At 32.2% G+C, this 135,388-nt stretch overlaps 16 protein-coding genes and 1 long non-coding RNA gene across 22 annotated transcripts; 9 read left to right on the top strand and 8 right to left on the bottom strand.

Moving 5' to 3' along the window:
• Positions 1–15,198: 15,198 nt before the first annotated feature.
• On the bottom strand, positions 15,199–17,789 carry LOC107896499 (uncharacterized). 2 transcript variants are annotated; one of them, XR_005901356.1, is made up of 2 exons: positions 17,342–17,789; positions 15,199–17,017 (listed from the first exon to the last, which is right to left on the bottom strand). It is a non-coding gene; the product is annotated as an uncharacterized lncRNA (long non-coding RNA). The 2 variants fall into 2 exon arrangements; XR_001683766.2 differs by having other exon boundaries at positions 15,199–17,085.
• Positions 17,790–20,261: 2,472 nt separating this feature from the next.
• LOC107896501 (zinc finger A20 and AN1 domain-containing stress-associated protein 1) lies at positions 20,262–21,222 on the top strand. Its single transcript, XM_016821680.2, has one exon. The coding sequence runs from the start codon at positions 20,464–20,466 to the stop codon at positions 20,971–20,973; it is 510 nt and encodes a 169-aa protein (XP_016677169.2). The 5' UTR covers positions 20,262–20,463; the 3' UTR covers positions 20,974–21,222.
• A 6,089-nt stretch (positions 21,223–27,311) lies between these two features.
• On the top strand, positions 27,312–35,214 carry LOC107896502 (kinesin-like protein KIN-UA). Of its 2 annotated transcripts, XM_016821681.2 has the most exons (19): positions 27,312–27,827; positions 28,787–28,887; positions 29,208–29,330; positions 29,671–29,856; positions 29,968–30,189; positions 30,270–30,426; positions 30,507–30,656; positions 30,769–30,857; positions 31,078–31,281; positions 31,880–31,975; positions 32,154–32,288; positions 32,372–32,503; positions 32,771–32,906; positions 33,009–33,101; positions 33,447–33,572; positions 33,686–33,811; positions 34,144–34,287; positions 34,431–34,559; positions 34,637–35,214. In XM_016821681.2, the coding sequence occupies exons 1-19, from the start codon at positions 27,614–27,616 to the stop codon at positions 34,795–34,797; spliced, it is 2,724 nt and encodes a 907-aa protein (XP_016677170.1). In that variant the 5' UTR covers positions 27,312–27,613; the 3' UTR covers positions 34,798–35,214. The 2 variants fall into 2 exon arrangements, with proteins under 2 accessions (XP_016677170.1, XP_040932990.1); XM_041077056.1 differs by lacking the exons at positions 27,312–27,827; positions 28,787–28,887; positions 29,208–29,330 and adding an exon at positions 29,437–29,578.
• A 1,396-nt stretch (positions 35,215–36,610) lies between these two features.
• LOC107896503 (AT-hook motif nuclear-localized protein 24) lies at positions 36,611–38,164 on the bottom strand. Its single transcript, XM_016821682.2, has one exon. It carries the CDS (start codon positions 37,689–37,691, stop codon positions 36,792–36,794), a length of 900 nt encoding a protein of 299 aa, XP_016677171.2. The 5' UTR covers positions 37,692–38,164; the 3' UTR covers positions 36,611–36,791.
• Positions 38,165–47,934: 9,770 nt separating this feature from the next.
• Positions 47,935–50,390, top strand: LOC107896504 (ACT domain-containing protein ACR8). Its single transcript, XM_016821683.1, has 5 exons — positions 47,935–48,250; positions 48,399–48,559; positions 48,652–48,719; positions 48,803–49,474; positions 49,554–50,390. The coding sequence occupies exons 1-5, from the start codon at positions 48,189–48,191 to the stop codon at positions 49,905–49,907; spliced, it is 1,317 nt and encodes a 438-aa protein (XP_016677172.1). The 5' UTR covers positions 47,935–48,188; the 3' UTR covers positions 49,908–50,390.
• A 1,704-nt stretch (positions 50,391–52,094) lies between these two features.
• Positions 52,095–54,744, bottom strand: LOC107896505 (protein cornichon homolog 4). 2 transcript variants are annotated; one of them, XM_016821684.2, is made up of 4 exons: positions 54,288–54,721; positions 53,737–53,918; positions 52,391–52,513; positions 52,095–52,289 (listed from the first exon to the last, which is right to left on the bottom strand). In XM_016821684.2, exons 1-4 carry the CDS (start codon positions 54,357–54,359, stop codon positions 52,253–52,255), a joined length of 414 nt encoding a protein of 137 aa, XP_016677173.1. In that variant the 5' UTR covers positions 54,360–54,721; the 3' UTR covers positions 52,095–52,252. The 2 variants fall into 2 exon arrangements, with proteins under 2 accessions (XP_016677173.1, XP_016677174.1); XM_016821685.2 differs by lacking the exons at positions 52,095–52,289; positions 52,391–52,513 and adding an exon at positions 52,971–53,355 and having other exon boundaries at positions 54,288–54,744.
• A 2,347-nt stretch (positions 54,745–57,091) lies between these two features.
• LOC107896508 (methylsterol monooxygenase 1-1) lies at positions 57,092–60,656 on the top strand. Its single transcript, XM_016821687.2, has 5 exons — positions 57,092–57,883; positions 58,485–58,807; positions 59,745–59,892; positions 59,973–60,005; positions 60,229–60,656. The coding sequence occupies exons 1-5, from the start codon at positions 57,554–57,556 to the stop codon at positions 60,307–60,309; spliced, it is 915 nt and encodes a 304-aa protein (XP_016677176.2). The 5' UTR covers positions 57,092–57,553; the 3' UTR covers positions 60,310–60,656.
• Positions 60,657–61,063: 407 nt separating this feature from the next.
• On the top strand, positions 61,064–64,107 carry LOC107896506 (probable protein S-acyltransferase 14). 2 transcript variants are annotated; one of them, XM_041077058.1, is made up of 8 exons: positions 61,344–61,485; positions 61,607–61,651; positions 61,955–62,195; positions 62,291–62,382; positions 62,627–62,750; positions 62,834–62,919; positions 62,993–63,058; positions 63,635–64,107. In XM_041077058.1, the coding sequence occupies exons 3-8, from the start codon at positions 61,961–61,963 to the stop codon at positions 63,761–63,763; spliced, it is 732 nt and encodes a 243-aa protein (XP_040932992.1). In that variant the 5' UTR covers positions 61,344–61,485; positions 61,607–61,651; positions 61,955–61,960; the 3' UTR covers positions 63,764–64,107. The 2 variants fall into 2 exon arrangements, with proteins under 2 accessions (XP_016677175.2, XP_040932992.1); XM_016821686.2 differs by lacking the exon at positions 61,607–61,651 and having other exon boundaries at positions 61,064–61,485.
• Positions 64,108–65,440: 1,333 nt separating this feature from the next.
• On the top strand, positions 65,441–66,152 carry LOC107895956 (probable calcium-binding protein CML13). Its single transcript, XM_016821140.2, has one exon. The coding sequence runs from the start codon at positions 65,639–65,641 to the stop codon at positions 66,074–66,076; it is 438 nt and encodes a 145-aa protein (XP_016676629.2). The 5' UTR covers positions 65,441–65,638; the 3' UTR covers positions 66,077–66,152.
• Positions 66,153–66,672: 520 nt separating this feature from the next.
• Positions 66,673–67,689, top strand: LOC107896509 (21 kDa protein). The gene has a single exon (XM_016821688.2). It carries the CDS (start codon positions 66,879–66,881, stop codon positions 67,494–67,496), a length of 618 nt encoding a protein of 205 aa, XP_016677177.2. The 5' UTR covers positions 66,673–66,878; the 3' UTR covers positions 67,497–67,689.
• A 4,764-nt stretch (positions 67,690–72,453) lies between these two features.
• Positions 72,454–72,993, top strand: LOC107895465 (21 kDa protein). Its single transcript, XM_016820739.1, has one exon. The coding sequence runs from the start codon at positions 72,454–72,456 to the stop codon at positions 72,991–72,993; it is 540 nt and encodes a 179-aa protein (XP_016676228.1).
• Positions 72,994–82,938: 9,945 nt separating this feature from the next.
• On the top strand, positions 82,939–86,034 carry LOC107896512 (hsp70-Hsp90 organizing protein 3). The gene is made up of 7 exons (XM_016821692.2): positions 82,939–83,990; positions 84,583–84,871; positions 85,102–85,187; positions 85,276–85,499; positions 85,589–85,655; positions 85,745–85,804; positions 85,913–86,034. Exons 1-7 carry the CDS (start codon positions 83,088–83,090, stop codon positions 86,024–86,026), a joined length of 1,743 nt encoding a protein of 580 aa, XP_016677181.2. The 5' UTR covers positions 82,939–83,087; the 3' UTR covers positions 86,027–86,034.
• Positions 86,035–86,830: 796 nt separating this feature from the next.
• LOC107896513 (auxin-responsive protein SAUR36) lies at positions 86,831–87,325 on the bottom strand. The gene has a single exon (XM_016821693.2). The coding sequence runs from the start codon at positions 87,323–87,325 to the stop codon at positions 86,831–86,833; it is 495 nt and encodes a 164-aa protein (XP_016677182.1).
• Positions 87,326–88,226: 901 nt separating this feature from the next.
• LOC107896511 (monocopper oxidase-like protein SKU5) lies at positions 88,227–91,796 on the bottom strand. Its single transcript, XM_016821691.2, has 9 exons — positions 91,298–91,796; positions 90,957–91,066; positions 90,603–90,873; positions 90,362–90,500; positions 89,686–90,052; positions 89,175–89,540; positions 89,002–89,080; positions 88,687–88,886; positions 88,227–88,573 (listed from the first exon to the last, which is right to left on the bottom strand). Exons 1-9 carry the CDS (start codon positions 91,436–91,438, stop codon positions 88,465–88,467), a joined length of 1,782 nt encoding a protein of 593 aa, XP_016677180.2. The 5' UTR covers positions 91,439–91,796; the 3' UTR covers positions 88,227–88,464.
• A 1,819-nt stretch (positions 91,797–93,615) lies between these two features.
• On the bottom strand, positions 93,616–97,144 carry LOC107896510 (acid beta-fructofuranosidase). The gene is made up of 6 exons (XM_016821689.2): positions 96,652–97,144; positions 96,427–96,435; positions 94,750–95,606; positions 94,271–94,671; positions 94,111–94,198; positions 93,616–93,998 (listed from the first exon to the last, which is right to left on the bottom strand). The coding sequence occupies exons 1-6, from the start codon at positions 97,040–97,042 to the stop codon at positions 93,804–93,806; spliced, it is 1,941 nt and encodes a 646-aa protein (XP_016677178.2). The 5' UTR covers positions 97,043–97,144; the 3' UTR covers positions 93,616–93,803.
• Positions 97,145–103,164: 6,020 nt separating this feature from the next.
• On the bottom strand, positions 103,165–106,809 carry LOC107896514 (transaldolase-like). The gene is made up of 12 exons (NM_001398436.1): positions 106,557–106,809; positions 106,354–106,432; positions 106,183–106,258; positions 106,003–106,086; positions 105,748–105,852; positions 105,214–105,294; positions 105,040–105,104; positions 104,849–104,918; positions 104,681–104,758; positions 104,277–104,374; positions 104,022–104,157; positions 103,165–103,532 (listed from the first exon to the last, which is right to left on the bottom strand). The coding sequence occupies exons 1-12, from the start codon at positions 106,723–106,725 to the stop codon at positions 103,386–103,388; spliced, it is 1,188 nt and encodes a 395-aa protein (NP_001385365.1). The 5' UTR covers positions 106,726–106,809; the 3' UTR covers positions 103,165–103,385.
• A 1,359-nt stretch (positions 106,810–108,168) lies between these two features.
• LOC107896515 (3-oxoacyl-[acyl-carrier-protein] synthase 3 A, chloroplastic) lies at positions 108,169–112,974 on the bottom strand. 2 transcript variants are annotated; one of them, XM_016821696.2, is made up of 9 exons: positions 112,762–112,974; positions 112,237–112,387; positions 111,017–111,165; positions 110,419–110,555; positions 110,112–110,217; positions 109,902–110,020; positions 109,204–109,268; positions 108,879–109,101; positions 108,169–108,762 (listed from the first exon to the last, which is right to left on the bottom strand). In XM_016821696.2, the coding sequence occupies exons 2-9, from the start codon at positions 112,242–112,244 to the stop codon at positions 108,541–108,543; spliced, it is 1,029 nt and encodes a 342-aa protein (XP_016677185.1). In that variant the 5' UTR covers positions 112,245–112,387; positions 112,762–112,974; the 3' UTR covers positions 108,169–108,540. The 2 variants fall into 2 exon arrangements, with proteins under 2 accessions (XP_016677185.1, XP_016677184.2); XM_016821695.2 differs by having other exon boundaries at positions 112,237–112,930.
• Positions 112,975–135,388: the final 22,414 nt, after the last annotated feature.

Below are 135,388 nucleotides of genomic sequence, written 5' to 3' on the forward strand. Positions count from 1 at the left end.
GCTAAATCCATTTTACACATATTCTTCGGGAGGGCTATATCAAGATAGGATCACCCGTCCGGGCTAGATCCTTTTTACCGTCAATTCCTTTTCAGAGATCCATCGAATTTTCCTTTCATTCAACCGGGATTTCTTCCCATTTTATCAAATATATCAATGTTTCATTAATTTTCATACAATGAACACTCAAATCATATTCACATCAATAACATACAATCTCAAGCATTTAAGAATATAATTCAAGTTACATGAACTTACATTGATACTTGTTTGTAAACAGTAAAAATCTATTAATCCCGAACTTTTTCCTTTCCTCGATCTAGCTTCGTATTTGAATCTTCTGGATCTAAATAAATAAATTTAGTTATCAATTTAATACATTTCATGTTCATATGCAACATTCTCTATAATTCAACTATTATTTATAGTTCATTCAAAGCTGTCTACTTGAGTCATAGTCACTAAATTATTTATAACTTGAGCTACAGAACTCCAAATTAAGATCCGTTAATTTTCCCTGAAACTAGACTCATATATATTTTTACCATAAAATTTTCAGAATTTTTGGTTTATCCAATAAGTACAGTTTATTATTTAAAGTCACCCATGTTCTGTTGTCTAACAGTTCTGACCCTTCTTCACTAAAAATAAATTATCTCTTTATACAGAATTCAAATGATGTTCTTGTTTGTTTCTATTAAAAATATACTCATTCAGAATTCTATACATATAAATTTAAGTCCCTAATTATTTTTATTCAATTTTTTATAATTTTTCAAATTCAGAACAGGGGAACCCGAATTCATTCTGACCTTGTCTCACAAAATTCATTATATCTCAAAATTTACAAATCCATTGCTTACAATATTTCTTCTATGAGAAACTAGACTCAATAAGCTTTAATTCCATATTTTGTTCATCTTCTAATTCGATTCCTACAATTTTTGGTGATTTTTCAAAGTTAGTCTACTGCTGCTGTCCAAACTGTTTTAGTGCAAGCTGTTTATTACCATTTTTCCCCTAAGCTTTTAATAAATGATAATTTCGTCCCTACTCAATTAGCCTCTCAATTGAGCTGATTTTTCTCAATTAACATTTTATTCTATCACCTTAATCTAGTTTACAACCTTTAGGAATCAGAATTTCAGCAATAGACTTTAATTCCAAACATTTTCACAATTAGGTCCCAAAAATCAATTTCCATTGATTTCATTCTATTTCATCATAAACTTACAGCTTTAATTTCATTCTATTTCATCATAAACTTACAGCTTTAATTTCATTCTATTCCTAATAAAATCATCTCATAAACAAATTAAAGCTTTAATTTCATTCTATTTCATCATAAACTTACAGCACTCAACCATGGTGACTTTAAATTTCATCCATGAAATCAAAAACTAATGAATTTAATAGTAGGATCTAGTTGTAAAAGTCTTAGAAACAAAAAAATTACAAGAAAAAGGCAAGGATTAACTCACTTGGTGCAAAAATTATGAAATACCAGCTTAGAGAACCCTCTTATGGCGTTTTTAGCTGCTGGAATTGAAGAGAAATGAAGAGAAATCTAGATATTTCCTATTTAGTCCTAGTTTTATTTAGTTAATTTTGCAATATTCTAATTTTACCCTTAATTTATCAATTTTTCTGCTGATTTCATACCCTTGCCGTCCAGCCCAAATAAATTTTGGGTCTAATTCCTTTTAAATCCTTTCTCATTAGACTCTTAAGCTATTTAATCACTGTAGCAACTTTTACACCTATTACAATTTAGTCCTTTTCATTTAATTGACTACCCAAACATTAAAATTTCCTAACGAAATTTTAATACCACATTAATAACATTTCATAAATATTTATAAAATTATTTTTGACTCGTTTTTACGAGATAGAGGTCTTGATACCTTGTTTTTACCCGATTTCTTCAATAATTTCTTTTTCTATCTAATCATTAAATTGGTAAAATTTTTCTATCAATATTTTCATACGATTTTCCTATCATATCAATTTTCAAGCAAAAATATTGAAATAAATTTCTCTTTAAATTGGATCTATGGTTACGAAACCATTGTTTTGATAATTTTGAATTTAGGCCATTACAACGCTGAACAAATGATGAAAGCTAAACAAACATGGCAATGTAACTTGAAACATCCAAAAAAAAAAGAGTGAAATTGAGGAGACAAAGAACCAACCTTATCCATGAAAAATGGGCCAACCCATTTGAGGAAAACAGCAGCTAACAATCTTAATAATAAAGTTCCCAATTGAGCCAATACTAAATAGATCTTCTTCATATAGAATAACGGGCTGGCTCCCTCTGCTTCATATTCATCAAATAATCTCAGCCTCAAGTTTACAATTTTGCCATTAACATCACCATTGTCACTCTCAACTTTCAGTTACAGCTGTGTCACCTCCACTACTCCATCATTATTACCATTACCATCATCGTAAAAAGTCATTGAATTTCAGAAGAACCTTAAGTTCCCGAGAAAATTAAGTGAAATATGTAAGAAAAGGGTGGTAGATGAGAATGTGAATGAGACAAGAACATGAATCTAATGCTGGTGAAATTGGCCAAACTATATTACTGTGATATTTTTGGTTGAAGTGCATGCAGCTTGTAAACATGCTGCAGCACATATGCTTGTTGTAACAGCAAGATTTTTGTTTAGTTACATTGTAATTAAACTTAATTTAAAATGAACAAGCTGATGACAGCTTGATATGTTTAGGTGTTGAATTACTAGTTTCAGGTGGCTTATTTATGTGTACAAGCAATGTTTATCAAGTTACTAGGCTACTTAGCAGTAGTCGGTAGTAGGTAGTATTCAGTGATGCATTTGGCTATAAATGTATTGTTTTTCTTATTGAAAAAAATAACCAAAATGAGCTATCAGCCATAAGCTCACTTGCTGCACATTTGTGAGCAAGAAAAAATATTTCTTGTATCTTGCTTCCTTGTCTTGTGTCTTGTTTTTTCTTCCTTTGCTCCTGCAAAAACTTCAACAATTGGTATAAGAGCTTTTATGATCTTTGAAGGGTTATTTTCTTGGAAAGGCCAGGCTCTACAAACTATATGTTTTTTTTATTAATTTCTGTTTTATCTGCTTGATAAAAAGAAAGAAGTTGCCAGAGGATGTCATTAAGGACTGCTCATAGAGAAGGCAGCAACAATTCAACCCTACAAGATTCTCTGTAACAACCTGATAGTCACGGGTAATCGAAAAATATATTTTCGAGTCTCCGCTTTCGTAAAATGAAAATATTTACGAAATTAGTTGTGTAGTTAATTAGGACAAGGGTTAAGGGTGTTAGATTCCTAAACAAGATTAGGATAAGCTGAAGAATGAGGAGTTTCAAGGAAAGTATGCAAGTTGTCCAAAGTGTAAGTGGCGAGCTTGAAAGCAAGATGTGTGAGCTCAGCAAGATGTGCGAGCTCAGCAAAAGGTGTGAGCCCTATAAAGTTGCAAGTCTGTTGAAGACAGTAAGCCAAAAGTGCGAGCCAGTCAAAGTGCAAGCCTATCTAAGAGCTCAGCAGAATACGAGCAAGTTTAAATACAAGCCCGAATAGGTGCAAGCCGAAGTGGCAAACGGTCTAAATGCAAGCCCAAGTGGATGCAAGTCGAAGTGACGGACAGTCTAAATACAAGTCGAGTGGGTGCAAGCCAAAATGACAGACTGAAGGCAATCAAACTATACTCACGAACTGTATGTGCAAGAAGAAACATGACTATAATAAATAAGGGAACAAGGCAAGATGTGTTTGAAGGCAAGTTGTCTATCAAGGCTGTAAAGGAGGAGAACACTCCATTTCATGAACAAATCGTTGGCACAAAAGACTGAGATAGTCAAGTATTTGAGTCAGATTTGGTTGAGAATGAGGCCAAGGTTGAACATGAAGTGCTTAAGCAGGGTCAGCTTGAAACAAAGCATTTTGTGACTGCCAAGCTTAAAAGTTGTTGCAAGATTGGTATTCGTAGCATGGAGTCTAAGAAGGAGTGTTGAAAATTGGCCAACCATGATGCTGTGATATTTTTGGTTGAAGTGCATGCAGTTTGTAAACATGCTGCAACACGTATGCTTGTTGTAGCAACAATGTTTTTGTTTAGTTACATTGTAATTAAACTTAGTTGAAAATGAACAAGTTGATGACAACTTGATATGTTTAGGTGTTAAATAACTAGTTTTAGGTGGTTTGTTTATGTGTACAAGTAATGTTTATCAAGTTATTAGGCTACTTAGTGGTAGTAGGAAGTATTTAATGATGCTTTTGGCTATAAATGTATTGTTTTTCTTATTGAAAAAAGAAGCAAAATAAGTTATCATGTAATAGTCTAAATCTTCAGTGGTGTCGAAACAGTGATTCGAGATCACTAAATTCGAAAAATGAATAGAAAATATTAATAATTTAGTAAATATAAGTTAAGTGTGAAGTTAGGAAAATTTTTAAAATAGCGAATAGTGTACTAGAAATAAAAATTAAATTAGAATCGAAAACGAGATATCAAGAGTTTGAAAATTTCTAAAACGAGCCATAAATATTTTTATAAATATTTATTGAGTGTTAATAAGTTAGTATTAAAGTTTCATCAAGAAATTTTAAAGTTTCGATAGTTAATTGAATAAATAGGATTAAATTGTAACAAATGTAAAATTATGGGAAATGATTAAATAGCTTAAATGATAAAAGAAAGAGGGTTTAAAAGGCAAATAGACCCAAGGTCTATTTGGGCTGGACGGCAAGAGGCATGAAATCAGCAGGAAAATTGATGAATTAAGGGCAAAATTGGAATATTGCAAAATTTACTTAATAAACCTAGGACTAAAGTGGAATTATCTAGATTTCTCATTATTTTTCTGCATTCTCATCAGCAAAAACACCATAGAAGGGTTTTCTTAAGCTTTTTTTTCATATTTTTACTGCAAGTAAGTTCAATTCTTGATTATTTCTTGAAATTTTTGTGTTTTTATGACTTTTACAACTAGGTCCACTTGTTGAATTCATTAGTTTTTGATTCTATGAAAGAAATTGGAAGTTGTTATGAATATGTGTTGGGAGTATATGATGATTTAGCATGGAATTAGAGTTTTAAATTGCTTATATGCTGATTTTATTGAAAGAATTGAATAGAAAGTGAATGTTTGGGACCTAATGGTGAAAGAGTTTGAAGTTAGGGTTTTATGTGGAAATTATGAATTTAAATAATTGTGAAATAACTTATAATGTCTAGGTAAATCATTAATTGGGAAAAAATTAGCTTCATTGAGGGATTAATTGAACAAGGACTGAATTGTATGAACAGTGAAATTTGGGGCAAAAACCGAAATCAACATTTGCACTAAAACAGTTTTGGACAGCAGCAGTAGTCTAACTTTTAAAAATCACCATAAATTTTAGAAATCGAATTAGAAGATGAACAAAATATGAAATTAAAGCTTATTGAGTCTAGTTTCTCATAGAAGAAACGGTGTAAGTAACGGAATTGTAGATCATGAGATATAATAGATTTTTTGAGACAATGTCAGAATGATTTTGGGTTCCCCTGTTCTGAATTTGGAAAATCATCAAAAATTGGAGAAACATAATTAGGGGCTTAAATTTATATTTTTAAAATCCTTAATGAGTCTATTTTCAATAGAAATAAACATGGACATCATCCAAATTCTGTATGAAGAGATAATTAATTTTTAGTGAAGAAGGGTCGGAATTGTCAGACAGCAGAACAGGGGTGACTTTAAAGAATAAACTGTACTTATTGGCTAAACCAAAAATTCTAAAACTTTTATGATAAGAAGATATATGAGTTTAGTTTCAGGGAAAATTAGATGATCCTAATTTGGAGTTTTGTAGCTAAAGATAAAAATAATTTAGTGACTATGGCACCGATGGACAGTATTGAAATATACATAAGTAAACAATTAAATTATAGATAATATTACTTATAAGCGGGTTGAAGAAGAAGTCAATACTGATAAGTGAATGATTTTACAATGATAGATCGAGAACCCGAAGCAAGTCGAGGAAAAGAAAAAGTAGCTGATTAGTCCCTGAACTTTCACAAATTTTACAAATCGACCCAGGTAAGTTCATATGGTTGAAGTTTAATGATTATACATAAATTTTATGAATTATATAATGTATGTTGAAATATATTTATTGATGAATAGAGAATAAAATAACGACCCAAAAATTAAATAAATGATCCAATTGAGCGGAACGTCGGATTTGAGTACTTCTGATCAGTGACAAGTGATAAGTGGTAGCCTCAGCTACACTTATCTGATCAGTGATAAGTGACAAGTGATAAGTGGTAGCTTTAGCTACACTTATCTGATCAGTGACAAGTGATAAATGTGATCAGTGTAAGACCGTGGCAGGACTATGACTTCAAAAAGTGATAAGTGATCATACGCAAGACCATAGTTATACTATGGCAAAGTGAAAGTGAAGTACTCAATTTTCCGTAACCGTTCCCTAATTTGGTTGAAGAATGATATGTGACAAACGGGCCCAAAAGAATTAAAGGAAATGGATGAGTGGTAGTAAGTTTATACAAGGGAACTCACCAATGACTGTGGTTGACAGGTGAACTTAATAGTTGTGTATATTGTATAAGTGTATAAATATTTGGTAAGATTTATGTCTTATGCCTATGAACTTACTAAGCTTCTATAAGCTTACTTGAATGTATTCAATGTCTCTTGTAGATTGACGTGGAAAAATACGGAGGATCGGATCAACACAGAGGATCACACTATCCAGATTATCTCCGGTAGCTTTTGTAAATTTCCTTTTTGATTTATATGGCATGTATAAGGTTTGATAATTATATAAATACTAAGACTTGTTTAATGAATATACATTAAAGTAAAGAATAATGAATATGTTAAATAGTATAATTATAATAGTAATATAATTTGGTATCAAATTGATTGAAATGAATTGGTTGGTTGGATTGGTCTCGGTTTTAAAATTTGCAGGGAATGTTAGATATTTATAAAGGGGTTATATTAAGCAAAAAAAAAACTTTGGGATTTTGCGAAAAATTCCCTATGGTTCGATTTAATTCTGGTTTGGTCTCGAAGTATATTTTGGGCTTTGGAGGCTATCTAAAGGACGCCATGACATGTTTTAGTAAATGAATAGTATTTAACTCGTATTAATGGAAAATTAATTTGATAAACTCCGGTAATGCCTCCTACCCTATTCCGGCGACGAATACGGGTAAGGGGTCTTACATTTAGTGGTATCAAAGCCTGATTTAGTGTGTTCTTGGAATATGTGTTACGTGTAGAGTGTTTAGAAATACATGCCATATAAATCTGTGATAGTGTGATGTATATGATCCGATCTAATCTTTGTCATTTTTATAGATACTCTCCAATTATAAAGATGTCAGATAGACCTGAACGCACCGAACAGGAGGAAGCTAACAGTAGAGTACAGACTTCTGAACAAGGAACTAGTAGTGATATTCCAATTTCTATGATGCGAGAACGAGAACTTAAAAATATGATTTATGGAGTTATGAATCAATGGTATAAGGAGATGGTACGAGAAAGAAGTCAGACTCAACCACCTCCTCCCCCTACTACACCACTTGTGGTACCTCCGGTTGCTCTTCCACCTCCTTCAATAATTGAAACTAGTAAACGTTCTCCGATTGAAAAGCTTAGGAAGTTTGGAGCTGAGGAATTTCGAGGGAGATCAGATGATGACCCTGTAAAAGCTAAGTATTGGCTACAGAGTTTGGTAAGAATTTTTAAACAGATGGCTTGTTCTCCGGAGGATTATCTACGATGTGCTGTCTCATTGTTAAAAGAAGAAGCATATAACTGATGGGAAACTGTGGAAGCTGTAGTACCTGCAGAGAAGCTTACTTGGGAATTTTTCCAGAACGAGTTTAAAAAGAAATATGTGGGGAAAAGATATCTAGACAAGAAAAAGAGAGAATTTCTTGATTTACGGTAGGGAAATAAGTCAGTGGCTGAATACGAAAGAGAATTTTTCTATCTCAGCAAATATGCTCGAGACATTGTACCTACTAAAGAAAAAATGTGTATCAGATTTGAAGAAGGGTTAAATGATGAGATTAGAATGATGATTGGGGTTAATGAAATACGAGAGTTCGTTGTTCTGTCAGACCGTGCTCAAAAGCTTTAAGAAGTATATAACAGAAAAATACAGCGAGATTGGAAAAATAAAGAGTCATTTAAAAGAGGTGCTTCTAAGTCATTTTTAGATTTGCCGGTGAAGAAATCTAGAGAAGAAATTAGTCGAACTACATCAATGCTGGGAAGATTGGGTAGAGGTGGATCAAGACAATCTGATTTCAGGGTATTTGATAGACCTGCAGCAAGTGTGAGCAGTGTTCAGAATACTCCACAGCCTAAGTGTCAATATTGTGGAAGACATCATTTCGGTGAATGCAGTACTAAGATAGGGGCTTGTTATAAATGTGGGGCTACTGATCATCTTATTCGAGATTGTCCCCAGCTGCAAAAAGATAAAGTGGATCAGAAAGAGATATAGAGAACCACTCCTCAAAGAAGTAGACGTTCAGGCCAAAGCAGTGCTATAGGGGCTACCCGTTCGGGTATGAGAGAACCAGTTAGTCAATCAGAGAATAGAGCACCAGCACGTACCTATGCCATTCGAGCAAGGGAAGAGGCTACGACTCCTAATGTAATTGCTGGTATTTTCTATCTTTATGATGTTACTGTTTATGCATTAATAGACCCTGGGTCTACTCATTCATATATTTGCACTATGCTAGCATCTGAAAAGAAATTATCTGTTGAGTCCACTAATTATGATATACAAGTCACTAATCCATTAGGTCAAAGTGTGATGGTTAATTTAATATGTCGTAATTGTCCACTGAAAGTGAAAGGTTGTAAATTCCCTGCTGATTTGATGTTGTTACCCTTTCGGGAATTTGATATTATTCTGGGGATGGATTGACTAACAAAACATGACGCTGTAGTGAACTTTCGGGAGAAACGGATTGATTTGAAAAAGCAGGCAGGAGAAATGATTTCGGTTGAGTTTGGAAATATGAAAGATAATGTCCGAATTATTTCAGCCTTTTCAGCTCAGAAGCTAATACAGAAGGGTAATGAAGTATATTTAGCTTATATTCTTGATACTCGGGATTTTGAATCAAAGTTGAAACAGTTGTCAGTTATTAATGAATTTGCTGATGTGTTTCCTGAGGAATTGCCGGGTTTACCGCCAGATCGTAAAGTTGAGTTTGTGATTGATGTGATCCCGGGAACAACTCCAATATCCATAACACCATACAGAATGGAACCGACGAAATTAAAAGAGTTTAAGACTCAGTTGCAAGAATTGTTAGATAAATAGTTTATTAGACCGAGTACATCTCCTTGGGGTGCACCTATTTTGTTTGTGAAAAAGAAAGATGGTTCGTTGAGATTGTGTATAGATTACAGACAGTTAAATAAGGTTACAATCAAGAACAAATATCCTTTGCCCCGCATTGATGATTTGTTCGATCAATTGAAAGGTGCTGTTGTGTTTTCAAAAATAGATCTTCGATCTGGGTATTATCAGCTGAAAGTTAAAGAATGTGACGTGCCAAAAACTGCCTTCAGAACTCGGTATAATCATTACGAGTTTCTGGTAATGCCATTTGGTTTAACTAATGCTCCTGCTGCATTTATGGACTTGATGAATCGAATTTTTCAACCTTATTTGGATAGATTCGTGGTTGTATTTATTGATGATATACTGATCTATTCGAAGACCGAACTTGATCATGCACAACACTTGAGAAGTGTGTTACAGACCTTGAGAGAGAAGCAGTTGTATGCAAAGTTCAGCAAGTGTGAATTTTGGCTACATGAGGTTGGATTTCTGGGTCATATTGTTTCAGCTAAAGAAATTCGAGTAGATCCAAGTAAAGTGTCAGCAGTGGTGAATTGGAAAACTCCAAAGAACGTAACAGAAGTGCGGAGTTTCCTAGGATTAGCGGGATACTACCGCCGATTTGTTAAAAATTTTTCAATGATTGTCTTGCCGATAACTCGACTACTTCAGAAGAATGTTGAATTTGTATGGTCTGAAGAGTGCCAACAAAGTTTTGACTAGTTGAAGAAGATGTTGACAGAAGCTCCAATGTTAACTCAGCCAGAATCAGATATACCATATGTTGTGTATAGTGATGCATCTTTAAATGGTTTGGGTTGTGTTTTAATGCAATCAGGGAAAGTAGTGGCATATGCTTCTCGACAATTAAAACCGCACGAAAAAAATTACCCTACCCATGATTTGGAGTTGGCCACCATTGTGTTTGCTTTAAAAATCTAGAGACATTATTTATATGGGGAAAAATGTTATGTGTATACCGATCACAAAAGTCTAAAATATTTGATGACACAGAAAGAGCTGAACTTGAGACAGAGACGATGGCTCGAACTATTGAAAGATTATGATCTTGTTATTGATTATCACCCGGGGAAAGCTCATGTGGTCACTGATGCACTTAGCCGAAAATCATCATTGTTTGCACTTCGAGTAATGAATGTTCATTTGTCTGTTAATGAAGATGGTTCAGTATTAACAGAATTGAAAGCAAAAGCTACATTCCTTCAACGGATCCGTGAATTACAGAGTGATGATCCGAAACTAGTACTGAAACGACAAACGGTTCAGGATAATTTGAGTTCAGAATATAGCGTTGATGATGGTGGTATGTTGCGTTATCGTAATAGAATTTTTGTTCCGAATAATTCAGAATTGAAAAATGATATTCTTGCTGAAGCTCATAATAGTAAGTATTCTATTCGTCCGAGTACTACAAAAATGTATTGCGATTTAAAAAGAATGTACTGGTGGCCTGGTATGAAACGAGAGATTTGTGAATTTGTTGCAAAATTTCTAATCTGTCAGCAAGTGAAAACAGAGCATCAAGTACCAACGAGTTTATTACAACCTATTATGATTCCTGAATGGAAGTGGGAACACATTACGATGGATTTTGTATCAGGATTGCCTGTGACTCCAAAAAAGAAAGATTCAATATGGGTTATCGTTGATAGATTGACAAAGTCAACACATTTTATTCCAGTCAGATCAAATTTTTCATTGGAGAAGTTAGCAGAATTGTATATTTCTAAGATTGTGAGATTACATGGAGTTCCAGTATCTATTATTTCGGATCGGGATCCGAGATTTACTTCGAGATTTTGGAGTAAATTACAGGAGGCTTTGGGCACTAAATTAAATTTCAGCACAGCTTTTCATCCTCACAAACGGGCAGTCAGAGCGAGTGATTCAGATTTTAGAAGATATGTTAAGGTGTTGTGTATTTGAGTTTGGCGGCAGCTGGGAAAGGTATTTACCTTTAGTCGAATTTGCTTATAATAATAGTTATCAAACTAGTATTAAAATGGCACCATTTGAAGCTCTGTATGGGAGAAAGTGTAGAACTCCATTATATTGGTCTGAATTAAGTGAACGGAAACTAATGGGAGTGGACTTGATTCGGGAAACCGAAGAAAAAGTTCGTATTATTCGAGATTGTTTAAAAGCTGCCTCCGATCGGCAAAAATCATATGCAGATTTAAAGAGAAGAGATATAGAGTTTAATGTGGGTGATCGTGTATTCTTGAAAGTGTCACCGTGGAAGAAAGTTTTGCGGTTCGGTAGAAAAGGAAAACTCAGCCCACGATTTATCGGGCCGTATGAAATCATTGAAAGAATCGGTCCTGTAGCTTATAGATTGGCTTTGCCCCCGGAGCTTGAAAGGATTAATAACGTGTTTCATGTGTCTATGTTGAGACGGTACAGATCAGATCCATCACATGTAATTCCTCATACAGAAATAGAGCTCCAACCTGACATGACTTATTCAGAAGAACCGGTGAAAATTCTAGCTTGGGAAATTAAAGAGTTAAGGAACAAACGGGTACCGTTAGTAAAAGTGTTGTAGCATCGACATGGTGTGGAGGAGGCAACCTGGGAAACAGAGGAATCAATGAAATCACAATATCCGAACCTATTTTCAGGTAACAAATTTCGAGGACGAAATTTCTTAAGAGGGGGAGAATTGTAATAACCTAAATTTTCAGTGATGTCAGAACAGTGATTCGAGATCACTAAATCTAAAAGATGAGTAGAAAATATTAATAATTTAGTGAATATAAGTTAAGTGTGAAGTTAGGAAAATTTTTGAAATAGCGAATAGTGTACTAGAAATAAAAATTAAATTAGAATCGGAAACGAGATATCAAGAGTTTGAAAATTTTTAAAACGAGCCATAAATATTTTTATAAATATTTATGGAGTGTTAATAAGTTAGTATTAAAGTTTCATCAAGAAATTTTAAAGTTTCGATAGTTAATTGAATAAAAAGGATTAAATTGTAACAAATGTAAAATTATGGAAAATTATTAAATAGCTTAAATGATAAAAGAAAAAGGGTTTAAAAGGTAAATAGACCCAAGGTCTAATTGGGCTGGACGGCAAGAGGCATGAAATCAGCAGGAAAATTGATGAATTAAGGGCAAAATTGAAATATTGCAAAATTTACTTAATAAACCTAGGACTAAAGTGGAATTATCTAGATTTCTCATTATTTTCTGCATTCTCATCAGCAAAAACACCATAGAAGGGTTTTCTTAAGCTGGTTTTTCATATTTTTACTGCAAGTAAGTTCAATTCTTGATTATTTCTTGAAATTTTTATGTTTTTATGACTTTTACAACTAGGTCCACTTGTTGAATTCATTAGTTTTTGATTCTATGAAAGAAATTGGAAGTTGTTATGAATATGTGTTGGGAGTATATGATGATTTAGCATGGAATTAGAGTTTTAAATTGTTTATATGCTAATTTTATTGAAAGAATTGAATAGAAAGTGAATGTTTGGGACCTAATGGTGAAAGAGTTTGAAGTTAGGGTTTTATGTGGAAATTATGAATTTAAATAATTGTGAAATAACTTATAATGTCTAGGTAAAGCATTAATTAGGAAAAAATTAGCTTCATTGAGGGATTAATTGAACAAGGACTGAATTGTATGAACAGTGAAATTTGGGGCAAAAACCGAAATCAACATTTGCACTAAAACAGTTTTGGACAGCAGCAGTAGTCTAACTTTGAAAAATCACCATAAATTTTAGAAATCGAATTAGAAGATGAACAAAATATAAATTAAAGCTTATTGAGTCTAGTTTCTCATAGAAGAAACGGTGTAAGCAACGGAATTGTAGATCATGAGATATAATAGATTTTTTGAGACAATGTCAGAATGATTTTGGGTTCCCCTGTTCTGACTTTGGAAAATCATCAAAAATTGGAGAAACATAATTAGGGGCTTAAATTTATATTTTTAAAATCCTTAATGAGTCTATTTTCAATAGAAATAAACATGGACATCATCCAAATTCTGTATGAAGAGATAATTAATTTTTAGTGAAGAAGGGTCGGAATTTTCAGACAGCAGAAAAGGGGTGACTTTAAAGAATAAACTGTACTTATTGAATAAACCAAAAATTCTAAAAATTTTATGATAAGAAGATATATGAGTCTAGTTTCAGATAAAATTAGCGGATCCTAATCTGGAGCTCTGTAGCTAAAGATAAAAATAATTTAGTGACTATGACACCGATGGACAGTATTGGAATATACATAAGTAAACAATTAAATTATAGATAATATTACTTATAAGCGGGTTGAAGGTGAAGTCAATACTGATAAGTGAATGATTTTACAATGATAGATTGAGAACCCGAAGCAAGTCGAGGAAAAGAAAAAGTAGCTGATTAGTCCCTGAACTTTCACAAATTTTACAAATCGACCCAGGTAAGTTCATATGGTTGAAGTTTAATGATTATATGTAAATTTTATGAATTATATAATGTATGATGAAATATATTTATTGATGAATAAAGAATAAAATAACGACCCGAAAATCAAATAAATGATCAAATTGAGGGGAACGTCGGATTTGAGTACTTCTGATCAGTGACAAGTGATAAGTGGTAGCCTCAGCTACACTTATCTGATAAGTGATAAGTGATAAGTGATAAGTGGTAGCTTTAGCTACACTTATCTGATCAGTGACAAGTGATAAATGTGATCAGTGTAAGACCGTGGCAGGACTATGACTTCAAAAAGTGATAAGTGATCATACGCAAGACCATAGTTATACTATGGCAAAGTGAAAGTGAAGTACTCAATTTTCCGTAACCGTTCCTTAATTTGGTTGAAGAATGATATGTGACAAACGGGCCCAAAAGAATTAAAGGAAATGGATGAGTGGTAGTAAGTTTATACAAGGGAACTCACCAATGACTGTGGTTGACAGGTGAACTTAATAGTTGTGTATATTGTATAAGTGTATAAATATTTGGTAAGATTTATGTTTTATGCCTATGAACTTACTAAGCTTCTATAAGCTTACTTGAATGTATTCAATGTCTTTTGTAGATTGACGTGGAAAAATACGGAGGATCGGATCAACACAGAGGATCACACTATCCAGATTATCTCCGGTACCTTTTGTAAATTTCCTTTTTGATTTATATGGCATGTATAAGGTTTGATAATTATATAAATACTAAGACTTGTTTAATGAATATACATTAAAGTAAAGAATAATGAATATGTTAAATAGTATAATTATAATAGTAATATAATTTGGTATCAAATTGATTGAAATGAATTGGTTGGTTGGATTGGTCTCGGTTTTAAAATTTGCAGGGAATGTTAGATATTTATAAAGGGGTTATATTAAGCAAAAAAAAAACTTTGGGATTTTGCGAAAAATTCCCTATGGTTCGATTTAATTATGGTTTGGTCTCGAAGTATGTTTTGGGCTTTGGAGGCCATCTAAAGGACGCCATGACATGTTTTAGTAAATGAATATTATTTAACTCGTATTAATGGAAAATTAATTTGATAAACTCCGGTAATGTCTCCTACCCTATTCCGGCGACGAATACGGGTAAGGGGTCTTACATATCAACCGTAAGCTCCCTTGTTGCATATTTGTAAGCAAGTAAAAATATTTCTTGCATCTTAATGCCTTGTCCTGTGTCCTGTTTTTCTTCCTTTGCTCCAACAAAAACTCCAACAAAAGCAAATAAGAGAATAGAACAATTCTAACTATTTGATCTTTGATTTTTGATTAATTATTTAAAAAAATGTAATTAAGTTTTAAAAATAGACAAGTTTTTTGATCATTTATCTAAAAATTAATAATATTGTCTTAAGATCAGCAAATGCAATTACAATCAAGGAATGTCTTCAGTTTGATATTTTAAACAATATTCTCACACAAGAGTAAGGACTGCCGGCAAAGGTTCCACCATTTGAACCGCAATCCCATACTTCTCTTTCATATTCATCTCATTTGGTGGGATTCCACCTTCAAGGTTCCAATCAAAATAGTTTATAAGATACCCTAATATTAAATGCAACATTCGATTTGCTAAAGGCAATCCTGGCCATATCCGTCGTCCAGCTCCAAATGGAATTAACCCAAAATCCCTACCTTTGACATCGATTTCAAACCCCAAGGATCTCTCCGGCATGAAACTGTTTGGGTTATTCCAAATGCTTCGATCTTTTCCAATGGCCCATACGTTAACCAACACTTGTGAACCCTCAAGAACTTTGAAACCGCAAAGGTTAGCATTAGAGCCTGCTGGCAAGGGAGTAACTGTGGGACAATTGGGGCAAGGCTTAGTTGAAACGGAGCAAGGCTTTTCTCAACATGCTGGCATTGATTTTTGCGACACATTTAGCCTAGTGGTTCGAGCAGCAACTATCCGAATTGTGCTTGCTATTGCTGTTATGAAAGGATGGTCTTTGCGACAGGTTGATGTCAATAACGCCTTCCTCAATGGCGATCTCACAGAAGCCAACTATTACTCTAACACTGTCATTGCCCCCTCTAATGTGCTTGATTTTGTATCAGTTCCAGCAACAAATAAAACATGTCCTCTAACATGATATTCTTATCCTAATAATCGATCTCAAGACTTCTCTAACAATGCCAATATGTCGCTTCCGCATAAAACATGGAAATAAATACTATAACATGATTGTTTATAAAGAGAAAAACTAAAAGAAGATGAAAAAAAAATTACCAAAAGCAAGTTTGTGACAATAGTTTTATTACAGCCTTCAATAATGTCGAGAAGAGTATCCAAAACATCATTTGATGCAGTATAATCTTGGGATTGTCTTGATTGCCACCTTTCATCGAACACATTGCTGAAAAGGCTAAGCAACTTGTCGAAATGAACAGTCATCCAGTGCCGTACACCTTTTGGGCCAATCTTCTTAAGCAAAGGGAAATAATCAGCCAAATTAGGCTTCCCTGCCTCTACCATGATATCACAAACTATTTTTCTGAATTCTTGAGCACTTGATGAATTTAGGTCAACCAAATCCACTCAAAAAATAGTGTTGGACAGCAAATTGATGGTAGTATCAAAAGCGGCTTGCCCTATGTTGATAGCTTCACCTTTAGGGCAACTTTCGCCAACATTAGCAATCAGTTCCTGAATCTTGTTCCGACGCAGGTATTGAGTGGTGTCGACTTTCATACTAGCGAAAATACGGGTATTACAGACTTTGCGAAGAGTTCTCCAAAGCGGCGAGACGGGTATCCACGTCAGCCAAACTTCATGGTGTTGACAGGCTCGGATAGCATCGATAATGGTTAGGTTAGAGAAAACAATATCCTGTTTTTGCAGGATTTCTTTGGCCATTGTTTCCGATGAAACGACGACGGTGATTAAGCTGCCAAGTTTGAGACTCATAACGGGGCCATGAATCTGAGCAAGCTTAGTGAAGGATCTGTGGGGTTTATCCCCAAGATCGATGAGATTGCCGATTATTGGCATCCGCTGCGGACCAGGTGGAAGCTTTTGTTGACTTGATTTACGTCCATTTATAATCGAGTTGAAAGCTTGAAGCAGGAGCCAAATCAACAGTGGACATAGCAAGGAACTTGTTAACAAATCTATCTCTCCCTAACACAGATTAAACTACGGTCTCAGTTGCATTAGCCGCCATGGATTAGAGTTGACGTCATTATTTTCTTGATTAATGCAGAAAAAACAACAAAATATTTCCGATTAGGTTTAAAGTTTTTCTTTTTTATATATTTAATCATAAACTGATGGAGGTAAATTATAAAAAAAATGTGCATTTTTACACCTTTTGAACTTCCTCTGAATATTTCATAATTTTCAACAAGCAAGTAAATAATGAAAGCTAAACAAGGCAATATAATTTGCAAGTATCAAAGAAACATCCAACAAGAGGCATGAAATTGGAGGGGAAAAAGAACCGACCTTATCAATGAAAAGAGGGCCAACCCATTTGAGGAAAACAGCAGCTAATAACCCCAAATGGTAAATAATAAGGTTCTCAATTTGATCCAATACCAAATATACCTTTTCTACATAGAAGAACAAGCTGGCTCCTTTAACAACAAATCCCTCTCTTCTGATTCACATTCTTCAAATAATGTCAGCCTCAAATTTACAGTGTTGCCGTTAACATCATCATCACCATTATCACCCTGGACTCCTTGCTTTAGTTCTCACACCACCTCACTCCCTCATCATTATTATCATTATCATCATCATAAAAGGTTATTGAGTTTCAGAAGAACCCTAATTTTCCTGTTTGTTTCCTGAGAAAATTAGAGAAGAAGAACGTGTGAGAGATGAGGTTAAAGATGAAAAGAGAAAGTGAAGGAAAGAACGAGTGATGAATCTAAAGCAAAGAAGAGCATCAAGCAACTCTAGATATTGGATATTTGGTTTTTCAATTAATTACTTTAAAAAGAAAAGAAAATTTATTGTTTTAAGTGCACGTGGCACACCATTATTGCTCAGAATTTGGGAATTTTTGCAGCCGCAAAAGGGAATAGCTACTACCATAATTGCAGGCAATGGTGCCGTATTACTATTGTTTTAAGTGCACGTGGCACACATTATTGCTCAGAATTGCAGGTGTCTCTATTTGAAAACTACACATCATTCATGGTTGAGTTCAATTGAAAGAGAATATATTATTTTTGTATGGATTCTTTTCACCGCATGATTTTTTTTTTTGTTTTTGTTGTTGTTGTTTGCCATGTTTTTCTTTTTGAGACATCTGATATAAAAAAAGTTAACTGAAGGCTTTGCTTTTGTTCTTATCGGTCTTGTTGCTTGAATGACAAGTGTGTTCTTTGTGTAAGAAACCTGAGTTGCTGAAGAATCTAAAAGTTGGTTTGTAAGACAAATTATTGTGAGATTCGGGTTGTTTGGTTGTGGGAATCTAACGGTGGATAGTTAAGAGTGGCTAACATGGACGGCTAAGGATGTTTCTAACTTTCAATGGAATGATATTTTTCTTGTTCTCATTTGTTTGGTGGAACCAATCACTCTGGTAGGGAAAATACCATGAAAGGGACTCTTTCAACAGAATCATATGAAAGGGAAAAAAGATGAAGCGATTATTAATATTACACGGATGGATCCATGGGTTCACCCGTATCTGGTCGTCCGTCTCTCGAGTATATGATGAGAAACTAAGAATTTGTCGTTTGACGGACTCTGTGTTTTTCCACCACTATGGTGAAGGCCTCTGCTTCTTATGGTGTTTAATGTCGGCACCTCTCCAGGGTCTCACTAGATATGTACCTCGACAGCCTCTCTCCCTCTCCTTCCTAAGCGTAGCAGTGCAGTGAGGTTGCTAAGGTTTTGGGGACTGATTTTCGTTGGGCTTAGCCTATATGCTTTATTTAGTTGTATTTTTTGGGCTTTGACTAGGCCTTTTTTATTATCATTAGAATAAAAAATATATATTAGCTGCGCTAATTAATATGGGTAATGTATATTGGTTTCACTTATGGTTTGTCCTTACTGTCATAAGGTTAAGGAAATGTACTCCATCGTTTTGTGGTTGTTTGGTTCGATAAATTTGAAACCAGTTGAATCTTATCAAATGGGTTTCTGCTAGATGACTCAATAAGTGAAACTATCATTGTCATGTTATGGGCTATTTGATTTTTTTATGTTCACGAATACATTGAAACTACAACAGAAGTAGTGTTGAGTTTTGTTTAAAAAAAAACAAGCAAATTGACCGTTAAAATCCATCGCTCTCCCCTAATTTTAGGTGCAATACTATCACATACCAAGTATCCAAATATTCAATAAATTATTAATATATATATTTATCAATTTTTAAATTTATTATTATTTTTAATATATATTTGAAGACCCTAAGTTGTGACCTTGGATGTTTATTTTCGTTTAAAATTCAAATCACAATTATACTTAACAACAAATACTTCATTTTAATAATTATAGAATTGAAAATATTAATGGGCTTTTAATTTTCACAAAACAACATTTCACTTTAAAGAATAAATAATTTTCACTCAAAAATCAAATTCTACTAAAATATAATTTTTTAATGAATCAAAAATTACATCATCCTAAGTTACATAAGCAGTAAAATAAAATATATGGGCTAAGAAAAATACAAAAATATAAACAAAGAATGTGATGTATAAATCATGTAGCAAATTTCGACGTCACATCTAACTCTTTATTGACTAACACTAAGATGTTGCATTCAGCACATCCTGCAAGTCGTGTCTTGGATGCTTCAACTTTTATTCAATACCTCTTCTAACTTTACCTACAACAATCCATTATCTCATCCATCAAACAATAAAAAATATTTTTTACATAATAATAAATATAATTTTCACATCTTTTCTAAACTTAATTATTATTATTTAACTAAATTTAATCATTAATTTTTTTAAAAACAGTCAAATAATTTTTTAAATGAAAATGTTAATTTCTTAATTTTTTTAATAATATCAGTATGGTATGGTTGTCCACATATATTTTATATTAACATGAAATTATTTATCTTATGTGTCATAAAAATTTTTAAAATTTATGAAAATATTTAAAAAATATAATTAAAAAATTTACTTAAATTTGACTCTTTTTTAAAAAATTAATTGTTAAATTTAATTAAAAATAAAATATCAAATAAAAAATTATAAGTATTAAGAGTTAAATTTATTATTATATTTATAAATTTTTGAAGGAATAATTTTCTTATTAAGAAAGAATGAATAAAGGTTCTCCTAAAATACAAATTCAATCAAAATCTTATTAATAATGTAAAGACCAAGGTACCCTTTCCCGGTTGGTATGGGCTATAAAGTTTCAAGAACGTGTAGGTAGAGGCTATATTCGTCAATATAAAATTAAAATCAAATCAGAAAATTAATAAAAAAATCTATATATTTTGATTGCGAAGCTTGCTAATTCAACTGACTGCTTCAGATTTTCCGTGAAAATCAAGAAGGAAAAAAAACCCTTAAAATCAAAACCCTAATCCTATTTTTTTTTCCTTTTTGATTGTAGAAAACAAAGCAAGCCCTCAACTGGACAACATGGGGTCTGAACAGAATCAAGGAACCAGCTTTCCCCCGTCGGAGCCGAAGCTTTGCGCTAACGGTTGCGGGTTTTTCGGAACGGCGGCGAACATGAACCTCTGCTCCAAGTGTTACCGGGACCTCCGTGCTGGGGAGGAGCAAGCGGCGAAGGCGAAAGCTGCCATGGAGAAATCCCTTAGCGTCAAACCGAAAGAAGATGTTGTTGTGGAGACGTTTAAGCCCGTTGAGAAGCTGCCTCATGCGGGTTCATCATCAGCGGCGGTTGAGCAACCGGCGGTGGCTCTCTCCGGTGATGAACAGCCCGAGCCAAAATTGTCGAGCAGGTGCTTTATCTGCAGAAAGAAGATTGGATTGACTGGGTTTAAGTGCCGATGCGGGAGTACGTTCTGTGGGGAGCACCGGTACCCAGAAAAACACGAGTGCTCCTTCGATTTCAAGGGTACTGGACGCGATGCGATTGCCAGTGCAAATCCCGTCATCAAAGCTGACAAATTGGAGAGGTTTTGAAAGGTGGGGAGCTTGGAGTCAGTTTGCCTGAATCGTGTTCTTCAATGGGTTTGCCTTCTTTTTTGCCCTCTCAACTTTTTGAGAGTTATATTAGGTTTTAAGGTCAGTGGGTCAATGGAAAATTGGGTGTTTCTAAATGTTGTGGCTAGTGTTTTATGGTAATTGAAGATGATTGGGACAGTATTGGGGTGTGGCTTAGGTTGATTCATAATAAAAATGGATCAATGAATGTTTCTGGTTTGATCTTCATTATATCCATATTTGTTAAGTATATATATTTATTTAAGATTAAAGCTATCTACCTTATATGCTTGTTGGATTAAAATCTTATCAAATTTCCTATTACTTGATTAATATAAGGTTGTAATTCTCATGAAACAGCTGTCCTGATTGCTCCCTATTTATGTATATCTGTTGTCTACAACTCTACATGCATAGAAGTTATACATAATGGAAAAACTTGGGGAAATCCTTGTTAAGACGGCTTTCTTGCATGGTGAGTTAGAAGAGGAGATCTATATGACTTTACCTACGTCCTCAGGCACTAACAATCCTTGCATTAATGAACCTTGATTCATTTCCTTTGAGATCTTTGATTTCTCTATGCTCATGTTTATGTATTGGACCTGCATTTTGATGTGCTGTGCCTCTTTCTAATCTCTTGATTCATGAAAGCTTCTGATATTTCTACTCTGTATAACTTTACTGGAATGGAGTTGGAGACCCCAACATTGTTTACAAGAATTACCTGTTGTTGCAATGAGACTGTTGTTTTAAGAAGCTCAAGTCTGAAGCTCAAGCTCAATGCGGTATTCGATATTCGAAGATCAACTTGAATCTTTTTGAGTTTGAATTTTAAAACTCGAGATAAAATTGAACTACTCAAGCTTGCACTACAAATTCTCATGCCTGATTTTAATATGAAATTGTTTTTTGAGTTAAGCGTTTTCCATATCCGTTTTACAATGATTCCATCTAAAAAGATGGGAGTATATAGTTGGAAGATTAAAATAAAAATGGTTGGAAGTTGGAAGACCAATAGTGTAGTTTGCAGTGCATGCGAGACACAACCCTACTCCCAGCCCCTTTCTAGGCCTGAATCAGAAATAGATTTTAACCCAACTGGACCGCTCGGAACATGCGCCTGCAACTCACGTCACACCATGTGCACCCTGCACACAAATCATAAAAGTTGCTCAATTTGATTGCACTCAGAAATTTTAAGGTCAGATATGGAGGTAGCATTGTTATTCAGATATTGCATGTATAGTGGAGTATAAATACCTTAAAAAGAAATGAGTCCGAGCATGATAGCTGAGATAGGTGATTCCAGTGTTTCCTTTTGAATATATACGAGGAATGAAATGTATGATGGGCATTTTCTAAATTAGTGTAACTTTGTTGGGACAAGGGCGGTGGGTTTTGTTTTTAAATGGGTATTTCTTTTCATGATAGTATTCGTATCATTTGCTGGTAATCTTGTCTGTGACTTTTCTGCTACTAAACACTGCAACATATCATGTGGCAGGTATAACTGAATTTAAATTATAATCTTATAAATTATGAAATTATGATTTAAGTGTTATAAAATAAAATAATCTAATGAGGCAAGCTTTGACAGTGTTGAATAAGGTTGAAGTCTTCAAACTTTGAGTGTCACAATGCATATTTACTTATGTATGAGTTATTAGTTCATATTTTATTTTGGATTTAAGTCTTGTTCGGATATATTTCAAGTATCAGTCTATCTATTTTTACCTTGTAATAGTTTAATTTTAATTACAATTATGCAAATTTGTTAATAATTATAAAAAGAAATTTATTAAAGCATTATTATATATTTACAAATTTGGACATCATTATTTTTACCATCCCAGCCTCATCTTAATGAGAAAGAGGGTGGAGACATTATACTGACCATCCCTTACGAAAGAAAAAGAGACGACGGATTTGTTTTCTTGGGTTGAAGAGGTAACCAAGGGTAATACCATGGCTAAGCTGTGGGACAACCTTGTGTTAGGTTAGGTTTGCGTTTGGACATCGATGGGAGAAGCTCATGCCAATTTTCGGTGGAGATTTCAGTATCATCCTTGTTCATGGTTGTTCTCGAATCCACCGATGCTAGCTTCTCGTTTTCACGAATGGTTGTCGAAGCATGGGATAGGCGACTTCTTTCTTCATCATTGACAATTCCATCGTAATGGAGGCCCAGAAAAAAGAAAAATCAGTTGGAAAAATTAGGTAAATTATTTGTCACTAACTTTAAAATTAAATCCTTCTTATTTCGATGATTTAAGTTTTTTATTAATTTAATCATTATTATTAATTAAATTGACCAAATTAATTAAATCTCCTCTTCCCCATTAAATTTAATTTTTTTTATTTTCTCCTTATTTTTTCTCTATCCTCTACTTTTCTTCATTATTTCCATCGACAATTATATTCAACGATCCACTACCTAGCCACCATCATCACCCCCAACTTCAAGTCACCATTTTGCTACCTAGCTTTGATGGAGGAAGTTAGAAATTCCTTTTAAGAGAACCGAAATTAAATTGCTGGAATATTATTTCAGTCACCTTATCTTGCCATATATTGATAATCTATTTAGTAACCTTTTATTTTTGTTAAATCATTATTTATCATTTATTTTAATATTTTTCATATTTTTATATTTTATAACTACTTAATCTTTTAATACAGTTTATACTTTTTCAGTAATTATTTTCTTAATCTTTATATATTTAAAATTTTAAAAATATTAATAATTCCTTAGAAAAGATTTGAATTTTTCTGAGTAAAATTGTTACGTCAGTATAATAACAATTCAGTCAACTGCAGTTAATTACCACATTGATGTAAATTTCTAGTCTAAAGACTACATTGATTCAACTTTGTAAAGAGATGATTAAGCCTAATTTCTTTTTGCAGGTACTGAAACTTGATGGACATGTCATTTGGGTGTTTGCATCAAATAATAATTCATCAGCTTAGATGTTCATGTTGAATGCAGAGCATCTAATTTCGTGTTTTACCCCCTTTTTGAGGGCATTTCAGGACCACCATTTGTGAGCTTTTCATTGAAGAGTCTAAATCAGGGCAAAGGTGATTGAAGGCCTGCCGTGGGTGATGGTGGTGGATCAGGCCACCACCGTAAGGCCTGCAGTGGTGGAGCAGACCAGAACCCTTTGCCCCATTGTCTCTTTCTTTCAGTGAAATTAACCTACACTTGGTAGGTTCCATGAGTTATAAATGGCATTCAATAGCCTATCAACGCGGAGGTACTACTTGCTTTTACTGCTATTTTAGCTTTGAGATAAACATCATTTCACTTTCCGTAATTTCGTTGGAATTATGAAAGATTATTCCACTGACACAATTTGTGTTCTTAGAGGGCCCTGCCTACTTCCTTGGACCAATTTTTGATAAGAAAACCCAACTTTCCTCCACTGTTATGCATCTTCATTAATTGCTATGAATTTTATGCATACTTACGCAAAATAAAATTCCAAACCCCATTCTTATAATTGAGATAACATCTAATGAAATCCCAACAAACATACTTAACCAATCATTCTCCATTGGATTGGAAAGGTGATTTTGGGTTGAAATCTTGATGATCAGCCACAAGTTCAAGACTGTACAATTGAGGCTCCTTCACCCACAATCTGAAAACAACTTTAGATATAAATTGGCATATATACAGAGATGGTAAGGATCAAACTAAGAGTTTAGGAATCATGAATTGGAAGCATTATTCAAGGAAAAGTTAAATACAAATTAAGGGGAAAAAAACCTTAGCCATTGGACTGAATAAAAAGGAATAAAATAATTGAAAGCAGCCTACTTTTATATCTTTTGGTGGGTTAGGGTTTACGGAAGACTAAAGGAAACTAGACTTCCTTTCCTATCGCTTTTCCCCCACCATCACCATTTGAAAGTCAAATAGACTTCACCATCACCATCTCCCTCAAACACTCGTTCACATGAAAGGCTAAGGGTGGGTTTGGGACGGCGGTACGGTACGTTTAACTTACTTTTTGTCTCACGCTACAGTATCGTTAAAGTATCTAATTTCACCGCCATCGTTATTTTTACACTAACTACACGTAAACGCACTGCCTATTCAAACTCACACTAAGAATCAATTAAATCTAATCTACCAAATGAAAGCCTTCAAAATTTTCTAATATACTGTCTTGTAGAATATAATCTCTACATTTAAATGATTTTTTATTGAGAATAAAATTTTTTATTTATCTGATATTAATTTAATTAATTAAAAATAATTTAATATTTTATTAAATATCACTTAATTAATTTAAATTAGCTAGAGTAAATAATAATAATGCTATAATAAATTATAGTATTATAAATAACTTGAAAGGAGGGTGCTTTTTTTGCATTCTTTTTGGCACTTTGAAATTTAAATGTAAGATCTGAAACGGTCCATCATCTTCAAACTTTTGCTTTCTTTTAAATACAAAAGCTTCCATTGTCTCCATCTCTTTTTTCGCACATAATTTTACCAAGCAGCCTTTCTTTTCGAATTATGGTCTTTCTCTTTTTTCTTTTTTGTTTTTTTTTAAATTTAATTTTCATGATAAGTGTTCAAACTTCAACTAAAATCGAATTAGTTAGTCGAACCGATCTAATTCAATTAATTAATTGGTGGTTAAACTTAGTTCTGTCAGAGGTCAGTTAATAATTTTTTTAAATTTTAATTATTGATTAATTCGATTTGAGATCGGATAATTAATCGAATTAATTAAACTTAATAATTAATATTATGTATTAATTTCAAGACTTATGTAGTGCTTCAAGACATACAATTTCGGTTAATTCGGTTAACTTTCAAGACAAAAAAAAATATATTTCGGTTAATTCCAATGTATCTTTTTATATGATTTATACTTGTTTTAATCAAAAGACAAAAATATATAAATTTCAGTTAATCGATTGGATTAACCGAAATATTTCAGTTCAGTTAATTTTTTTTAGAAAAATTCAATTCGATTAATGATTAAAAAATTATATAATTCGATTAATACTAATTTGATTTCGTTAATAACCGAACCGACTATGTGAAAGAACTTTAGTAACATGAACTCCTTGCTGCCCTTTGTAATGCATCTTTATGGCTCAAATCCAGGACAGCCAGCTTTTGGCACTACTGGTTTAATGTCGTGCTTGACATTTTATTAATGCAACAACTTGTCTCGTTTCATTAAAGATTTGTTATCCTTATGTCAAAACATATTGGCTTAATTCCACCACACGTATTTAAAATATCATCTAGCATCTAGATTTTAATTTGGTCCAAAACTTAAAAAAATTAAACTTTCAGTATTGTATCAATCAAGTTCTTTCATTAATCCAACCACTAGCTCAAATATAACATTGAGCATATTTAAAGTATTGAGTCAAATAATTTGATAAACATATTTTACATAACATTTTAATGTTTAAAAATCAAAATTTGATTTTACGAGATACATTTATTATAGATGCTAAAAATAGTATATTATCAATTTATATATATATTCTTTTTTACACACAATAATTAGAATTACTCAGAATTCCTCTCCAACCTATAAATAGGAGGATAATGTGCTTCAACACAAGCAAAACCGAGTCCTCTTACATTGGCAACAATACAAATACCAATCAAGTTAAGACTCAATTATCTTTCCTATTTGATATCTGAACATTTATTTTTATTAAAAGTGACATCTAAATTATATTTTTCTTGTTCAAATCTTTTTAATCCGTTAAAAAAATTTCAACCAAACTACCATGCAACACAAAACTCTATTTGAGTTTGCATTTTACTCTATATTAATATTTAAAGTTATAGTTGAATTGATGTCATTCTCAATCGAGTCCTAACACAGTTGTAATTTATTAAAATCTCTTTATTTTTACAAAAAAATAACTATTTAAATGATAAAACTCGAATCTAAAACATTAAATATTCCACACTAATATTTTTAAAATCTTAACTAAATACATATTTAATATTTATATAATTTCTTTATCAATTTATTATATAATTATTTTTCCCATACATCATCTAATCGAATTCAAATATTTTTGCACCTTAGATTGAATAATAAATTAATAAGAACTTAACTTGGATCTGAGGGGTAAAATAGTAATTTAAGGTTTCCCGCACTATTATATGGCACACCTCGATTCATTGCCGCATTTAAACACCGTCACGAGGGGCATGTAGAAAGCAAAGGTGAGAAATAAATAAATAAACGAAATAATGTTACAAAAGGGTATTTTAGTAAAACCAATACCAACCTCTTCTCCCCACACCGTTTCATTTTAAAAAAAAAGTCACGTCCACTTTGGTCCACTCCCTCTCTCTTTCTCTCTCTCAAACACGAACTCAAATTAAAGAAAAAAAGAACATCTCATTCATTGCTTACACTCTTTTCTGGTAACTTACAATTTCAACTTTCAACGCTCAATAAAAACATTTTTTTCCCCTTCCACGACATTTTCTCGGCAAGAAAACACAGGATAAGCAAAGAAACAAGAGTTCTAGGGGGGAATGGAGAATTGGGCATTTTAAAGATTGAATCTTTTTTGAGGCTTTGGTATTGGGTTTTTTTCTCTTTTCCTTTAAGAAATGGCTAGTGGTGGTGCAAATTATAGGAATGGGACTCAGAGGAACTCTCTCAAAGGAACAACCACAGCAACAGACAGGCAACTATCTATGAACTTGAACCCTTCAAAGGCTGCACTAAAAAACAAGTCTTTGTCTTCGGTTGGTGCATCTTCTGGGCTAAGGAAGAGTAGCCCTGGGTCACTTGGAGGTGGAACTGCCAAAGATGATGCTGGGGGTCAGTTGTTTTTTGTTTCTTTTTTTTTTTGGGGGGGGGGGTGGGATTTTGTTTGAGATCATCGATGATGCATTTTTCTTGGTTTTGTTGTTTCATGTTTGTTTGTATCTCTCATAAAGTTTGATTCTTGTTGAGTGTTTCCGTTTTTGGAGTGTCAGTTGTCTGGACTTTCAATTAAGGTTGTCGGGTAGCTTCTTTTGATTGTCGATGATTATAACATGCATTGTAACCTGTAAGTCATTTTATGTATGTTTTTTGAAGGTTAAATGCATGATCGATAATATTACCTTTGAGACTGGATAGATCATAGAAGATTGTTTCTTAGATTGTTTCCAATTGAAGCAATTTGATAATTTATGCAATCTAAATCTTGTTCAATAGTGATCACACTTATTCCAGGATTGAACCGTGCTGATTATGGTGGCTCTCTAGTCAGATATTAATTGTTCATAAACATTAAAATGCGGGATCAGATTGTATATCGCCTCGTTTCGGTTAAAAATGAAAACCTCCTAAACATATTTTTCTTGGAAATGGTAGCCTGTATATTTCCTTAATATGGTAATATAATACTGCAATGCTATGCCTATAATGAGAGTTCTCCACGTCAGACCGCTTAAGTAGATACTTTGGTGGTGAAACTGAGTGCTGGTTGGTGCAACTTTTTTTCCTCTCTGGTTGGTAGTATGTTAAAAATGTTGAAGGTTTATACAACATAGTATTTGTTGATCTTTCATGTCTGTATTTAGTACTGCTGAAAGTTAGATTCTTAGGAATTCCAGTCTCTGCAAAGAAATAGAGATTAGACTGATGATTGTAACTTGTATGGTATTGAGCTCTTCTTCTTCTTTTTTTTGGTGTAAGTATTGAGCTCTTCTTGATAAGTATGATCTATATTTATTACTTTCCCTGTTCTGTATTTTTATTTGTTAATTTGATGTGCTTATGTTCCTCTTCAGTTCCTGGAAGAGTTCGAGTGGCTGTGAGATTACGTCCACGTAATGCAGAAGAGTCGGTGGCAGATGCTGATTTTGCTGATTGTGTAGAACTTCAACCAGAGGTATTTTGATTCCATTTGACGGTTCAATGAAATGTTAAGAGGGATATCTTCCTTATATTTTGCTGGATATGACATCTTATAGGGTACGTTAGTCTTAAAATGTGTTTAATTCAAATAAAAAGGGGAAAAAGGAGTAAAGTTTGAATAATAATTGCTTCGTTTCAATTAGTCAAAAAGGAAATAAGTGGGCTGTGGACCTTTATTGTGCATGCTTTAGCTGATCTAATTAATTTCCAAGTTACTTGAATTTATCTCCCATACGGTTTCTGCTTTTTTCCCTTTTGTTAAAAAGGCACTGATGCTTCCTTCATCTATTTCAGTTTAAGAGGTTAAAGCTTCGGAAAAACAATTGGGACACAGATACCTACGAGTTCGATGAAGTGCTTACGGAGTTTGCATCACAAAAGCGTGTGTATGAAGTTGTTGCAAAGCCTGTTGTGGAGGTTTGTGTACATGACGTAACTACTTCTACAGCAATTTGTTAGAAATTCATCTGCATGTAGTTATTTTCCTTGCAACAAAATTGGCACTGCATTTAAATATTTCATCCAACAAATATTTGGTTTCTATTGTGCTGGGTGAAAATTATTTTAAGATGTATCCCTTTCCTGCTTCAGGCCAAAAGAATTACTTTCAGCCTGTCATTGTGTTTCAGTGGTGGTCTCTTCCCAAGTTATCAATTGTTTCTTCTGTCTGTTACATTTTTCCCCTTTTCATAACTTGTTTTTGGGTGCATGATTCTAATTTTATTGACAAGATGTTTTGTGCAATTTGTCTTTATAGAGCGTTTTGGATGGTTATAATGGAACGGTCATGGCTTATGGTCAGACCGGTACTGGGAAAACATATACGCTTGGACGACTTGGGGAGGAAGATACGGCTGATCGCGGCATTATAGTCCGTGCTATGGAGGATATATTGGCAGATGTTTCGTTGGAAAGTGACTCTGTTTCAGTCTCCTATTTGCAGGTATCATCATAACTTCCATGAAATTACTTCTAGAAATTTCTTATCATTTCTTTTGAAATTAATAAACATTTTAATGTGCCTAATAGTTCTGCTCATAAAAAATTTGTACAGCTCTACATGGAGAGCTTACAGGATCTTCTTGATCCTACAAACGACAACATTTCCATTGTGGAAGACCCAAAGTCTGGAGATGTTTCACTACCTGGGGCTACCCTAGTCGAAATAAGAGATCAGCAGAGTTTCTTGGAATTACTCCAATTAGGGGAAGCTCATCGCTATGCTGCAAACACAAGATTGAATACTGAATCTTCTCGAAGTCATGCTCTTTTGATGGTAAATCCATTGAATTAAATTATTCTTGTACTAAGTTATCTTATCATGCAATCAATTCAATTGAGCTTTTTCTGCTATAGGTACATGTCAAAAGATCTGTCAAGGGAAGAGAACTTGCTCATTCAAGTCAAAATGGTAACAGTACCAACATGGCTAAATCTCTTAGGCCTACACTTGTTCGAAAGGGCAAGTTAGTTGTTGTAGATCTTGCTGGTTCAGAGAGGATTGATAAGTCAGGTAAAGAAATTGGAAGGACAAAGCTTCCTCCCCACAGTTTTGACAGTTTTTCATTCAAGCTGAACTTTGTTTCTTTGCAGGGAGCGAAGGCCATACACTTGAGGAAGCCAAATCTATCAATCTTTCTTTGAGTGCATTAGGGAAGTGCATTAATGCGCTGGCAGAGAATAGTGCTCATGTTCCAGTTCGTGATTCGAAGCTTACAAGGTTACTTCGAGATTCATTTGGAGGTAAATTAGATGTATTAACATTTTCTTTTCTGCTATTTGTCATTCAATTCAACATTTTCAACGCATTGAATTCTTTTTGTAACATTTAATTTAAAATTTGTTTCTTTAACAGGCACAGCAAGAACATCATTGGTTATAACTATAGGTCCATCCCCACGTCATCGTGGAGAAACGACTAGCACTATAATGTTTGGACAGAGGGTGGGTTACGAAACAACTTTGTTTATTTTAATTATATCATTTTATTTGATGGTTTTAAGAGGCATCTATGGACTAGCTGATATATTTGGAATCAAATCTTGACCTAGAGCTTAAGTGGATTATTTATACTGCCATTTAATTGCTCAAGATATGGACTTCTTTTTTTCTTTCTTTCTCTTTTCTTTCTTTTTTTTTTTTTTTTTTTTTTTGCCTTTTATAGGCTATGAAAGTGGAGAATATGTTGAAGCTTAAGGAAGAATTTGATTACAAAAGTTTGGCTAGAAAGCTAGACATACAGTTAGACAAACTGATTATGGAACATGAGAGGAAACAGAAAGCTTTTGAAGAAGAGATTGAAAGAATAACCACAGATACTCAAAACCAAATCTCTGAGGCTGAAAGAAATTATGCAGATGCAATGGAGGTGAGTTTTTTTTTTCTTTTCTTTTTTCCCCTCAAGCTTCTCTTTTAGTTTATGCATATTCTAATTTAGCTGGACAGTAGCGGATGCTGCACTAATATGCATATTCTGTCAAGCTTATCGCTGTTGTAATCTGAAGGCCATATTATCATAGGATTTTCTGCATGGTTCCTGATAACATGAATGTATCAATCATGTAACACTTGATCTTGTAAATGATTTGGAAAAGAGTGCTTTAATCAATTGTCATAAACTTCTTAATTTCAGTTGTTATGGTCCCGAGTCTGGGATTGAGTCACCGGACGAACAATAGAGAAATCAGATTTGAACTTGTTAATTCATTAAGTTTTACTTTGAACTAATAAGGAAATTCTAGGAAATAAAAATCAGAACCAAGTCTCAAGAAAATCATAATTAAAGCAGAATTTGAATAAAATCTCCTAACATCAGTGTAGGGTTGGAGCTAAGCAGACAATTACCAGTTGACCCTTTTAACTTTTTGATGATAGAGAAAGACCTTGCTTTCATCAACTGCCTTGAGTTAATCCATTTTCTACTTGAATGCATACTGATTCATATCTTCTGCTGCTTCTCATTGCAGAAGGAAAGATTGAAGTATCAGAAGGACTATATGGAATCAATAAAGAAGCTTGAGGAGAAATGGATGATGAATCAACATAAGCTAGGTGAAAGAAAGGTGGAATATAATCTTTGCATAGAACTATATCCCTCGTATCACATGATATTGATTTCTTATACAAAGGAAAATTAGTATCTTTTTCTTCATTCTCATTATTACTATTTCTTTTAGTTTCTGTAACTTGCAGCTAATTTGAAACCACTTATCATGTCTGTGCCATATTTGTCCCTCACAGGACCAGATGGCATCCACCGCTGAAGAAGTTGCTGAGCTACAAAAGCTACTTAGCAAAGAAACGTCACTAAGGAAAGCAGCTGAAGAGGAAGTCAATAACCTTAAAAGTCAACTTGCTCAATTGAAAATGTCTGAGGTATATGTTGACTACCTCTATTTTTTTCCATTACTTCTGTGACATAGATTGCTGTCTCACGCTACCGTACTTCCAATGTATAGGCATCAGCAAATTCTGAGATCTTGAAACTGCAAAAGATGCTGGAAGATGAGGCATATCGAAAGGAAAAACTTGAAGGGGAAATATCAATGCTACAAACGCAGTTATTGCAGCTAAGTTTTGAAGCTGACGAGGTATTTTATCCAATATAAACTGAATCTAAGAGTTTCTTTGTTACAACTTAATCCATAAATTTATTGTTACTGATTCACTGCTGAGTATCCTTCACATTAAGAAATATTATACATGGACTATATGATAAATATTAAAATTGTCAAACTTTGTCAATGTCATTGTAATTAAACTGCATATTAAATATTTATCTGAAACTGGTGAGATTACATGGCCTTCTAGGAACCTGATTTAAAGAAATTTTAAGCAGACGTGCATCTTTTTTATAGACTAGAAGAAGGCTTGACAGAGGTGGGCCTGGCAAAGTCCTGGGTGGTCTAGATTCTCTCATCTCTCAAGTTAGACCACAGGTAAATGATTCAGTAAATGAAGAAAAAGCCTCAATAGCAAACCTCTTTGAACAAGGTAGTAGTAATTCCTGAACTGGTATTTATTGGAAAAAAACTATAATGAAAAATAATATGCGATAACCTATTTGTAGTTAACCTTTTTGCCTTTATCTTACAGTGGGATTGCAAAAGATCTTGTCATTGCTTGAAGCAGAAGATGCTGATGTGCGGATTCATGCTGTGAAAGTGGTAGCAAATTTAGCAGCTGAGGGTATTGTTTCTGCCTGTGTTCTTTGTTCAGTTTTCTTTTTTTGGTAGAACCGACATACTAGCTGAGGGTATTGTTTCTGCCTGTGTTCTTTGTTCAGTTTTCTTTTTTTGGTAGAACTGACATACTTTGCTCTAAATTTGATTTGATTAAAATAGAGCTTTTTGTAAGTACTGTGGATCTTGTGGGAAGCATTTTCGGACTGAAATTATTAATTTTAGATAATTGATGATTTCTGCACGGATGTGTTTTCTGTTTCCCATTTCTTCTATTCATATAATAATTACTTTGATTGTGCTGTTTCTTATTACTTCAGTTGATGACAATGTCTACACCTCCATTGTGCAGAATCAAATCAGCAGAAGATTGTAGAAGCTGGAGGTCTAACGTCCTTGCTGTTGCTGCTTGGAAGCTCCGAGGATGAGATGATTCATAGAGTTGCAGCTGGTGCAATTGCCAATCTTGCGATGAATGGTTAAATTTAGCTTGCTTTATTCACCAATGAAGTTTTTTTCTTTTCTTTTTTTTTTTTTTTTTTTGCTTTTGATCGCTCTTCCTTTTACATTTTACTCGTTTTACTTTGTCAGAAACCAACCAGGAACTCATACTGTCTGAGGGGGGCATTAGATTGTTATCAATAACTGCAGCTAATGCTGAGGATCCACAAACACTTAGAATGGTTGCTGGTGCCATCGCCAATCTCTGTGGCAATGGTAAATTGCTTGACCTCTTTGGTTTTCATCTGCAGCAATCTTCGTATCTGATTTCATTGTTAAGTTTATGAGGAGTTTCTGCCTGTTGATCAACTTGAACTTCTAATGGTGAAAAGTTGAAATATTAAGCTTTTCTGGTCTTGTTCCATAGAGCACTTTCGTATGTTTTTGCTTTTTCAAAGAATCCAAATGCTACATTCATGATAAAAAGCTTGACCTGGTGTAGGGCTTAAATGAATGCTGTTCTATTGATAATGGTCTTAAAAAATTTCGTCCAAGTTTTTCAGTTGATTTAATTCTTCAATTGAGCACTTCTCCATTACCTTCTTCAGATAAGCTGCAGAATAAGCTAAGAGATGAAGGTGGTATCAAGGCATTGCTCGGAATGGTCAAATGCGGACATCCAGATGTTCTTGCTCAAGTTGCACGTGGAATAGCAAACTTCGCTAAATGCGAGTCAAGAGCATCAGCTCAAGGTACATTTCTTCAATGATGAGTGCTTCAAGCCTTTTCAGCTTGTCATGCAGCATTTTCTAACAAGTCGATTCCTTATTACTGAAGTTTACCTATCTATAATTTTTTTATCTTTTGGGAGTAATTCAGTTCTCAAATGGTACAGGAAGTAAAACTGGCAGGTCTCTTCTGATCGAGGATGGAGCACTTCCTTGGATTGTACAGAATGCTAACAATGATGCCTCTCCAATCCGACGGCATATTGAACTCGCAGTCTGCCACTTAGCACAACATGGTAAGCTTGTTTTATCTTCAGAGATTTTCAAAAGTTTCTTCGAAAACCTTTATAACTCCAAATTCACCACATTGCAGAAGTGAATGCTAGAGACATGATAACCGGAGGTGCCTTATGGGAACTGGTTCGCATCTCCCAAGACTGTTCCAGGGAAGACATAAGAACTCTTGCGCACCGGACGCTTACTTCCAGCCCCACCTTCTTAGCCGAACTGAGGCGGCTACGAATAGACTATTGATAACATTTCAGAAGGTTTGATTGAAGTGTGCACAAGCTGCGTCAGCACGAACCAATTCAGACTATAGAGAACTGAAACTCCCAACCTGTAAAATCACAGGAGTGTCCGGTCAGGTGTGCTCTTGTCAAAGTTTTACTGCCAAATAGATCGTGCTCAGAGGTACATCGGATCATTGCAGCTCGAGATATATTCATCAAAATGTTGTTTTTTAACCTCGTATTTGTATTCATCTGAGACGTATTCTTCTGTAGTTTGCTAATTATATAGTGAACAGATAGTTTGTATATGAAATGGATAGGAGGGTTTACTAACATCCAGTTGTTGTTCTTTTGTATATATAACTTCACATTTTGTTTATTCTCTAAGGATTGATAATGTGTGACGCAAAACCAGAAACCCTGAAACTGTTTTGGCTCATTCTGAAAATTTGGCTCATGCCTCTGATAATATGTTTGTAATGTTTTGAGTAGCGTGTATGTAAAAAATACAATATGGTACATACGAATGCAATTTCAGTCTGATTGTGCTCAAACATGGTGTATAACTATGTACGTAGTACGTTGAGAACCCGTCCTTTTCTTCATTTTTTGTTCCTCGTAAAATGTGAATTTTGTGAAAGAAATATTTATATTATATTTAAGTTAGTGTTACGGAACAACTTTGATTATAAAATGATTTAAAAATATATTTTTTTGTACAATAAAAATGTTGTAAAAAATCAGTTTAAACCCGTAAAGAGTTATCGACACGTTTGATTTTTTGTTGTATAAGGCTTCAGTTAATGTTATATATGAATGCATAATTTTTTATTTGATTTTAGTTTTCATAAATCATTCATATAATTACCGATATAGTACCATTTTACATTTACATATTACATATGCAAAAAATTATATTTATCAAATATAAAAAATAATTTAATGTATTTATTGTATACAGTTGTATTAAAATTAAATTTTGATGAATATATTTAAAATACAATCAAGATTTTATGTATACAATTATATCAAATCAAAGGTTATGTATTGAATTGCTCATAAAATTAAAATTTATTTATAGTTTTAATAATTATTCACTAGATAACAAACTTAATTATAGTTCAAATGAAATTAATAAGTTACCTACTTTTTAATAATTAAACATAGTAAATCATCCAAGAAAAGTAATGCAGTGTAGTAGATTATTTCATGTTGAACTTTTACAAACAAATTTCTTCACCCGCTGGATATATTTTGGACAATTTACCAAATTCGAAACACCATGAACCTAGCTGCTTATTGCCTTAAATTTTTATGGTAGTAGTATTTTGAGATAAAACTGCCTCGAAAAGAGCAGCATGCACGTGTGAATCAGAATCCCCCAACACTTGCTTGTCTCCCCATTCTTCGTAAACCAAAACCCTAACTATGACTACTCTCTTAAGATCAAACATTTTTCAACACTACATAAATGCCCTTCAATATCTATATTTGTTAGCCAACCCCAGTACTGATCCTTTTTCACCTTGTCTTATTTTTTACATATATAAATAACAACAACTAATGTATACCAACTCTCTTCCTATACGTGGGTTTGATTATAAAGAAGAAATATTCTGTACTATATGATTTTGTGTGTATATATATATGAATCAAAATTAAGGTGAGATTCGATATTCTGGTATTTGTCAGAATATTTAAAATTATTCTAACTCTAGTTACATTAAAGCACACTGGAAATACTTGTTCTCATAAAATCAAATGCACCAAGAATCCATGAATTTACACCCATTCAATCGACATGCAGGCATATACCATCTACTCATCAAATTCAATTCAGAATGAAGAAAGAAGAAACTAACAGTAATAAAAGAAACAAAACCTGGAAAATGTTGCTCAACAAACCCAGATTTCCTAGCTATAAATCAAGTTCTTTTTTTTTTTCTTTTTATCATCCTCTTGGCTATAGTTGAGGCCTGAAGATGAAGCTGAACTGAATTCACCAAAGATTGTTAGCTAGAATGGAGAGCGACCACCATTGGCCCAAAATGCCTCACTTGGTAATTGAATAGAATTGAGAAGATTTGGTGGTAGTCCATGAAAAAAAGGCGGATTTGACTCGGCCATTGCTTGTTGTTGTTGCCGCTGCTGCTGGCCTCCTACTGCATCCGGCGACGATTCAATTGCACCGGCCGGTATCGGAAGCTGCGGTGGCTCTTCTTCTTCCAATGGAAGCCTCTCATACGCGGCGTTACTAAACGAAGCTGCCATAATCACAACAGGGCCTGAACACGTTAGTGTCCCGACAACACTGCCACCCACGACCTGCCCTTGCCCGCCGGCCAAGTATATGGTTAGACTCGTGGCTGCAGGCGGTGCCGGTGGAGGCAAGAACGAACCGGACAATGATAATATCTCGAAACGCCCATGTAAGCTCACGATTGCACCAGCCGAGGCTGGTTGCCGAAGTGTAACATTGGTGACGTTCCCAGTTCCGCTCATGATGCAAACGCCTCTTTGGCGTCGTCGAGCAAAGGTGGATACACTCTCGACGATGTCGCAACCGTCGCCTATTTCCACTACATGAGTGCGTAAAGCGTTGGCACTGTCGCGAGTGATGATGATGGGTGGCTTAGGCTTGTTCTTGGATCCAGCAGGCCTGCCTCGTGGCCTTCTATTCGTCTCCCCTTCACCATGGATACTAAGCTCTTTGCCATCGGCGGTGCCGCTGCCGTCGTCGCGTTCCAGTTTCTTTACGCCGCTGCTGCTGCCGCTTTGTTCATCTTCGGAGTTTTGATGATGGAATTGATGATCCTGCTGCTGCAGTTGCTGGTGATGATGGTGGTGGTGAAGATTGAAATCTCTGATGTTAAATGGAGGCGGAAGAGAAAGACCATGCGATGTAACTGGATCCATTAATATGCGATGAAACGTTTTAAAGCAGTGATTGAAAGTTGAAAACACCCCCCAAAGCAATAATGAAAGCACTAATTAAAGCTCTGCTTGTTAAATAAACAAAAGGGAAGATAGTGGGAAGTAAAGAGGGATATAATGAAAAATATATAATTATAAGTTAGAAGAAAAAGTGTTGCTTAGCTCATAACACCAAAATCAGTCTTTTCCTATGCTCTTGCTTGTTTCTTTCATTCTAAGCAACAAACGCCCATAACCCTAAACCAGAACCCAGAAAACTGAGGGTCGAGAAGAAGATGTTTGGGCTGAATTCAGCATCCTTTTCTTCTGTAAGTATTACTCAGAGAGAGAGGATATGGGGTTTGGTGAAGAGCTAAAAGTGAAAGAGGAAGAAGGAGAATAGGGTAGAGATATACTATATAAATGATCAGAAATGAAAATAGGTAAAAAGAGGGAGCATTTGGGTCAATTTGGTTTTCTTTTGCTTATTATGGGCGGTGGAGTGGAGTGGAGTGGAGTGGAGTTAGTAAGGTCCCCACTTCTCTTTCTCTATCTCTCTCTTAACTCCTCTAGCTGGTGCTATAGTAATTAAGCATCCTGCTTCAAATTTCATTACATCTTAATTATGCAACAACTAATATCACTCAAACTTCAGTAACATTTTTTTGTTAATATACTCTCAATTAATTTTAATTTAATATTTTAGAAAAAAATATAACATCATTTAAATTAATTACTTTAGAACTAAATATCAATTTCTTCAAATAAATGATTAAATATATTGAAAATCCACTCACTCAAGTATTATTTCTTAAGCGTTTTAATTATGATTTAGAATAAAAAAGTTAGTTCTTACATATAATTATAACATATTTAACACAAGATACCTACTTGCACCCTAAAGTTCAAATTCAAATCCTTAGTAATTTATGCAATATATATATCATAATTTTCTTTAAATTATATGTGAATTATGATATTGGTATGTGCTCTCACAAGGAGGGGGAAAACATAAACTCTAAACAACATGAAAGTTACCTATAAAACAACAAAAAAATTTATTTAGAAATCCTATCATTGCGGGCTAAAGTCTAAACCCATGTTCAATCTTTGTCGCATTGCTTATGTATATCGGAGAAACAAAGAGCTCGCAGCTATGGAGGTGTTAAAAAAAAAGGAAATCCCCATAAAATATACATAAAAACTGGAGATTGAAATGTTGGTGATCAGTGGTGTACTCACCCCAAGGCGTTCATTGATAAATTCTATAAACAAGATTTATAATATTATTTATGTGTAATTATGGAGGAAAGAGGGGTTGTAAAGTACAGGTTTGACCGCATAATCCAGAGTGTTGTGGGCGAGAAAAGACGCGTGGGAACCGCTGACAGAGGAACAGTTCACGACAGCCCTATCGGCAAAAGGCCTTGCAATTTGCAGCACCAGCAGCAGGCAACTTTTTTCTTTTTTTTTTCCTGGAAAGGAAAGGATATTGTTCAACTAAAATGTTGAAATGACACAATCGGAAATTCCAAGAATATCGCTTAAAACTAAGTTTATAGCATCCATAGGAGGCCGGTCAAACAAATGAAGTCCAGGAGCCAAAGATGTAGCAAAGTTAGTCATAAAATTAGCCTCTCTATAAACATGAGAAAACTTGACAGTCCAATGTCGTCTATCCCTCAGCTTAACAATGCTTCGCACCAGCCCAACATGCACCACATGCATGGTATCACTTTCTACAAGTATCTTCTTGAAACTCCTTTCCCAGGCCAAATTAAGACCATATATCAATGTTTCTGCAGTAACCTTTTATCCAATTTCCATGCTTATCAAGAATAACTCCATTAGCAAAGGCCCTTTGTTCAACTCCCTTGACAGCACCGTCCGAGTTAATCTTAACCCAATCATCCTCTGGCGGCACCCATCGAATTCCCATCGTGGCTCTTCTTGGTCTATTGCTATTAGGAGAACTACTCTTCATTGTTGTCACCCAAATCCTATTATCTGCATTACAATTCTCATTTGCAAAGACAAGGTAACATGTTACGTTGTTTCCAAATGAACCAACAGAGGATGGACTCCAAAAACAGTAGGCCATTCAAAATCATCAAAAGCAAATTAAGAGAGTTTTCTATATTATCATTAATCCAACTTGATAAAGGTACCTCAAAGAATCTCTTTAAGATATCAATTGGAATAAGTCTTGTGCAAATAACTCGAGCAAAGCGACAGTCTCTATAATATGGATGATAGTATCATTGTAGTGTCCACAAAGTAAGCAAGTAAGATTGAAGTCCAAACCACCTCTCACTATTAGTGAGAAGTCTTATCTTTCAAAACCAGCCACAACAAGTGTTTGATACTTTGTGGGCATTTAAGCTTCCAAATGTTCTGCCATAAATCATCGATCAGATGGTGACCAACTATCTTTCATAATTGCTTTATAAGTTTCAGTCACAGAGAATTGTCCATTCTTCGCCCAATGCCAAATATAAATACCCCTCCCTGCAACCTTATTCTAACTATGAGTTATGACCCTTTAGTATTCTATAGCTAATCTCTAACCATTTCAAAGTGAAGTTGGATTAGACCCTATCCTTACCAATTGTACTTTTCTTGACATACCAAAAATAAATATACTTGGCTTATCCAATTTAAAGAATAAATTTTATGGTGGTTGTTTTTTTGTATTTAAATTTGTTGATTTTTTAGTATAATTAGTTCAAAATTTAATACTACTAGCTATGATAAATATAAAATATTTATTCAATCTTAATCTTATTTAAGAAGATTTTAAGGTAACAAGAGTAGTACTATCCACTATACAAGTAGTAGTTTGATTTTTTTTTTTTATTACAAGTAGTAAACATAGGACTAACAAAAGCTGTTATTTTATTCTAATTATATCATATGATTATGTTATATGGTTGTATTATTACTTGTTTCCTATTTAGATGACTCCACGAGTTGATTGTTTTTTTTTTTTCGTTTTATTCTTTCATGTTTTACTAATTTAAATTTGTTTAATTGTTGTTCTTTGATTGTCAAAGCTGCTGCTCCTTTATGACCATTTTTAAACCCAAAATTGAGCCGGTACAAATTTCTCATTTTTAAGATGCATTATTAGGTTGTAATCAATCATATCATCCAAAAGCATAATTAAAAGTACATCCCTCTCAAGACGTGTCTGTTAGCTTCGGAAAGCCAGGAATTTTTTGTTGGGTTGCTGAGATAAATTTTTTAAAGTGAAAAATTTTTTTTGAGAGGGACTAAAAATACAATTTTTTTTTCATTGAATAAAGTGATTAAAAGAAGTTAAAATTGAGTATATTTAAGATTAAGAAGGGCTAAAAGTAGAATTGAACCATTTAACCAAAGGGTCATAAGTACTTTATAATTAAAGAAAATCATTTCCCAAGATCAATGAGGGATGAATAACATGATCCATGGACAGGCCACACCCATATGTATTGATATTCTCATTTCCTGGCTTCATGCTAAAGTTTGATTGTCTTGATGTATATATCAAGTAGTTATTATTTAATTAAAAGATAAATCAAATTTGACTTGAATTAATTGGATAATTAAGGATAATGAGGCCATGATGAACCATCTTTTATGGACATTACGATGCATGTGAGGCATACACATATTATATTAAGAGAGAGATTATATATATATATATCAACTCAATTATATGTTTGTTGGAAAGGAGAAATAGCAGCCGTGGTTGAGTTGAAATTGGGTGCAAGTTGAAAGAGTAATAACCAATAAACAATATGTATAATTATATCAAACCTAGTTTTATTTTATTTTTTATTTTTTTAAGATTAAGTTGACATTAGGCCAAAGACATTAAATATAATTATTTCCTAAAAATTAATTCCATTCTAGTGACAGTTTTTCCCTAATAAAAAAATAAAATTATATTTTCATCCTTTCTAAAATTTATAATTTAATTTTTTTAAAAATGATAAAATGTTACGTGAATATTCTGCTTTAAATAGTAAAATCAACAGGGAGAAGTTAAGCAAAAAGGCTTGGATGGATAATGATTTTTAAGAAAAATAAGATAATAATGGATTAATGACGTCTTCTATAATTAATTTCCCATAATTTCTGTTTTATTTTGTAATTAGAAATGGCCGGCTTCGTTTGGATTTAATATTTTTATATAAAGGAAGAAAAAAGACAAGAAAACACAGCCATGTTTAGGGTAATCAGTCAACTCAGCTCCCATCAGTAGGCCACTGTGTTTTTTTAGATTCAATTGTCGCATTTATATATTAAAATGTATTTTTTATCATCATCATATCTTAAAATGTATTGATGCTAGATTCGTTTCAGATGATCCCGATATTTTTGTTCATAAACTGATTTCTTTATATTGGATTTACTTATTCATATTACTAAGTTGAGCTTACTGTTTAATTGTAAAAAAAAATTTATTTTACAAAAAATGATTTTTTTTTTATTTCTCACAATTTTGTCTTTTAACTTTGATGAATTAATTCAATTAAGTAATATTGTGAAAACTAACATTTTAACATTTTCTCCAACCAAACTGGCTTTTAATTTTATTATTGCCTTTTTTCGTAATCTGATTCCGTATTAGTTCCACCCATTACTATTTAATTAATAAATTAATGTAATCAATTTATTTTCCGTAGTAATTAAAATTTTGATTCCTACTAAGTAAGACACGAATAATATTAGAATTTCTAACTTCAATTTTTACCATAACATTTATGCACCAATTCTAATAAGAAATGGTGTGTATCAATGCGATATTCACTACTTGTTGAGAATGCACACTACTGTAGTTTGTTGCAAATATTTTATGAGATTTTGGGTTAAATTTGGAAAATTATTATTTTATTTTTTATTTTTTAAATTTGTTAAGATTATTTTCATAATCTTTGAAATTATTATTTTTAATTTTTTTAATTTTTTTTAAATTTAAACTATTTATCAATGTAACATATAAGATAAAAAGTGCCGTATGAATAATAAAAAGTTGAGAGTAAGGGACAGAGGGAGGGGACCATTAACTTTGCCCGATATGAAAAATTTTGTATTTTAGTCCTTTAGTTTTTAAGAAATCATAAGTTAATATAATAAAATTATACTTTTTTCCTATTTTTTATCCATTTATGTTCTCCTAAAACAATTTTCTAACTTTATCCTTAATTAGGAGTCAATTTACTCCAAATAAAAGATTCCAATAATTATATCATCTAAAATAAATATACATTGCTCTTAAGTGGAATATTCAATTAGCCCGTAACTCTATCTATTTTTAAATTTTTTAATGTATTATACTTGATATGACGTCAACCTTTTTACAGATTTACTATTGTAAATCTTATTTGTTTTTCCTTGATGCTTAATTGATGAGATGTAAATCTCAAATCAATTTTACAAATAATGAAATAATTTAACTCTAAATAGAAACTGTAGCTTTAAATGTTAGTGCTGTAGAGAAGATTTGCTTTTTATCTTAATCAAGTGCCTAACTATTTCATTAAACAAATCAACCAATCACCATCTTATGATTAAAAGTAAAAATAAAAGAAATAGATTAAAATAACCCCAAGTCGATGGAGGGTGAGAAAGTTAGATGAAATACCATGTGAATGGCACCCACTGCCTTACATTTGTTTCTCTTACCCTAAAAATACTTTGAAAAATAACTAAAACAAAATATAAGACTTTCACATGTTGGGGTTTAATTAATTGGAAGTCAATAGAGTCATGGACTTTAGATTAATTAGGAATGAAGGCGTCCACGTGATTGGCAATCCATGTGGAATCTTTTTTTGTCCATCATCAAAATATTTTAATCTTATATCTTCTTCTAATTAAACTAATTTCTTTGATAGCTTGAATTCATCGTACGTCATCTCTAAATCTTTAGGAAATAATAAAAATGTTAAATAAAAGAGAAAAGTTGCATATGTTGAACATAGCTTAACAGGTGACTGATAATAAATCAGAAGTTACTAAGTGTTTGGGCCCAAAACTGAAAAATGGATTTGAGGCGAGCCTTAAACATTGGCCTGGATCTCAAACCTACCAACCCATTTATTTTTGTGGGTTATCCTTCACGAAATGAGGCTTTTATTTTAACCCAACATTTAAAAAAGTTTTGACATTGGTATCTCATCCTTCACCTATCATGAATTGCAATCTCCTTTTATATTGAAAAATAACAACAAAAAGTAAGAGGTAAAAAAGGGAAATGACAAAACCTAAGATTAAGGATTCATAAATGAAGATCCCAAAATTTTGGTGATGAAGCAGCAGGTGGGGAAGGGCTGTGATCAAAGAAAAAGACATGGGGCATCACTAAACCTTAGTTAGTGCCTCAATTTTGTGTGGCAAAATCAATCCTTTGGTCATGATTTTGTCAATCTGCTCAACCCAACCCTAACACATGATGTTAAACGGGGAAAACAAAACTCACTTTATAAAAGGTAAGTGTGGGATTTTAGGCTCGGACTGGGGCCTGCCTCAACCGCAATCAAGACTAGTGGGTTCCCACTTGGATTTTCAAACCTGTTTACACGGGGTTAAACCCAAGCTGGCATAGGGTACCCCGTACCCTTTCATTTACACTTCAAGTCGGGATTGTAACACGTCGTGGATGTTTTCAAAATCCATGCAAACCCACCCTATTCCCTTGTAATAGCCTTCCAACCATTTCTTCTAAGGCAAGCAGGGTATTGAAGAGAAATGATATTCAGTGTGTTCTTTTTCAAAGCATGAGTGGGGCAAGGTTTTGCAATTTTCAGATCGATAAAGTGAATATACTTGGATTCAGTTTCGTTAAGGTTTAAGCACTTCATGTTTGTATGTGGTCAGAGCCTTGGAGAGTACGGCAGCAACTATATAAAATTGCACTGCCATAACTTGATGTTTTAAGGTTCATGCTTTACCCATCCCATACCAATATTATAGCCAACAACCCTTACTGCACAACCTGGAAATTTTGAAACTTTTTAATCACATTAATCCTAATATTATAGTAAATATTAATAAATACAAACAAAAATCAAAATAATATTGTAATTACGAACGTATTTTCAATCGAATTCTTGTAACAATTATGATTGGTATCAAAATATACGAACATTTATTCAAATGGAAAAACCAAAAACAAAAAGCAGGTCAGCATATGCAATTTTTCTTTTTCATTTTGTCCCACTTAACTCCCGCCTCAATTCGAGTTTGGCGCCAAAAGTTCAGAGTAACGGTCAAAAAAGACGAGGCGGTCCGCCACCACGCAAAAGAACGAGAAGGGTTAACCTTAAAAATTCAAAATTATTATTATTATAAAGTAAGGTAAGAAAAGAAGGGACCCAGATACCGACGTGCTGAGATGTCATATGCGTGGCTCTTCATTGTCGCCTCGTAGTTGGCTCTCCGTTGCTGCAAAAGACAACCCAATGACCCATCCCTAATTCTTCTACTTCCCACATCGGACAAGTGGGCCCCACGTTTTCTTCTTCTTTCTTTTGGTTTATGGGTTGCTCTTTCTCTTTAAATTGCTATTTTTTTTATTTTTTTTATCGATGTGGATATTTCGGCGATGCCGTGGTCCCCATTATCGCCTTTGCTTTGGCGGGAATATCACCGGTTTTTGCCATACCCTAATCATCCAGAGCTGGTCCCCTGTAAAGCTTTTGGGTAAAAAATCTTAGATTCAAAGTTTTAACCGCCAACCAATAACTGTCAGACGCCTTCTGTCTTTTTTAAAAGACACGAACAGCTGTCGGATTTGGGTTAGTGTAATGCACGTTCGAAAGGGAGAGTGTCTGGAAGTTTTCAAATACTCTATCATGCGGAACCATCGTCACCCAATTGCAGTTCAAACTTCAAACATCGTTGCGGCGATTCACCTCAACGGAGAGTTAGATTTAAAAAAAAAAAAAAAAGTCGCTCATTTTTTAAAAAATTTGAATTGAGGTTAGTTGAAATTTATTATTTCATATTGTTAATTTTTTGGTAAGATATAAGTTATATTATTGACTCAACTAAACATGACAAGCTGCCTTTTTCTTTATTTGTTTTAAACGGTTTAGACATTAGAAAAGGCCACGTCGGAAGCGGTGAAAGACACGGTGTAGATAAACCGGAGAACGTGTTTCTGTCAAGCCTGCACGTGATGTGCATACCTTGGGTCCGTCCCATACCACTGTATTGGGGTAGGGGTGTTTATTATGACAGCATGTCCACTTGTGTGATCAACACGTTCAAGACTATTAACATAGACCAAAAGTTTTATTACAAGAGACGACATAATAAATCCCAACGCGTGACTCAACAACTACAGGCGTGCAGTGTTTAATTTATGGATACCCTACCAATTAAATGCCTACACGTGAGATTTGCCCCTCATAAATATCGACCGTTCTATAAGGAATATGAATTTGCTTCCTGGAAAATACATTCAAATCGACTGAAATATATTTCGAAGTTTAAGTTAGCTGTTTCCATTTTTTTTGTGAATGCTATATCGACGGGGATAGGGTTTATACTCGTATTTTTAATTATTTGATAAAAGTTTTAATCATGGCTTCGAATATCTTTTGATTATAGTTTAGTTTAAGAAAAAGTTTTTAAAATTTTGACTTTTTACGTTGAATTATTTGGTCTTAAAGGTCGATTTGAATGAGCAGTAAATTTTATTTTAATAACATTAAAAACAATGACGATGATGATAAAATTAATTATTATATAGTGGTGATATTAAAAATAGTGACGGAATGGTTATATGTTTAGTTACAAATGTAACGGTGACAATAAAAATAAAAAAAAATTGTCAAACACATTACATTAAGATATATATATTTATTCTAATTTAGGGTTAAGAGTTTAAGAATAATTTATTCGTGTAGGGTGCAGATACATAAAATCAATTAGTGTTGGAAGTATGGTAGAGAAAGTAGGGAGAAACTTTTTTCTTGTCCAAGAAAATGAGTGTTCTTGGGTGTTGGAAGTATGGTGGGGAAAAGAGGTGATCAAATCTTTTGGGAAGCAATGGATACTTAAAAGAGGCTTGTTTGTCGGGAAAGGTTTCATGTTCATGAAGGCCAAGTGTGCTTGAAAAGGCAATATGTATTTTGGTGTAAGCTTAAATTTTAAGAAATTGTACTTGAAAATGTGTAAGTTTAAAATTTAAAATTTAGAAAGTTGTTCAAATCGAAAAGAGTTATATCTAAAATGATGTAACTTTAAATTTTGAGAAATTATATTCGAAAATGTATGAATTTAATATTTAAGAAGTTGGGGGATGTAGGAGCCTCGGCCCCTCTAAAATAAAAAATTATTCATTTATACATTTTATAATTTATAACATTTTAAATTAATAATAGTAAAATTATACTCTAACCCCTAAAATTTGATTATTTAAAAAATATAAATATATAAATTATTAAAATAATAAGTTATATTTTTACCGGGCGTAAAGATATATGATTTAATTTTTACCTTTAAAAAGATTTCTGATTGTACTTGTTGCTCTAAGGTTGGTGAGCTACTTAAATACATTCCATTGAGAGCGGTAGGGTTCACGAATAAATATATATACACAACTTTAACTAGGTGTATACATATATAGTTTGGGCGAGGAAATATATATAGGCACGTAATTTATACATGTAGTTTAGTGTACTTTCTACCTGGATTTTTACTTCCATTTGACATCATATTAACTTTATTGTCGTAATAGTCCTAAAAAATATATCTTAAAAAATATGTTTCTTGCATATTTAAAATTATAAATAATAGTAAATTTGAATCCGTTAAATTACATTTATAATAAAAATCAAATTTTAATCTTTTGTCCCTACTAGAAATGAAGACCGAAAGTCCGAAGCCATCGAGCATGACAAAGTGACAGAAAAAAAGCCGATCCGACCGGTTAGTTATCACGTGTGAACCGTCGGCAAAAACTAAAACATACTTATCACTTATCAGTGGCTTTGTACAGGTGGCATCCGAGCTAGGATCAATAGAGACGTGGCAGTATTAAAGTTGACCCGTGGGATTTTTGTAGAATCATGATGTAATAAAAACAGGTCATGCGGGCAGGCGTTACTCACGCCATGTAAGATGTGACCACCTCTCGTTTTTTTTAAAGGCGTGGTTTCGACTTTCGATATTAATAATCTTATTTTTTTTTAAAAAGAAGAAAAAGATTAAATGAATTAATTAATGTAAATATATATATTCATGGTGGAGCAGAGCTGAAGGGCGAACAAGTGGTGTTTTCGCGCTTTGAAAGTCTTCCTTGTTTTAGAGACAAAGAACAAGTGGAGAACATAGGAGAGAAAAGAAGAGTGTGGCGAGGAGTTGTTAATGGTGATTTAGTTGAAGGTATTATACAGTGGAGCTTTAAGAGGATCTCTCACTTGGCAACAACATTGTTGGTTTCCTAGGTGTCTCCAGGCATTAAAAAAGGTTTTTTTTTTCCTTTAAAGTTTGGAGGAGAAGATGGAGTGGCATGCTTGTCTTGATGAATACGAGAAGCTTGTTATAAGGATGACAACTCCTAGGTTTGTTTTTCTTACGTTTCTTCTCTTCAAATCACAAAAACAAGTTTTATAATGTGTTTGATTTTGCTTTCAATGTTCTTCTCAGTTCTGGGGGCTTTATTCTAGTTTTAAAGGTTCCTCATTCCTCTGCTTTTTCTTGTTATTAAAGGGTGGTAATTGACAATGCCGTTTGCCCCACTGCTACTCTTGTCAAGGTTGATAGTGCCAGAAGAGATGGAATTTTGTTAGACGCTGTTCAAGTTTTAACAGATCTAAATCTTTCAATTAAGAAGGCTTACATTTCATCTGATGGCCAGTGGTTCATGGATGGTGAGCTGAAAGCTTGCTTTATTTGGCATGTTACTATTTCTGGGTCTTAATTGAAAATTCTTGGCACTATCATTTTCCTTTGATTTTTGTAGTTTTCCATGTGACTGACTTAAATGGAAATAAGTTAACCGATGAGAGCGTTATAAGCTACATTGAACAAGTAATTATTTCTTAATTACACTTCAATCCCCTTAATCCTAGCTTAATTACCCCCTAAAACTTTTTTTTGTCTGGTTTATACAGTCCCTTGAGACCTCATTCCCCGATAGAAGCCATGGATTTGATGGCTCAACAGCTTTGGAATTAACTGGAACAGATAGAGTTGGTCTTTTATCTGAAGTATTTGCAGTTCTAGCTGACCTGCAATGCGATGTGGTTGATGCTAAAGTATGGACTCATAACGGCCGGATCGCGTCTTTAATTTCCGTTAAAGACTGCAATTCGGGGTCTCCGATTAACGACTCGCAGCAAATCGACAGAATCAAATCACGTTTAAGGAACATTTTGAGAGGAGACAACGATATCCGTAGCGCGAAAACTTCGGTTTCTTTGGCCATAACCCACACCGAGAGGAGGTTACATCAAATGATGTTTGCAGATAGTGACTACGGAAGAAAGCCTGTTTTGCAATGTAGGGAAGATTCGCCCGTGGTCACCGTGCAAAATTGGGCGGAAAAAGGTTATTCGGTCGTGAACGTTCAGTGCAAGGATCGAGCCAAGCTTTTGTTCGATGTTGTTTGTACATTGACGGATATGCAATATGTTGTGTTCCATGCCACCATCAACACAGTTGAGGATAAAGCATATATGGAATTCTATGTTAGGCACACAGACGGAACCCCCATTAGTTGTGAAGCTGAAAGACAACGAGTTGTCCAATGCTTACGAGCTGCTGTTGAAAGGAGAGCATCCGATGTATGTATATGGAATCGTTTACGTTTTTAATGTTTATCCTGTATTTGCAAACACTGAAGCATTAATTGTATGATTGCAGGGTGTAAGGCTCGAGTTATGCACATCAGATAGGCAAGGTCTATTAGCAAATGTGACCCGAACTTTCCGAGAAAACGGTCTTAACGTGACAAGAGCCGAAATATCAACCACGAATGACATTGCTCGAAACGTTTTTTATGTGACGGATGCAATCGGGAATGTAGCAGATCCCAAAATCATAGAAACAGTGAGAGAAAAGATTGGTTTAGGGGAGTTAAAGGTAAAGGAATTGCCTTTGATATATCATGAAAGGGAAGAAGCAGCAGTAGGGGTTGGTGGGGCAGTGTTATCACTTGGGAGCCTAGTAAGAAAGAATTTATACAATTTGGGGCTTCTTATTAAATCATATTCTTGACGTGGAAACTCCAACTCTCGTGGCAGCAATTTGGTGGCAAAGAGCTTTGAGCTGTGGCCTTGGTGTACATATGAAGGTGGAATGTGGTAATAGATGTTATAGTCGGATTTTGTAGGTACAAAAGATACCAACCGAAGAGATTACAAATGTTTAAGATTCATTTATCGGACTTACTGTCAGCTAAAGGGGATAGTTGAGATTCGATTGTCTTTTTTAGCCTATTGGAAACCACCTTTAAAGGGTAGTGAATTTGTTGGTTTTGGCTTCAACTTTGATTGGTCCACCATGGTTTTTTTTTTCTTTTTTTTTAGGAAGTGAAGAATTTTAAATGACAAAGAGTGGGGGATGTTGGTGGGGTCTGTGAATTTGTGGGTATAGATTTGGTTGGTAGGAAAGAAGATTGGGTAGAAGAAAATCATGGTTTCTCCTTGTATACTACATTTGTACATAATTTATAATTGACTTTATTTCTTATTTTGTCTACTATTTTCTTCTTGGGCTTATTTGCTTTGCATCGACATGATATATAAACAATTTCTTTTTTAATCTCTTTAAAAATTTAATAATTTGATTTAAGTATTTCTAACACAAGAATCTTACCCTTTGATGATAATTTAGTTTAATGCAAGTAGGATATTAATATTCACTCAATAAATGCAAGTTGTAAAACTTGCTTGAGTAGCTTTGATTAAATGTTGTTTATCTATAAAATTCATTTGGGTTGGAACTTTTGAGGGGACAATAGTAGATTTTTATATGAGCAGTTTCTCTTTAATTGTATCTTTTTTTTGTAATTATGTGAATATTAACTCTCTAATTGTATACTATTAAAGGAAATAAATTATTTTAAAATAAAAAAGAAAGAAAAAATGACCTCAAAATCACGACTCATAATTTCAAAACAAAATCAAATCCTTCTCTTATTGACAATTAATATATAGTGTTTGAATAACTCATTTATTATCACATGAAATTAGAAATTAAGATTCGATTGATATATCAATTTAAAAATTTTAATTAAATTAATTAATTAATCAATTAATATAAATAAATTGAATAAAATTAAAAATTAATTGAATGGTATTTTTTTATTTTTTAAACTTTTAAAATTTTGTATTTAATCAAAATAGACCAACAGGATTATAAAAACATTGGCGTAGAATTGAGAAAAGCTTGTGGTTCCCATTGGGAAGAAATAAATGGAAAGTATGGTGGTAAACAACTTTTGACCCCAAAAAGCATTGTCGACTTAGGGGTTTGAGCTTCGATGAATACGACACTTTGACTCAGTTGCCTGTAACTGCGCCTGTTAACACGGGTAGGTTAGCTGGCTCCTTATACTCTCTCGGAACAGCCAAAAGTGACACAGACATGACACAAAAATCAAAATCTTTTTATGTATGAGACAAGATTCAATTAATTTCAACATATTTTGTACATTGTTCTGTACCATTACGAATCCATCTAAGAGGTAAAAGTAAAAGTATGACTCATATTGAGTTAGATTATTTTTTTATATTAAATAAAAAATTAATTCTGTTAATTTTTTTTCTAATTTAATTATTAAAAATTATTTTTTTATGTCAGGATGACGTACACATGACATGTCACATGTCATTATGTGATTGTTTTGTAATTATCTCAATTTTTATCGATATAAATAAATAAAGATAAGATAACAAAAATAATTAATTTACTTTTTAATATAATGTATAAGGATTAGCTTGTCGATTTTTAATAAAAGAAGCAAAATGCAATTCGATCTATAATACAATAGTCTCCAGATTTTATATCTCTGTTTAATTAACTAGAAAAAAAAAAGAGGAAAATTTCAAAATAACAGCATTTTGTGTACTAATAGCACCAAAATCAACCTATTTTTCAATGCTTTTGTTGGGAACTTTAGATCCATATATTAGCCCATTTGGTTTTTTTTGATAGAAAATTCTCTATAATTTTCTGCTCCAAGCTAATTTTTCTATGGCTTTTTCCTCGCATCTTGTTCACTAAGCCTTAAATTTCTTGTTCATCATTCTTAGCCTCACCTTATCAACTCAACAAATCAATAAAATAATTGTATATATTGTTCTCCCCCTTTCTTGCTAATTCTTGTTTATGTCACCAATTTCGGACATGATGCAAGAACGAGGCTAGCTTATGGCCTAAAAAACAACAAATACCAGATGCTTGAAAAAAAATATTGAACTAAAACCAACAGATATTTTCTCAATACAACCTTCCATTTATGTTAAATCAGTTACAAAAGATTCGAGCTGAAACAAGGCAGGAAAAAAAAATGTTAATGGACGATTAATGGCAGTAGTTGAGATAGGTGACGGCTCTGGTTAATCATCATCGTCTTCAATCGCGGACCAGATCATCCTGACAATACATCCAAGACTTCTCATGTCAGCAGCTACTAAAATTAAAAGAAACATATTTGGAGACAGAAATCTTTGCATTTATTGGATAACAAAAGGTACCAGAATATATCGAAAAAGAGGAGAACGACGAGGTAGGCGAGTTTAAAAAGGCGTCGCTTCTTCTCCCTATGAAGCAAATTAAATATCTCGGTGACATCTACCAGGTGCTGTCTCTGTGTGTAACTGATAAGAAAAGAAAAAATCAGCGCATTGGCCAGAAGCATATAAAACTCCCGCGGTGCTAAACAAAAGATTATGTTCCATTAGGGAAATATAATATTATGGATAGAATGTGAGATTATCAATTAATTTAGTTGAAATGTAAGATTCAGGTGTTTGATTGACAGAACGTAACATTTTATCTAATTGTCATTGTAATGGAATTTGTTATTTTCAACCAATTTTAATTCATTTAATATTTTTTAATCTAAATTTCAATAAAATTAAGATAAATTATTAAAATTCTTACTTTTTATTACAATTTATATATTAATAAGTAAATATATTGGGTTGAAATAAATTTATAAATTATAATTATAATAATGCATGAAAAAGTGATTGCAACACCAACTACAATTATATCAAGAATTAATATATAAATAAAAAATATTAAATAAAATATAATGATTATAATTGTAATGTATGATATCCACTGGTTCACTATTAAGAAAAAAGTCCAAATTCATTACAATAATAAAAATAAATGACAAATTGGCCCAAAATTTAAAATTAAGCCAATAATTTTTGTAATGAGATTACACTTATATTACGAGATGACCAGAATGTTAAAATCTAAACATTTTAGTCTCATTTCGGAATATAACATTATGGACCATAATGTTATGTTCGACAAACCAAATACCCTCTAAGTATCATATGCACTGATCTACAAATAACTAAAATTATGCAAGGAGGCCAAGGCTGTTCATGCAGATATTGCAATTCTCCATTCAATCCTCTCCGGATACATAAATGCTTGCCAATAGATCCTCTCCGCACCTCCCCTCACGTCTATTGTTTTCACTCTAATGAAGATCGATAAAGCATTTCATTGAGTCCATCTATGGATACAACATAACCCGGCGCCATATTACACTCACAAGCTAAATGAAAATTTGTTTTTACGCTTGATGCTTCATAGCATCAGTCTCTAACCTAACAGAGGGCAGCAAATCAATGCCAAAGTAAACAATAAGCTATCTATCAAACACACGAACTAAGATTTTTCCAAAGTTTGAATGCTACCTTAACTAACATGCACATTATCGATAAGCTCGTCGGACTAAAACAGAACAGATCAACGAGACAGGGCTTAAATCCGACCATGAACCGAAGGTAGAGAAAACTATCCTTGAAACGGACTACACTACTGATAAGAAGTCTAAGAAGATGGGAGAAAAACTTACAGTCTAACATCGTAGTATAAATACGGAGCAGATATCAGCGCCATGATCCAATGCCCCGTTAACAGATAGAATAAACATAAAATTCCTTGTACTACAAATTCCGGTAAGACCACGCTGTTTATCCGCGATGAAGAATCGTAGGGATTGATGTAATCGAATTCTAAATCAGCCAAGCACATAAGCTGAAGCAAAATTATGAAGCTGTTACAATCCATTCCCATTCTCAGATGAGCAAAACAAACAAAAACGATAACATCAGTAAAATCATCAAGCTGTCATAATACATTCCCTCCCATTCTCATAATATCACTAATGAGCTATGCACAATGTAACCATGTTACTGGAATTTCGATCCTATAACAATGTTCAACACGTAAATGCAGTCCAAAAATAATAGTTGTCCTCATTCTTTTAGCATTTATTAGGTAATTTACTTGCAAATAAAATGAAGAATCAACTAAATAATCATTACCCACCATGCCATTGCAACAAACACAGAAAAAGGAAAAATGAAAGAAAAACAAAGATTGTAGGTTTAACAAGGAATTGACCTGATACACAAGGAGAACAATAAGGGCAATGAGGATGAAGAAAGAAAGAATCCATATAAAGAGATCTCCCATTCCTTCTCTTTTCTCTATTTATTTGATTTCCCTTTTGATTTTTTTTTTTTTTTTTGCTTCGTTGATAAGAGAACGGAACAAGAAGACACAATTTTGGCTACGCCGGAGGTTGGCGTTGGGTTCCAACCCGGAAACCGTTGAAAGATCCGACCAAAAGTGGCCAAAGGGGGAACCGCTGTTTGAGCTTTTTTAATGTTTAAAAGACTTGGAAGACTTCTTCTTGTTGTTTTAACCCTTTCGGGAATTTAAATCGAAATTATTATATGGAACAGGAATTGAAATTTATGCAAATCCCAAATTCAATCAGCCTGCAGAAATCAAATCGGATAAATGTATGGTGGCGTCAGAGCATCGGACTTTTTTAACAGTTGTTGGAGGCCAAAGCCCAAAGTGGAACCCTTTAAGAAGTTGTTTGATAATTGCGGGCTTGTTCGGCAGTTTTAAGTACATTACAGATTGGGCTTCTTAACCAATTTCCTTGTTAGGCGTGTAATGGTGAGGAGGGTCGGAAAAAACGTGCAGAAGAACAGTAGCAGTAATGGGGATTGATATCGCATGCTCATGGGAAACAAGAAAGAGAGTCCAAGCACCAAATGATTACCACACATCACATCACCATCGATCATATCGGCATTCGCCACCGATATTTTGGGGCGCTAATCATCAGTCACCCATCACAGGAGCTTTTGCTTTGGTCCACTCTGTATGATTGGATTTCGATACGCATTTTACCCCTTCTTTTCCGGCTTAAAAGATAAAATCCAACACTGTTTTGACTTTTATTTCTCACTTCAAAAAAAGTAACAATAAAAAAGTAACTCTTATCTTATCACTTTATTGTTGCCCAGCTTTTTATCATTTGATGACTGCCACTGGCATGATATCACTGAAATTATCATGCATACATTGCACTCTCACTAGTGCCCACAGTCCTCTGCTTATTACCTTCTTTCTCAACTCACATTTCCCTGTTTTGTTTCTGGAGATTTGTATCCAATTCTATCGTCTACAGATTTATATTTTCAGTAATCATGCAAAATATGAAGTATGCATATCATATAATTTTTTTCAATCGTTCAAACATTTCCATTCTCTTTATTTTCTTCCTAATTTAACACGCTCCATTTATAAGAAAATGAAATCTTTGAAGGGTCAAACAAAGACCAAAATCAAATAATGATTGGGTTGTTAGGGTTAGTGACTCAAGGTAAAAAAAAAAAAAGGAAGTAGCGTGAAAGGACTAATGATGAGACAAAAATAAGACATTTAATATATCCATCAATCTTATTATTTTTGGATTTTGTCTTTACATATTTTTTAAAAATAATATTTATAGTTATTTTATTTAAAAATTTTATATTATATTTTTTACTTTCTTAAAATATATAATTACAAGTGTAAAATAATTTTACATGAATAATAAAATTTATATATATCTGCTTTGATTTTTTTTCCTTTGCACAAGTTGTAATAATTAGAGCATTCCTATTCCCACGACTTATCATAGCCTGGCATAGTGAAAGCTAAAATAAATATTAAACCCCTACCCTACTCATCATTTATAATTACTTCATTTGTTTTTAATGCTTTGTAAATAATTGCTACTTTTGCATAATCATAAATACTTCACATCGTTTTCCATCAGATTTCAGGTTAAATCTATTTTTTTAGGGGTTCAACTTTAAAATCAGATTTAACTATAATGTATGTATAGTATTGGCTGAATTAGAAAATTTTTTCGAAATCGGAATTAAATTTTATATTTTTACAATAATAAAAATATAATAATAATTTATATATTTATAATTTTATAAATTATAAATAATCTAAATAAAGAATTTTTCTATTTTAGCTACTAATCCGCCCCTAATGTATAGTATTGTTATAAGTGTTGTTATAATCTATGGATTTTAATAACTCTGATCTTCACCGTGAATAATCCATTTTTAACTTGATTTCCCATCATTTTCTTTTTGAATAACTTTTATTGTTGTTACTGAATCGAAATTAATAGTTTTCTATATGATTATTTATAAAATTTAAAAAAAATGAAAATTCGAGTTCCCAAATAAAAAGTATCGCTTTTGTACATGAAGAAAAAAAAATAGATATTAAACAATTACAATATAGAATAAATTAATATAATTAATAACACAATAAATAAAACTTATTTAAGATAAACTTACCCAAAACTATTGTAGAACTAGACCTAATCATGGGTCGGGTTCAGGTTCGATTGATACAAAATTTTAAATTCATATTTCTAAATTTGGATCCAGTTTGATCTGAAAAATGAGTTTAAAATTTTGTCCAAATCCGACTAAGATTAAAAATGCTAAACTCGAGCCCAACTAGACCCGCCCATATTAAAATAAATATTTTCCAATAAATTAAAAATGTCTTAAAACTATTTATATTTAAATAATACTAAGATAGTTGTAACTTAATAAGTAAATGCCTCTAAAATAGTAACAAAATTAATAATAAAATAAGAGTTATACAATATTCGAAAAATAACAATAAAATAAGAACAATATAATAACAAAATAGTAATAAAATAGCAACAAAATTACAGCAAAACAGTTGATTCGAGTCGGACTGAACTCGAGCAAAAACTCCTAGGTCCAAAAAAATGAATTTAAACCTAATTTTCAAATTTGTATTTTTGTTCAGCTGCAAACAAGGTGGAAGCCGAAATTATATAGTATAGGGAATTATTTCCTTTTAAAAACAGACAGATCACATGCTAATGTAGAGCCAGAATGGCATCGGATCCTGGTTTCTTACCTTACATATGGTAGGAGTAGTATTACGTTTTCAGCTCCTCAAATGCATATTCTTTTTGTCGAAATAAAGCTAATAGTTGAATTGAAAATAATATAATAATATTATATAAATATATTTTCCAGTATTTCCTCAAAATATATTAAAAATATTTATTTTTATATCAGATCATTGTTGTTTATATTTTAAATATACATTATTATATTAATTTTATATATTTTAATATGATTATTAAATAAATCCTCGTATATATATATTCCCCTCCAATTTCCAAATCTGCATGCAAAGAAAGAAACAAGTAAAATTAGTCTTCAAAAGTGTTTCACAAATTCATGCAAGCTACAGACGATTCCCCTTAAATTGCCGCATCTTTTGACTAAGCAATAAAACCGCCACCACCAATACTGAAAATGTTGCCGTTCGACACAATCGAGGAGGCTGCTACATTCATGGGACGGAACCTAACGGCGGCCGAGACCATGTGGTTCAAGTACTCGGCTAAAAAATCGGATTACTATCTTTACTGCCACAACATCTTGTTTTTGTTCCTCATATTTTCTGTTGTTCCTTTGCCGCTCGTTTTTGTTGAGATGATGAGATCTTTGGGTTTCGATAAATACAAGATTCAACCCAAAGTTAGCCTGTCGTTGCCCGAGATGTTCAAATGTTATAAGGATGTTATGCGGATGTTTGTTCTTGTTGTGGGTCCTTTGCAGTTAGTCTCTTATCCTTCAATTAAGGTAAAAACTCATTCGATTTTTCAGGATTTTTGTGGGTTGGGTTGGTTTAAAACTTTTATGTTCGATTACAAAGTTGGGACCTTTTGGGTGACCTTTTTTTTTGGTGAAAGCTTGAGTTTCGGGAGAATGTGATTTGTCGTAGTAGGAAATTTGTTTATTCATTGGATATGCTTGTGTACACATGAGGATTTCTTCAATTTCCTGACTTAAATTTTATGTTGGACTTAATGAGATTTTCATTTTCATCATGGGAAATTTGTTTAATATTCTCCCACCCCCCCCCCAAAAAAAAAAAAAGTTTCAGTGACAGATCAATTCATATCATTTTCCCCCTCTGTTGTAGGGAGTTGATTCTTCAGTCTCATTAGTGAGATTCTTGGAGATTTGAATATAGATTCCTATGTTCATTTAGACATTTAATAGGACACTTTCTAATAATTTTGAATCTGTAATCTTATTGTTGCAACCTCCATAAATTAGCTTAAATGATAAGGGTTTTCAAATTCCTTTTTAATATTTTTATTTTGTACTAAACTGTGCAAGTTTCTGAGGCATAGTATTGGTTTATGTTTAGCTGAGAATGAGGATGTTTCCTTGACAGATTATCGGGATTCGAACAGGGCTGCCATTACCATCGTTGTGGGAGATTGTGGCACAGTTGACTGTATATTTCATGATAGAAGATTATACCAATTACTGGATTCACAGGTTCCTCCATGGTAAATGGGGCTACGAGAAAATTCATCGGGTTCACCACGAATACACTGCTCCAATCTGCTTTGCCGCACCATATGCACATTGGTTGGAAGTTTTGATCCTCGGGATTCCTTCTTTTCTTGGTCCAGCAATTGTTCCGGGGCATATGATCACGTTTTGGTTATGGATAGCTTTACGGCAAATCGAAGCAATAGAGACACACAGTGGGTATGCATACTAGAGCTTAACCTTTTTGTATATTTTTTTTACTTTTCCATTTTGCTCAATAGCCTTTGTTTCTTTAATCTTGTGACTGAATGATGCCAACTTTAGAATAATTTTCATTACTTTTCAGAGCCTCCTTTCTATAACAAAGTGCTTGTGTTTTGATGGATCTTTCAACAGTTGCCAACTTTTTCTTGATATGTTCTTTTTCATAAGTTGAACTTTGTTTCGCAGGGAATTACTACTAATTACCCCTTAAAATGTGGTGGAATGCAATAATCTATATTATATCTTGTTCAATGGTTTTCTTTTGCCTGCTATTATTGCATTCTGTCAATGGTTACATCCATTTCTAATACTTTGTTCTGTTTTCATCATTTGAAAATTTATTAACTGATTGCTGTGAGTTAATTAAAAGTAATGAACTATGTTACTTGGACTCGAGTGTGACTGTTGGATACTAGTATGTGAACAAAATTTTCCAAGTTTTTCCATGTATTTGGAGGATCCCTGGAGCTTATACCCCTAAACCCATGTGTCATACACTTGTGTCAAATACAGAGTACTTGATGGATAATGACTATCAAGTCGGGAACTTGCTATTAGAGTGATTGGGATTAAGATCTAGAGTGATTGGGATAATAGGTTAGCCATAAGCCATAAACATGTCTGACTGTTGGCATCATAAAGGCCAGGTTTAAAGGAGTAGCACATTGAAACAGCTAGTATATTTATCTGCATGTGGTTTATGGTTATCATGTGTAAAATTGACCTATGAACAACCATGGAGATGAAAATAAACTTTTACCTTTCCTGCGTAAAAGTGGTAGCTTGTTATTAAGGTTTAATGCAATTTGTATAACAATGTTCAGTTTATGAACCTAGTAAGTGCTTTCTGATGCTAAAGTAGGCAGTTCACAGTGTAAGTTGTTTTATGCAGGTATGACTTCCCTTGGACTCCCACAAGATTTATCCCATTTTATGGCGGTGCAGATTACCATGATTATCATCACTATGTTGGAGGACAAAGCCAGAGCAACTTTGCTTCAGTTTTTACTTATTGTGATTATATCTATGGCACTGACAAGGTAATGAACCAGTGCATGATTTCTCATGTAATCAGATGATAATTTTTCTTGTGTGATAAATTTGTTTCTTGTGTGATTAGGGCTATCGATATCATAAGAAGGTCCTAAGGAAGGTAAGTTGCTCATTTCCGTTGTTGCGTATCCCTTATTACTTGCATTGGCATCTTTTACACTTCTATAAATATGCTTAAAACCGTTGTTTCCAAATATTTTTTCTTGCTTATAATATGTTTCATGAGTCTTGATGGGTTTACATGCATGGCCTCACATACCAAGTCTTCCGGCTTGATAGTTTCATTTCTTCCATTCCACTAATTCATTGCTGGTGTAATTCAGTTGAAAGAGGGGTCTAAAGTTGATGGTGCTCAAAACGGAGGCTCATACTATTATCCTACTCAAGATCTTAAATCCGAATAGCCGCTTGTCAATGGAGCAATTCTCTCGAGCAGCCTCTTCGGTCTTCCTCTCGGATCGCATGTATTAACTTATGGGAATCTGATTTTGAGTTGACAATCATTGTTAGTATGATGAAGTAGATTTCTTAAGTGAATTCAGATGAAGATTAACTTGGGTCTTTTTTCGAAATGTGATTTTGTTGGTAGCTTGAAAGATATATCAGTTCTTGTTATTTAGGTTTTCTATGTCTTTGCCCTGTTTAAATCTTTTTTGTTTAAACTAAGAAACTATAAATCAGACATGGTGTGCATTTTCATTTGTCTCAGAATTAGTTACTAGTGAAGTATAGAATGTGTTGATCTCGGTTTTGTTCACACTTTTTTATTTTTCTTGAAGTATTTGTATTCGAATTTCATATTAATATATTTGAGCATAAACATGCCTATCATTATAAAGATTTGATCTTTTTGGTGAATTAAGTAAGTGGGTGAGTATTTCGTCACCAAATACAAAATTTATGCTTTTCATCTTCAAAAAAAATTATTTTATTTCTAACTTTGTAGCACCAAATTATTGACTTCGCCCGTAGAATAATAATCGATTACTGAAAATGAAGTGAGACATTTTAAGAAACTAGCACAAGGGTCGCTTAGGCTTAAGGCCCAGTAAGAAACTGAGACCAAGCCCCATCAATTTTCTCAGAAAATTCTTTCTGGGCTTCCCGAGAAAACCGTGTTGAATGAAATCATTACGTCCAGTACATAAAATTTGATTATATATATTTTATTTTCATGTTACTATATAAGGAAAATTTCAAGGTTCTAATCCAAATCTAAGCATCGAAAATACCAATTACATCATCAAATTCATTATTTAACCCAAATTCCGGGGAACGGAATTCCTTTTTCTCCATCGGAGTTCCAAATTCCCCCCTCCTGAAATCTCTTTTTTCCGCTCCCCTCAAAATCTCCTCTTTGTTCTATACAGAATAAATAAAATTTTAATTTTATGGCATGGAACGTGTTCAAATTCTGTACGGCACTACGTGCTTTGGGTTCGATTATGATCGGTTTCGTTCTTGCGGTTATCGGCCTCACTTACTATGCTGTGGTCATTGCTCATTATGGCCCTAGTCTCTTTCTTGGAGGCTTTGAAACCTTTTTTGCCATCGTAGTTCTCATCGTGTTTCATTCTCTGGTATACCCTTTTCTTCATTTCCTCTCGTGTTTCATGATTTGTTTATGTCAGTAATTGTCCTATGAACAACAAAGATTTTAGCTTTAGCTTTTTATTTGATTTGATTTGTGATGGAATATAGGATTGTTTTTTCAAGGAGGAGATTGAATTTAAGTGATTTTAATTGGTGAGTATATATACACAAGTGAATTTATTGTAAAGAGAATTCATTTTTAGCTCAAGTTTTCGTTATTTGGTGATAAAAGATGACATGAGAACTTAATTATTGTGAATTTTTATTGAGTGACTTCATGACTTCTGAGGTTTAGCTTAGTGGGGGTTTTGCAATGAAAATAACAGAGTGAATAAATGATATGAAACCTTAAATTAGTTGTGACAATATTTACGGTTTGATTTCCTTTTATGTGTTGTGATTGGTTTTGTTAGATGGCACTGCTGCATTTTGAAGTAAGCTTACCTTGTTTTTCAGCTGGTAATGGTAATGTGGTGCTATTCTTCTGTTGTTGTAACTGACCCCGGGGGTGTCCCACCAAATTGGAGGCCCCTCACGGATGAGGAGAAAGGTGATGCCGATCCTTTGGTAGGTTCTAGTTATGGAAGTGCACAATTAGATCCTAAGCAATCAGCTATGGTAGCTGCGAGCCAGGAGATACGTTTCTGTCACAAGTGCAAACAATTTAAACCTCCTCGTGCTCACCACTGCTCTGTTTGTGAGTCGTCTAGCTACATGAATTCTTCGGGTTGTAGCTTTTGTTGTTATGCCATCTTTTAGCGAAAGATTCCTTGGTTTATTAATTGATTTCAGGTAGGAGGTGTATACTAAAAATGGACCATCACTGTGTTTGGGTTGTCAACTGCGTTGGGGCATTGAACTACAAGTATTTCCTTCTATTTTTGGTATGTTATTTTAATGCATCTATCACAAGTCTTGTAACCGCACATTATCATTGATGAGGTACTTTGTTAGGCTGATTCGTTTCTTTCGGCATTGTTCTCTTGCCACAACATATTTTCTGCTCGCAATCGGTATATCAAGTCTTACACGTATTGAATAGATTCATATGCCAACCAGACTTACACTTATTGAATACATTCTTATGCCAACCAGACATCAATGTTTTTTTTCTTAAATTTGATGCAGTTTTACACATTTCTTGAGACCACACTTGTCAGTTTATTGTTGTTGCGAGTTTTTATGGAGTTTTTTATGGAAGGCGAGATAGATGAAACACCAGGATCACTTGCAGCTACTTTTATCACATTTGGTAAGTTTCTAAAGGGTTTAAGTATCTTCCATCTCATTGGTTGTCAATATATTGTAACCGATTGTAATTCAAAATTTTTTCAGTTTTAAACATAGCATTTACGCTGAGTATCCTTGGCTTTCTGATTATGCACATAACACTGGTTGGAGCCAATACCTCCACTATTGAGGTAATAATCTATGTTTCCTTTTGTTGCCAAAGTAATCAGTTAAGGTCTCGTTTTTACATGTTTTATTTTACAGGCATATGAGAAGAAAACCTCTCCAAAATGGCGTTATGACCTTGGTTGGAAGAAGAATTTCGAACAGGTTAATTCCCTTTTCTACCTTCCCGAACCCCTCGCTTTCGACTTCTATACTTTTTCCTATTTTTGTATGTTTCATCCAATCTCTGGTCGTCTCTTCAAGTACTTGTCTATTACATAAGATGTTAACCATTGAATAAATATTGGAAAGAAAATGGTAAGGGAGAGCACGAAAAGATCAGATATTCAGCATTTGTGTTTCGGAGATTATTTCTCAAGTTGCTCTGTTACCTGTTTGACAATTGAACTTATCAAAGATCGGAAATATAGTTGATCCTTCATCTTCGGTCCTTCTATGCTTCGCTCGACCATATTGTGTTTGCTTATGTAGATAGACTTCCCTTCACTTGATAGCTTCATCAATACACCACACAACATCAGTCCGAAAATGACACATTTCCAAGCTGCATAAATGCATATCTTACCATTGCTGTCATGGAAACTATAAATAGTTTTACAATAAGTTCATCTTTAGTTGTCCTTAAGTTGAGGATTACAGATTTGAAGTGAAAACTTTACCCCAATCGAATTCTGAAACTTAAAATCATGATAGACAAAAATTACTCTTTTCCGAATTCAGGTGTTTGGACTAGATAAGAAGTACTGGTTCATCCCAGCCTATTCTGAAGACGATTTAAGACGAATGCCGGCCCTTCATGGATTTGAATACCCAACACGGCCCGACTTGGAGCCGCTCCAGCAACATTAACAAAGGAACAAAACAAGCTTTCAAGTTTCAATCACTCATAAAAAAAACTAGGTTGCAGCTCATGTACATATCTGTATCCTTGTGATTTGTAAGTGATTTCATCAGTTATTTATTTTAGTCAGTGGTGTCACCGATTAAAGCTCAACATTTTCGTTGATTTTCCTTCTTGCCAATCACCATATGTGATCTTTCCTTTTGAGTTTTGTAATCTTTATTTGCAATGATTGAAACTTTCAGAAAACAGTTCTTTCCCGTACCAGACATTAGACAACCTGGATAGTTGCCTGTAATTTGTGTTTATACGATGAATGTGAAAGAGAACGAAAAAAAAGAGTGCGGAGAGATGTTCATGGGCTGGGCATGTGGTTGATATTGGGTTGGATTTATGTATAGCATCATTTACATTAATCTAAATTCGGTTTGATTTGAAACTCAAATTTTGTTTAAACTTATTCATATTTGTAAATGATTCTGATCAGGGACGAACTCAGAAATTTTTTTTAGAATGGGTCGAAATGAAATTTTAATTTTTAATAGTTTATATTTTTATAATTTTTAAAGCATTAAATTAAATTTTTATAATTTTAGTGGGGTCAAATGGTAATTTTACCTTTATTAATTTAAAATTTTAAAATTTTTTAAAGGGTTAAAACAATAATTTTTCATTTTAAGAGAGTCAGGGCCCTTATCAGCCCTTGGATTCGCCTCTGGGTATGATCTTTTATTTTTTAAAAATATTTTTGAAAAAAATGTTTTTATTTTTATTTTTAGTTGTTATATATATATCTTATATGATGTTTAAAATTATTTATAATTTCTCTTCAATACTTAAGTAAGAGGATGAACGCTTCAACACGTTGGAATTCACATTTTTTACATCGGCAACAATGTCAATGCTATCCGAGCAAAGATTTTTACTTTAAATTTTTAAATATATAAATTTTAATATAAAAAGAATTAATGTTTTGTTGTCTTTTTCTTGTTAGTATTTTTCATGTCAGTTTTACGATATATGTTCGAGGTTAGTGTTTATCCCTTCCAACAATGTTATTATTAAGGTTCAAACTTGGGTCTCCCTTTGTGAATATAATATATCTTACTACTGTACTCATCATTTGTTGATAATATCTTTTAATTAGTAAAACAAATTATCGAGATAAATAGGATGATTTTATTGTTTAATGTATGAGATAATTTTTTTTTATCTTAGATTTATTGAATAGTGAATTGTATTTGTAAAATTCACTTTTCTTATTAAAATATTTGAAAATTTTATTGAAAATTATTTTATATTTTAAATTTATTTAATTTTTTATATTTATAAATATTTTATATGCTAATATTTTTAAAAAATATTAATAAATCAGGAACAAAATATTAAAACATACAAACATTTGACTATATTAGCACAGACCCTTCATATATTTTTCTATAAAATATCTGTGAAAAATAAATTATTTTTTTTTCAATGTTTAATAATTTTATGTAGTTTTTCTATAAAAAATATAAACATAAAGAATTAAAATTATTTTTTAATATTTAAAAATTATAATATTATATATATATATAATTTTCATAGGAAATACAATACAAAATATGAAAAAAAAATATAAAGAAAAAACAGGTTGAGTAGATAAAATGTAAAATGAAGGAGAGAAGCGGGGTGATGGAAATCAAAAAAATAGGAAGGAAACACTCAGAATGTAGACAGTTTCCCTCGGCCTCTTTCACTAGCTTTTCTTCCTCGTCCTCTGTATTATTTTCACTGTTTTACAAGTTAAAAGGCAATTAATGTGCTATGCCCAACAATTCAATTCTCTAACACTCTAACCAAAATTCCAAAACGAAAATTCCTTGTCTTCCTTACCGGACTAAATGGGCCTCACTGAAGATCAGAAAAACGCTATGAAAGAGGCTTTCACTCTCTTTGACACCGACAGCGACAGCAAGATAGCTTCGACAGAGCTCGGGGTCTTAATGAGGTCCTTGGGTGATAACCCCACCCAAGCTCAACTCAAAAAAATCGTGGCTCAAGAAAAGTTAACTGCACCCTTAGATTTCTCACACTTTTTGGGGCTAATGGAGAAGCACTTGAAAATAGAATCGTTCGAACAGCAATTGCGTGATGCGTTCAAGGTGCTGAATAAGGAGGCGACCGGCTTTGTCCTGGTGTCGTATCTTAAACACATATTGACCAGCGTTGGGGAAAAGCTAGAGCCGACGGAGTTTGATGATTGGATCAAGGGAGTTGATGTTGGCTCCAGTGGGAAGCTCAAATACAATGGTTTTATTGCCAGGATGTTTGCTAAGTGACACAGAAGATCATTCAATATTTCTTCAGTTTTGTTTTTCCTTTATCAACAAATGCATTTTTCTTTTTCTTTTTTAATTTCAACGTTAGTTTTAAAATGTTTTGATAATTTCAACAAAATTCTTTTCAAATAGAAAATTTAGATAAGAATATTATGATTTGATTCTTAAGAAAGAAAAGAAATTCGTGCTGTAGTGATTTCAGTTTTTTTAATTTGATTTGATATTTTAGTATAAAATTCAAAATTTTAGTTTTGTTAAATTCATTAAATTTTGCTAATTTTAAAAGTTGACTTGGTAATATAATATCACATATATAATCTTATATCAGTTTATTATTTTCATATATTACTCACATAAAAAAACATAAAAAAAAGTCAATTACACATTTTAACCAAACAGATTTAACTTTCCTGTTTGGCAAGATTGATTTTTCAAAAGTTAAAAAATACAACGATTAAAATTGAACAATTTAAAAATTACAGGGACTAAAATTGAGTAAATTGATTTGCATTACATAATTTAATATTTAAAATTTTATTAAATTAGATTATTTGATAATTTTAAAATAAAAAAAAAGTTGCAAATGGAGTTGGGTGTTAAAAATACATTACACATAGGCTAAAGGGTAAAAATAAACATCTTAATTAAAAAAGAAGAAGTGGCAAATGAAATCGTTTTAGTTGCGAATGCTGTTTTAATAACTTTCCATCCTAGTATGTGGGAACCACAAGCTTAATGGTGTCTATAAATTAACCCTTCTTTATAACTTTACTATCAATCTTAAGAAAAACACACACAGAAAATGGAAGGTTCATCTTCATCTTCACGCCACGTACTGGCAATCCTTCTCATTATCCTTCAATTCACGCCCTCCATAGCCAAAACCTTCTCCCACAAACCATACCACACCAAAAGAAACACCGAATACATCAGATCTTCATGCACCACCACTACCTACCCCAGATTATGTTACCGCTCCCTCTCCATCTACGCCTCCAAAATCAACACCAGCCCCCGACTGATTGCCCACACCGCCCTCCTCGTCACCTTCAGAGCCAGCAAATCCACGTCCAGGTTCATGCGAAAAATCGCCAGAACCCATCGTTTGAAACCTCGGGTCGCTGCCGCCATGGCGGATTGCATCGAAGTGATCGACGACTCTATCGACGAGCTCCAAAAATCTATAGGTGAAATTGCTCGTATCAGACGCTCCAACTTTGTGCTTATTATGAGTGATCTTCAAACCTGGGTTAGTGCTGCACTGACAGATGAAGATACTTGCATGGATGGATTCTCAGGCAGGGCTATGAATGGGTATGCGAAGATGATGGTGAGGAAACGAATCGTTAAGATCGCACATTTGACGAGCAATGCTTTGGCTCTCATCAATAACTATGCTTCATCTCAGATCCTTGATTGATTTTCTCGAGAAAATTTCGATGGCAACGAAAGCACTGTGTTTCATGGATCAATCTGGGATTTGTATGGTTTTCGAACAGGGCATGAGTTTTTAAGATACTGCAGAGTCTGTTCTCAACTCTATGTTTATGGTTCTTGATTTTTGTAATTGTATCAATTTGAAAATGAAATTTCAGTGCGGGATTGCTGTCGAATTTTACTGTACCATCTTTTTTTTTTTGGTGTACTATACCATCAAAATGTAAATCAAAGGTCCGGTTCTTATAATTTTTGCACCGACACAATATTTTTAAAAAAAAATCTAGGGTTAATTGTAACAAATATTCCCAAAATTATAATTGAAATTTTAAATTCATCATCAGATTTTAAAATGTTTTAATTAAGTTTTTAAGTATTAATATATCATATCAATTATATCATGTCATGTCATTAATACCGTTATTAATTTAAATACTAAATGTTAATTCAAATATAACATAAATTACATTTAAAACACGTGTGTCAACTTACAAACATATGTATGATATTTATCCATTACATGGACATAATGCATTTAAGGGTCTGTTTGATTGGCTGTAAAATATTTTCTGGAAAATGATTTCTGGAAAATGTTTTACTTCTCTGTAAAATGATTTACTGAAAAATATTTTTTGGTGTTTGATTGAATCTGTGTAAAATGTTTTCTGCTGTTTGACAGATTTCCTGAAAATATTTTCCGGAAAAGTTATTTTTACATATATTAAATTGTTTTTACATATATATTAATAAATTTTTATATTTTAAATTATTTTTACATATATTGCAATGATTTATTTATAAATAAATAAATCAAATTAAATATATCAATCAAATGGTTTAATTGTTCAAGATTGACAATAATCCTATAAGATTCATTCACATCACATGTAAATGGTAAAAACTAATCAACATATTTGTAATTAAATAACTAAGTAGCAGCAGCTTGTCTAGTAATGTGTTGAAGCCGAACAATATATAGAACATATAGAAAAATATCTAATCTGAAATGAAAATGCACTTTCATCCACAAAAGTGGGTCATATCTGATTGTATCTAATGAAAAATCCCAATACAAAATGAAAGATAAGGTTGGTGTTTGCAGTGTTAGCCATGTCCTTAGGCATTTCAGTGCCATTGTAGATCCAACAAATGCCAAAAAGTTACAAGTTTAGTACATGAGCCGCTCCTTTCAAAACAGAGATTTAAGGATCAAACAATACCTACTAAATGAATCATACAAAGATGGCTCTACCCGCAAATGACAAACGCTTATCTCTATCCTCATTGCTCATCATTTCACTTTCCCTTTTTCTTACCCTTTTCAAATAACAAAATTGTTACAATGGCAGAAAGGAATTAGAGAAAAAAATTCATGATGTAACGAGATTAGGTGTTTCAGCCTCAATTGATAACCAAGCATATTATGTACTTTTCCCGTCCAGTTATCCAATCAGTCACGCAAGGATTTGATCTGTGGAATCCCCAAAACTCGTGGCTGCACCTAAGAGACATGAATTGTTCCCTCAACTTGATCAATTATTCCCTCAATCAGACGAACCTGTAGTCATTATTCGCAAAAAGGTTATACAAGTTATCTTTAGAATTTTGAACTCGCTGAAGTATAGCTAGTTGCTACATGCAGGCCACGGATCAAATGTATACAATGGTGCATCATGAATTTTTTCATGCAGGCCATTAACACTAATCAAAATAAGTGGTTCAAAATAAGTCCTTCCATAAACAATTTTTTCATAAATTGAATATATTAATTCAGCCAAAGAAGCAGAAGACTGCTAAAGAGGGACCAACATTAAATTGTAACAAGTATATATTTATGCCAATAATCTTCCAAACCAAACTCGAATTCAGGTAAACTTATCTCTATGCAACATAGCACTACAATCTAAACAGAATCATTTCATTATACATACAATGCCAATCATTATAAACCAAATAACATAGCTGACATACAAACCTCAATGTATTAAATCGATCCTTCCCAGAATTGATACAAGCAGTTTGCACAGTCTTGTAGTCCTTAAAATCAATTCCAGCATCATCCTTGACTTCCTCAACAACATTAGTCATATCAAATCCCAAGTCTTCCACCATTTTCTCATCATCTCTTCTTTTATGGTCAAAGTAATTTTGCTGCACTAATCTCTCCATCAATTCTATCCACTCAGGCCATGGGTGCACCATCTCCACCTCCACCTTCTGCCCCTTCTTCTGCATTTCTGACTCCCCAAACTTAGTCATTGAATCAGTACTCAAAACACCAACTTCAGCCCCACTTTTAGCATCCTCAGCACTTTCCTTATTCTCCCCATACTTGAATTCCCTCCAAGCATGAATCCTCTGGAAAGCACCTCCGTTGGGTAAGTCAGTTAACTCGGGTGAATCAGACAAAGCGGCATCGTTTTTGGCACTAACAGAATCAGAATCTGTCGTCTGTAAGACTCTTTATCTGTAAATGATTCCAACAGTCATCATCTCAAACATAACAAAATAAAAACATCAAAGCAAAGAAATTCAGAAGGGAAAAAGAAAAAAAAAACTACAACACACAAACTCCCTTTTAAATCAATCCAACACAATGAAAAATAAGAATGTATAATAAACTTAAACACTTGAAAGATGAAATTAAGTTAAAAAAACTACAACACACAAACTCCCTTTTACCTAGCTCTCTGATTCTCCTTTTGGTTTCTTTAGATGCGGCGACAAAAACTGTCATCGATCATGGGTTGTTACTAGGCTAAGAATTTGTTTTCTGGAACCAGACCCGATCCACCAATCAAATCAGTAAAAATTAAACAGAAAAAATGTTTTCTGGAATATTCAACAATGGAAGCTTCAACAAACAATTTGGATTTTTAAAAGAATTAAACAGAAAAAATACCTGTTGATGACAGAGAGAGAACCACTGCTTCTGGGTCTTCTTTTCTTGACTGTGGCTGCTAATTTTTTAAGGTTTCTTTAAAATACAAGTAAGGCCGACGGTTGACGGAGATGACGGACGGAGATGGTGAGGTGAGGTGACGAACGGAGATGAGAAGGCAGAGGATGTGGAAGAAGATTTGCTTAGAAGAGAAAGAAGATTGCTTAGAAGAGAAAGGAGAAAGGGAAAATGTCTTACGGATTAGAAATCGGTAAGACAATTTCCAAAATTTTGCTTTGGATTTTACCCGTGTTTGTAAAATGTTTTCCTATGGAAATCATTTTACACAAAACAAACACCGGAAATGAATGAAAATGTTTTCTAGAAAACATTTTCCACCAAACAAACACACCCTAAGAAAAAAGGTAATATTGTTTGTTTTTCAACACATCGCATCTAAATTTAACATATAATTCGATTCGCCTATTTTTTTTTAAATATTAAATCTGAATTTAAATTTAATGTCTAAACTGATAATAAAAATAATTTGAAAGGTGAATTAGAACTAATATTTAGAGGAAATAATTAATAAAATTAACCCTAAAATTTATATAAAATTAATTATTTGTGAGAATACGAACAATCTTCTTGCTTTTTCTTTTCCTCCAATCATTAACTTGTAACTTTGTCTATGAATGTATATCATGACCATCTACATCGACATTATTTGGGAATGCTTCTCATCTAATCCTGTTTTAATTATTTATCCACTTCAACGAATTATTTAGAATTATTAAATTATTTAGAATTAGAATCAAATTGATAGAATATGCAAGTATTGAGAACTAAATGTGTTATTATACCAAGTAGAAAAAAGTTTTTTGTTATAAGTTTAATGGCAGAAAACTAAAATAGGAACAGATTCAAATATCAATACTTAAATTTAAAAATTTTAAAGTTGTGAGATCAAAGTAAGAATACATACATAGCTGAATGACTATTGTATAGATTACCCTATTTTAAATACAAAAAATTATAACTTTTCCTTTCTCTCTCTCCCTTCATTATTTCCTTCATTTCCTGTCCCAAAGAGGAAAAAAAAACGTGGCAGCTTATTGAGGCCACATTTCAACGGTACACCCATATTTATTCTTATATATATATATTTGAGTAGGAGTTTTTTTATAGTAAAAGTGCTATTGAATTTTATTTTCTTTACTTAAAAAAATAAGTAAATCATATTAAAAAATAAAATAACTTTTTTTTTGTTAAAAATCATTTTCTGTATATAAATGAGGTACACTAATTACGTGATTATTATAAATTGATTAAACTTTTAATAAAAAATAATTAATTTATTCTTTAATTTAATATGTAATGATTAATCTGTTTAATTTATTTTATTAAAAAATAAAATATAATCCGACTTCTAATATAAAATTTTTTATAATATTTTATATATCGAAGCATGGAATGAAATTTTTGGTAACATAAAATAAATTTGATACAACCTTTAATTCAAAATAGAACACAAGCTAGAAGATATTTTGGTGGCACTCATTAATGTGTAATATTGCGAGTCCCATTCCAGGACACTAGAAGATGGACAGAACTTGTCGTGACATAGATTCTCATGTCTTTAAAGGCCAACTTCAATTTTGAGATGATATCATGATATTTGACAATTCAACACATTTTGCAAATTGTTTTTGTTTTGGTCGAACATTTTACAAATTGTAACATCATATAAACTAGATTTTAATTTGTAATTAAAGAAAATTTACTACAATTCTTGAATCATTAAACCCATCACATTATCTTACTAATTTCTCAGATTTGATGGAAAAAAAAAAGGAAAGAGAGGTTTTTCTACATTTCTATAAATTTGGTCTTGAAATTCATTAAAGTACTAATACACACAAAAAGAGATCAAATCGCAAGGAAAGTTTCGATTTGTGCTTTAATATTTCTGATTATTGTTTTGCAGTTGTGTTCCTATTTTAACCCATGCTCAGCCTCTAATGGCTATAATCACCGCAAAAGCAAAGGGTTCAGAGAAATGTCCTGCAGGGCAACAAGCTACCCCAAGTTATGCCTTAAATCTCTAGCACGCCGTGCAAGCAAAATCAAAGGTAACCCTGAGCTATTAGCCAATGCAGCTCTTAGTACAACCTTTTTTGCAGCCCAAACGACGTCAAGGCTGCTAAAAGATGCATCGAGAATCCATAGCTTGAAACCCAATGAAGTGGCAGCCATGGTAGATTGTATTGCAGATTTAAGTGATTCGGTGCAGAAGTTGCAAATGTCTACTAAGGTGATGGACGGGGGCACCAAAAACAATGACGTCGTCCGTGTGGATGGCTCGGATGATGTTATTCAGGTTCAAATAAACGATATTCAAATGTGGGTTAACATGGCTTTGGAGGAAGAGGAGACTTGCATGATTGCATTGGCTAATATGAACGTAAAAGGTAGGGTAAAGAAAGGAATTAGGAAACGCATTGTTAAGGTTGCACATTTGACAAGCAATGCTTTGGACCTTGTTAAGAGCTTTGCCTTGGCTCATAACAAATTACAAATTCCCCTTAATACCCTTTAGAATTTACCGTATTAGAATATTTGTACAATAAAAACCAAATGAACCCACAATTCATTGGTTTATTTTTATATATGTAATTTCTTTTTTTCAAGGCAATACTAAAACATTTTATTAATAGACCAAAATGCCCACTTTTCTTTTCCGAACCGGCGTAAATTTCAATCCATACAAGTTGCATTGGCTTTGTAATACCCCGAAAATTTTTACAGTAAAATATTATCCGTGATATAGTAAAATAAGGAAATAAAGTGACAAAAAGGGAATTTTTGAGTGATGTCAATATCGAGAAGTATATTATGATATATTAATTCAAGAAAGGACTAAATTGCAAAGATGATAAAAGTCTTATTGCACAAGAGTAAATACTCAAAATTTAATGGGTTGAAGTGTAAATATAAAAAAAGTTGAAGGACTAATGGTGAAAATATTTTAAGGGTGGAATGATATAGAAACCAAGAAAAATTGATGAATTAGGACCAAATTGAATAGGTAAAAAATTATGAGGGACTAAATCACAATTTTACCAAATTAAGTGATGACTCAAGGATGGAATTCTTAAAAGATCATGAAGGGCAAAATGGTCAATTAGTAAGAGAGAGAATTCTAGAATGTAATGATTATGTTGATGATATTTTAAATTAATTAATTAGATAAATATTATTTTATTAATATTTTATGAGATGTTTATTATTATTATATTATTATTTATTAAGTATAAAAGGAAGGAAAGATGAAGAATTATTAACACATTTCCTTTCCCATGCAAACTAACGTAAGATAAGAAGAAGAAAAGAAGTTTGCTTTCTTTACAATTTAGTCCTTCCACCAAAAATTCATTATTTTCACCTAAAAATTAAAAGAATTTCCATAGCCATCAAGAGAGAAAGATAGCAAGGAGATGATGGGGAGTAAGAATATCAAGTTGGATTCAAGAAATCGAAGCTGGAGGAGAGAGAAAAATCAAGTTAAAGATTGAAGTCAATAAGAAAAGATAAGTACATCAAGATTTCAATATGTTTTTAAGTTTGTTATTATTGATAAAGCATGGAAATAATGTTATAGTAGAGTTTTCTTACATAAGGTCCTATGTTATTGATATGGTAGTGAAGAAAAAAATAAGAGAAAGTGATGAGAAATGGTGTAGAAAAAGAAAATAAGGATGTTATAATATGGTAATTAATATCTTGTACTAAAATAGTTTTGGACAGCAGCAGTAGTCTAACTTTAAAAAATCATCAAAAATTGTAGAAATCTAATTATAGGATGAATAAAATATGAAATTAAATCTTATTAAGTCTAGTTTCTTATATAAGAAATTATGTAAGTAATGGAATTCTAAATCATGAGATATGATGAATTTTGAGAGACAAGGTCAGAATGATTTCGGGTTCCCCTATTTTGAATTTGTAAAATCATAAAAAAATGAATAAAAATAATTAGGGGCTTAAATTTATATTTTTAGAATCCTGAATGAGTCTATTTTTAATAGAAACAAATATGAACATCATTCGAATTCTGTACAAGGAGATAATTAATTTTTAGTGAAGAAGGGTCACAACTGTCAGACAGCAGAATAGGGGTAACTTTAAAGAATAAAATGTACTTATTGACTAAACCAAAAATTCTGAAAATTTTATGGTAAGAATATATATGAGTCTAGTTTCAGGGAAAATTATCGGATCTTAATTTAGAGTCCTATAGCTGCAGATTTAAATAATTTAGTGACTATGACACAGATGGACAGCTTGAATATTCATAAAAGTAAATAATAAAGATTATAGATAATGTTACTTACAAGTGTGCTACATACATCAATGATGTGGAATGGAGAGGAGGAGGAGGAAAACATATATGAATATTCATTAAGCATGGCTAATTTGCATATTTTAGGCTTAGGGACTAAATTGAATAAAAGTAAAACTTTATGGGTAATTTTGTAAAAATGTCAGAAATGACCAAATTGCATGAAATGGATTATTTTATTATTTAAATTACAAAATTGAATGAAATTATTAAATTAGTTCAAGATCGGGGGAAAACATGTTTTAGGGATTAAATTGAAAAGTGTTGAAATTATGGAAAATTCTGATATTTTATAGAATTCATGGACTGTTATCAATATATATGAGAATAATAGCTGGAAATAAGGATTAAATTGCAAGAATTTTACTTTCCTGACCCTAAGGACGAAATCATCATTAATTAAAAGTCTAGGGGCAAAATGATAATTTTGCCTAAAGCATTAATTAAATGCATTAGAAGATGAAATGAATGAAAATGATGATCAAATTTATTTATAAAGATCCGGACGACTCAAATATGAGACTTGATCGTGGAAAAGAAAAGATATCGGATTAATGAAATTATAAACACAAACAAGCAATGAGGTAAGTTCGTGTAACTTGAATTATATTCTTAAATGCTTGAGATTGTATGTCATTGATGTGAATATGATTTGAGTGTTCATTGTATGAAAATTAATGAAACATTGGTATATTTGATAAAATGGGAAGAAATCCCGGTTGAATGAAAGGAAAACTCGATGGATCTCTGAAAATGAATTGACGGTAAAAAGGATCAAGCCCGGACGGGTGATCCTATCCTGATATAGCCCTCCCGAAGAATATGTGTAAAATGGATTTAGCCCTGACGGGTAATCCGAATTAGGGTCTGAATTTAGCTTGGACTGGTAATTCAGATCCAAGCTCATTAGAGTAATTGTTGTTGCAGGGGATTTAGCCTGGACTGGTAATCCCGACAATACTCTATGAGTTTATATTACAGGGGATTTAGCCTGGACTGGTAATCCCACTGTAAGGATGAGGTTCGCGGGAGTGTGCTCTCTGATATGAAATGTGTAAGACCATGGTTGAAAGATACCATGGCAACCTGATATGAAATGTGTAAGACCATGGTTGAAAGATACCATGGCAGCCTGATATGAAATGTGTAAGACCATGGTTGAAAGATACCATGGCAACCTGATATGAAATATGTAAAACCATGGTTGAAAGATACCATGGCAACGTGATATGAAATGAACAAGACCATGGTTGAAAGATACCATGGCAACATGACAGAAAATGAGTAAGACCATAGTTGAAAGACACTATGGCATCATGTTAAAGATAAATAAGACCGTGGATGGGAGATGCTCTAACATCTGTTGAACAATTGATATTTAGGTAATATGTATCAGATGACGAATGGTTATATGAAATAATTATGAAGATAGATAAACGAAATAAGTATAAGTACATGGAATATAATTTATGTTAAGTTTGATATAAGTTATTACCAGAATAAATATACATAAAATATATGGAAATGATGGAGCATGAAATATTGATATAATGAAATGAATGATATATGCTTATGAAGAAACGGTAAGAGCATGATATGTTTCATGACATGTACATATATGATTATCTTTAATATGTTGATACAAGGAAATTATGTAAGTTGAGACTATTATTAAACTCAAGTGCGATATGTCGAGAAAATAGATACATCAATGTTGAATTTATATGAGATATGTGCAAGTATACTAACAATGTTGTTGTTTGATGCTTATACAAGTGTCAAACTGTTGATTGAATGGTAATATATTTATTTATATGATGCATTGAATTGGTAAGTATTTAAATTTTTTTTAGTGATCTGTAAATGGTAGTAATGCTCCGAAACCCTGTTCTGGCAGCGGATACGGGTTAGGGGTGTTACAGGCTTGTTCCGACCAATTTCAATTGTACCAATCAAAATGTTATGCATCGGCCTGTGTATAAAAAAATGTTAAAAATAGATAAAATTATTATTATTTTACCAACTTTAAATTTTTTTTATTAACTAAATTTAAAATTTAAACTTCTAAACTTTAACTAAGGCAATAGAACAACTTTAAAATTTAAAGTAAAAGTTTAATAAATAAAAAAAATAAAGAATTTATATAACAAACAAATTAAATTTTAAAAATACAAAATTTTTAAAAACTTCACGAACATGACTTTATGTTTATGTTTTTATTAAACTTTTATTTTATATATTTAATATGGTGTGATCTTACTGTGGATTTTTAAAAAATAATGTTGTGGACAATTTTGCTATTTAATGCATGGATGTTATTTTTTTTCTTGTTTACTTTAGTTTTGTTAAATAATAAAGTTTTATTTGTAAAGTTTATTAATGAATATTTTATATAATCAATTAATATTTGAAAATATTTGAAAATATTTAATCTAATTCATTTGATGTATTTAAATATTAGATTTTTTAAAAAACATCAATAAATTCAAATTGGTACATCTAAATAGATTAATACAAGCACGTACCATTTTCAGTAAAAAAACAATGTGCCCATAAGTGCAATACTGATTAGTTTGTTTATTCTCGTATAATTATAAAGATTTAACTCTCCCACTAAATATTTTCCTTGAAAAAACTTAGACCAAATAGTTAGAAAAATTTTCTCAGCTTAACTCATTTTATACTTTTATAATATATTTTTATTTGGCTTAAATGTGCATTTAAGTCCTACACATTCTCCCAACTTGGTATTAAGGATTTCTTTTTTTTGTCCCATCTTGTATCTGAATTTGTTTTTGGTTAATAGTTTGGGAACATTTTTGTAATGTCATGTAACAAAAATGATAAATCATAATTTGAAAAATAAAATAAAATACAGATTTTTAATATATATTTTTAAATCTCTTAATATTCTAAAAACAATCCTATGTTCTTCAATCCCAATAGACACTTCAAAATAAATTTCCATATTCACACCATGTTTTTCAATCCCAATTCTTATCTACTCAAAAGGCTAAACTTTAAGCATGTAAAGAAGGAAAATTTTGCAATTGGAATGAAGAGTAGGTGCCAAAGAAAAGATTAAGAAAGAAAAGCGAAGAAAAAGAATCTTTTTGAGCCCATTATCTCAAATTCAAGCTTGGAAGGGAAACAAAATCTGTAGAACATTGAAGATGGAGTTGAATCCTTGAAACTAGAACAATGTGGGTTCCTTCAAATCTTCCAAAAATCTGAAACCAAACCCATCTCTAGAACAAAAACGAAAGAAGAAGAAAAAAAAAAACTTCGAATGAATCCAAAAAGTAAGCATTAAGCGTGAAGTTTTCTCAAGGGTTTGTTAGAAGAGAGAAACTCTTAAAACCAGACCAAAGAAACCATCAAATTGAAGCTAAAAGAGATTGAAAAAAAAAAAAGAGAGACGAAGAATATCAAAAGAAGGAATTATTGGGGAGTAGATGAGATAAATATATTATGGGAGTCGGGCAGAGTGAAGGAGATAAACGAAGCAGAAGTCGACCGCGACGTTTCTTTTTTGAATGGAGATCGGAGGGGTGCCAGAGAATGGTGAGCGGCAAGCTTTTTTGACGAAGAAAGATGGGTTAAAAAAAAAAAAAGTTAATATGTAATTTCACGCTCAATTTGTCAAAAAAAATGCGTAGTTGATATCTGAATTTTTTTAACCTAATAATGGTATAAAATTTTTCATATTAAGAATGAATCCCAAGAAAAAAATTATATTTTATTAATTATTTATTTTAAATATTTAGAAAAAATTAATTTATACTCGTTATGACATATTAAAAAGTTGCTACATGTATTCATTAGATTGGCCATCAATATTATGTTAGTATAAACTAACGGTGTTAGTGCGAATCTACAAACTTAAGTAACAGAGTACAAGTTTAAGTACTAATTAAATACAAGTTTAATGGGTAAACTACATATTAACCCTGAAAATTTATTTTATAAATATATAAAATTACAGTTGTCTCGTGTTTATTGGATAGAGAATGTGTCAAATTCGATGGGCTAAATACCTATTTAAGCCATTATTTTAAAAAAAAAATATTTAGAGTTGAGGGCAAAGAATGAGATTGTTTAGGACCGAATCCAAACTCTAGCCTATAACATAATACTCTTACCACTAGGTCAAGAGATTATTGGCTATTTTATTTTGATACATTAAGTAATTTATATCACATAAAATTAAATATATAATAATACAGTACAATTTAATCATTAAAAAATATGTTAAATTGTTTAAATTTAAAATTTTGATAAAAAGGAAAATCAAATAAAATATTAAATACAAAATTAAAAATAATATATATTTAAAAAATAATAATATAAGTGAGACTAAAACGAGTTTGTATTAATTATTTACAAATACGAACGAATTTCAATAAAAAAATTTAGATCCATATTTCAAGCTGCGTCAAATTTAAACAAATATAAAATATACTAATATTATAGATAGGCTCGACTTGCTCCGTCTGAAAACTTCTATATAGTATTAGAAATTTTATCATACATATATGCATGTGGAAACCATGTATTTAAAAATAATATATAATAAATAATATAACCTAAAATTTGAAACGAATAATAATAATAAAACATATGCTATGTATGAAATTACAATAAAAATAGTTTAACTTGTGAGTAAAAGAAAAATAAAATAGGTAAATACATTATACTAATAATATTAAATGTACTATAGTTGTTTATTTTTAATATTGTCATTTTTTTTATAACACGTCAAAAATTATTAAGTTAGTGAAAAGAAAATATAATATTTAAATTCTATTTTAAAAAATTTAAATATCAAGTTGACTTGTGTCACCAACGCAATTAGTGATATTATCTATATCTATCACATGCGTATGCATGTGGAGACTACGAATTTAGAACACAGATGTGCGTTTAAAAACAACATCCAATAAATAATAAAATGTATGATTTAAAATTAATTAATCATAATAACATAAAAAATATATACGATTTTAAAATAAAAAATAATTAAATTGTGAGAAAAACGAAATTTAAAGACATAAATACATCACTCCACTAAATTTGTTTACCATGGTGTTGCCATCAATTGTGAGTTAGTGTTGAATTAACTTGTTACACTAACTCGATTAACAACATTATTAATAGATACAATTAATAGATATAAAAATTATGCATATCAAAATGAAAATGTATAAAAATAATTAATATGTTGTTTTGGTTTACTGATAAATTTAAAATTTTATTAATTTAGTTTGAATGGATTCAAATCTCATTTTGTGCACAATTTTATTAATCCTTTTTAAATTAAAAGACTAGAATAACCTGAAATAATATAACATATTTTAATTACAAAATGATATTTTTGTAAATTTACTAATTAAGTTGATGGTCACGAACTCAATCAATGATTTCATTAATAGTAAAAATACACAAATTAGCGATAAAACATATTTTATGTTAAAAATTAAATATTTTTAAGTTTACTCAAAAATTATTATTGATGTAGTGATAAAAAAATTATTTATAAATCCATTAATCATGTACTTAATCTCTAAATATGTTTATAGGGCACAAAATAATTATACAAATTTAAATTATTTTTATGGATAAATTAGTTTAATAGTCATCAAACCTTTTAAACATTTCTATTTTAATCATCAAACTATTCAAATTTGTTTTATTAGTCATCGTTTCATTAAAACATTAACAACCAGATGACATGGATTTTTAAAATATATTATTTAAAATAGTGGGACCCACGATATTTGTTATCTTCTTCTTATTATTATTTTTCCTTCTATTTCTTCTTGTTTCTTTCCTTTTTTTTCTCCTTCATTCTTCTCATTTTTCTTGCGCCGCCGCTGTCCGACCCAGTCTCCGCCTTGCACACCACAATCTACCTAGTAAATTTGAGTTGATATCATGACATTGACAATTGGGCATATTTTGTAAATTGTAACATCTTATAAAATAAATATTAATATGTAATTAAAGAAAAATTACAACATTTCTTGAATCATTAAAACCATCATATCATCTTACTAATTTCTAAGATTTGATTGGAAACAGTGGGTTTTCTACATTTTCTATAAATTAAAGTTTCCAAATTCATTAAAGTACCAACACACACAAAAAAGAAAAAGAGAGGAAGAAAATTTTCAATTTATGTTTTAGCATTTCTAGTTGTTGTTCTGCAATTGTCTTCCTATTTTAACCCATGCTCGGCCTCTAATGGCTATAATCACCACGAAAGCAAACAGTTCATAAAGAAGTCTTGCAGGGCAACAAGCTAACTCTGAGTTATGCTTTAAATCTCTAGCACGCCATGCAAGCAAAATCCAAGGTAACCCTAAGTTATTAGCCCATTGACCTTTTAGTACAACCTTTTCTGCAACGCAAGCCGCGTCAAGAATTAATCCATAGCTTGAGACTCAATGAAGTGGCAGCCATGGTAGATTGCATTGCAGGTTTAACTGATTTAGTGCAAAAGTTGCAAATGTCTACTAAGGTGATGGACGAGGGGGGCAAAGACAACGACGTCGTCCGTGTAGGTGACTCCAATGATGTTTTTCAGGTTGAAATGAACGATATTTAGATGTGGGTTAACATGGCTTTGGAGGAAGAGGAGACTTGCATGAACGGATTGGCTAATATGGATGTAAAAAGGTAAGGTGAAGAAAGGAATTAAGAAAGGCATCGTTAATTTCGCACATTTGACAAGCAATGCTTTGGCCTTCGTTGAGAATTTTGCCTTGGCTCACAACAACTGACAAATCCATCTTAATAGGCTTTATTTGCTTTAACTTTGTTACGTCCAGATTAATGCTTCTAATATTAGGTCCAGCATGCTGACACTTTGCTGTTCCCTTTCAAGTTTACCGTATTAGAATATAAAATAGATAACAAATTATCTAGTTGAAATCAAATAATCCTACATTTATGGAGTTTTGTCTAAAAAGTAATCATCTCACTCACATTTATAATAGTGTTACTCTCGGATAGTTATAAAATAGATTTTTCTTGGCCTTGCCTATTTTATATATTTGTAATATATATTTATTTTATTTTTATATATTAGATAATTTATATTATATCATATAAAATTAAATATATAACAATACAATATTATGTAAACATTAAAAATATATTAAATTGTTTAGATTTAATTTTTTATAAAATAAATATCATATAAAATATTAAATACAAAAGTAAACATAATATACATTTTAAAAATTAATATAAACGACCCATTGAATCTTAGCTCGATTAGCATAGTTATTGTTGTTATTATAAGAAGATCAAGTTTTTTTACATTAATAATATGAAAAAATAATACTTACGAAAATGGAATGAAAAATAAATTTTTTACGAGAATGGATCATTTTAAACAATAAAAAGTGGTATCGTTAATGTACCAAGTAACACCGCCTATAAAAAATAATATTTTAATACAAATAAATAAAATAATAATATTTTAATTCAAAAGGCCAAAATGTGAAGTGGCACCCTTTTTTTCACCCACATTTACTTTTTTAAATTTTTTATAAATTTTAGTTTTATAATTGAATTTTTATTTCATAAAAAATGGTTAAGTTGTTTTATTTTTAAAAATATTTTATGATTATAACTTTTTTAACATTTAAAATAATAATCAAGTTGATAAATTCTTAATAAATTTTACATTAAAACACTAAGGTAAACTACCTAAATATTTACCCAAATTTTTTAATGAGTTCATGTTGGGTCATTGAATTTTTTCGGCTGACTTTGTTCGTTAGATGAATTTTCAATTCTAAACATTTAACTATTAAAATATATTTCACCATCAAATAAAAGTGAATCTGGCTTTCTTTTGATTTATATAAAAATAAATTTAATTCCTAATAGTTTACGCCTTTTATAAAATTGATTTTATTTTAAAAAAAATTAATACATTTCACTTCAAAATTTATACATTATCAACCCTGTCTCTATAATTATAAAATATTAAAAAATTTAAATTATAAAAATAAAACAATTTAAAATTTTTTATGAAATAAAAATTAAATTATGAAAAATATATAATATAAAATTATAAAATAAAAATACATAATATTAAAAAAATAAAGATGGGTGAAAAAGGAATGTCTTATGATATTTTAGCGTTACCCCCCAAGTAGAAAAAAAGGGCCTAAAGAAGATTCCAGAACCAGCAGTCTCTTGCTTGGTCCTCTAAATGCCCAAAACCCCAAAAATCCAATTTCTTCCCCCAAAACCAAAGCTTCTAAACTTGTTTTGCAATGGCCGATGAAGCTAAAGCCAAAGGCAACGCCGCCTTTTCTTCCGGCGATTTCAACACCGCCGTTAAACACTTCACGGAAGCTATAAACCTTTCCCCGTCCAACCACGTTCTTTATTCTAATCGCTCCGCCGCTTACGCTTCCCTCCATCAATACGATTCTGCATTATCCGACGCTAAGAAAACCGTCGACCTTAAACCCGACTGGTCCAAAGGTTACAGCAGGCTCGGTGCCGCTCACCTCGGTTTGCACCAATACGAAGACGCTGTTTCGGGCTATAAAAAGGGTCTTGAGATCGATCCTAACAATGAAGCATTGAAATCCGGCTTGGCCGATGCTCAGTCGGCTGCGACGGCTTCGGCTTCCCGAGCTAGGGCAGCGCCGCCTCCCAATCTATTTGGTGATGCTTTTCAGGGACCGGAGATGTGGGCTAAGTTGACGGCGGATCCGACTACTAGGGTTTTTTTACAGAAGCCGGATTTTGTTAAAGCGATGCAGGAGATTCAAAGAAATCCTAGCAAATTGAATGAGCATTTGCAAGACCAGAGAGTTATGCAAGCTCTGGGGGTTTTGTTGAATGTTAAGTTTAAGGCTGGTGGCGGGGATGACATGGAGGTTCCAGAGGCGGACTCACCTCCGGCGCCGTCGCAGCCTGCTAAGCAAGAGTCGAAGAAGCCGGACCCTGTTCCTGAACCAGAACCAGAACCGATGGAAATCACGGAAGAGAAGGAGAAGAAGGAGAAGAAAGAAAAGGCTTTAAAGGAAAAGGAGACTGGAAATGATGCTTATAAGAAGAAAGACTTCGAGACGGCTATTCAACATTACACCAAAGCAATGGAGATTGATGATGAAGATATTTCATACATAACCAATCGGGCTGCTGTTTATTTGGAAATGGGCAAGGTATGATTATTTATTTCTATTTGTTTAGAAGCTACTATAAAATGTACTTCGTTCGTTGTAGTTATTGCTACGAACTTTATAAAAATGTCAATTTTTTGGTTGATTAGCATTCATGCTGATATCATTTCAGTGTCTAAAAATAATTAATGACTACATATTACTTTTAACAGAGTGATTTTCGCTGTTGGTAGCTTCAGGTCTAAAGATGATTCCCTGTTTTTACAAGCAATCTAATAGTGATTCAATTTATTAAAAAAACATCTTGAATGGTTATAGAGAATGAATTTATGATAGCATGATTGTTTATATTCTTCATGCGGTGCTAAGTGTTCAGAGTGTATAACATATGCTTAATTATGTTGGTATTGGTCATTGAGTTCATACACAAATACATTCTGTGTTTTTCAAAAGACCACATGAGTTGGTGGGGAAATAAGGATTTCCATTCATTTTCTCGGTTCTGAAAGATGTCAAATCATTATCATTAGACATAATAAGAGAATTCTGCCCTTAGTTTGTGGTAGGATATATGTATATATGTGTATATCTAACTTTAATCCCTTTTCTTGCCTACTACCCTTGTCGAATGCAGTATGGAGACTGCATTAAGGATTGTGAGAAGGCTGTTGAAAGAGGTAGAGAGCTCAGAGCAGACTATAAAATGATAGCGAAAGCTTTGACTAGGAAGGGAACTGCTTTGGTGAAGATGGCGAAATGCTCAAAAGATTATGAACCAGCCATCGAGACTTTCCAGAAAGCTCTTACTGAGCATCGCAATCCTGACACGTTGAAGAAACTAAATGATGCTGAAAAAGCCAAGAAAGAACTAGAGCAGCAAGAATATTTTGATCCAAAGATAGCTGATGAGGAGCGTGAGAAAGGTATTCGATATGAGTTTATGTTTAGTTTTCAGTGGCACCTTCATAGTTCTTTAATTATTTTTTACTGGTTTATGTCTCTGTCTACCAGTATTTCCTAGAGTAGCAAGAATATCTTAATTCTGCTGCATTATGTATTCATTCAAGTTTGGTCCGAGCCAATGTGTAGTCAGTAAAAACAGTAGTCCCCAACCTTGTTTATCTGTTGACTTCTCAAATATGTTTATATGCAGGGAATGAATGTTTCAAACAGCAGAAGTATCCAGAGGCTGTGAAGCATTATACCGAGTCATTGAGACGAAACCCCAAAGATCCAAAGGTATATTCTGTTTTAGCAAGTTTGTCTGTGACCAATGCCGAAAAAGTAGCATTATACTGACTGTTGAAATGCATTTTGGCCTTGTCAGGCATACAGCAATAGAGCAGCATGCTACACGAAATTGGGTGCTTTGCCCGAGGGATTGAAAGACGCTGAGAAGTGCATTGAGCTTGATCCAACATTTTCAAAGGGTTACACAAGAAAGGGAGCTGTTCAGTTCTTCATGAAGGAGTATGACAAAGCTTTAGAAACATACCAGGAAGGGTTGAAGCATGATCCGAATAACCAGGAGTTGCTTGATGGTGTTAGAAGGTACATGACTTTGTGCTCCCAGCTTTTGGTTTCATGTATCTGTTTCAGCAGTGTCTTTTAATTATCTGTTGCGCTCAATCATTTCGCAGGTGTGTAGAACAGATTAACAGAGCTAGTCGAGGTGATTTCAGCCCTGAAGAATTGAAGGAAAGACAGGTGAGTATTTCATTATGCCGCTGTGTACACTTAGGTTCTGAAAGCTGCTTAGGAGTCCCCTGATAATGTAATTGCATGGAATTTCGCAGGCCAAGGCAATGCAAGATCCAGAAATTCAAAACATTCTATCGGATCCAGTCATGAGACAGGTAAGTAGTGAAAAAATATCGGTTTAGCTGCGCAGGAGCTGTAAGGCGATAGTATTTTTGTTCCATGTTATTTTTATGTCAAACTGAGAAAGATTGGGATGTGGGCAGGTATTGGTTGATTTCCAGGAGAACCCAAAGGCAGCGCAGGAGCACACCAAGAATCCTATGGTGATGAACAAGATTCAAAAGCTGGTCACTGCTGGTATTGTCCAACTGAGATAAACTGGAACCAAAATTTCAACGTTTTTCTTCTTTTTATCCTTTTTCCCATTTTGTCATGTGAACTTAAATGGATTGTTCATAAAAGTAGTTCCTGCTGAAAATGTTCGATAGTTGCCTGTTATTTAAATGGTTTGTTTTTGAGCAGTTAAAACTGTCGCTGGATTCTATTATATCATTGATTTTCAGGTTTTAAAAAATATATGCGTGTATATCTCAATATATATTCTATAGCACGTGAAACTTACCCTAAAGTTGCAATATTGTATGATATTTCAAAAGTCATCTAAGAATGTGGATATTCCCAAGATCAAGATTCAGAATATGAATCACATTTTAACCTTTAAAGGTTGAAATATTTGAATTTTACATGGTAAGGGATTTGAATTTTGAATTTTAATATTTACCATTAATATTATTATTATTAAATTACGACTTACTTTATTTAAAAATGCATTACTAATTCATGAATTTTAGTTGATTGGCATGGATTGCTACAGAACATTTCACTTTCTTTTTATGTATGTTAACTAGTGTTGATAACAACAGGATACAAAGTACACTTATGAATTTTTGGCTAATTGGTATGAACTGTTTGATTCGATTAACTTGGATGTATAAACTTTTTGAAATTACAAGTTGTAACTATAGCAGAAGTACCTTATCCTTAAGCTAAGGATTCATCAGCGTGAAAAAAAATTAATATTCTATGATGCAATTTCATGCAATGATTCTCGTAAGACTATGCCAAAGAACCTATATTCACAAAGATTTACTTAACGATGAAAACAACAGTGAAAGATAACATTAACGGCCACGATGTTTTCTGCGTCGGCAATGATCCCAATCGGCAATTCTCATCTTAACCTTCTCAAACTCCGAAATCCTACAAGCCAATGTGATCCCTCCCAATTGATTGAACCCGTAAATCTGCTCCGACTCCTTCAACAGCTCTTCAAACAACGGGTGGTTAAAATAAATAACAGGCACTACCACCCTCCTCTTATCACCTCCTGATTCCTCCATGTACACCGCAACATGCCCCTTCGGTACCCCGCCAACTCTTTCCATTCCCTCCTCACCCAATCGGACATACCCCGGACCAGAACCCGAATTACAGAGCCCCTTCGTTCGACATCGAAGAAACCGGGCAAAAGAGCAGATTCGAGATAACAGGTTGCAGCATCTGATCCGAGGTCTCAAGAAACTATTCCTATAATTTCTACTTCCGGGTCGGATTATCCATTTGAAAACTTTCACTAGCTTACTTCCAAGCTTGAACCCTGTAATTTTCTTCATCATCTTTTTTGTTTTTCGGGGTCAGAAAAAAAACGAAAGTAATAATGAAATGGTTTAGAGTTCAAAACTGAAACTAAGAACTGGGTTGTTGTCGGATTTGTTAATGGTGTCTGTTTTCAGAAATGGATCTCGTAGCAAAAGAATGCCTCTCTTTCGACGCTTTTCTCTGAAGAATTTTGAGTTCTAAAGAGAAAAAGGTTTGATTATTGGACGATAAGAGAGCTGTTTATTTATAGGAGAGACTTTCGAGTTGTCTGATTAGTTAATGTTAAAATAATATGTAAGAACAACGAGGGATGCAGACTTGGTCGGTGGTCCGTACCGGGCACACGGTCGAAACTCGAAATGCGGCTTTAACTCAACACGGAAATTTAATTATAGGGTCCAATTCTACTATCAGTCTCTGTACTGTTTGATGTAATTTAATCTTTTTATTATTGATGTATTTCGACTGACCACATTGAAAATATGGCATAATAATAATAATGGAATAATGGACCACATGCACTAATTGATAAGATCCTATTCCTTTACCACCCACACACTTCTGTTTTCCTTTCATTAAAGCAAAAGTGTTTCCTTTTTTCCTCATACTTGAAATCTATAAATGGTCCAACCTAAAGCTAGAAATTCTAACCTTAAAGCTATGTTCATATCTTATGTAGATTAATATATATTATGTGAAAAAATTTAAAAATAATAAATTTGAAACGGTAGAAACATGGTCCATTAAAGAATGAGCCTATATGTTGATGGACCGTGCTAGCATGGCTCATGTCCCGTAGACCTCTTGGATATTGTCAACCTGAATCGAGTCAAGCCCTTAATAGGCCATACCATGCTGGTATGCATGTACATATTCATATGTGTATGAGAGAACTTAAGAAAAGGTGTGAAAACAATATCCAAGAATGGTATGCTCCCAATAAATTAAACAAGGAACCCTTGATGCAATGCATTAACAACATTCTGAACCAAAACCCAAAAAAAGAAAAATAAAAAATAAAAACTAATAGAACTTATCAAAATCACCAAAGATTCATATCAACAACACTACACCCGCACGCCTAAACATACAAACACAAACCTTACGTGTGAAGCATGTGTTCGGACAAGCACAGACCATCCCGAAAGAAAAGCACCTAGCGGGAAATGAGGAAAAGGGTCGAGGCAATCATCAGCACCGTAAAGAACAGTTTTGATCTACCCTCTATGATTGATGTTGCCAATGACGATGATACATCCTGCGGCCTGAAAAGGAAACCAAGTAGAATTTGTAACTAGCCGTCATCGATTATTTTTCTTTTTAAAAGCTAACTTGGAGAAGAAAACTTTTCAGAAGATAATGGACTCATTTTGCCTACTTTTGTAATTTGCTTAGGGCACCGCAAAAGAGGGCATTATCGGGCATAGGCAACTCAGTTTTGTTTGTAGCCTCGGGATTGACAACCCTGACATATGTTTCTTGACCAAGATACCATGAGTCGAGGTTTTCAGTTCTAAGGTTCCAGACTCCGACGTTGTCAAGTGATATCAAGATTGCAGTCCATGCACCAGGATAAACCTACAAAGAGGGATATCAGTAGGCATTGTTGGTCGCAGGTCCAGACTATTATGTCAAATGGAAAAAAAAATTGAACTTGCGCAAGCCTTAGAACCACATATCTCCTATGACCTACCTGTGTTGTGGAGCGGGCAATCCCGTCCCACTTATTATATGTGCCCCTGCTATTCTCCGACCACTCACCGTAATCCATTCTGCAACAAGATAATTGATGAATTTAGTATTAAAATCATAGTGCATATGGATACATATACACATGATGATGCGTCAAGGAAAACAAATTCCTACCCGACAACGAAAAATGCATATCCACTCATGTGATAAGTATGCATCTTAGTGTCATTGTTCTGTAGAATGACTTCCATAAATCCCCTATAAGTCCCATTAATAACAGATGTTTCCATTTTAGGTGGCCCTGTAAGTGGTTTATTGGGAAAATCAAGCTTATATACTCCTTTAATCTTATACTGGTCAGCAAGCCGGATTGGTGTAGCAGGATTGACAAACGATATCCCACTGAGTGTCGCTCGTCTTTTCCCATCAATAGTCTCTGGTGGCTTGTTTCTCAAGACGTAAACTTCAGTCACATTAATCGAACCATATCTAAACGATCCCTGTGGGTTCGGGCGAGCACCACTGGCAGATACATTCCATCTGCATTATTTAAGCAGAGAAACTAAGACTGTGCAACCGACTAAAATGTAAATATAATTTGTTTTTAACGAAGGCATGCATTACAAGCAAAATGTTTGAAGTGTGAAAAATGTGCTCATGCACTCAAACCACAATGAGAACGAACCTGATAGATCTAGCTTGGTTCATTGAAAAGGTTTTGTCGAATTCATCCTGCGGTGGATCAGGGAGGGGACCGGATGCCTTTCCTTTCGAATTAGAATAACGCAAAATGGCAACACCGGTAACTCGTTTCCACTGTGATTCATTCACAAACCTGGCACTTGCTACAATGTAGTAATCGCTACTTGCATTCTGATCTGTGGTTAGCAGAAACGAATAAGACTGCCCTACATGTATGTCTAAGCTCGTGTAGTTCTGCTGCACCGTATATGATCCCTCACTTTCCGCAAGAAGTAAATTATGGCTCTGAATCCTGAAATTCAAGGAGGTCGATATTCCCACGTTGTGAACTCGAAGGCGATAAGTTTTCCCTGATCAACATAATAATGTAATGTTATAGTAATAACGAATTCCAGGCCAACGTATAAAATTTGAGGGTCAACAAATCTTGATACTCAGGTACAAGTATTATGACTGAAGTATAAATAACCTAACACTCCGCAATTAAAGTTCATTAATATCTAAAATACAAATTAATTCCATTTCCTAGAATTAATTCCATTCTTTTGGTCACTAAGTTCTAAATACACAAGCAACTGGAATAACACAATAGAAATGAGTATCAGTTAAGCAAATCATCATAAGTCATAACTAAACAATGCATTGCAAGAAATAACCACCTGGATGGACGTTAATTGTTTCATACTCGATACCATCAGCTACAAGAGTATCATTATATCGGTAAGGACCTTTGCCATTAATAAGAACTCCATCTGGCATCCCTAGACCTTTTCCGGCATCAAGTGCCTTTCTCAAAGCCTGCAATCCAAAGGTATCCCCTCATTAGACACATTATAATCCTACACCCAAAAATCCAACCTCAAAGCCAAAAACATATATATATCCAGTAGCTTCACAAACCGTGTGATTTCGCGTGTACCAATCACCAATCAAAATGACAATGTCCCCATCAGGAGTGTCAAAAGGAATAGGAATTATAGGTCTATTGTTGATAATAAAGCTACCAAAACCACCAGCTGCCCTCTGAAAATGCAGTGATGGGAAATAAAAGAAACTCCCAATTTGGTCCTTAACTTGGAACTGGTAAGTCCAATTCCACTTAGGAGGAATTGGACAATTAGTGCCAAGAACTCCATCTTGCCATGAACTACGCCTCTGTTGAATCCCAGACCTAAAAACAACACCCAAAGATTCAACTAAATCATCTATCTTTGTATTTTCATATTTTTGAGTGCAAATTAAGTAAGATCTTACCAATGCATAAGTAAACTTTCGTCCAATTTGTTTCGAACATTGACGACAACATTGTTGTTGGTAGTTGAATTGATAGTAGGGCCAGGGAACTTGTTATTTATAGCAATAACCTACAAAGTAAATGCAGATAAAGAAACCATTAATAATAGATCCACAACATTAGTCTAAAAAAACTTACTTAAAATCTCAAAAGCTATGCGAAGTTCAAGTAAAAAAGGAGCTACTTTTTTTTTTCTTTTGTAGATCTGAAGCTAAAAATTGAAACTTTTAAAGCTGTTTAAAAGCAAACCATTTTCTCAGTTATGAAAACTAAGGAAAACTAGCTAAAGAAAAGAGCATACCTGTTGGGGAACACCCAAAGGAGAAGCAGTGATGTAAGTGACCTCAAAATCATAGAAAACAAATGGATCCTCAGCATAACACAAGCTTAAAAACAGAGCAATGTGGATAAGAAACCAACCCCAGAACCTACTCAAAGTCATTCTTTTTCAAGGTCAAGAAAAAAAAACTCCTTTTGGGCTTATAAATGGGAAAAGCTTGTTATATTCTTTTACATTATCTGGTAAGCAAAAAGAAGGAGAAGAGGAAACCAGAGGCTCTAAAGATGAAACTTTAAGAGAGAGAGAGAAAACAACAAAAGAAACGGCTATAAGATTTTGCTTGATGGGTTGGGGTATTTTTTGGGGTTCTTTTTAGTGAAAAAAAAAAGAAGAAGCACTTTGGTTACGATTGAAATAATAGAAAAAGCATTAGATTTGTCGGACGCTAGCCATCATTCAATTCATTAGTGGAAGAGAGAGAGAAAGGTAGGGTGACAACCTGTATCCAGTTCAGAGCTTAACATTGAAGTGGAAAAATGTGGTCTTTCTTTTATTATTGTAACATTAAACCATGTCTAATTACTAACACTTAAGAGGAGTTTTAAAGAACACCGGGTTTAACAGCTTACGCGTTGTTAGCCATATGATGGGGTTGAAACATGATTGCAAAGCGCATCATGGCATGTGGAGTGGACCCTTTTCGGTGAAATCAATAGGTTTGAAATGGCTGCTAGTTTCTTCCCTAATAAATGCCTCGTTTGACGGTTGCTTAAAAAACTAATGCAATCATAAAATATTGTGAATGGTGCAAATGGGAGGGTTAACAGTTAAATTAAATCGAGAAACAGAAAATCAAGCTAAATCTATGATTTTCGGATGGTTTTTAGTCTGTAAGGTTACTTGAATCCAGGAGCAAAGGTAAATAGAGGGTAAAGCATTTATACCATTTAATTATTTTACAAATTTATAAATTTGGGACATCAATAGAGCTATTTTACCAAATCAATGGGGCCAACACCTAAATTGAATTAAATTTTATTTTTATTTAATTTATTAACATAAGATAATGTCTAAAAACCATAAAAAAACCATTTTGTTAATAGAAAATTCAAAAATCAAAATTAGATTAAATGGTAGTGTTTTTTAATTTCATGCGAGAATTGTTTATGATTTGAATTTTGTTGATACACAGAGGCTAAGATGGAGAGAGAAACGGTGTCTTGGTTCGAAAAATAGAGTCGAAACCTCTTAAATAGAGTGTCTGAAATTACCTAAATTATTAGTATTTCGAGTTAAATAATCAAGTCGGATCTCGGATTGAGTTATTATATATTTTATCATCATATGCCAAATTTTAACTTTTAAGTTAGTTAAAATATTTTACAGGTGCTAGATAAAGTACTAATGATATTAGTAAATCTGTAAATGAAAAATAAATAAATAGAGGATAATATAACTGCAATAATCAGAGTTGTAATAAACGATATGGGCTGATCTTCCACTTTTGAGGTAGCCCGAATACTTTTATCCTTTGGGCTTGAATTGCTTAATCTCTTTTAAATCCATTCATGCAAGGCTTTTGTCTCGTAACGTCCGTGCGCTTAAATCTTCCTAGTTTTATTATTTGCTTTAAAATTAAGTAAAATATCGATTGACTAGAGTTATTCATAGCTTGGGTCAGGTACTAACAAAATTTTAGTTCTGATTGATAACCACGGCTCAGGTCCAACCTAAAAATGGACATATATTTTTGCTCAACTCGAATAAAAAAATTAATATTTGGGCCCAGTTTAGCCTATTAGTATTAATTTTTTTTAATTTTTATTTTTTATATAATTTTTTTAAAAATATAATATACTAAATATACTAAAAATATTAAAATAAATGCTTTTAACAAATTGAAAATAAATTTAAAAAATATTTATACTTAAATAACATTAAAATAAGTATAACTTAACAAACAAATACTTCTAAAATAGTAGTAAAATTAACGGTGAAACAAGTGTTAAAAAGTAACAAAATAATAACAAAATAATAATATAATAGTGAAATGATAACAAAACAGTGGTAAAAGATGGGAAAACAGCTACAAAACATGACAAAACAACAATATATTTTTTATTGCAAATTTGTGCTGGGCTCGAGACCAAAAAACTTTATCCGAAACCTGCCTCATTTTTTAAACAAACTTTATTTTTTGCCCAAAACTATTTTTTCGGGCGGGTATTAGGGCCGAACCAGCTTACCCGTTCCACGGAGAACTCTACGATCCACTATGCTCCAATTTGTTGTGCTTTAATTATGTTGTTAGCATATCAAGAAGATGATTGAAGCACATGAAAAGCAACTAACGGAATCTATTATTAGAATAAAGAATATTTTACAGGCGGGAAAGATAGGTTAAGCTAGGCTAAGAGTGCTAAAATGGCAACCAAACATGGCTGCTAATCAAGCTTTGAGACAGTGGCCGAGGATGTTTGCATAAATTGGCTTCTCTCTCTCTCTCTCTTGGGAGTATAGGAAATGTTCATAAATTTGGATATGGCTGAATAAATGCAGAGTTCATCTGCCATGTCTTAAGTGACGCAGTTACATTGAGCTCCGTTGCATTGTTGAATAAAAACACTTTAGCTGCTCCATGAATCGCTTTTGTCGGATAAACCCTTGATGTAATCACTGTTCTTCCTCCTTGTCCAAAGCTTTCGATTATCGAATGATCCACCTGCACCCACAACATTATATTACATTCCATTCTCATCTTCATGCACTCTTCGGTCGGTTCAGTTTAAAAAACATCCGCCTGCATCGATGATGGAGGGAAGTTAAAAACTCACCAATATTCTGATGGATAAATTTTCGCCTCTCAGAACAGGAACCAAGCTCCCATATATGTGTTTATCAACATCAGATGCTTTAGATGATCTGCAACAAGACATTATCGTTAAGTTCTTGGCTCCTACATTTATAAAAAACCGGCTCAAACACCAAACATACCGAGATTGATCGTTGCAAAAGAATGTCTTTAGATTGCCATCGGATCCTTTTGTCATGTAGAAATACACAGGAGTCTGCTCACTCAGCCTCTCGTCTGCAAGCACCAACAGGCCAAATGGTCCCAATGCACCACGCTCGGCAGCTCCACCGCTGGTCACGCAGTCAAACGATGCATCGGACGACCCGGTTGCTTTATCCAAAGCATCGCTATCGATCTTGAACTCAGCTATGATATCCAACTGTGTTGCTGAATCGATATCTAGAGGAACAACAGATCCTGCCTGGATTCTCACTTGGTTAAATTCTTTGCCTTTCAACCTTAAACTATCTATTTCTTCCACTGGCCATTGAAGCAGATGAGTTCCGGTCTTCTTATCGAACAAAATCGTCCTCGGAATGCTCTGTTTAAGTTAAAATAGTTACATTATAAACATGTTCTGTAAATGAAGAAATCTGGGTTTTAATTGACGTTTAATTACCTGAACAGATGCCCATCCTTTTTTCACATCTGCTGCCTCACTATCGGATTCGCCAATCCAACCCCACAACACTCTTCTCTTCTTGTTTTGATCATAGAAAGTCTTGGCAGCATAGTATATCCCATAATCGTACCTTAATCCGATACCAACATCGATGTTGGGACGGTCTGGAATCCATGTACCATTGCGATCATTATAAGTCCCAATGGCATAGTAATCATGTCTGTCATCATCCAGACTTGCTTTCACCACATGCTTAATTCCATGTCCATTAATGGACGTCTCCAAGCCATTGTTTTCGGTTTCCGAAACAGGGAAGAAATCCACACATTCCCACATGCCAGTGCCAGGCACAGCATGAAGTAACCCATCTAACATCTCGTAGTTTATGAAGTCCTTAGTATCATACACCAAAGCTATGCCAGTTTTATTGATCTTGGACCCTATGGTGATCCGCCATTTGCCTTCGGAGGTTAACCAGGCGGTGGTCGGATCTCGGAAATCATTGGGACCGATGCCCGGTGGTGGGACCAGAACCGGGTTCCGAGGGTACTTGACCCAATGGACGAGGAGCGGATCGTATTGGTCGGCTGGATAAGCTAGGTTTTGAACTTGAACACCCTCGGTGGTGGACCCTGTATAAAGCATAACAATTTTACCATCATGGAGGATGGTTGCAGAACCTGTCCAGACACCATTTTTGTCGTACCACTGATCGGCAACCATTGCCAATGGGAGGTGAAGCCAATGGATCAAATCTTTGGATACAGCATGGCCCCAAACTATGTCGCCCCAAACGGGAGCGTTAGGGTTGTACTGATAGAAGAAATGATACCACCCCTTGTAGAATAATGGACCTGTTTTGTTTACCAATCATATGTTAAAAAAATCATAAATTAATCCATTCTTTTATAATTTTTCTGTTATTTTTTTTAATGGAACATACCATTTGTATGAAATTACATCAAATTGTATCTACACAGATTATAAATATGTTGCAATAAAGGTAGAGGAGATCATGAAATAAATTTAAACCGTAATATATTATTACTGTAATTTATATTTGCTTAAGTTAAATTTGATTAAAAATATACTTTTTAAATTTTACTAACAAGTTCATATTCATAAACCATTTAGCTATACTTATTTTAGGTTTATTAATATTATTATTTTAAATTTTTAAAAAGTTATTACTAAAATATAAGAGAATGACAAATCAAAATTTTTAAATTTAAATTTAACTAAAAAGTTAAAAATTATGAAGAAAAATTTAATTTATAATTCTCCTATTCAAAAAACTAAAAGAGCGTGAAATGATGTATATCATATATCAAAAGAAATAAAGATATCAGATAAAAGGGTGGGCCCCAGATGAGCAAAATAGAAATATGAATTATTGAGAATATTTTCGAATCTGGTTTTGACTAATAACCAGTATTTAATTTTCGAATTGATTGTCTAATCAATGAGATACTACCATTCAATCAATCAGTGGCAAAATAGCATAAAGTGGCTGCTAACTCAAAAAAAAAAAAAACTCATTTAACTCATATTCGAATTATGTAAGGTTTTTATATATTTAATGAATCATAGTTTTATCTTATTCATAATTTAAAATATAAATATTTTAAAAAAATAAAAAAATGTGATAAAACATAATAATTATAGAGAGCTTACCATTAGGATCTGTAGCAGCACGAACCAGATTCCCACGTTAGAGCAGCAATGTAAAAACACCCAGCCATACCCCCAAAAAATAATGTAAAAATCAGCCTATATAACTAGTAAAATTAATATTTAAAAATAATCTATACTTTATATTAGTATCGACAAAATTTACGACAGTATCAAAGAATTTAAAAACAAAAAAAGAAGCAATGCAACTATAATTTTCTTCCCTACCATTCATCCAATTCTTTTCAGGTTGAAAGTGAAAAGCTGTTCTTTGCCATGATAACATGCTATTGTTCCATGGATAGTCCGGTAAATCGCCGCCAAAAGCCCAGTTTGATTTCTCCGATACCCCGGCAGCCGGGCCACGTGAAACCGGCTTTAAATTCTCAGCCTTCTCGAAGGCCGTCGAAGCCAATGAACCACGTTCATTTTCATGCACGTCAACATAATCAACTGGCCCATTGTTTCTAATCAACAATGCAGCAAACAAGCCCAACGTTAACAAGCCGAAAAAGATCGAAACCACCACTTTGATGGGTCTCCGGCAGGTAGCCTGACCCGTCAGATTGGATGATCCATCGGAGCTGGAAACCGGAAGCAATGGATTGATATCCGCCATTGTTAAACGTAACTCGAAAAAGATAAGAGAATTAAGAGAAAAAGGCTTAACAAATGTGCTATGTTTTGGCCTCACTTCTCATTGCTATTATATGTATCGAAATGTTTGGATGAGCAAACGAGGTTTGTGGGGTCATTAATGTTCCTGAAATTTACCAAATAATTATGACGATTATTTTGTGGGAAACTGGATCAATATTTATTTAATTATTTATAAACAAAACCGTAATTAAGATCATATTGTGTTATGCTAATGATCCTTGCAAATGTTGTCGACAAAGACAGATATTGTACAAGTCGAGTGTATGTTGTTTCAGATTTCCGTAGGTTAATAATCTATTCCGACAGGAAATTTTAATGATTTGGATTTATGCTAATAATTGAGCATGATAGATGACGTGTATCAACAATAATGTAGAAAAATATTAGTAAAAGTTGCAATTTCTGAACTAATATGAATTTTATTGGTGTTGTTAGTAAGGGTGAACAAAATTCGATTCGATTGGAAGAATTCGATAAAAAATTTAAATTTTGAATTAAATAATTCAAGTAATTTGAGTTAATCAAGTTATTCGGATCAACTCGAATAAAAAATTAAGTTTTTCGGTTTAACTCGAATATGAATTACACAATTTGAATTATTCAAAAATTTGAATAAGAAAAGGCAAAACTACGTCATTTTAATAAATATTTACTCATTAAGTTAAAAGGCAAAACTATTATATTTGTTTATGTTATTAAATAATCTTGTACTTCGCCTACTAGTTAAATAATCGGTCCATGTAAATGCAACATTGAGTGTAAATAATAGGATTCGTTAACTCGACTCGATTCAGTTTAATTTGAAAAAAATTCAAATTGAGTTCGGTTGCTAAAATAAGATTCATCAACTCAACTAACTCAAAATTTTTCACTCAACTCGATCGAATACTCACTTTTAATTGTTACTGACAATAAGCTAGTGAGGTGGTTAGAAACTTTAATGGAAGCTGGTAATTAATCATTGGTGGACTGGACCAGTGAATTATTCCATTTATCAAATTAATACTATGTGACTAATTAATTGGGTTTTATTTTAGTTATAAAACTAAATACTTAATTATTTTACAAAATAATAAATTTATGTTTTATATATCATATGATATTAACAATGGTTTACTATAAATCATTTTATCATATTTGTACTATAATATAACTCGAATTGTTAATACTAAAATAATAATAATTTGGTATTGCAGTAATAATAACATGAGAAAATAATGATATTTTACATTTGAGTTATTATTATTTTTATTGTAATTAATTATAATATTAATAAATTTAAATATTATTTAAAAAAATATTTTTTATTTTACAACATCATATCTAAAATTAATTATCCTCTTAAAGGCGCTTTTTGACAGCATTGGTAAATTTTTTAAATGAATTTTTCAACATCAATGGTAAATTAGTCATAAACTATAAGTAAGTTTACATTTGGTCAGTTAACTTTAAAAAATTACAAAATGATCATTTAATTATTTAAAAATTTTAATTTAAGTCACTGGACTGTTAATATTATTGTTATATGACTTTCTTTGTTCCACCACTTGTACTAATTAAAAGCCCTATTTCCTCTTCTCTTCTGTAGTTCAGTTTTTTTTCATAGAACAACTTTGGACCTCATGAATCTACGAACCAGAGTCCAAACAAATTTTTTCTCTAATCTTTGACACTAATCATTAGATCAACTTGGCTCTAAGGTATATTTTTTTACTTATTTATGGGTATTGATCTACAGTACTGATCATTGAATTGTCGCTTAGAACTTACTATTTAAACTTTATAAAAAAATAACAATCCAGTGACTTAAATAAAAAATTTCGAATAGTTCGATGATTATTTTATAATTTTTAAAATTAAATGATCAAAACGTATAATTTACCTTTAATTTAATAAAAAAAGTTCCCATCGATTAAACTAACTAAATCTGAGAATAAAAAGAAAATTGATGGATTAACTCTAATAGCACGTCGGACGGTATTTAAACCTAACAGCAGCATTGAATTATTAAAGGTAAAATTGACAATGATAGGCAACTTTTATTTCTTTGGTTGTATTTCTCATATGCATTTACTCGGCTTGCCACCCCCAAAAAAGGACATGTGATACAATTAAAATTCGATAATAGAATAAGTTGAATTTAAAGCAATTTTAAAAAAAAAGTTATATTGGAATTTAAATTTAATTAATTCATGTAATTATATTTTAAGAAAAAATTAGTATTGATTACGTTTCTTCCAAAAGAAATATTCGGATCCATAGGGCGAAATCAAAAATTTTTTTTAGGGGAATTGGAAATTAAATTGTAATTTTTATTATAGTATGTAATTTTATTATTTTAATAGTGTATATATTTATAAATTTTAAATAATTAAATTAAATTTTTATATTTTTAAGGAAACTAAAGTATAATTTTATATTTATTAATTTAAATTTTAAAAATTTTAAAGAAATTTAATAAAAAATTTTCTATTTTAAAGATTCGGATTACGGGTAATCTACAAAAATAGTCATTTTTGTTTGCCTCAGGTTATATTTTAGTCACTTATGTTTAAAATGTTACATTTTAGTCACTTATGTTATTATTTTGTTACGAAGTGATCACTCTACCGTTAAGTTCCGTTATCTCTCTAACAGTAATCATAGGTGGCAGTCTAACTAGATTTTAGGTGTCAACTTGAATTTCTAAATGGGATGAAAATAATTTTTTAATTAAAAAAATTAATTAATTAAAATTTTTAAACCTAAACCTTAACTAAAAAAATTGTTTATATCCTTTTTTAATTTTTCTTCCATCTCTTCTTTTTTCCAATGGTTTTTTTTCTCATTTGACTGGAAAAACCATTTGATTTCAACTATTTTGATCTAAATAATGGTTTTTCCAATCAAGTGAAAAAAAAACCATTGAAAAAATAAGAGATGGAAGAAAAATTAAAAAGAAAAGATGAACAGTTTTTTTAGTTAAAGTTTATGTTTGAAAATTTAAATTAATTAATTTTTTAATTAAAAATTTATTTTCATCCAATTTAGAAATCTAAGTTGGCACCTAAAATCTAGTTGGACTGTCACGTAAGATGACCGTTAGAGAGATAACGGAACTTAACGGTAAAGTGATCACTTCGTAACAAAATAATAACATAAGTAACTAAAATATAACATTTTAAACATAAACAATTAAAATATAACTTGAGACAAATAAAAATAATTATTTTAATAGATTACTATGCGGATTACCTGCCAGCCTCCCATAATTTCGTCCCCGTGGATGGATTATGTTTCGTTCAAAATGTCTTCAAAATTGAATAATAATAATAATAATAATAAGACGAACTGATTAATTTGATAATTAACTTTCTACCTTTCTAATGATGACAAGATGAGTCAGCAATAAACAGGTAATTAGTGACGCAATCAAGACCAGAAGAAGGATCTAGACACCTAAAACACAATAAGAGTTGTATTTTATTCAAAATGTTTAAATTTCTATTAGATTATAGCATACTGCAAATGAAAAAAAGAAGATGTAACTAACAAATATATTTATTGAAAAATTATTTAAAAATTAAATAATATTTTAATTAAAATGATAAAATTTAAAATAATGTGTTTTTGGAATTTACATTGTAAAAACAAAAAAGAGATAATTAGTAATTTATCAACTAAATTATTACCAACTGATGAGTAAAACTCACTTAATAAGGGGTTTATGATAGTAAATATATTTAAAAAATTAACAAAAATTGGTTAAGTATATATAAAGATTAGACATGTTTAAAGGTTGAGTTATCCACTAAAGCCCGAAGTTCAATTTGAAATTTATAAGGATTTGACATAAATATAAAACTCAAAAAATAAAATTGGCAAAAAAAAGTAACTCTATTTAAAAATTGAATTAAGCATTTAAAACAAACTTGAGTCCAATTGAACTCATTTTCTAAGTTTGTAATTATTGTATTGTATTATATTAGTTATATATATGTAATTTATCCATATAAAAATTAAATTTATAATAATATACAATACTATAATGTGAACATTAAAAAATATATTAAATTATCTAATTTAAAATTTTTAATAAATGAAAAGATATATGAAATTATTAAATATTAAAATAAAAAAATATAAATATTTTTTAAAAAATAAAAAAATATAACTATTTACAACTATAAATATTTTTAAACGTATTTTAAAATTTCAGATAAATATAAATTTAATCAAATATAAAATATATTAAATCCAACCCCACCAAAAGTGAAACTTAAATCGTTCTTCGGCAGATTCTTCAATCAATTAAGGATTTCAAAAGATATTATTTAACCAATATAAAAAGATGACAATTACAAGTGGCATAATTCCTATCAACGTAAAAAAATTATTGGACCAAATTTAAACAATAAAATAAAGGAAAATAATTGTCACCAACAACCTCTTCACCGATGACAAAAACATTATATTGTAGGTACAAAAGTAAGTAATAACGTTTTTTATCTTAATTATTAAAAAAATATTCTTTTGGGTCAATTAATTTATTTTTATTATAAAATTATTGACTGAATTTATATTACAGGTTAATCAGATACTAAATCAATTAAAAAATCGATATATTCTTTTTAAAATGATAATTAATATTAGGAAAAAATTTTGATACACAGACAAAATTAAGGGTTGACAAATGTATTCCTATTTCGTACACTGCTTACGGAATACAAAAAGTACACTACCAATGCGCAAACTACTAATTCTTAATATTATTATAATAACACTTTTATGTAATATTTAAATAAAATAATTAAAACTACATATCAAATAATCAAACACTGTTTAATAAGATTTATATACATTTTTTTTAATGATTTCACCTATAATCATTGTTGAATAAATTTTATACTACAAATTTTCGATACATTTAATTTCCTATTGTAATTTGATATCTCTATTTCTTGAAATGTGTCTTGAACTTATTTTAATTAATTTGTCAAAAAAAATTTGGTGTGATTTATACTTTTAGAATACATGGCATATATATCTAGACATTTTTATGCAATTGGATAATTTGATGTGGTTTGTACTTTTAAAAAAGATGTTATATTTGTTGTCAAAATATATTTGAATATTGTCACTTTATTTATTTTTTAACAATCTTATTATGGGTTTTAATCGTATATACTTTCTTTTTTAAGCAATGTTTAGCCACTCCCCAACCTACGTCCTCCTGCATTAGTAACAATGTCCTATACCAATCTAATTAAAACTCAATCGGCACAAGTATCTAATTACTCGATAAAATTCATAATTTTTTTATTACAACTAAAGAAATATAATTTTAAAAATAAAAAGATTAAATTCGACAAAAATATATAATAAAGGAATTTTTGATATAATTTAATAAATATAATATATTACATATATCAGTGGATGTATTAATAGGATAGATCTCGTTATTTGATTGAAACCTAAATTAGATGGCATGGATTTGTGGTAAAATGGGACAATGGGTTGGAGCGGAAGGCAGCAATAAATGTCAACCTCTAATTTTATTATTTGCTGCCATTATTGAAAATTAATGAATGGTTGGTGGGAGAGGATGGAGGGGACTTTTATGCTTTCTAATCTTGGTTATGGTTTCTACAAGTGGAGTGTTATTAATTGGCTGTGGTTATATTTTAATGAATTATTGAGATTAACGTGTTTTTTTATTAATAATTGTTTCATCTATTTTTAAGGTTTAACACATGGCCTCTTCTCAGTCTTTTGCTTGATTTAGTGGCTATTATCCTTTCTTACAAGCCACCACAAGATTATAAAAGAAAATCATTCAGTGGTATCCAAAATTATAGGCGGAATTTATGTATCCATCGACCTATGATTTGTAAACACTGATTTATGTATTTAATCATAAAGTCAAATCAGAATATGATCACCCTCTCCTTACAAAAACGATTTATTCAAGTGTGCAGCTCTTAGATTCATATGAACCATGAACTTAATTATCACTTCTGATGCTAAATTTATGTAGTCCATGACTTTACTTGTGGGATTGAATTGCAATTGGTAGTTTTTTTTTTTTCTTGTACAGAAATATAGTAAAGAGGAAAGCTTTGCCATGGGATTGAATTGCAAGTTTCTAAAACAGTAGCATTATGTTCATTGATAACATGAAAGATGGAGGATTGACATCAGATTTAAAGACCAACTAAACTGCTCTGCATAACCAAAAAGAAAAACGTAAACAACATAATGGAGTCAGTATCATCTTCTTATTTTATGGCATATGAGATGTGGGTCAAAATGGAGGGGCCATTTTAGACATTAGGAGGCGGCCAAATCTTGTCAAGTAATTCCTCGACTCGATTCGCTTGATTAACGTATCCTTCAAGTCCAGCAGCCAGAAGCTGCATAGATGCAGGTCCCATAGCTGATGCAAGGCTTAATTGGTCCCACTTTGTGAGCTGAATGCAGAGAGAAATTATCAGTCAACAACTGTTTCATGGTTTTCATTTAAAAAAAAAAAAAGGTGCTTAATCTTGATGGCTTCGAGATCACGGTTGTAAAAAGGTACATGGTCTAATTCATAACCAAAATTGCAGCAAATAGCTGATGAAGGAGCAAAGATTGGATGTGGTTGCGGTGACCATGGTCCAATGAATGGCTGTGAAAATGGTGAAGGAAATCATACAAAGGACGTTTAAAAGAAGTTGCTCCAATCAAGGGATCATGAGTAACCAAATTTATACATAGAAATCACTATCTCAACATCGGAAGCCATGTCCATATCTATATGGGCTGTTTCATATTGTAAGACCATGAATGCAATGTCCTGGGGAAATCACTATATCAGCATCGGTTGCATTTTGTCATTATAATGTGCAGTGAGTTCCAGTTTCCATTTCCGTGGTTTTTTCGGTTTTGACAATTGAAAACATGGGAAAATAGCATACCTCTTCAGCAGTGAAATCGTGGTTGGCAGCAGACTGTGGGGAAAGCCTCCTAATGTAAGAGTACTTCTCATCAGGAGCAGTAATTGATTCTTTCAGCGACTGCAATATCTTCAACGGTGCAATGATATAATCAACCCTGAAGGAATAAACCATACCACAGGTTTAAGAACCAAAAAAGAAGATCAATATTTGATTCTTAATTTGTAAGATTTCCATTCAAATAGATAATGGTGACAGTTTAGAGTCATATGATACCCCAGCAAACTGAATAAATCCTGCTTGTTTCGAACTGCTGCAGCCATAAGCTTTGATTTATGTCCATATTTGTGAATGTAGTTATAAGCTTTTGTCACCTGCAACAACAAACAACAGTAGACCAATTTAAAACAACCTGTTGAATATACTACATAAAGTATAAAAAAGGAACACCTAGTTAATACAATTAAAAGAACAATCACTTATTTCCATTAGAAAGATCCTAAAAAGCTAAGTCTAAACTTCAATGTGCAACAGATAGACTGTAATTCACTTCAGAGATCACAAGAACCAATGTGGCTGCTCAAAGAAACAATTGTTCAAGTTGCAATATTCAGCTGAAAATATATAAACCACAAGAAGCTAAAAGCCTACACTTAGAAATCAATAGTTGTTTAACTAACCAGACCTAACCCGGGATCCTCTCCTCTTTGAATGGCAGCTTCAATCTCAGGGTCACCAGAATGATTGCGTGCCCAATCCTGACCAAAGACAAAATGTGTTTCAAGGTTTATAAAAGATCAAGGTCTACAGACGAATGTCACCAAAAGTTTTCGGGGGGGGGGGGATACCCTAACACGGCCAACAAAAATCTGAATAACAGAAGCACCAGCTTGGGCTGCAGCTGCAGCTTGAGCAAAGCTGAACCAACACACCATAAAAAAAGCAACAATTAGAAAAAGAAAGAAATGGAAAACATTTGTTTAGAAATTTCTTAAACTTTTATAATCAAGCAATATAAATTGTCAACATAATCATATACCTATAAACAAAAGTTAAATGTGTTTGTATACCCTCAGATTCAAGCAATCTTGAGGCTTCTATTCCCTGTATAACCAACAAGCAATAGCAAGAATCATTTAGCCTTTATGTACCGAGGCTATCAAAATCACTATCTTTAAAACCGAGTGTATACACAATTAATTGAGACACTTACTTGCCAAGTTGAAGGAATTTTAAACAATAAGCGCTCAGGTGGAACATCAATCTCATTATACAACTTCAGTAAGTCATGAACCTGCATATCCCAATAAGCTTTTAGCATCAGACAGCATATCCGAAATAAAAGGGAATAAACTACTATAACATATAAAAGGAAAAAGAAGTGTGTTCAATACCAACAAAGTGAAAAGTTTTCAAAGGCGACTTCGCTCATCGTATAAACCATGTTCTATTGAGGAGCATAGTGATCCATATAATACTTATATTTATGTATAACAAATAAGTCTTTCACTACATTTCTTATTTCAAAAGCTAAGAGAATAACCTCTTGTCAACATAAGACAAAAATTCATGGGCAAGGAATAAATAGTTCATGTCATCAATGATAATATTCAATTAAAACTTTCAACATTGCTTCTTATGCATAAGACCTAATACAATTTTTGACAATGAAAATTGGCAATGGTTGTGATACCAAACAACAATCAATGGCAAAGAATAAAAATGGAGACATAAGAAGAGCCAGTACCCTCCTAATAATACCATGTGTATCATAAGCCAGACGTGCATCCACTTCAGTTGAAACTCGACCTGGAACTAGCTTTGCCAAGTCACCACCAACATTTACTAAAGCCTACACTTTATGAACAACCAAAAGTCAAACAAATTAATGATCTAATTCTAGTTTTCCCCCCTTCTTTGCCAATGCAAATGAATATTAGATAGCATAACACCAAAAATTCATGCATTATTACTTAATAATACAGAGTATAAGAATACAAACCTTGTTAAAGAAACAAGCCAACCTCAGTTCAGGATTGTCAAGCCTAGAACAAGTTGAATCCGCCAAGGCCAAATCCACAGCATTCTAAACCAAAAATAAAAACTTAACTAGTTAATTTGTTATACATATAAAAGATTTTAAGATATAAATATATATATATATTCATATGACAATGCTTACTCTAAAAATGGTATCTGGAAGGCTCAATATACCCAACAGCAGTGAAGAGCTAACAGTTGCAGCTGTTGGTGGAAACCTATATTCAATTTATTAGTATAAACAATTAGTCCTTTTAGAGTAAAACATTCATTAAGATAAAGCCCAAAATTCCAAAAACAAAACAATCTTTACTTTTCAAAATCATCAAAGATGACAGTGTCAGGAACTATCTCACTGAAAGTAGACACAGCATCCAATTCAGTTCTTAACCCTGAATTTTCCCAAAGAAAAAAAACAAATTTTAAAAACAACCCAGAAATTAAAAACCGAAGAAACAACTAAAATGGTTACAGATTCAACCAAAACGATCGAAAAGGAAAAGCAAGGTAGATAACCAGTGTCGAGAGAAGAAGAGAAGCCCGAGGAAGCACGAATAGCTGGAAAAGATGCGTTGAATTTGAAGAGTAGGCTGGAAGAAGGACACCCATTTGCAAATCCCAATCTTAATTTTGGTAGAGAAGAAGAGAGAAATGATGAAGGCGAAGATTGCAAGGAGAGTGACATATTTTTTTCCTCTGTTTTCGTGCGTGAGAGAGAAAACAGGTGAAAGTTCTTTTTAAGTTCGTTGCCGGATATTTTTAAATGGATAAGAGTTTTGCCAGGATGTATGCATTTTAGATTTTTGTAAGCTGATGGCCCCTTCTTGTCTGAATTATCATCTTCCAAATATCGGGTTATTTGTTTAGTTGGATTAGTTGGATTCATATTAAATTTGATTTTGCTTGGATTATTAATAGTTAAATATTGAATTTAATTATAAAATAATTATTTTCTCACATCTAATTATGATGTTAAGTAGATATTTCATCTGAATTAAAAAGAAATTTAAATTTTTTTTATATCTGATCTGTAACACTGCCTATTGTAATGTGAAATTAGAGGTATCTTATATCACACCTTAATATACATATAATAATATTCCCTATAACTTTACTACTAATATCTCATATGATTAAGTTACATCCTATCACATCCTAATAAGATTCTTAATGACAAATAAAATATATATTAAGAAAACACATATCAAATTACTTATTTATAAACATCATCAGCACTATGTCAAAATCCTGTTAAAACCTTTTATATTCTCTCCAAGCTCTCCAAAATCACCACTAACAACTCTTAACACACCATGTGAACCGCCTCTCATCTCTAACTTCACATATTATATCAACAGTTTCTACAAATTTTGTTATATCCTTGTTGAATCACCCAACGTTAAAAGCTTAGTCTTTGGTCAAGCTTAGTCTCACCAGACGCCTAAACTGGACACTTAAACTCAGCCTTGCCAAGCAACACGTCACATGGAGTGGCTCCATGCAATCCTCTAAATATATGTATGTACGAATGTATATGAGAAAGAAAACATACCAGCATCTGTCAATCTATCAATCCCCTGGGCCTAATGGCATTTCGCTTAATCATCTCATTTCAACTCTAATAGTGCTCTTAGCGGATAGTGTGTCACCTTACCCTCTACATTTATAGAGTAGAGTAGACCTAGCGTTCTCTTCTAAACACAACAATAAAAGAACCATTTGTTATCACTCTACCGAAATTCCACCCGTGAACACTATCACCTATGGTATAAATCAATCCAACATCTTATGTAATTTATTAGTTATAACAAATTTCTTCTATGTGATGATAATATCGAAGTTCAAGTTTATGATTCGGATTTGCATACTTAATTTATGTTTTGAAGATTGTTTCCCATGACTTCTAGAAGACTGCCATGAACAAAAATGGTACTTTATCTTACATGTTACGTATCCTGCTTTCCTTCTTTTCATATTTAGGTCATGTTTTGGACAATAGTTGGCAAGATTTAGAATTTTATCAGGACACTCGATTAACCACCTGTTGCTACTACCTGATTCATACTTGTAAGACCCCATGATTTAAATTTGTGTCCTTTCTCGTAAACGCATCGGAGAAAAACACATCTTTAAAAAATCGAACATACTTATGTCTAATAAATGCCCGGATCTCTCCGGAATCGGAATAACATTGTTTCTGATCTCACGAATGAATCAAGGAGGTAAAAGGGACAAGGGGTTACTATTACAGTACTGTGAGTCAAGAGGGCTGAAAAAGTTAAAAAGCCTTTAAGGGAAAGAAAAAAAACACAAATTTATTCGAAGTGAAACAACTAAAATGTAGCAGATTTCGAAGAAACAATAATGGAGCTGATGGAGATTATGTGATTGCTAACTCCCATTATCTATGTATTTTTGGATCAGAATGCTGGAACTGGAGAGCTGTTCATAAGAATTTCTCTTCTTTCAAACATTGTTAATTTGGCTCAAGGGTAATCTTTCATCCCCATCTAATAATTGCAGATCCCCATGTTAAACCTGCACCAAAACCTGCAGCTGCAATCGTATGGCCTGGCTTCACCTTTCCGCTTCGGACGGCTTCGTCCAATGCCAAAGGAATAGATGCGGCACTCGTATTACCATAATTCGCCAAATTTGATATGACTTTTTCCTGGGGGAAGTCTAACCGTGTTGCGACTGCATCGATAATCCTCTGGTTTGCCTGCATTAATCAAATCCATCAGATAACCATTATAACCAACAGTATTCAAGAAAAATTCAATGGTTGCTGACGTGTAAGGGTACTGGCTGGAATCAATTGTATCCTAAATCATATACCTGATGGAGCAATAACCAGTCAACATTGCCTGAAACAAGACCAGCTTTTTCCAAGGCAGACTCGATCGATTGTGGTACACATCGCACAGCAAAGCGAAAAACTTCTTTGCCATTCATCTGTATGCAGGAATAAGAGGACTTTTTCGGAGGGAAATCTAATGCCGAACCATTTGAACCCAACAGCTCATCAGTTTCATTATCATTTATGGGGGCACCAAGATGTCTGCAACAGGACTGACAGCTCTGTCAAATTCCTTAAGAGGAAGCAATACAGTATTTGTTTAGTACTTTAGTTATATAACATATGACTATGAGAGGGACTTACCTTCCACCCTCACCATCACTATGCAAGTCAAAGCTTAATAAACCATCCTCCTCAGCATCACAGGCCTACGGAATCGTTTGAATGACAAATCATATCATGTTTCGTTGTAAAAAATATATTATACACACAAGAAAGTTACCCTAGACCCATTAGTATGTAATAATGTCTTAGGTAGTTCAATCTCTAACATATGGTTCCTCCACCATGGCTACAAGAGTCTGGTTTTTAACAAACCAAATATAAGGTGAAAGACAATTCTCCACAATGATTGATAATTTCAACGTTACTCCGCATGATTATTACAAGAACCTACATTGTATGCACAATGCCATGAAATCTGGCCCTAATTTATATCTAATTATGTTCAACCAGCCACTCAGATACATCTACTCCCAAAATTTATATCTAATTATGTTCATATTTTTTGAGAATGTAAGATGACAGCACCTTAATACAGGTACTTCCGATCCTGTACTTTCCATCCTCATATGCATGTAGACTTATTATTACCTGTAATTTATGGTCACTTATTATGACCACTGGTAGACAGAAATACTACATATGCAAGTACATACATAAATCAGATCGACATTACAAAGAATGAAGAGGCATTGCCTTCAGGCTGAACTAGAAATTAAATGACCATTGCATCTTCCAAGAAAGAGTTATCTTAAGAAAAGAAGTTAGGAGTGTATTACCTGAACTAGTACAGCACCTGCGGCATCCCCAAAGAGGATACATGTCCCTCTATCAGTCCAATCAACAAATCGAGAAAGACCATCAGCACCGATCACCAACACATTACGAAACCCACCTCCTGTAATTCACAAATGTAAAAATGTTTGATTGTATAGCATTAAATAGACATGACCAAAACCTCCTTGCTGTGAAGTAAACAAATTTATTACCCCTAATGTGACTAGCAGCTGAGATCAGACCCAGCACAAATCCGCTACAAGCAGCTGTAATATCATAAGCTAAAGGAGAATTTCTGCAGCCAAGCTCTCTTTGGATCTGACAGGTTAAATAATGGTTGCCACACAACAAGGTACAAATTACTATTTGATAAAACATACACAAATGACTGTTCAAACAAGCACATATGCGTTGTCTGAATATAGAGAAAATAATATAAAAACATGCTATTATTTGTGCCAGTAAACACAAAATGTTTTCTTCACATTGGGAAATAAATGTTAGCCTAGTCGCCTATACCTGTGGAGCAGAACCAAAAATATCTTCTGGAGTAGATGTGCACATCAAGATTAGGTCAAGATCGTTAGGATCAAAATCTGCCATTTCAAGAGCTTTCTGTGCCGCTTCAACTGCTAGCTTTTTCAAACTTTCCTTTCCTGTAAGAGCAATTGTCAATAAGAATCTCCACACTGGACCACGGTGAAACAATGATGACAATATATATAAGGGATGTAAGCTTTCCATCTTTTGCTAAAGAAAATGACACAGGCAAACAAGGTTTCTATTTAGACACAAGTGATGCAACATTTAAGCTGGGCCAAATTATGTCTTATTGTAAAGGGAAAATGCTCTATCAACTTTTCTTTCAACCTCTTAAGAAATGGCAAGCTTAATAGGCTGTATTCAAAACCGATTAAACTCCAAGCTTAATAGGCTGTATTCAAAACTGATTAAACTCAGCATATCGACTCTGGGGCTTTCTAACTGGAACATCTGTTCACATGATTTAAGATAAAAATTTTAATCACATCAATGGATATTTGACACAAGCAGTAAATGCCAGCTAAATAGTCAACAAATATTCTGCACATAGTACTAGTATGGAGTGTATTCTGACCTGACATTACCCGTCGATTTCGTATTCCAGTGCGGACAGAGATCCATTCATCAGATGTATCAACTATTTTCGAAAGATCATCATTGGAAACAGAAAGAGATGGCACTGCTGACCCGCAGCCAACTAACTTACAGCCTTTCCTGACAAGCCTGTATTTTCCCGAAGTACAATTAAATCAGGAAAATCATTACCCTTCAATAAGTAGTAAATCAACAAATAAAAACAAGGCTGCATCCCGATTCTGAAGGCCAGATTAATATTGTTTTTCACCAGTCAAGTACTCACTGACTAATGTTGAATTATCAATCACTAAGATGGCCTCCTGGAGACAAAATGAACCAAAAACGGATTCATTGCAACAAATAAAAACAAGGCTGCATCCCGATTCTGAAGGCCAGATTAATATTGTTTTTCACCAGTCAAGTACTCACTGACTAATGTTGAATTATCAATCACTAAGATGGCCTCCTGGAGACAAAATGAACCAAAAACGGATTCATTGCATCCAGCAACTAACAAACATGAAGTATCTGAATGGTGACCATATTAATCTTCAGCTCTTGATACAAGCAAGCAAAGCATGTAGGTATTAGCATACGAAAGTCATCTCTAGTCTAATGAAACTAACTCCAAGAGATTTCCTTTACTCTCATTTTATAGTCCAAAAGAAAGCTTTCTTGTATCATTTATATCCATGAACAAATATTAACCGATACCATACCAGTGTCAAAATCAATACAATAAATGAATCTATGTATGTCGAGACCGAGGTTCTTTAACTGCTTATTCAGCTCATACCAAATCCATCATTAACTTTTCAAGCCTCAGTGGTAACCCAAACGCAAGAAACACACTAATGGGCATTGCAACCAAATGAGATCCTAATCTTTCAACCATTCAAATTTAATTGAGTTAATTACCCTGTACATAAGCTAAAAAAGCACATGCATGAAGCAAAAAACCCCTTTCATCAAATTTATAAATTAAATGCATCGTCTTCGTTCAACCCACATAATTCTCGCGAGTGCAAGAACACTTCAGCTTTCAACTTCACAAGAACTACAACAAGAAAACTATGAAATCCCAATAAAATTAATACCAATAGTAAACCAAAATTTCTTCTTTCTTGGACAAGTCATGCACATCAACTCAACTACTGGTACTCAATTCCAATCAAGCAAGAAATTATATATACATAAAAAAAAGCACAAGATATTTACTTGGGCATTCGAGATTCAGAAGGGGAAACATGCTTCTCCGCACCTTCAATGGCACTTGAGCACACTACCCTCCTCGAGATTCCACCAGAGAAGCAAAACCCAGATCGAGAAACGCCTATTGAAGGCTGAATCTTGCTCCTCAGCCTTGGAACTGAAGGCGTGAAAAACCCAGATGCATTGGCCATTTACACTCAACAATACCAAAAAATTAAAATGAAGTAAACAATAAACACTCTTTAAAACAGCAGAAAGGAAAAATTTTGGGAACTGCGTTTGCCTAAAGAATGAAAAAGAATAAAATACAAGTAAAACAGATTTCAGATAAGTATCGATAAGTTCATGCAAAACTTGAGCTAAAACAAAAGTTCAATTTCAGGGTTTTTTTTTTTGTTTGGTAAAGATCTTCGGAGGGACCGAAGATGAAAGTAAACGAAAAAGTTTGGCGATGTTGCCAACACAATATTGAGGAAACTACAATGCTACTCTTAATTTCTTTCACTGTAATAACATGCAATGAGCTTTCACCATTGTTTTATTTGCTGCAAATCCAATCCAAATGTTGGGATTGTTTTGTTTGGGCAGATAGACACAGTGGGCGGTTAACAAGATTGAACTTTGGGCTGGTTTATGGTGTTCTGAGCGTACGTGGCAAATGCCCATTAGCTGATACTTCGTGAATTACAAGGTTCGGATTGCCAAGATTAATGGTTGAAATAAGCTTCAAATTAAAAAAGTCTAATACCATAGAATCAGTTGGCGAAGTCTTTAAATTCAAATTAGGCAAAATAGTTTGTTCGGCCGCACATTAACAACCAGATTTCTGGTATGACAACAAATTAAATTAAAAAACTAGGTTACGGAGAAAATGTAACAATACGTGTAGAAATGGGTAACATTATAACATTCGTTATCTTATTAAATAAATGAGTAATTAAATTGAGTTTCGAGTAATGAAAGATTATTTAAATAATAGTAAAGTCAAGGGGGAATATAAGAGGCTGGTACAGCCTGGTCCTCTTAAAATAGAAATTTTATTATTTTATTTTTTAAAATTTTTAAAATTTTAAATTAGTAAATATAAAATTATACTTTAGCCTCTTTAAAAAACAATAAAATTTTAATTTAATTCTTTAAAAATTACATTTTTACTATTATGAAAATTACAATTTAATTTCAACTCTCTCTGAAAAATTTTCTAGTTTTGCCATTGAGTAAAGTTGTCAATTGAGTTTTAGCTCGATTAACATTGTTGCTAGTGCAAGAGAACGTGAGTTCAAGTGCGTTGAAGCGTATTATACTCTAATTTAAAAGTGAAGGATTATGGATAATTTTAAGTATTGTAAAAAAATTGCAAATAATTAAAATGAGAAATGAAGCTGTGTAGATGATTGAGTAAATTGGTTGGGGTTGGGCACAAAATATCATGTCAATAGAGCCTGAAATGAACTTTAGACCATTGTCTGCCAAAGTACCATGGAGCAGAATTATCTGGCTCAACCTTTTGTATACCCAAGCATTCTTTGATTGTTTGGTTGGGTACTAATGACAGGTTGCGAGCCTGGGAATTGAATTGTGATGCTGGATGTTTGTCATGCCAGACTGGGCAAGAATCTCGCGATCATTTATTTGTGGAATTCTTTTATGCAAGGAAAATTTAGAAAGGAGTTGTACAGCTCTGTGGCCTTCAAAGACTCCACGCCATGTGAGATAGAATCTCATCAATATGCTAGGTTATGTAACGATTTAATTTTTAGTGATGTTAAAAAATACAATTTTAAAATCTTATTTTTATAAATCGAATTCGTAAATATAAAATAAAAATATTTACAGAGTTAATATAAAAATGAATTGAAGTTCGGTTAAATAATTTAACCGAAAAGATAATTAATTAAAATTTAGAGACTAAATTATAAAAGTTCAATTATTATAAAATTTTAATTAAGAAAATGTATGAAGACTTAGATAGCAATTTCCTAAACAGCCTAATTAAACCATTGGTTTTCATCTTGTGACTACCATTAACTTAATTAATAATGATCAAAGGAATAAAAATGATAGTTTAATTAACTTAATTAAGTTTAATTATTTCATAATCTAACTATATATATAAGTGAAAATCTGTGGAAAGATAAAAGATGCAGTCATCTTCTTCCTCCACCATTTTCATTAAGGAAAGAAAGAAAACTAAGGTTCAACATTCGGACATTAAAAATCAAGTAATGTTTGAAGTCATTTTCGTTATTTTTTTTATTACAGATTCTTGATTATGGAAGCTTCAATTAATTAGCCTATCCATCAATTTATTCAATTAACTAATATTTAGCAAGTCAACATTAGAGAGAAATTGATGATTTAGGGCTTATTTTGAAGGAATTGGTAGTTAATAGGCTTAATTAGGTGGTGAAAATGATTAAATTGTAAAACTAAATAAGCTTGTTCGTTAACTTTCTAGCATTAAGGACCAAATTGAAAACTTGTCATGAAAGTATACTGTGAATAAAAAGTATAATGTTTCTAATGAAAGAATGTAAAATCAGATTTTGATTGGATGCTAGATATCGAAATATATGTATTTCTCGAGTATAGGGACTAAGTTGAATAAAGTGCAAAATATGTATGACTGTATTTGAATGTGAATTAGATTAAATATGATATTGTTTTATTATTGAATTATCGTACATAGTTAAAGACGATGTCAAACTGTCATGAGAGAAAAGAAGATGAGAGTCATTGACGAGTAGTTGAATTATCAATTCGTACTTTTATGATTTGAGATTATTACATTTGTATACATGTAACAACCCAAAATCCGTGGGCACCAGAAAAGTGTGTTATCGGGCCTCCGTCTTAGTGAAATAAGTTCGAAAATAATTATTAAAAATATTTATGAGTCTAGTAGTGTGTTTAATTAGGTTTTAATTAAGTAAATTTAGCTTAATTTAGAGTAATTAGTAAAAAGGATTAAATTGAATAAGAGTAAAAGTTTAATTATAGATTAAAGAAAAATTAGGACTTAAGAGGAAATTAAACCATTTCCTATAGCTGAGGCGATTTAACGTGGAAAATATCAAAGATTTTATTGATTAAAATATATATATATTTATTTAATAATTAAGTATATTATATTATATTATATTATATTATATTATATTATTATTATATATAAAAGAAACAAATAAGTTAAAAGAAACAGAATGAAAGCAACAGAGAAGAACAGGGGAGAAAGAAAGGAAAGAAGAAAGAAAAGGGGAAATAAGGTTTATGAAGCTTGGAGTTAATTGGTAAGCTCAATCAAGTCCTTTTCTCATAATTTTGATATTTTAGAAGTCTTAAAACAAGTTTTTGATGAAATTAAGTTGTTAGTTTGGAAGTTCTTAGGTCTCTAAACAAAGTTCATGTTGAATAAAATGATGAAATAGGGGTTTAATTGAACGAAATTCAAGTTAGAATAGATATAAGGATTGAATTGCAAAGTAAGCTATAAGTTTTGTGTTTTAGGGACTAGATTGAGGAAAATTCGGAATTAAGAAAATATGTTGAAAATTTAATAGTTAAATTTGAGTTTAAATGAAATTTGAATAGGAATAAGGTGTGAATTGGTGTTATAAATTTGGTTATTAACATTTTTCATCAAAACAGTTTTGGGAAGTAGCAATGGTCTGACTTTGAAAATTCACTAAAAATTTTATAAATTGAACTAGAGGATGAACAAAATATGTAATTAAAGCTTATTGAGTCTAGTTTCTTATAGTAGAAACAGTGTAAGCAATTAATTGATGAATCAAGAGATATTTGAAATTTTGTAATACTGGTTCGGGGTGATTTTGAGATGCCCTGTTTTAACTTTGGAAAATCATTAAAAATTGTACAAAAATTATTATGGAGTGTAATTTATATATGTGAACTCCTTAATGAATCTAGTTTCAAAATAAATAAACAAGAACCTTATTCGAGTTATGTACAATGAGATAATTTAGTTTTAGTAGAGAGAGGTCAGAACTGTCAAATGAAATAACAGGGGAGTATTTAACGAATAAACTGTATTAAATGGCTAGACCAAAAATTCTGGAAATTTTATGATTAGAAGATATATGAGTCTAGTTTTAAGGAAAATTTACGGATATTAATTTGGAGTTTCGTAGCTCAAGATATAAATAATTTAGTAACAATGACTCAAGTAGACAGCTTAATGGTGAAATTATATATATACATTAAAAATGGTTAAATTTGCATGTTTAAGCTCATGAATTAAATTGAATCATGTTGTATTGATGATTATAAATTATTATTTTCGTAGCCAACAAAGAACCTGAAGCATCAGCATCGAAAGGAAAGGAGAAAGTCATCGAGTACTAAAACGGGAGAATTACGGTGTGTATTACTATAATTCGAATTTTAATTATTATTGATTGCTGAATTTTTTTTATTGTTATGTATGGTAAGTAAGACTTGAGGTAAGTATGTGAAATTGATATGAATATTGAGTGAAAATGAAAGTGATGCAAATTGAATCAAATTGAATTGAATAAGTGAATTATGGAAGATGTAATTATTTGAAAAGCGTATTGATTGAAAAATGATTGGTGATTTGAATTGTGAATTGAAAGTGATATAGGATTGAGAAAGTGAATTGAATACCCTATTAACTAATCGGGCTGAGTCGGATATAGTTGGCATGCCATAGGATTGGAAGTGTTCAGGGATACTTCGACCTCGAGTCGATGAGACACTGGGTGTCACTATATTTCTTCGGATAGATTCGATGAGGTACTGGGTACCAACTTTACTTCGGCTAGGCCGATGAGACACTGGGTGTCAACTATTACTTCGAACTATCCGATGAGGCACTGGGTGCCATATTGGTGTGTTTGGTTGGATCCGTGTATCCGCCAAAGTCCGAGTTACGTTAATAGGGTGAAAAATTGAAATGTGAATTTGAGGCATTGAAACGAGAAAAATAAATTGAATTACGAATTGAAATTGGAATTGTGATAATAAGAGAAAAGTATGAAATGTATATTCATAAGTGATATAAATTTAAGTTTGAGAAAATACATTGATTTATGAATTAGTACATATGACATTAATTGTTAGGTATTTTAATATTTATGTTTTTACTATTGTTGATATAATTTGAATTATGGTAATATCACTGAGTATATCCATACTCAGCGTACGGTTGTTTCCGTGCGCAGGTTAGTAGAAGTCAAGTGTCCCGGTTCAGCATCCAGAACATTCCCGACTCCAACACAAATTTGGTGATGTATATTTTTCTTTTGGGTAAAGGTGGCATGTACATAGGTGTTATATAGTCACTTGAATATGCATATTACTTTGGGTAGTGAAGGTTGAATTATAAGATTTAGATGGTTAAATGAAATGGTAAGAAAAGTATATGATATTTTGATACATGAACATTAAGTTGTTAAATGAATGAAGTTTTTAATCAATTTTGAATGATGCTATGATAGTTATTAAGTTGAAATTATGTTAATGATATAAATATTAGTTATATGAATGTGAAAAATTGGTGCTGGTTGTTTTAGTTTGAATTTGCAGAAGGTTTTAGGTAAAAATAAGCAGACCGAAATTTTTATAAAAAAAAAAATTCAGAATATTCGAACAAGTTCCGTTCTACTTTTAACACGTGCTTGAACTTTGAGAGTTCAAGATAGGGACTCAATTATTATATTATACCATAAAAGTTATATTAATTGTAAATTATTAGTAAGTTGTCTGATATGTCCGGTAATGCCTCATAACCTCGTTCCGGTAACGGTTTGGGGTTAGGAGGTGTTACAATACATATTCCTGTTAATTGCATAATCAAGTATCGAGGTAAGTATATAATTGTTGTATGAATTAATTGGTTGTGTTTGATGCTGAATATCGGGAAATTGGACCAATTTGAATAAAGTAGAGAATATCATGATACTAATGATACATGATATGTAATATGAAAATAGATTGAAATATGCTATATGATATGAGATATAGAGAAAATGATAATGAAACGAAATGAGATTATGATATATGAATAATTAATGCCCATGTAAACTTAGAAAAAAAGTTAAGATACATTTGGCATGTCAATTGGGTCATATGCACAATTTTATATGGGTTTGTTGACGATGTTAAGATTTTGATGTATCATTCAGGGTCTAGCATTTGTTATGGATCATCAAGTATTCATTGTCTCTCCGAAGACTTTAATATGGTGGAGGGATGTATTTGCACAAGTATATGCATTTGTTGTATATAGACTTAACAATTCGATGCTTTGATGTAATATAGCTATACTCACATAACCTATCTTGGTGTGGTATAGTTTGCCCCCGTGTAGTTTTTTTTTACTAAGCCTTAGAGCTTAGTGTTTTATTTTTCTGGGTTTTTTAATTTTTGTTTATTGCTTGTTTTGGGCCTGTTTGGGTTTAATATTTTATCATCTCTGTGGTTAGATTATATTGATTGGTGAATTTGGAGGCTTTGTGGTAGATGGGATCATATTCAGTTATTTGTCGAAATCAAATAAATAGCTAAAACTTCAATTTATGGTGATGCTTTCTCTCCCAAATTCTGAGGTAGAAGGACCAGTTATGAATCTTCTTTTGTTTTTAGGGATGATCTCCATGGTTTTTGCCATTATAATGACTTGTTGTCTCTGTTTTCCTGTTTGGGAGTTTATGTAACTTGTTGTTTGATGAAATGGAAACCTTTTAAAAAAAAAAAAAAAGATTCTTTCGATTGTTGACAACCGTTTGTTGGTTAGGTGCGTTAGAACATTACGAATGAATCATCATCAAACTAGAACAAATTGTTTTAGGTATTTGTTTAAAATATTAAATAAGCATATGTCTTATTTTAATTTTAATATATTTTTAAAAAACCATATTATCTTATCATTAGTAAATAAAATATAAAGATTTCATTGAATATAAAAGAGTATACATTGCATTTTATTCGTAAGAACAACTACTTACGTAACTTTTTCTATCTAATCACATCACCCATAATCCATCACCTGTAAAAGGATCCTCCGCCCTCTAAAGTGGCATAGCATTTGGTTTCTTTCCAAAACTCTCCTTCTGCGACTCTTAGCATCATAACCACGTTATGAACCAACTTCAACCATCAACCCAGCTGAAGTCCACTTTTCTTTTCTTTGTTAAATGGCAATGTTTATTATAGGTACTTGTCCTCTTTAACACTATGAAAAAATGGTAGGCAAAGTTAAGGACTTGTCCAACTGACATTTTTCAGATGCTTCAACAAGATGATGGATGGTGTAAAGCTTCCTTTGATGACTTTCAATAACAAAGCCAGGTGAATGGAGTCCCAAATTTCGAATTCACTGAAAGAAAGGAACGAATATATGGAATAACCTTTACTGTCATGTATTAAGATCTCGAATATTTTTTTCCGAAGACCTTCACACCCACAACGGAAATACCGAGAACAGAACGAATGAGCTAATGTCATCCTTACACAAATCCGTCACAAGATGATTAAAGAAGGTAACCCTACGTTATTATATGTTATGATAAAAATCGAAATTTATAATTGAAGATGAATAATTTTGACGAGTCCCCAACTTCAGAAATAACGATTCCTTACAATAATGAAGTAAAACATACTCATTGGATAATTTAGTCAATTATATCTCGATATCTAATATTTAAAGTGGAGTGTACTAAGCTTATCAATTCAGCCGATGCAGCTATAAATGGTATATGTGGCACTGACCAGGTTTAATGTGTTATTAACAGACACATTTCTGGTGAGGTTGAGAGATTTTTGGGGTATACATTTCAGTTCACACATTTGTCGAGGATTAGGACCATTGAACCAAAGTTGGCTTATGGAGATCCGAGTTACATGTATGTCTGTGTCGCATTTTACTTCGCTGCTACTCAATTCTTCATCTTCATTATCAAATTGCAGAAAAGCAATACATTTGCCCAAACAAGAAGTCATGAAATCGCCATTAACTTTTTGCCTCTTCCTCATCACGTAAGCCTTGACGATTCAAGCTTAAAATATAAACATTATGAATCATTTAAGATTTTATCCATGTGGGATAACACTTACTTTAACATCGATCCATACTAAGAACTCGTCACAGTAAAACACTCTTTTCATCACTAAGTTAGCTGTCTGCTTCTTTTTTTGTGCTTTAAAAAGACCTCGTATAGCTTGAGAATAAAGTAATTAATTAAATTAATTGATATTTAAGAATCCTATCAATAAATAGTGAAAAAAAATTCAACTTGAATTTTAAAAATTTGAATAGCCTAAATTTAGATATTAGGTTCATAATAGCGTCAAATAAAAACTTTTATTAAATCTATAGATTTTATATCTGAATAATATATCGCACTTGTACGGAGGAGGTTAGAACTTTTACAAGCAAATTTTTTCTACCAAGATTTAGTGTATGTATTTGACGGAATTAAATATCAAATGAATATTTGTCTAACTAGGTTTAAAATTGAATAGTAACATTCAAATATCATATAAATTAATCAAATTCAATTACGCAATCATATATGATCTTACCAACACAATAAACAAATTAAAAACTTTGTCAAGAGAGAGAATTGTATGTGTAGTGAGTGGATTGAGTCTTAATTTTATTGTCATGGGTATTGTTATTAATGCAGGAAGACATCGATTCGAGCATGCTGAAACGCATTATCCTCTTATTTATGGGTTTAAGAGGGGCTATGGGTAGTTCTAAGTATTGTGTCAAAAAGAGCAAATATGATAATAACCTATAAAGAAATTATGTTAAAAAAAACTTAAAGTTTGAATCATAATATGATATTAATAAAAATATAAAATTAACAAAAGAAAATAAATTTAACGGAATTTTTTATCAATAAAAAAGCCATGAGCATTAACAATCATTATGAGAGCTAAATTTAAGTAAATAGTTAAAATTCAACAATAATTAAACTCAACACTTATGAATGTCGAGTTTTTACTAAAGTATTTATTAAAATTAATTTCACGGTAAATGAAAAAAATTTAAATATATATAAGGTTGACACCTAGCTATGAATGTCAAAGCTTAGTAGAATGCATTTATTAGGATAGATTTAGGAAATGATGAAAACTTTAAAGAAAGAGAAACTCGACAATTACTGATGTCAAGGTCTTTCTGCATTTATTAGGGTTTAACTCCTAACGATACGGCTTAAATATTGTAATTAACTTCATACTTATGATTGCCGAAATTAATCAATCATTGCATAATTACTACTTTAATTTTATTGGTGCGATGAAAACTTTGCTTGTATATTTAGGTCCAGTTTTTCATTGCTTTTGAAAAGTGCTATGAAAAAGTGCTTTTGAAAAGTACTTTTGAGAAGTGCTTTGGAAAAATTTAAGTGTTTAATATTACTGTCAAAAAGTGTTTTTGAAAAGTAAAATGTCCATTTTAGACACGATATTATAAAGAAACAAATATGTATTTAAATAATGTTCAAATTAGTTAATATTATGATATTTTAGTAAAAATATAAAAAAATAATTTATTATAACTTATTGTTAATATTTTAATATATAATATTAATTTTAAATATTTCTAAGTAATTAATATTAATTATTTATTAAATTTAATTAGAATATATAAACTATATTTAAATATTTAAATATAATAATTAAATATTTGTAATTAGATATTGACACAACTGTATTATTTTAAAAAATATTTTTTATTTTTAATTAATGCTTTTAACACATTTGTAAAACTCATATTAAATAACCAAGAAAGAGAACACAAAATAATAGCATCAAACATATTTTAAGTCAAAAAGTAAAGTTAAAAAGGTAAAATAACAGCCAAAAGTGTTTTTTGGTTGAAAAAGCTAAAATTTACTGCTTTTTCATCTCTAAAAAAGCTCATTCCAAAAGTTAAAAAAATTGCTCCAATGATATGTGTTCTTTATTGCTTTTAAGAAAAAAGCACTTTTTTTAAAAAAAGTTCGTCCCAAAAGCAATAGAGAACACACCCTTAACAACATAAATATTGAACTAGTCCTAAAAATGATATTTGGAGATATCATAAGAAATAATAATAATAATTGCTATATTGTAATCCAAAAGCCTAAAATTAACTAAGATTTTCTAAGATATATTAACATATCAAAATTTTAGCAATAATATAATCATGCAAATGTTAAGATTATGTTGAAAATGATAAAAAATTACTCATCCAAAAGTAATTTGTTTGTAGTTAATTTTAAGCATTTTTGAACACTTTTTATGTTCACCTGTTATTTTAATTTGTTATTTATCAAGAATGTATCAAATATACCCGTAGAGGATAAAAGAAAGCAAGACTTTGTTCTTTAGTTTCGTTCCTTTCGTTATGTTAAATTTCATGTACACTATTTTAACAATGAAACAAGGAACCCGATTAGTATGGATTTTTTTTATTTGGAATGCATTAATAAATTTATTAATAGAAAAAAATTATAATTTTGCCAATAAATAATTACACTTTGACATCGAGAGTGTAGGTCAAGTCTCTAATGGAGTGTTAATTTAGTTTCTGTTGAGGGGGATTAACTCTTTTGGAAGAAGTTTTCAGAGTGTCGTCTTCGAGGGTGTCGACCCAATCCTTTAACAATGGAAGGTATTGTGCTTCAGAGGAGGGTTTTCCCCCCTTCGTAGAGAGTCGTGTACACTTCACGGAGGAGAGCGTCTCGACGTACGGTCACTCACCAAGAGGCGATGTGAACATCTCGTCCTTGGTGGGATTTGATCCCCTGACTTATGGAATAAGTCATTATTGGGGTAAATGGTACCACTTTGGGACAATACCTTTTGTTGTTGAGGAATCGGATCGACGTTATTGAAGGCGACACTTCGAAAAGTTTTTTTAAGAGGAAGCGATCTGTCCTCAATAGTTTTGCGTAATTCATATATATAGAGACTAAATTAAAATTTAAAAATAAAAATTAATTCAACTTTAAATTTTGAGTCGAGCTTTGGGATTAACTTGAGAAGAAATTAATTGTAATTCATGCCATAAAAATCAGGGAAAAAAGAATGAAAATCTGATGTCCCTTGAGCCAAAGGGACACCTCAGAATTTAGCAGATTCAAAAAAAAAAAAAAAGGCCTGGGATCGATATTTTTGGTGTGGGTGGGCACATTTGGTGGTGAGAGGCAAAGTTTAATGTTTGAAATGATATAAATTATGAGATAGAGAGAAAGCATCCATCACCGTCCATATGTATGCAAAGACATCAACTGCCAGGATGGGGGGCTTTGGAGCTGGCCGGGGCCGCTTGTTAGCGCTCCAATGAGTTGTTTTCCCAACTGGAGGTTTTTGGCTATCACCATTGAAGAAAACTGTTCAATGTTTAGTCCTTGAGAAACATGGATTTGATTGAAACTTGTTGCTTTCTTTCCATTTTCCAACCCGCCTAATTCAAACCTTCAATGGAATCCCATAATTATATACCATTGGTTTTCTTTTACATTATTCAGACAATGATTCATCTTTAAATATTCTTGAGTTGAATATAAATATTTTTCTCCTTTTTTCTTCTTTGTATTGATTCAAATTTTCTCTCGAAACTCTTTATAATTAAGGGTTAAATTGCAAAAGTCCCCACAAAAGAAACTTTATATTCAACCACCAATTCTATATAATACGATAAAGTCACATCCTATCATATTCTAATAATATTCAATTACCTTATTACCACTAATGACTTTCGACACATTGTGTGAATCTCTTTCTTTGATATTTTATATCAACAAAATAAATCATTTTATTTAAACATGATCTAAGCAGTCACTTTTACCCTACTTATAGCAGAACAACAATATTCCAACCCTTATCTCTCACAAGTACCTTAAAAGGGAAGAATTTTGTGCATATACCCCTTTTTTTAATTAACAAATGTACTTTATTAGAAAACCATTTAATTGTTTTACTTAAGAACTAATGGCCCTTTCCTTTTCCTATTATTTTAAACTTCCGACATTACTTTTGAAAAATAATTATTATATAAAATCAGTTGAATCAAATTTTTAATTTTTTTTTCCCTTTTACGTCAAGCCCATGCTAGTTGCCAACATGCATGAATATTTTAGTCAAAAACATCATATGCAAAAAAAATAATAAAAATAATAATAAAATTTGAAGTTGAAAAACCACAGTTGGGTTAGGCAAAAACAGAACTCAATCACGTGACTGTTAGTTCAGAAGCTTTTTGAATCACTTGATAGACAGACTACCACGAACAGATAATGCAAAAAAGAAGAGCTTAATTTCTTGCGATTATGTACATACATATATAAGTAATATAGATTATTATAAATTAGAGTACACCATCCCATAAAGCTTGGAAATGATGATCTCGCTTTTTGCTCCCCACAAGATGTACTTCTAAATTAAAGGTTAATTATACTTTTTGTTTATATCAAGATGCTCACGTAAACCAATATCTATACCAAGAATTTAATAACATTTTTTTCTCTGAAAATGCCGTTTAATCTCAACCCTAACCCACTGCCACAATTCTTGCTTTTGCTTTTTTCAAGTTTTTATTTTTAAATTCCAACCTTTGATTCAACCATGTATCAGTATTTCTTGAAAAAGTATTATGTATTTTTTTTATTTATAGAATTTGACCTTTTAAAAGTTGAATACCAGAACATCCCATATATTTTATTAATTTCATAAAAGTAAAAACGTTTAAAATTACATTAGGAATTCTATTGCATATTTTTTTATATATATGATTTGAAATTAATTAATAATAATATATGTAATATTAATAATATTAAAATAAAAAAATTAATTAAATTATGAGTAAAATAAAATTTAAACACGTTTAATATATCAAACTAAAAATATTAAATACACTATAATTACTTATCTAAATATAATCATCAGTGTTGAGTTAACATGTGAATTGCAATTAATTTCTTCCCAAACTAATTCAAGGACTCAAAATTCAAAGTAGGATTGTTTTTTAAATTTTTTTTATATAAAATAAATTAAAATAAAATTTTAATTAAGTGATAAAATTAATTTTTTATTAATATAAATGACATAAATTCAAATCTCACAATGTGAATTATATTTTATATTATATTTTTTAAAAATTTTAAAAAAAATTAAATTACCTTCAAATAATATAAAATTTAAATAAAATTATCAAAAACCCTAATTAAAATGCATGTGGATCCCGACCAAAGCTTAAAAGCCTTAATTATTTTTAAAAATCTTTTGCATGAAACAAACAAACTTGCCCATTTCAATCAGTGAAAAAAAGCAAAAGGAAGCTGTGCCTTTCCACAACAATGAAATGAAAATCAACACTAAATTACATTCATCTTTTTTCAAAAGCATAGCACAAAAAGGATAAGATAAAAAGGAGATAATACACTTTTATATATATACATCAAAAACAAGATGCAAAGTGGGGTTTAGATATTTTAGTGTTCCCTTAATGAAGTGACATTCGAAAGCGTATAAAAGCTAAACACTTTTGCTTACTTATAAGAAGCGACTTGCGATTGGACCATATTAATTCTATACCCTCTCATCGCCACATAGTCGCAGATTTTGAAATACGATGGGTAAAGACGAAATTAGAAACCTTTTATCATAGTAAAAATATAATTTTATCATTTTAATAGTTTATATTTTTATAAATTTAAAAAAATTAAATAAAATTTTTATATTTTTAGAGAGTCAAAATACAATTTTATCCTTATTAATTTAAGATTTTATAAATTACAAAAAAACTTAAATAAAAAATTTTATTTTTAAAAAATCCTACCCCTAAATCCGCCCAGGGGACACATGAACTGGGGAGTTAACATACCGTAACATAGATATTATCCATACATTTGGTCTCTCAAAGACTCGACACCATTACTTTTTAGGGTTTGTCTGTTTGTGATTTTTTTTATTTGATTTGATAGAATTTGTTTGCCTTAGCTCCTTTGCTTCATCCTAACACTGTTTTATTTTTTTATTCAACTATTTCCTTTGTTTATAATTCTTTGCTTTTTCATATAGAGATATATGTATAAAGATAAAAGGTTATTTGTCCGTTTGATCCATTTGCTTCGAATCTTAAATAGTTATTTAAGCTTGAAATTGAAATTTCCATGTGAGTTTCAACATACATCCTCTTTTTCTTAAATTTGTTTATCCTCACATCCTCTTCCCAATAATTGTATAAGAAAGAAAACAAATCAATCATAGAAATGTATATTGTATATCTGAATTATTAGCTTAAAATATGAAAATAAATGTGATGAAATTATAACCTAATTATTAATATTTTTGTAATAATTGTTAATTGTTATGATACTCGTCATTATCGATTTGTTACCCAATTGGGTCCTGACCTGTAGTATGCATGGTTCACGTCTTGGATTCGCATGTGAGGTGTTTGCGTCCTTTCATGAGCTCACACCACCATGTATGAAAATTCACACATAGAAAACACGTGTTAAACATAAAATAATATACATATTGACATGTATGGAGATTTATCTACGATAGACACACAAAACCCCTCAACAATAATAAATAAATGTGAAATGGTGGTAAATTGTGCATTGAACCGTGGCTTCTAGGAGGAAAGCTGGGCTAATGCCTTTTTGAGATCTTTGCTTGAGAGGGAACTTTCTATGCTACGGAACCTTGTTGGTATGTTGGACAACATCGTCCTTTATCCGTATGTTAACGGTAAGATCATTTGAGTGTATGTTTGTTAGTAATTATATGTTTTTAGCTTAGCTATTTTCCTCATTAATTATTATATTTAATATAATATTAGAAGTGTAGGATGGAAGTTGATCGGGTTTGAATTCGTATTAAATGAATGTTTGACAAAAACATTAACTACTACTTCATAAAAATTAAGATAAATAAAAATTTTACATGATTATTTAATATTCATTGTATTATTATCTTCATTATCTTTAAATGAAAAACAAAATAAATAACAAATATTAGTTCACTAATTACTTAAGGTTTAACTAATATTAAGTTATATTACATGGATTGGTTGTAATGCAAAAGACAACATATATTAATAGATAATCTAAATGGGTAGTAATTCATGGGGTCAGATTATGCAAGTAACTCAAATAATTAGGACAATTATGTTATTTATGTGTTTAATTAGGAACATAGCTTGTCTTGGTTATTAAAGTTATATATTAACTTTTAAAAATATAAAGATTGATGTGGTTGCTTGGATTGACGATACATCTCATATGACCCATATTGATTTTTTTAAAAATTATTTTATAAAATAATTCACTTGTGGAGCTCATAGTATGAGTTGCCTAAATCTTAAATAAGTAAATGACCATGTGTGCACGATCTACTTATGTACTTTGATATATTGAAAACCTATGTACCTCGATATAAAATATAAATTTGAATTTAATTATAAAAATATATAAAATATCAATTAAAATATAAATTTTATTATTTTATTATTTTTAAATAGTGAAACGGACTTTTTAAACACACTGAACCAGAGCAAAAATAGACTTAAACATAATTATTTTTAAAATCGAACAACAATCCAGTCCAACTTAACTGATAAACATGTCTAATTTGTTACCCTCTTAAGTTGTTATTCATATTGCCACTAACTCTATATTCCATGAGCGCACAAAACACGCAGCACAAACATATAGAAAGTGATTGCACTTTTGTGAGCGACAAAGTTAACATTAATGGCTTTGTCAAGCTTTTTTCCATTCAGACTTCTCAACAACTTGTTGACATTTTTATACCAAGGCTCTGCATTCTCTTTCATTGTTATTGCACTTAAAACGTGCTTTTCAAAGTGCCATAAAAAGTGAAAATATTATAAAAAGGTGTAGTTTGTTAATTTAAAGTGTTTGGGATTATTGTGAAATATTATAGTGAAAACTTAAAATATTATTTTTGGATATTATATTTGAAAATAAAAAAAATAATATAATGATATATAAAATATGTAATTTGAATATTTATTAACTAATTAATATAAATTATTTGTAAAATTAATATTACAAAAAATATAAATAAATCTAAAATTTTAAATACTTTTTAAATGATTAATATAAATAAAGATATTTTGATAGTTGCACATTAAAATGCAAAAGTTAAAAAAAAACTTGATTTCTAACTTTTGCATTTAGGTGACAAAATACTTTTCTTTTACTGTACTTTTAATATTCTAAAAATTAATATACTTATTTAATAGATCAAAATATTTTGCGTAATTTCAAGAAAAAAAATTGATGAACGCCTCAATTTTATTTTTCAAAATTTACGTAAAAATGTAACTTTTCAAGATTTCTCATAATCTTTTAATGAAAAGTGTTCTAAGTTGAATCATTTTATTTTTCTCTAATAATAACTATTTTATTCTAATTACATCTATTTTTTTAAGATAATGTCTAAAATTATTCATAACTATTCCTCAACTCATAAATAGAAAGATAATGCGTTTCAATGCACTCGAATCTATATCCTCTTATACTGATAATAATACTTATACTAATCAAATTAAAACTCAATTAATTTATTATTAATAGCTATTTGTACATAAAATAGGGAAAAATGGATTTATTGGACCCTCATTTCGTTGGTAGTTATAGTCACGTCGTTAATTCGACCTTAAATAGTATAAGAGTTGGGGACGCCATGGGGTTCCCCATTTTTGCACTTTTTTTTCTGATTATTTTTAATGGTTCTTTTTTTTTTTAAATGATTGACTACTTTTAAAGATGTTGATAGACAAAATTTGGCCACTACAAATTTAACACTTTTTACAATAAAGGAATATGTATATATATATTATAACTCATCATTTTCTATTTTCATATTGATTGTTACGTGATGTTATTGTTTATGTTGTGATAAGTTAGAATTGGAAATTTAATTGAGTGAATTCATATATATACGATGGCAAGTTATTATGGATTGTTTAAGTTAAATTATATTATTATTAAAATATGATATTATAAGTATGTTGTTATATTTGTAATGTTGTGTCAATTTGTTTTTTTTACATATTATTAAAAAATACTTAACAAATTCAATAGTTATCGTTTGCATCAAGATTTGAAAAGTACAGTGACTAAAACTGATTCAATTGGGGATCATGGATTAAATCTACAACTATAGAAAGATTTAATTAAATGGATTTAACTGTTACCGTTTGGATTAGGACTAAAATTTTAAATTTAAAAAAATAAAAGAACTAAAATTAACTAATTTGAAAAATATAAAAATTAAAATGAATCAAATTAAAGTATAATAATATAAAAAAAACATAAGGACTAATAATAAAATTTAACCAATAAATTGTTTCGCTTCATTTGTGTCCCTAAAAAAGTGAGAAAAATGAAGCAAGATGTACATATAATATAATAAAAATCCATTTAATAGAAATGAAGGAATATGTGTGTCATGTTGAGTCGGTCAGTAACTCAAAATTTTGTTCTAAAATAATTAAATGTAGCCATTGATTTGTCACTTTCAATTATTTAATTTCTTTTCTTAAGAGTTAAGAGTTAATTCCAAAAAACTCCCTCAAATTCTGGATCAGTAATAAAACCTACCATTGAAAAGTCAAAAGACAAGTAATCCAACATTTGTGTGATTTCTGAGCTGATAAATGAATGCATCATCATAGCACCGCCAATTGTACAGAGGTCCCCTCCCCTCCTATCAATTTATTTCATCACTTTAGTAAATGGTTTTTTACTATATGTTGTAAATATATATATATATTTGAAAGTTAGTTTTTATATTTTTATGAATTTAATCTCACTCTCTAATCTCTATGTAGATCTCAGGGAGTAGAACTGAACAGTTTACGGGCATCTTGGTACTCGCAAAAGCTATCTGATGAATAAGTTCTCAAACATCCAAAGGAAGATGGAGGGTTTTGATTCTAAAATGCCCGTTTAGTTAGAAATGGATACCTATGAAGAGTTGGAAAGTGTTCTTCACCATGAGGAACTCCTATGGAAGCAGAAATCTAGATGTGAGTGGTTAAATTTGGGGACTGTAACACTAGGTTTTTTCGTCGCCGCACTATGCAAAGAAGGAAACAAAATCGTATTACTACTTTGAAAAGTAAAAATGATTCTTGGATCTATGATGATGAAACTCTTTAACTCGAAGCTATCAAATTCTTTCATAAGTTGTATGGCTAGATTCCTAGTTTACCTCCTAGCTCTTTCCCGAACCTTGATATTTGTGGTATCCATTTCCTAGGGAAGGAAGTGTCTAACGATGAGATTAAAGCAACCCTTTTCGATATTGCCCCGTTGAAGGCTCCATTGGTTCCGAGATCTGTTAGTGGGTTGAAGCAATCTTTGCTGGTAAGAGTATTGAGCCTCAGTTGAACAACATTTTGATGTCATCATTCCTAAAATTCTTAATCTAAAGAACTTGTCTTAATTTTGTTCGATTAGTCTATGTTCGGTGATGTATAAGTTGGTGATGAAGGTCATTATTAACTGTTTTAAAATGGTTTTTCATAAGATCATTGGGCAGGAACATACGGGGTTCATTGCAAGGCGTAATATTATTGATAATATCTTGATTGCTCAGGAGGTTATTCACTCGATGAGGAGTAAGCATAGGAATCGAAAATGGATGACTGTTAAAATTGATCTGGAAAAAAGCATATGACAGAGTACGATGGGAGTTCATTGGGGTCTTTCTTCAACCTATAGGTATTCCTTTTATGCTTATAAATGTTATAATGATTGTTATTACGAGATCTACCATGCACGTGCTATGGAATGGAGCTCTTTCCCAGAAGTTCAAGCTTGCGAAGGGTATTTGTTAGGGATGTCTATTTTCGTTGTACCTCTTTGTTCTTTGCATGGAATGGCTCGGTCATAACTTTCATTAAGCCATAGAGAGTGGCCTCTGGAGGCCTATTGGATTATCAAAATCTAGCCCATTGATCTTGTCATTTTTAGGCATGCAGATCTCTAGCAAATTCTGGCACTTAAGGATATTTTATGGAGATTTTGTGGGTATTCAAGGCTGTTAAATATGACTCCTATTTTCAGTTAAATTTGAGAAATTATATTTCAGTTAAACTCTATTTACTTGTTTTAATCAAACACTGATTAGTTTAGATTATTTTATTATTATTTGACTTATGAATTTAGCCTATAAATAGCCTCTTTTACAACCTTAGAGGCTATTTATATTCTAAAGACTATAATTTTTCTTGTTCGTTGTTAAATCGGGTTGATCCTAACAAGTGGTATCAGAGCTAGTTCAATTTTTATAGATCAGCCCGGTCAGAAATGACAATAACAAGGTTTGAAATTAAGAAGTTTGATGGTAAGACAAATTTCAATATGTGGCAAGTTTGAATGATGGCAATTCTAGTTCAATCAGGCTTGAAAAAGGTTGTTATAGGAAAAAGCCTGAGAATCTAAATAAAACAGAATGGGAAGAGCTTGATGAAAAGGCTTTGTCTGCAATCCAGTTGTGCCTCACGAATACAGTATTGCACGAGGTATTGATGGAGAAAACCTCATCTGCCTTGTGGAAAAGGTTAGAAACTCTTTATGCGACTAAGTCTCTGGCTAACCGTTTAGTGTTGAAACAACGTGTAACACCCCTTACCCGTATTCGTCGTCGGAATAGGGTACGAGGCATTACTGGAGTTTACCGAATTAATTTTCCGTTAATACGAGTTAAATACTATTCATTTACTAAAACATGTCATACGTCCTTTAGATGGGTCTCCAAAGCCCAAAACATACTTTGAGACCAAACCAAAATTAAATCGAAACCATACAGAAATTTTCGCAAAATCCCAAAGTTTTTTTTTCTCAATATAACCCCTTTATAAATATCTAACCTTCCCTGCAAATTTTAAAACCGAAACCAATCCAACCAACCAATTCACTTCAATCAATTTGATACCAAATTATACCTCTATTATAATTATACTATTTAACATATTTATCATTCTTTACTTTAATGTATATTCATTAAACAAATCTTAGCATTTATATAATCATCAAACCTTATACATGCCATATAAATCAAAAAGGGAATTTACAAAAGCTACCAGAGATAATCTGGATAGTGTAATCCTCTGTGTTGATCCGATCCTCCGTATACTTTCACGTCAATCTACAAGAGACATTGAATACACTAAAGTAAGCTTATAGAAGCTTAATAAGTTTATAGGCATAAAACATAAATCTTACCAAATATTTATACACTTATACAATATACACAATTATTAAGTTCACCTGTCAACTACAGTCATTGGTGAGTTCCCTTGTATAAACTTACTACCACTTATCCATCTCCTTTAATTCTTTTGGGCCCATTTGTCACATATCATTTTTTAACCAAATTAGGGAACGGTTACGGAAAATTGAGTACTTCACTTTCACTTTGCCATAGTATAACTATGGTATTGCGTATGATCACTTATCACTTTTTGAAGTCATAGTCCTGCCACGGTCTTACACTGATCACATTTATCACTTGTCACTGATCAGATAAATGTAGCTAAAGCTACCACTTATCACTTATCACTTGTCACTGATCAGATAAGTGTAGCTAAGCTATCACTTATCATTTATCACTTGTCACTGATCAGATAAGTGTAGCTAAAGCTACCACTTATCACTTGTCACTTATCAAATGGTGCCATTTTAATACTAGTTTGATAATTATTATTATAAGCAAATTCGACTAAAGGTAAATACCTTTCCCAGCTGCCGCCAAACTCAAGTACACAACACCTTAACATATCTTCTAAAACCTGAATCACTCGCTCTGACTGTCCGTCTGTCTGAGGATGAAAAGCTGTGCTGAAATTTAATTTAATGCCCAAAGCCTCTTGTAATTTATTCCAAAATCTCGAAGTAAATCTCGGATCCTGATCCAAAATAATAGATACTGGAACTCCATGTAATCTCACAATCTCAGAAATACACAATTCCGCTAACTTCTCCAATGAAAAATTTGATCTGACTGGAATAAAATATGCTGACTTTATCAATCTATCAACGATAACCCAGATTGAATCTTTCTTTTTTGGAGTCACAGGCAATCCTGATACAAAATCCATCGTAATGTATTCCCACTTACATTCAAGATTCATAATAGGTTGTAATAAACCCGTTGGTACTTGATGCTCTGCTTTTACCTACTGACAGATTAGACATTTTACAACAAATTCACAAATCTCTCGCTTCATACCAGGCCACCAGTACATTCTTTTTAAATCGCAATACATTTTTGTACTACCCGGATGAATAGAATACTTACTATTATGAGCTTTAGCAAGAATATCATTTTTCAATTCTGAATTATTCGGAACACAAATTCTATTATGATAACGCAACATACCACCATCATCAACGCTATATTCTAACTCAAATTATCCTGAACCGTTTGTCGTTTCAGCACTAGTTTCGGATCATACTCTGTAATTCACGAATCTATTGAAGGAATGTAGATTTTGCTTTTAATTCTGCTAATACTGAACCATCTTCATTAACAGACAAATAAACATTCATTGCTCGAAATGTAAACAATGATGATTTTCGGCTAAGTGCATCAGCGACCATATTAGCTTTCCCCGAGTGATAATCAATAACAAGATCATAATCTTTCAATAATTCGAGCCACCGTCTCTGTCTCAAGTTCAGCTCTTTCTGTGTCATCAAATATTTCAGACTTTTATGATCGGTATACACATAACATTTTTCCCCATATAAATAATATCTCCAGATTTTTAAAGCAAACATAATCGCAGCCAACTCCAAATCATGGGTAGGGTAATTTTTCTCATGCGGTTTTAATTGCCGAGAAGCATATGTCACTACTTTTCCTGACTATATTAAAACACAACCCAAACCATTTAAAGATGCATCACTATACACAACATATGGTATACCTGATTCTGGCTGAGTTAACACTGGAGCTTCTGTCAGCATCTTCTTCAACTGATTAAAACTTTGTTAGCACTCTTCAGACCATACAAATTCAACATTCTTCTGAAGTAGTCGAGTCATCGGCAAAGCAATCATTGAAAAATTTTTAACAAATCGGCGGTAGTATCCCGCTAATCCCAAGAAACTCCACACTTCTGTTACGTTCTTTGGAGTTTTCCAATTTACCACTGCTGACACTTTACTTGGATCTACTCAAATTCCTTCAGCTGAGACAATATGACCCAGAAATCTAACCTCATGTAGCCAAAATTCACACTTACTAAACTTTGCATACAACTGCTTCTCTCTCAAGGTTTGTAACACACTTCTCAAGTGTTGAGCATGATCAGGCTCGGACTTCGAATAGATCAGTATATCATTAATAAATACAACCACGAATCTATCCAAATAAGGTTGAAAAATTCGATTCATCAAGTTCATAAATGCAGCAGGAGTATTAGTTAAACCAAATGGCATTACCAGAAACTCGTAATGACCATATCGAGTTCTGAAGGCAGTTTTTGGCACGTCACATTCTTTAACTTTCAACTGATAATACCCAGATCGAAGATCTATTTTTGAAAACACAGCAGCACCTTTCAACTGATCGAACAAATCATCAATGCGGGGCAAATGATATTTGTTCTTGATTGTAACCTTATTTAACTGTATGTAATCTATACACAATCTCAACGAGCCATCTTTCTTTTTCACAAACAAAACAGATGCACCCCAATGAGATGTACTCAGTCTAATAAACCCCTTATCTAACAATTCTTGCAACTAAGTCTTCAACTCTTTTAATTCCATCGGTGCCATTCTGTATAGTGTTATGGATATTGGAGCTGTTCCCGGGATCACATCAATCACAAACTCAACTTCACGATCTGGCGGTAAATCTGGCAATTCCTCAGGAAACACATCAACAAATTCATTAACAACTGGCAATTGTTTCAACTTTGATTCAGAATCCGGAGTATCAAGAATATAAGCTAAATATGCTTCATTACCCTTTCGTATTAGATTTTAAGCTGAAAAAGCTAAAATAATTCAAAAATTATCTTTCATATTTCTAAATTCAGCCGAAATCATTTCTCCTGTCTGATTTTTCAAATCAATCCATTTCTCTCGACAGTTAACTACAGCATCATGTTTTGTTAACCAATCCA

Source organism: Gossypium hirsutum, chromosome A09 (assembly GCF_007990345.1).
Source record: "Gossypium hirsutum isolate 1008001.06 chromosome A09, Gossypium_hirsutum_v2.1, whole genome shotgun sequence".
NCBI lineage: Eukaryota > Viridiplantae > Streptophyta > Magnoliopsida > Malvales > Malvaceae > Gossypium > Gossypium hirsutum.

Coding starts and splice junctions, on each gene's coding strand:
- LOC107896504 (XM_016821683.1), top strand. CDS start 48,189: ATGGAGTGGCATGCTTGTCTTGATGAATACGAGAAGCTTGTTATAAGG. Junction 48,720..48,802: donor TTATAAGCTACATTGAACAA/GTAATTATTTCT, acceptor TGGTTTATACAG/TCCCTTGAGACCTCATTCCC. Junction 49,475..49,553: donor TTGAAAGGAGAGCATCCGAT/GTATGTATATGG, acceptor GTATGATTGCAG/GGTGTAAGGCTCGAGTTATG.
- LOC107896501 (XM_016821680.2), top strand. CDS start 20,464: ATGGGGTCTGAACAGAATCAAGGAACCAGCTTTCCCCCGTCGGAGCCG.
- LOC107896503 (XM_016821682.2), bottom strand. CDS start 37,691: ATGGATCCAGTTACATCGCATGGTCTTTCTCTTCCGCCTCCATTTAAC.
- LOC107896511 (XM_016821691.2), bottom strand. CDS start 91,438: ATGACTTTGAGTAGGTTCTGGGGTTGGTTTCTTATCCACATTGCTCTG. Junction 89,081..89,174: donor TATGCATTTTTCGTTGTCGG/GTAGGAATTTGT, acceptor ATCTTGTTGCAG/AATGGATTACGGTGAGTGGT. Junction 88,574..88,686: donor GCCCTAAGCAAATTACAAAA/GTAGGCAAAATG, acceptor TTTCCTTTTCAG/GCCGCAGGATGTATCATCGT.
- LOC107895465 (XM_016820739.1), top strand. CDS start 72,454: ATGTCCTGCAGGGCAACAAGCTACCCCAAGTTATGCCTTAAATCTCTA.
- LOC107896510 (XM_016821689.2), bottom strand. CDS start 97,042: ATGGCGGATATCAATCCATTGCTTCCGGTTTCCAGCTCCGATGGATCA. Junction 94,199..94,270: donor TTTTGCAACGATCAATCTCG/GTATGTTTGGTG, acceptor GTCTTGTTGCAG/ATCATCTAAAGCATCTGATG. Junction 93,999..94,110: donor ATTTATCCATCAGAATATTG/GTGAGTTTTTAA, acceptor TTGTGGGTGCAG/GTGGATCATTCGATAATCGA.
- LOC107896509 (XM_016821688.2), top strand. CDS start 66,879: ATGGAAGGTTCATCTTCATCTTCACGCCACGTACTGGCAATCCTTCTC.
- LOC107896512 (XM_016821692.2), top strand. CDS start 83,088: ATGGCCGATGAAGCTAAAGCCAAAGGCAACGCCGCCTTTTCTTCCGGC. Junction 84,872..85,101: donor TGATGAGGAGCGTGAGAAAG/GTATTCGATATG, acceptor GTTTATATGCAG/GGAATGAATGTTTCAAACAG. Junction 85,656..85,744: donor AAGAATTGAAGGAAAGACAG/GTGAGTATTTCA, acceptor GGAATTTCGCAG/GCCAAGGCAATGCAAGATCC.
- LOC107896502 (XM_016821681.2), top strand. CDS start 27,614: ATGGCTAGTGGTGGTGCAAATTATAGGAATGGGACTCAGAGGAACTCT. Junction 34,288..34,430: donor GTCAAGAGCATCAGCTCAAG/GTACATTTCTTC, acceptor CAAATGGTACAG/GAAGTAAAACTGGCAGGTCT. Junction 34,560..34,636: donor CTGCCACTTAGCACAACATG/GTAAGCTTGTTT, acceptor ACCACATTGCAG/AAGTGAATGCTAGAGACATG.
- LOC107896508 (XM_016821687.2), top strand. CDS start 57,554: ATGTTGCCGTTCGACACAATCGAGGAGGCTGCTACATTCATGGGACGG. Junction 59,893..59,972: donor ATATCTATGGCACTGACAAG/GTAATGAACCAG, acceptor TTGTGTGATTAG/GGCTATCGATATCATAAGAA. Junction 60,006..60,228: donor ATAAGAAGGTCCTAAGGAAG/GTAAGTTGCTCA, acceptor GGTGTAATTCAG/TTGAAAGAGGGGTCTAAAGT.
- LOC107896513 (XM_016821693.2), bottom strand. CDS start 87,325: ATGATGAAGAAAATTACAGGGTTCAAGCTTGGAAGTAAGCTAGTGAAA.
- LOC107895956 (XM_016821140.2), top strand. CDS start 65,639: ATGGGCCTCACTGAAGATCAGAAAAACGCTATGAAAGAGGCTTTCACT.
- LOC107896515 (XM_016821695.2), bottom strand. CDS start 112,421: ATGGCCAATGCATCTGGGTTTTTCACGCCTTCAGTTCCAAGGCTGAGG. Junction 111,166..112,236: donor TCTGAATCTCGAATGCCCAA/GTAAATATCTTG, acceptor GGGAAAATACAG/GCTTGTCAGGAAAGGCTGTA. Junction 110,218..110,418: donor TTTTTGGTTCTGCTCCACAG/GTATAGGCGACT, acceptor TTAACCTGTCAG/ATCCAAAGAGAGCTTGGCTG.
- LOC107896505 (XM_016821684.2), bottom strand. CDS start 54,359: ATGGGAGATCTCTTTATATGGATTCTTTCTTTCTTCATCCTCATTGCC. Junction 52,514..53,736: donor TTATACTACGATGTTAGACT/GTAAGTTTTTCT, acceptor TTTTCTTATCAG/TTACACACAGAGACAGCACC. Junction 52,290..52,390: donor CTCTTTTTCGATATATTCTG/GTACCTTTTGTT, acceptor ATGTATTGTCAG/GATGATCTGGTCCGCGATTG.
- LOC107896514 (NM_001398436.1), bottom strand. CDS start 106,725: ATGTCACTCTCCTTGCAATCTTCGCCTTCATCATTTCTCTCTTCTTCT. Junction 106,433..106,556: donor CTCTTCTTCTCTCGACACTG/GTTATCTACCTT, acceptor GGGAAAATTCAG/GGTTAAGAACTGAATTGGAT. Junction 105,105..105,213: donor AAATTCCTTCAACTTGGCAA/GTAAGTGTCTCA, acceptor TTGGTTATACAG/GGAATAGAAGCCTCAAGATT.
- LOC107896506 (XM_016821686.2), top strand. CDS start 61,297: ATGGCATGGAACGTGTTCAAATTCTGTACGGCACTACGTGCTTTGGGT. Junction 62,383..62,626: donor AGTATTTCCTTCTATTTTTG/GTATGTTATTTT, acceptor AATTTGATGCAG/TTTTACACATTTCTTGAGAC. Junction 62,920..62,992: donor CCAATACCTCCACTATTGAG/GTAATAATCTAT, acceptor TTTATTTTACAG/GCATATGAGAAGAAAACCTC.